This window comes from Phocoena sinus, chromosome 8 (genome assembly GCF_008692025.1).
Source record: "Phocoena sinus isolate mPhoSin1 chromosome 8, mPhoSin1.pri, whole genome shotgun sequence".
Taxonomy (NCBI): Eukaryota; Metazoa; Chordata; class Mammalia; order Artiodactyla; family Phocoenidae; genus Phocoena; species Phocoena sinus.
The window spans coordinates 55,994,072-56,138,250 of NC_045770.1; the positions used below are offsets into that span (position 1 = coordinate 55,994,072).

The following is a 144,179-nucleotide window of genomic DNA, read 5'->3' on the forward strand; positions in this document are numbered from 1 at the left end:
GGATTGGGCAGGGGGCCCAGTGATGCCCTCAATTAAGATTAAGCAGCCAGTGGATGGTGACAGCACCATAGAGCTGGGGAACACGAGGAAGAACACGGGCAAGGCAAGAGATCTGCGTGGGACACATGGAATTTGAGGTGCTGTTCAGGTATCAGGGGGCCTTCAAAGAGGACGTGGTCAGGAGACCCACAGAGGGCTCCAGGCCAGGGGCAGAGCCTTGGGGACTGTTGGGGTAGAGCGGGCTCTGATGCCCCCTTGCAGATGAGGGGTCGAGCTAGCGTGGGGAGAAGAGTTGACAACCCTGCCTGGGAGGAAGCCCCTCCCCCAGGGGAGCCCAGGCCACTTCCTCCCTCCGCCTGGAGCGTGGTGGATAAGGGCCGGCCTCCAGCCTTGAGGCAGTGGGGCCTTCCTGCTCAGCAGCATGTGAAGGAAATAACTTTATTAGCTCGTGGATGAAAAACAGGAAACGTATGCTGTGACTCGGGCACCAGCCGAGTTTCACTCACATCTAGTTTCTAGGAAACAGTTATGTGGCCCCAGACTAGTGGGGTTTTCTCAGCCAAGTCTTTCTGGAAACGCCATGCTTTTCTCAGGAAAAACCATGTCCTGTAGGCCCCCCAGACTGAGGGGTAATAGTGAGAAGAGACCTCATTTCCCTTCCCAGTCCCCTACCCCCAGCAGGCCTCGAGAGACCTGAGGTTGACAATGGCTGGTTTCCTGAGCACCTACTATGTGCTATACGGTAGAAATAAGTCGACTACATCAGTCATCACAATAGCAAGATGAAGATTGTTAAAGTAAGTTAAAAAAAATAGCTGTAAGAACACAGAAAATTCAAAGGATGGAAGAGACAAATATTAACTAAAAGATATCTGGTGTAGCCACATTAGTATCTGAGTAAACAGACTTCAAGACAGAAACATTACAAGAGATAAAGTGGGCCATCACAAAATGATTGAAGTTTCAATTAACCAGGAAGATATAAAACTCTTTAATTCATACACACATAAAAACATGGCTTCAAAAAAGACATGTATATTGGGAGATCTATCAGGATTTGTTAGATCATGTAAAAAAAAATCATCAGTAAGACTTTAGTGACCTAATGCTTGCACTTATAATCCTGCATTCAATGACTGGACAATAAACCCAATTTTAAAGCACATATAGACCACCTTTGCCTACTGATAATAGACTGGGCTATAAAACAACTATCAATAAGTTCCAAAGAATCACATAAGCCGTGTTCTCTGACCACAGTGTTCAACACTAGAAAAATCTATAAATGAATTGCTTTTATTAACAGATTAAAGGAAAAATTAGAATTATATCAATAAATTAAATATATAGAAAACATTTATAAAAGTCAACATCCATTCACGGTTAAAGTAAAACTCCTAGCAGTTAGTAACATAAACTTTCTAAACCTGATATCTACCCAAGAAACCTACAGAAAACATTTTACTAAATTCTGAAACATTAGAAGTATTTCTTTTAAAAACAGGAATAAGATAAAAAAGAGTACTTATTGCCGTTTCTATTCAACATTACACTAAAAGTTCCAGAAAACACAATAAGACAAAAGACAAAATTATACGGATCAAAAAGGAAGAAACAAAACTGTGTTATGATTTAATATGATTTTCTACCTAGAAAAGCAAAATAATCTAGAGTCAAATTATTACTTAATAAGAGAGTTTAGCAATTTGTCTGATGTAAAATCAATATACAAAAGTAAATTACATTTTTATATACTACCATTTTTTCATTTTCTCAGTTAGAAAATACAATTTAAAAAGGATATGACTTGTACTCACAATGAAAATATGCAATATCTTGGAATAAATCTAACAAAAGTTGCGCAAGACTTAATAAAACTTCATTGAAAGACATTAGAAGAGACTTAAATAAACAGAGATGTACACCACATTCATAAATAAAAAGCCTCGCTATCTTGAAGATGTCAGTTCTCTCCAAATTGACCTGTAGATTCAATGCAATCCCAATCACAATTCCCAGTAAACTTTTTCATTGGGAAAGAACTCAATTTGCTTGTATTTTCTCCTGTTTCCTCATGATTAGATGCATACAGAAAAATAAAGGTCCAAGACAGGCTCCCACTGACTAAATATGGGGTCATCTGAACCTCATAATAATGACACATCTATTGAAATACATAAAGATCAATAAGTTCATAATAATACTTGTACTTATCATAACTAGACTTATCGTGGTGATCAGTTTGAAATGTATAGAAATATTGAATCACTAGGTTGTGTAACGGGAACTAACGTAGTGTTGTAGGTCAGTTATACTTCAAAACCAAACAAACAAACTCATAGAAAAAGAGATCAAATTTGTGGTAACCAAAAGTGGGGGATAGGGGGCGAAGGAGTTGGATGAAGGCAGTCAAAATGTACAAACTTCCAGTTACAGGATAAATAATACCAGGGATGTAATGTACAACACAATAAATAAAATTAACACTGCTCTATGTTATATATGAAAGTTGTCACAGTAAATCTTTTTTTTTGGCCTCACCCCGAGGCTTGTGGTATCTTAGTTTCCCAACCAGGGATCAAACCCAGGCCCCGGCAGTGAAAGTGCCAAGTTCTAACCACTGGACCAACAGGGAATTCCCTAGAGTAAATCTTAAGAGTTTTCATCACAAGAAAAAAAATTTTTTTCTATTTCTTTAATTAGGTTTCTATATGAGATGACGACTATTCACTAAACTTACGGTGATAATCACTTCATGCTATATGGAAATCAAAACATTATGCTATAGGGCTTCCCTGGTGGCGCAGTGGCTGAGAGTCCGCCTCCCGATGCAAGGGATGCGTGTTCGTGCCCCGGTCCGGGAAGATCCCACATGCCGCGGAGCGGCTGTGCCCGTGAGCCATGGCCGCTGAGCCTGCGCGTCCGGAGCCTGTGCTCCGCAACCGGAGCGGCCACAATAGTGAGAGGCCCGCGTACCAAAAAAAACAAAAACAAAAACATTATGCTATATGACTAAAACCTTAGAAGAACTGTATGTCAATAAAACTGGAAGAAAAAAAGACTTATTGATCACCTTTGGAGGATGCTAGAAAACGAACTCATTATTATGAAAGCTGACAAGGGAAAGACTCATTTATCCTGACTTGCTATTTAAACTCTACCTCAAAGAAATGAACTCCTGTATCTGATGAAAAGGAAGTTTCTAGTTTTGTTTAGAATAAAGGAATTCTAGCTAATAAACAAAGAAAGAATAATAGAATGTCACCGTTTTGCATTTCCTTAGAAAATGTCTGATTACAGGATAGGGACAGGAAAAGTACAAGATGTGCCTGGAAGATCTTGTTGTGCCAGAAAGTACGGAAGTATTCAAGAATGACGGGGACTTTTCAAAAGGATACACAACCCGGCTTGAAGGGACTGGTCACGTTAGGGATAATTTGAGCACGAAACTAAATACTGATAGTAAGAATTATAGCCCATTGAATAAAACAGAAAACCATAAGTCCATACTGATATAAACAAACAAATAAATTGAAAGTTTGATGAGGAATGAGACATTTGCACAGTTTCAAAGTATCTCTCTATAAAATCACAAAGGAGAAAGGAATAACTTCACCTTGGAGAAGACTGGCAGACATCGCCTTAATCCTCATCAATAAAGGGGCCAGTCAAAATCACACGCCATCTGAAGACGCCATGAGAAAACCACAGTGTCACTTCCGTGCTATTCCTGCTAACGATGAATAATCGCAAGGAAACGTCAGACAAAGTCCTACTGAGGGAGATCTAGAAAATCACTCCCAAAATGTCAAGGTCTTAAAAGTCAAAAGTTGAGGAACTTTTCCAGACTGAAGGAGACTAAAGAGACATGACAGCTAACTATAGCGCGTGTGTCTGAGCTGGGTCCTCGGCTATAAAAGACACTATTGGGGCAACTGGTCACTTGAATGAGGTCTGAGGAGTAAACGGTAGCAATGACTCCGTTAGCCTCCTGGTGTTGACGGTTGTACTGTAGCTACAGAGGAGATGGTCCTTGTTTGTAGAAAACATTACAGACTCGGGGGGGTGATGGGAAACCAGGTCCACAACTCACTCTCCAAATGTTCACGGGAAGGAAAGTTCTTTGTAACATACTTGCCACTTTTCTGTTCCTGATTGTTTCAAAATTAAAAAGAAAAGTATAAGAGACAGAATCAAAGGCAATGTCTGGATCTTATTTTGGATCCTTATTCAAGCAAATATATATATTTAGAGAGAATATACATATACATGAATATACATATTGAATATACATATTATATATTATATTATATATATATGTACATAAGTATAATACATATGTAAAAAGACAACCAGTAAAGTTTGATACATGAGATATTTGATTATATTAGAAAATCATTAATTTTTAAGGTGTGAAAACTGTTTATCTTTTGGAAAGACTTGCTGAAGTATCTACAGGTGAAATTATATGAGGTTTGGCGTCTGCTTCAGATTAACTTGGGGTTGGGAGTCTAGATGGAGCACAGTGAACCATGAATTGATAATTGTTGAAGGTGGTCAGGGTTCATTATACCATTCATTCCACTTTTACATATGTGTGAAATGTCCTTAATTTCTTTTTAATTTCCAAAGAAAAGGTAATAAAAAACTCATGTAATAAATATGGGACAAAGATGGGTGGTGGATCCACAGTGTCTGTTATGTTCTTTGCTCTATTTTTACTGTATCTGTCTAGTTCTCTTTTTGAAAACACCTGTGCTGGTGACTATGATCCCACAGTTGATGAGCCCCAGGGCTAGTAAGACTGTAAATGGCTCTAATCTTCTTGGAGGGCAATTTGTTTAGTGAAGTAGAATTTTTTTTAATGATCTGTTGAAAACATCAGTGTACCTCAAAGAATTGATTGACTAGATTAGAGTACTTCTAGACGAAAATGGGGTACTCTGTGGGCATTTTTTAAAATGGGGCCGTTTTATTTTTTGTTCTTTGTCTACCATTCTGACGATGACTGCTGGGTTCAGGTCCCCTGCTGGGGAATCGTGGCTGCAGCAAACGTAGCCACAGGCCTTCCTCTGCCGGAGTCAGCTGGTTGTCCGTTCTATATTTATGAGATATATAAAGTATATTCAAGTATATATGAAAATATACTTGACATATTTCTAAGTGAAAAAGTCAAATGGCAGAATAGTATATGAAGCATGATTCCATCATAATGCAGACAAATACATTGTATGTATGTTGGTATCTACACTTAAAAATTTTTATAAGGATATATCCCAAACTCTCACTATACAAATTTCTCTGTTATACAAATTTTAAAGTAAATCATTCAGATTAATAGTGATACTAGTATTATTTTAAGAGAGCTTTAATACAAATGGGTGGGGCTAAGAATTTTTTTAATGACCTTTAAACAGTACCCCAAAATATGACAAAGACATTTCAGAAGAAGAAGATGTGGCTGGGGAAGTTTTGCTCTACCAGACATTAAGACTTACCCTAAATCTCCAGCAATTAAGACTGTAAGATACTGCTGCAGAGGAAGATAAGAGACAGAGACAGTACTCCAGAGCCATAAAGGATGCTGAGCAGTTGCTTATCTATATTTTAAAAACAAAACTGTTTCCTTTTGTGCCCTACCTCACACCCTACACAGAAACCAATTTTAGATGAGTTAAAGATGCATGCGGATAAATTTGACATTAAAACTAAGATCTTCTGTTCTTTAAAAGATATCATAAAGAATATGAAAAGACTAAGCCTCTAACTAGGAAACATATTTGCAAGATGCATAAAAAAGTTATCAGTAGGCCAACAAATCTTTCTATTTTTATATCTATATAAACATTTATGACTTCCCAAAAAGCAATAAGAGAGAGACAAATATCTGCCCAGAATGTCCATCCACTCCTTCACATATACACCCTACGATGTGGCCCTCACTCCTGGGAAGCAGCCTCTCCTGAAGACTCACTCTGGCTGGGAGTTCTTCCCCTCGTAGAGCTGAGACTTGAGCTCTGCTCTCCCACAAGTTCCAGTCTGCTTGCTTCCTGAGGAGGCCAAGGGAGACACCAGGCAGACCTCAGCTATGGGAGAGTCTACCAGGGCCGCCGTAACAAAGGACCTCAAACTGGATGGCTTAAAACAAGAGAAATGTATTGTCTCACAGTTCCAGAGACTAGAAGTATAAAATCTAGGTGCTGGCAGTCATGGTCCCTCCAAAGCCTCCAGAGGAGGAGCCTTCCTTGCCTCTCACAGCTTCTGGTAGCCCCAGGCATTCCTTGGCTTATGGCAGCATAACTCCAACCTCTGCCTTTGTCTCCATGTGGCAGTCTTCCCTCTTCTTACAGGGACACTAGTCATATTGGACTAGGGCCTACCCTAACTACCTCATCTTGACTTGTTTACATCTGTTAAGACCTTATTACCAAATAAGGTCACATTGGCAGGTATGAGGGTTACGACTTCAACAGATCTTTTTTGGGGACACAATTCAACCCATAACCATACCAGCCTCATTTCTGTCTTCCTCATCAGGTCTTGGTGTCCCAGGGCCTGGGGGTCCCACAGCCAGAGGAAGAAGGGGAGAGCTCTGTGCACGAGTGAGTCCGGAGCTCATGCAATCCACCCACCAGCCTCCCCGTGGGCCCTACCAGAGCCAGCATGATGCAAAGCACGGTCTTAGAGCCACATAATGTACAATCCAGTCCTAGGTCTACCATTTGCTGGTCGTGAAACCTTGAACTGGTCATGCCCATTCTGAGCCTCAGTTTCTTCATCTGTAAAATGGGAAGTGACAACATACCCCTCAAAGGCTTGTCGTGAGGGTCAAATGGCATGACATTTGTGGGAGTTCCTGCTATGTACCAGGCCCATGGTTGACTCTCAGTAAATATCAGTGCTCTCTAGCCCAGGTTCCAAGCACTCCTCAAGGAGAGAGGAAGCCCCGCCATTCACCCAGTGGCTTGTAAGCCATCGAAGGCAGAGTCATGTCATATACTTAAATCCCCCTAGCATGGTCTCTGCAGCCGTCCAGTAGTGTCACCATGTCTTGGGTGAGTGACCCCTGGGAAAGGGCAGTCTGACACCAAGAGAAAGCCAGTCACCGCTGGGAAAGTTGTGGGAGTCTCTACACTCATGTCACGAAGCGAAGTCTTGACCCTTAAGAAAGGAGCTAAAAGGAGAGAAACCCGACTTCTCAGTGGGCGGCCAGGCCTGTTCTCGTTCCCTTTCCCCCTCTTTGGAGTCTGGCCCCATTGAGATCTGGGAATGTTTATTTTTTTTGGTGGGAAAACAGAGTAGGATAAAATATTTCCTTGCGTCTGGAGAGCTATTTTGAGCCGGGCCAGCCTGGTGATGCTCCTGGTGATGGACGCTGGCTGACCCGGGCTGGGCCCCGGCCTTCCGGCCTCTCTCCCTCCCAAGCCCCAGACTCCTGGCGGCAACACAGCTTATGGGAGCCTGGGTTCCAATTCCTGTGCAGTGACTCATCCCACGGTGGTCTTGGGGAAGCCTTTGGTACTCCTTTCACCTAATCTCCCCAAGGGGAGACTGAGACCTGTACTGCCCCTCCTGGGGATTTTGACAGGGGAACTCAGACTGTGGGTACAAACGTGCCATAGAAATATTTAGGGAGTAGACCAAAAGGACTGCCACATAGCCTGTCCAGCTCAAGATCCCAGAGGTAGAAGGGACCTCACTGGAGGCTCCTTGGACCTCCTCTGACCTCCACACATTTAGCCGTGCCCCAACCACGCATCTCCACTCAGTGACCACACTGTACTTCTGGAGAGCCAATCTGATCTGGTCCCAAATTTGCCTAATTCTTACCAGCTCCCATTGTTCATAGAAAAAAGTCCCCCTCCATCCGAGGTCCGCAGGCCACACCGAGGCTGGACACCCCTCCTCCGCCTGCCCCAGCCTCCTCTTTCTTTGTGCTCTGAAACCAGGCTGGCCTCTATCCACTCTTCAAACTGCTGACAAGTCACCCAGGAGTTTCACAGGCTTCACCTTATTTCATCCTCACCATGACCTTCAGGCAAGTGTGCCTTTCAGGGCCAAGGGTTGGGAGGAAGAGATGTTTGCAAATATGCCTGCCACACAATAGGATCTTAATAAATGTTGGGTTTCTTCCTTCCTTCTGAACACACACCCTCTGTTTTGTTTTTTGTTTTTTTTTAACACAACCCCAATGGCATCACATAAATCTCACTCCAGCAGCTGCTGCTGTTGGGCGGGCATGGGGGCAGGAAAGCCCAGGTAGGCCCACACCAGGGGCAGGCGCCAGGCCCCGGGACACGAGGCTCCCAGGAGCCCTGCTTGATAATGCTTCCCGGCCTTTGCCATAGAGCTGGGAAGCTGTGCAATGAGCTCCTCACATCCTCAGCAGAGACGGGGCTCTGTCTCCTATGAAAGGCTGGAGGAGGGTCTTCCTGAGGCAAGTCCCAGCGGGAGGGAGGAGCAAATTGAGACTTCTTGATCCTGAAGGTGAAGCAGGAGCGGGTGGAGAGGAGAGTCCCAGAGAAGGGAGGAAGCGCTCCCCAGGAGGAGTTTCAGGAACCTCTGGACAGCCCGGGGTCGGGGTGCTGGGGTGAAGGGAAGGAGGCATCTTGAAGCTCCAGCCACTTACCGAGGGCCAGAGCCGGAAGCCCTTAGGGCTCCTCCAGCCTCTTGTTCTTAAAAGGTGGTCCAAGGGCCAGCAGCATCAGCAGATTCTGGAAGCTTGTTAGAAACGCAGTCTCTCAGGCCCCGCCCCCAACCTGCTGAATCAGAATCGGCCTGTTAGCAAGATCCCAGTGATTCACAAGCACATGAAAGTCTAAGAAGCACTGTTCTTGGCGTTGACCCCATTTTACACTAAAGAATGGCCTTGGGACATCCCTGGTGGCGCAGCGGTTAAGATTCCACCTGCCAGTGCAGGGGGCATAGGTTCGAGCCCTGTTCCGGGTAGATCCCACATGCCGCGGAGCAACTGAGCCCGCGAGCCACAACTACTGAACCCACGTGCCACAACTACTGAAGCCCGCGCACCTAGAGCCCGTGCTCTGCAACAAGAGAAGCCACCGCAATGAGAAGCCCGCAGACCGCAACAAAGAGTAGCCCCCGCTCACCGAAACTAGAGAAAGCCCGAGCAAAGCAACGAAGACCCAATGCAGCCAAAACTAACTAAATAACTAAATAACTAAACAAATTTATTTAAAAAAAAAAAAAAAGCATGGCCTTGAGAGGAGAAATCCTCTCCCAGTTTCCCACAGCAAGTCAGTGACAGCCTAAGCCTAGAGCCCAGCACTCCTGGCCTCATCCCAGGTCCTTGGACTAGTTCTGCCTCATCCTGGCCTCCCATGCCTGAGTGTGTTCAGGACAGAAAGGACTGAAACTGGGGTAGAAGAGCCCTGGTTGGGAAGACAGGGACCTGGAGTCTGATCCCGGCCCTGTTAACAGCTCAAGGTGTAATCTGTGCTCTTGGGGCCTCATTTTCCCCTGTGGTTCTCTGAGATGGGCTGGAGTAGGCAATTCAACCGGGTAGTACAGACAACCATATTCATTTTCTCACAGCTGCCTGGTGAGGCAGGCAGGGCAAGAAACACCATCCCTGTTCTACAGATGGGGAAACCGAGGCCCCGTAGGCAGTGGCTTCTCTGAGGCTGCCAGTCCTGGCTGCCTTGCACCGTTCTGCCTAGCCCAGGCGACCCTGAAACATGCCCCTCGAGCCAGCCTTCCTCTCTAATGGTTCTTTCAGCTCCTGTCAGTTATCAGGAGCCCTGGCTCGGCTGACAGCCAGCGTGTCTGCTGCTGATGCTTGGATGCCCACATTCCTGGGCTGTGACAGGGAGCGCACCCGGAGCCCAGGCTGGGGGCACCCGGAGGGGTTCCACTTGGCTGCAAGCCCTGGGGCCTGGCTGTCTGGGGAGTGTCAGGAAGCAAAGAACTTTCTCTCCTTCTTACTGATGGGGGCAGGGAGAGATGTCTCTAGAGGCTGATATGGCAGGAGCTGGATAGGGTGCAGGCTCAGCCGGGCCCTGAGGCAACACCCGGCCCTACAGAGGACAGATGGAGCGGCAGGGGTGGGGGAGTGCGGAGGCAGGAAGTGTGAGGGGGCAGGAATGAGGCTAGGGTTCGGTGGCTGATCAAAGGAGAGCCATCTGAGCCGCAAGACTGAAAGACCTCAGGCTAGAAAGCCAGACCTAGCTGGATTTGTGTCCAAGCTCTGACATTTCTTAGCTGTGTGACTAGGGGTGAGGCTCCCACCACCTCTGACCCTCAGTTTCTTTATCCTTAAAGTCCTTAACACAGCCTGGTACATCCACAGCAAGCCTGCAGCGGAGCCCTTCTGAAGCCAGAGACACTCAGGGTTCACTCTCAGACTGGAATTGCATTTAAGAAGTGCACCTAAACAGATAAAGCCAATAGAATAACTTATCCTTCTTTTTTTTAAAAAAAAGTCATTTTAAACATTATTCAAGTTTAATACAGAGGACAAACTAGTGGTTACCAGTGGGGAGAGGGAAGAGGGGAGGGGATTAAGAGGTTTAAACTATTATGTGTAAAATAAGCTACAAGGATATATTGTACAACTCAGGGAATATAGTCAATATTTTATGATAACAAAAGAATTATTCAAGTTTATTAAACAAATTTTTAAGGTCTTATAAGATGTTCAACTTTCATCAGCTTCAAGATTTATGTTGCTCCCAAATTTTGCATATGACTGAACTTCCAAATCTAATACTCACTGAATTGACTGCAGTCTGGATTCTAAGGCATCAATTTCTTCTTGTAAATTTTTCTTCGCTTCTTCTAACACTTCTTGTGCTCATTGTTGAGAATGGCTAATGAAAACATCGCCAATCTTAAATCATTTTGATATCATTAAGCAGTCATCACCTGCAAGCATGATGTCCCCACAAGCATCTTCCAGATTTCGAAGTTGTTTCTTTTTTACTTCTATTTCTTCCTTCAGTTCTGGGATTCTACTTGTATTCTGTGCAAATGTGTCTTTTGTTTGTCTTCAAAAGTAACATTAACCTCTTCTGCAGCCACCTTCTTCACAGTGGCTGCCATCTTGGTAGAATCATCCATTCTTTACTTGATTCTGTTGAAAAGAAAAATGAATCTAAAAACACTTGGTGCAATGCTCTCAGAATCCATTTTCTTCTGTCCACTTCTGTCCTCTGCTTAGTTTGGCTGCTCTCACCTCAAAGGCCCTGTAAACCTCCAACCCTAAACTATTCAGCTCTTTCTCATTTCCCTCACCTCACCCCCAGTACTTTATTAAGCAGATTAACTTGGCCTCTTGTCCAGCAATAGGGAAAATAAAGGGAAAAACTGCAGGATCCCTCACAGGACCCCCTTTTGGCAGGATTGGATCCTGTGTAGTGACCCCTGTCCCATTCCCATTACTACTATTATTTAAAGCTGTGACAGGACAAAAATGATTAACATATGAGTATTCAAGAGTTTGTCCTAACCCCTGCCCACTAAAAAGACTACATTTTCCCTTCAGTTTCTGCCCATCCTCGCCTGTAAGGAGGGTCTTGCAATGCCAGGTAGAATCTTTTACTTTGGGAATGGAGAACAGAGTTGGAGGGAAAGCAGAGAGGAACCAAATCAGAGGGCAGCAGGGAGGGGGAGGGACTTGGCAAAAGAAGTTAAACCTATTTACTTTCTTAAGAATACAGGAGGGAGGTTTCACTACTGCTCAAGATGTAGAAAGCTGGAAGGAGTGGTGCCCCCATCCTCACAAGAAAAAGCCAGATAAACTACAGATAAGGCTATAAAGAGGCAGCTTTGGGAGTGAGGATGAGCAGGACTCTCACCTGGAACAAAACCCTTCAGCTACTTGGGCAAAGGTAGCGAACATTTTTGTCCCCAGGGGCACAGGCAAGATCCCACTGCTGATGAGAGAAGGATAAAAGAAAACTCCCTCTACCCTGATAGAGGGCAGAGAACTGTCCCAGGCCCAGAAGCCTGAACTAATACCACTGCTAGAGGTCCCCTCCTGCCGGAGGAGGGCAGGAAATCCTATTCAGTGCAAGACTCACCACAAATATAAGGCAGAGATTGGCTTCCATGGGGAGGAGGGGCAGGAATGCTGAGAAAGCCCCACCTCTGAGGCCCAGGCACACAGGTCCAGCCTAAGACTCAGCCAGGAAAATGACAAAGAGGACATCTCCCCACTCACTGATCCAGACGTTGGGACTATCAGAGGAGGACTTTAAAATACCTAAAATTAATACATTATAGAATCTAGTGGAAAAGGCGGACAACACACAAGAACAGATGGAAGAATTTCAGCAAAGAGATGGAAACTCAGATTGAGTCTAGTGGAAATCCTAGAAATAAAAATCACAGTATCAGAGATGACAAATTCCTTCAGTGGCTCGTCAGTAGACTGAAAATGGCTGAGGGGTGATTCAGTGAAGACAGACCAATAGAAATTACCTAAACTAAAACACAAAGAAAACAAGAGTGACAAAAAACAAACAAGCAAAACAGAGAACTCAAGAGCTGTGAGGTAATATCAAACAGTCTAACGTAAGTGTAATTGGAGCCCCAGAAAGGGGAGAGAGAGTGAGAGCAAGAGTGAGGGTCCTTTTATTGTTCAAGAGGAGGGTAGGGCTTCCCTGGTGGTGCAGTTGTTGGGAGTCCGCCTGCCGATGCAGGGGACACGGGTTCATGCCCCAGTCTGCGAAGATCCCATATGCTGCGGAGCGGCTGGGCCCGTGAGCCATGGCCGCTGAGCCTGCGCGTACGGAGCCTGTGCTCTGCAACAGGAGAGGCTGCAACAGTGAGAGGCCCGTGTACCGCAAAAAAAAAAAAAAAAAAGAGGAGGCTAAAGATATTAACTACATTGGATTTTGGTAAATTCATGATGCTCTTTTAATGTCTAAAGAAAACACTAAGAAGATAAAAACAGAGCATATATCTTGATATGATTTCAATTTTCTTAAATTTACTGAGGCTTGATATGTGACCCAAGATGTGATCTATCCTGGAGAATGTTCTGTGCACACTTGAGAAGAAAGTGTAATCTGCTGTTTTTGGATGGAATGTCCTATAAATATCAATTAAATCTATCTGGTCCATTGTGTCATTTAAAGCTTGTGTTTCCTTATTTATTTTCTGTTTGGATGATCTGTCCATTGGTGTAAGTGAGGTGTTAAAGTCCCCCACTATTATTGTGTTACTGTCGATTTCCTCTTTTATAGCTGTTAGCAGTTGCCTTATGTATTGAGGTGCTCCTATGTTGGGTGCATATATATTTATAATTGTTATATCTTCTTCTTGGTTTGATCCCTTGATCATTATGTAGTGCCCTTCCTTGTCTCTTGTAACATTCTTTATTTTAAAGTCTATTTTATCTGATATGAGAATTGCTACTCCAGCTTTCTTTTGATTTCCATTTGCATGGAATATCTTTTTCCATCCCCTCGCTTTCAGTCTGAATGTGTCTCTAGGTCTGAAGTGGGTCTCTTGTAGACAGCATATATATGGGTCTTGTTTTTGTATCCATTCAGTGAGCCTGTGTCTTTTGGTTGGAGCATTTAATCCATTCACGCTTAAGGTAATTATTGATATGTATGTTCCTATTACCATTTTCTTAATTGTTTTGGGTTTGTTTTTGTAGGTCCTTTTCTTCTCTTGTGTTTCCCACTTAGAGAAGTTCCTTTAGCATTTGTTGGAGAGCTAGTTTGGTGGTGCTGAATTCTCTTAGCTTTTGCTTGTCTGTAAAGCTTTAGATTTCTCCATCGAATCTGAATGAGATCCTTGCTGGGTAGAGTAATCTTGGTTGTAGGTTCTTCCCTTTCATCACTTTAAGTATATCATGCCACTCCCTTCTGGCTTGTAGAGTTTCTGCTGAGAAATCAGCTGTTAACCTTATGGGAGTTCCCTTGTATGTTATTTGTCATTTTTCCCTTGCTGCTTTCAGTAATTTTTCTTTGTCTTTAATTTTTGCCAATTTGATTACTATGTGTCTCGGTGTGTTTCTCCTTTGGTTTATCCTATATGGGACTCTCTGCACTTCCTGGACTTGGGTGGCTATTTCCTTTCCCATGTTAGGGAAGTTTTCGACTATAGTATCTTCAAATATTGTCTCGGGTCCTTTCTCTCTCTCTTCTCCTTCTGGGACCCCTATAATGCAAATGGTGGTGCGTTTAATGTTGTCCCAGAGGTCTCTTAGGCTGTCTTCATTTATTTTCATTCTTTTTCTTTATTCTGTTCTGCAGCAGTGAATTCCACCATTCTGTCTTCCAGGTCACTTATCCATTCTTCTGCCTCAGTTATTCTTCTATTGATTCCTTCTAGTGTAGTTTTCATTTCAGTTATTGTATTGTTCATCTCTGTTTGTTTGTTTTTTAATTCTTCTAGATCTTTGTTAAACATTTCTTGCATCTTCTTGATCTTTGCCTCCATTGTTTTTCCGAGGTCCTGGATCATCTTCACTATCATTATTCTGAATTCTTTTTCTGCAAGGTTGCCTATCTCCACTTCATTTAGTTGTTTTTCTGGGGTTTTATCTTGTTCCTACATCTGGTACATAGCCCTCTGCCTTTTCATCTTGTCTATCTTTCTGTAAATGTGGTTTTTGTTCCACAGGCTGCAGGATTGTAGTTCTTCTTGCTTCTGCTGTCTGCCCTCTGGTGGTTGAGGTTATCTAAGAGGCTTGTGCAAGTTTCCTGATGGGAGGGACTGGTGGTGGGTAGAGCTGGCTGTTGCTCAGAGCGTATATCTTTCAGACTAGTAGAGGGGAATATGGAATGGCACCAAATAATCAACCCAAATGAAGGTGAGAAAGGAGGGAAAAAGAAATAAAGTAAATAGAATAAATAGAAGCACAAGTAAATGATAGATATAAATCCAATACGTCTGTATTTAAATAAATATAAATAAAGTAAATGTTCTAGTTCAAATACAGAGGTTTTCTGTTCATCAAAATGCATGATAAAGAGTGAAAAGCAAGCCATAAAGTAAGGAAAAACATGTGCAATGCATTACACCAGAAAAGAAATTACACCCAGAATATATAAAGAAGTTCTAGGAAATAATGAGAAAAAGATAAGAATCAAATTGAAAAATGAGCAAAAAAACTTGAACAAGCACTTCATAAAGAGAAAATTCAAATGGTCAATAAATATATGAAAATAAACTCAACTTTAATAATAATCAGAAAAATGAAAATTAAAAATATGATTACACTCAAAATAATTTGTCACTAGAGAAACACAAAACAATGACATTCTACTACAATTATTAAAATGGCTAAAATCCCAAAACTGGACAATACCAAATGCTGATGAGGATGTGAAGTAACAGAACTCTTATTCACTGCTGGTGGGAGTGAAAAAATAATGTATATATATACACACACACACATACTAGGCTTGGAAAAACTTGTACATATACAAAAATATTTCTAGCATAGCAAAAAACTAAAAACCATCCACTTTTGTTAGACTGGAAAATACATAGTGTTATGTCCATTCAATGGAATACTATACAACAGTAACAATGAACAGCCACATCCATCAACATAGGAATAACCTACAAACATAATGTCGAGTGAAAGAAGCAAATCATAGAAGGATAAATTCAGTATAACTTCACTTATATAAAGTTCAAAAACTGAAAAATGTATTATTTAGTCATGCACAAGTAGATGAGAAACTATTAAAAAAAAACAAAAACAAGGACATGACTATAATAAAAACCAGGAGAGTGGTTTTGTCTTGAGAAGAAAAGAGGAATGTGACAAGAAGAATCACAGACTTGGAGGGTGGCTGGCAGTGTCCTATTTCTTAACTTGGTTGGCTTCTACACGAATGTTTGATTTATAATTATCTTTTAAACTGTATGAAAACGTTATATACTCTTCTGCATAGATTATATATTTCTAATTTTAAAAATTATTAATGAAGAGTATAGAACCATCTATTCCTACTGCATTAGCCTCTTTCTAGTGCTAGCACTTTAGCCTGCTAACCTGCAGAGAGCAGTCAACCTACCCCCTCAGGCCCTGCCACTGGTAGAGGCAAGGTTGGTATCACTTAGGCATGACCTTCACCCACTCCTGCTACACTTCATGCCTTGCTCCCTAGTGCTACTATTTCTACCACCAGTGCACATTTCTGGCAATTCTCTTTGGCCTGGGTAGCTCTTATGCAGTTAACAACTATGTGCCAGGTACTGTTCTACGAACTGTGGATATAGCGGGGAACAAGACAAGAAAACTTTTCCTCAACAAATTTACATTATATTCTAGTGCAGGCAGACACATATGTCAATAAACAAAGAAGGTGGTTTCAGGTACTAAGTTCCATGGAATAGATAAAATAGGGTAACATGGAGTCAGAAGTAGGCTTTTGCCAGGACAATGTGGGAAGGCCTTTCGGAGAAGATAATACTTGAGAGGAAACATGTCTGACGATGAAGGAAGCAGTTCTGTAGAAAAGGCTTCAAGACAAAATTAACAGTAAGTGCAAAGGTCCTGAGACAGGAATCAGTTTGCCATGTCTAGGAACAGAGAGAAGGCTGCTGTGGCTAGAGCACATGAATGAGGAGAAGGACGAGATGAGGCTGGAGAGGTAGGCAAGGGTCAGTCGCACCAGGGTTAGGGGGAGGGATGTCATCCTAAGTGCAGTGAGAAGCCATAGGGTGTTTGTTTGTTTGATATTTAACCCAAGGGTTAGTTACAAAATTTAAAACAACTCTTTAACAACAGCTTAATTGAGGTATAATTCACAAGCCACAGAATTCCCCTTTTTAAAGTGAAAATTCAATTGTTTTTACTGTATTCACAGAGTTGGACAATCATCTCCACAAACAACTTTAGAATATTTGCATCATATCAATATGAAAAAAAAGATGAAAACCACATACCTATTAGCAGTCACTTCTTCTCACCTCGAACCCCAAGCTCTAGGCAAAAGATGATCTACTTTCTGTATGGATTCACCTATTCTGTACATTTCATATACATGGAATTATACAATATGTGGAGTTTTGTGACTGGCTTCTTTCACTTGGCATAATATTTTTGTTTTGGGCCCTTTTTTCCTTTTTTTTTTTTGGCTTTCTTAGTGTAAAAACTTTTTTTTTCCTTTATTTCTTTTCTATTAATTAATAAGAAAGAGATGTTGAAGTCTCTGAACATAATAGTGATTTTGTCTATTTTTCCTTGCAATGCTAGCAGTTATTCTATAATATACTTTGAAATTATTAGGTGCAGATGCTTTTAGAATTATGTCCTTTTGATGAATTCACTCCTTTCTCATTAGGAAATGATATTTTTTATCCCTGATTATATTCTTTGCTCTGAAATCTACTTTATCTGACATTAATATAGTCACTCCAACTCTCTTTGTACTATTGATAGTATGGTATATATTTTTCAATCCTTAAAATTGAATTATAGTTGACTTACAATATTATATTAATTTCAGGTGTACAACATAGTGATTCAATATGTTTTATAGATTATACTCCATTTAAAGTTATTATAAAGTATTGGCTATATTCCCTGTTCTGTAGAATCGATCCTATAATCTTGTATTATTTTATACATAGCAGTTTGCACCTCAGTCCATTTACTTTTAACCTATTTATGACTTTATTTTTCAAGTGAGTTTCTTGGAGGAAGCACGACGTTGAGTCTTGGTTTTATATTTAATCTAATGCTTTATACGTTTTAGTTGAGGGTATATAATTTACATTTAATGTGATTATTTACATGGTTAGGGTGAAATCTATCATCTTGCCATTAGATCTATCTCTTTGTTCCCATGTATGCTCACCCAGCTTCCCTTAAGGACAACATCCCACATAACCATAGTGTGTTGTCAAGAATCATCACCTTCATTTTTGAGACTTATTTTCAGTGGGTACAGAATTTTAGGTTGATAGTTCCTTCAGTACTTTAAAATAGTCCCACTCTCTTCTTGTTTGTTTCTGAAGAGAAATGTTATTATCCTTATTTTTAATCTGTTTAATCTGTTATTATCCTATTTTAATCTGTTATTATTATTTCTGAAGAGAAATTATTATTATTTCTGAAGAGAAATCTATTATTATCCTTATTTTTGTTCCTTCGTGTTGCGGTATGTCTTTTTCCTCGTGCTGGTGCTAAGGTTTTCTCTTCATCATTGATTTTGAGCAGTTGACTGTGAAGTGTCTAGGTACAGTCTTTCACGTTTCTTGTACTTGCCGTTCATTGAGCTTCCTGGATATGTGGGTTTATAGCTTTCATCAAATTTGGGGAAACGTTGGCCATTATTTTCAGGTATTTTTCTGTCCCCTACTCCCTTTTGTTTCCCCAGGGTACCAAATTACACACATATTAGACTGCTTGAAGTTGTCTCACAGTTAACTGATGCTCTTGTTCATTTTTAAAAGTTTTCTTCTTACTCCCTGTGTTTTACCTTGAATAATTTCTATTATTGTCATTAAGTACCCTAATTTTTCTTCTGAAATGCCTAATCTGCTGCTAATCTCATTCACCGTATAGCTCAGATATTACAGTTTTCATCTCTAAAAGTTTCACTTGGCTCTTTATATGTTCTATGTCTCCATTTAAAATTTCGATACATATATGTAGTTATAAAAACATTTTAAAATGTTCTCCTGTTAGTTTTTACATTTGTGGTAATCCTGGGCCTGTTTTGATTATTTGATTTTTCTTATTGTAGGTTGTATTTTCCTGCTTATTTGCATTTCTGATCATTTTTATTCGATGCAAGTAATTGTGAATATTACCTTGTTGAATGTTGGATATTTTTATATTTCTATAAATATTCTTGAACTTTGTTCTGGGGTGCACTTAAATTAGTTTGAAACAGTTTGACCCTCTTGGGGTATTTCTTTTAAGGTTTGTTAGGCAGGATGAAATCGGCAATTCGTCCAGGGCTTATTATTCCCCACGACTAAGGCTAAACTCTTTTGAGCACTCTACCTGAAGCCTTGTGAAATATGTAGCTTTTCAGTCTGGCTGGTGGGAACCAACACTATTCCTGGCCTTGTGTGAGTGCCAGCTACTATTTCCTCTAATGCTTCCAGGTGGTTCTTTCCCCAGTCCTTTGATAGTGTCTTCACACACATGTGCCAATCAGCATTCTGTTGAACACATGAGGTGTCCCTCTGCAGATCCCAGGAGTTTCTCTGTGACGTGCTCCTTCCCTGTTCTTTGTCCTGCACAGTCGATCTCCCTTAGTCTCTCTGGACTCTTAGTTCTCTCTTCTCAATCACCAGCTCTTCCTGGGTTCTCCTGTTCTAGGGTCTGGAAACTCTCTCCCATGTTAGGTTCCCACCTCTCAAGAATCACTATTCTTTGGTGTTTGTCGTCTAGCATCTTGAAAACCATTGTTTCATATATTTTGTTTGGTTGTTGTTTTTACAGGCAGAAGAGAAATCTAGTCCCTGTTATTCCATTTTGGCCAGAATCAGAAGACCGTGGCCTGAGGGGTCCTATTGAGGCATGTTTGTAGGTTGGAATGATCTAGGAAAGGGAGAGAGGGAGAGAGAGAGATGGTGCTGCAGAGAAAGGAGATAATTGAAGGAGGGAAATCCTTAAGAAGCAGGAGGATGTCATCCAGATGCCTGGGAGAGGGTGTGATCTTACTAAGGAACTGCAATACTTTCTCCATTATGACTAGAGGGAAGTCAGGCATGTGGGTCCCAGCTGTAAGTAAATCAGTAGGAATAGTGGTTGGGAGAAGTGTCTTAATTTGGGTTCTGCCAGCAGACCATGAGACAAAGAGTTGCGTGTAAGTCAATCTTTAGGAGGGGATCCCTGGAAACACTATTACAGGAGTGGGGAGTGAGGCAGGGAGGGGAAAGCAGCAAACAAAGGCAACATGACCAAGCAAGTTACCACTGTGGGTAACTGGAGCTTAGTGTGGGGAAAATGCCTCCGAGTTATCCCAGATTAAGAGGTGAGAGAGCTGGATTATTTTGTTATCAGCTCCCATTGGTCTCTGGTTGACTGGAGGGCCATAAATTTCCCAGCATTTCACTACCTGCATGGGGCACAACAGGTCCCTGTGCCAGAGAAAGCCCTTGGGCGGACGGAGAGGCCAAAGCTGGGAGATGGAGTCCAGCCAGCCGGCCCTGAAATGGAAACGCTTAAAGGGGCGATGAGTGGGGCACTAACAGCATCTCAGCGTACGCTGCAGACGGTCACTGCCACTTGTGAGTCCAGGGTTTAGTCTATACAATATAAGGTAAGGTCATTGTCTGAGGGGGAGATTTGAGGGATGAGGAAATGTCACGCTCAGTTGGGGTGTCCTAAGTGAGACTGCACAGGCCCGGGTGCTACAGCTGTTGATCAGCCCTTGATTTTAATACAGGCACAGACGTGTGTGTGCACAGGCAGCCATCTTCCTCAGAGCACCCCCACGGCGCGAAGTCCATAGGGCTGTGTAAGGCACACAGCACAGATGTGGCGGAGGGAGCAAGAAGCAGTGGAAAGAGCACTAAACGTGGAGCCATGAGCCCTGGTTCTTCCCTTTAGTGATCTGTGAGATGCCAGGAACTGGTTTCCCAGTCAGTAAAATGGTGCTAACTTACCTCCCAGGACTATTGTGAGAAAGAAGGGAAACAGGGCACGTGAGAGCACTCCATAAACTTAGAGCACTGTGTACACACTGCCAGAGGCCACCTGGTACTTGTAAGACGCCCCACAGAAAGCCTCGCTAAAGAAAACCCACACAAAATCACAAGCAAACCTCTGGTAGGTCAACAAAAGACTTGATATTGTAAGTGTGGTCTGTGGTTCAGCAGCACTGGCATCATCTGAGATCTTGTTAAAAATGCAGAACTCAGATACCAGCCCAGAACTGAACCCAAACTACGGGATCAGAATCTGCTTGTTAACAAATCCCCACGTAGTTCAAATGCACGAAGAAGCAGGAGACTCACTGGGCCTGTGCTCGGGTCAGGGCCTGCCTCTGTTCCCTCACTTACCCCTCTGACTTCTGGGGCAGCTCAGCTGCCTCCACCTTAGATTTTGGGCTCTGGTCTGGATCTGCTCCAGGGAGAGACTGAGCCTGAGACTGAGTGAGACTGAGCCCTCCTCTTACTCCTTTAGCAAGGTTGTGTATTCTCATTGCGGAGCTGAAAAATTTTAACTATGTTCATAATAATGATTCTGAAGAAACAAGAGATGGCAGAATCATGTTCAGGATGGTAGGATAATGTATTTCTGAAATTTACGTTCTAAAGAGGTTAAAATTAACAGCAACAACAACAACAATGTCCTGTTGCTTAATTTATTTGAACTGTGGCAATCCGGAAAAGTCGTCACTATGAAATGACTCATTCCCTGAGGGTTCTGAATAAGATTCTAAAATCACCACCCATGGTTTTCCTGCACTTTGAAGTGACAGAACAAATGACAGCAGAGATGGGCACTGTGCTCTGAGTCCAGAGTGGCTGATACACAAATATCTCACAACAATAACATCCTCATCCAAAAACAGCCTGCAATAAGGATGTTATTTCTAGGATTTGCTCGTGCATTTTAATGTTAATAAGCATTTGTGCAACTGTGGGCAGGGCCCCAGGACCAGAATGGTCTGAGTTTTTTTTATACAGCCAATCAACAAATTTGTTGATGCCTCATCCACACCAGGTCCTATCCTAGGGACATGAAGCGGAATCCAACTCCCAGAGCAAAACTTTCATGGAGCAAAAATTGGGAGCCATAATGAAAATATAGAAGAGCTATAATGGAGATATAGATGAGAGGCTCAGGGGGAAAAGGTTCGGGAAAGTATCTCTGGAAGTGACCTTGGAGATGCAGGGTGAGAAGGGATTTGGTCGGTAATCAGGGATAAGTGCAGTGTAGTAGGAACACAAGGCCCAGGAGGTGAAAGAGCTTGTCAGGGTTCTTTTTCCAGCAGGATAACAATCTAATGCTATGGAGAAAAACTGAAGATAAATAGTCCTTTCGATCATGTAACAAACCATGGATAACTCCATGAGACCCTGACAGAATGCTTTGTTGGCCTCTGGGTGTGTAACAGCCTCCAGGGGACTGCTCTGAGCTCACTGCTCCCTAGTCACTCCACACTCAAGCCCAATTTCCCACCCCATCTTTGGGTTACCTGCCTATTCCATTCTCCTACCCTCTTGCCCATGGAAGATGTCTACCCTCCTTCCAGCATCAGCTCTGGTGTCGCTAATGAAACCAAGAATTAGAAGAAAAGGAGTTGATCTTTCTTGGTTTGGGACAACTTGAGGCTGAAGTACTTATAGGAAATCCACTTGAGGATGTCTCAAGGCAGTTGGTTTTGGCTCAGGGAAGAGATAATATTGTAAATACGGATTTGAGACTCAACAAAAAATTGAAGCAAATGTTACCTACCCACCTACCTGCTTCTGTTCCTGAATATCTTCTTTCTCTTCTGTTGTAATGGATGAACCCAGCAGGTCCGCAAATCCCTTCCCTTCCCACTATTCAAGAACAGTGCACAAGGGCTTCCATGGTGGTGCAGTGGTTAAGAATCTGCCTGCCAGTGCTGGGGACACGGGTTCGAGCCCTGGTCTGGGAAGATCCCACATGCCACAGAGCAACTACGCCCGTGCACCACAACTACTGATCCTGCACTCTAGAGCCGGCGAGTCACAACTACTGAAACCCATGCGCCTAGAGACTGTGCTCCGCAACGAGAAGCCACCGCAATGTGAAGCCCACTCACCGCAACGCGAAACCTGCTCACCGCAACGCGAAACCTGCTCACCGCAACGCGAAGCCCACTCACCCCAATAAGAAGCCCGCGCACCGCAATGAGAAGCCTGCGCACCGCAATGAAAGGTAGCCCCCACTCTCCACAAATAAGAAAGCCCGCGCGCAGCAACTTAGACCCAACGCAGCCAAAAATAAATAAAACAAATAAATTTATATTATAAAAAAACAATAAAGAACAGTGCACGAGCAATTCTCCTCTCTCCTGCATTATAAACTTTCTCCTCTCCACCGGATCAATCCCATCAGGAATCCCATTTCCTTAAGTTACAAAACTAAAATAAAAAACAAACTTCTTGACCCCACTTGCCTTTCTAGAAATTGCTCCTTTACAGCAACTCATTGAATTATCTATATTCTCAGTCACCAGTTTCCTCCTCACATTCTCCTCTAGCTTTTGTCCCTATCTCCGCCATAACTGATCTTCCCAAAGTCACCAATGACTTCACATGGCTAACTCTGTGAGTTCTCATTTTATTTGACTTAGCAGCTTTCTTCAGCTGTTTCCAAGATACTACCACCTCAATCTCCAGCTTTACCTCCCATCCTTCTGGCCACTCCTTCTCAGTCTCTTTTCTGGTTCTGCCTCATCTTCCTGACCCCTGTGTGCTGGACTGCCCAGGCATCAGCCCTTGGACCTCTTTTCTTCCCTACCTATCTACTTGACTTTTCCACTTGATGTCTAGCAGGTATCTTGAATGTAGTTTATCCTAAACTGAGCCTTTGATATTCTCCTTCAAAATTAGATCTTCACAACATTGTAAAGCAACTATACTCCAATAAAACTTAATTTTTTAAAAATTAGATCTTCCCATAGTCTTTCCTACTTCAGTTAATGGCTATTCTACTCTTCCAAATAGCTCGTGACAAAATCCTGTGTTGATGATGATGCCAGCAAAATGGTGGAGTAGTCAGCTCCAAGCTCCCATCGTCCCACAGAAACATTGAAAAACAAGCAGAAACTGTCAGAACCAACTTTGTCACACTCTGGAATATAGACAAAGGTTTACAGCAATAACCAAATGCTGAATCAAGCAAAAGGCAACTTGAAAAGTGTGGGATGGTCACTAGGGGCTGGGGGGTGGGCAGGAATAGAAGCTATTATATAATGGGTACTGAGTTTCAGTTGGGGATGAGGAAAAAGTTCTGGAGACAGATAGTGGTAATGGTTGCACGACAATCTGAGTGTACATAATGCCGATGAACTATGCACTTAAAATGGTTAAAATGGTAAATTTTATGTTATGTATATTTTACCACAATAAAAAAAATGAGACAGAAAAAAAACATAGGAAAGCTTTATGGCATTTTACTAGCCTTCACCCTATCCTCTCCCGGGCTTGGTAGTAGTCTTAAAGATGTCCATATTATCAGTGTAGGACCCTGGTTCCTGGTTCTGGAAGGAGCACAGCAAATCTTATTTGCAAATTATTGTGTACATCTGTTCTAACCTACCTCAGGGCTATTTGAAGGACCGACGCAAGGCACTCATTGCTGTTTCACTTAAATCAGAACTCACTCAGGCTGAAAAAGCAGCATACATTGGTTGAAAACATGGTAAGGCTGACAACCTGTAGACACCTGAAGCAAAAGATTATGGTTGAGACATCAATAAACCACCTAAGGACTGGGAAGAAAAGCTGGGGAAGTGTTCTTTTGGGGGTGTGTTTTTTTGTTTTTGTTGTCTTGTTTTTTTGAAATTAGGGCATTCAAAAGCACCTGTATATATAAGGAGAAATTTAGAAAGCCATGCATATACTTAGGAAAAAAAACTGATAGGACCTCAAGCTTTCACCTCAGGATGGTCTCTAAGCTCAGTGGAAGTCTGGGTAAGTGTCGAAGGGCCACAGCACAAAGCCAATCTGCAAATACAAGGGTGTGTGTGTGTGTGTGTGTGTGTGTGTGTGTGTGTGTGTGTGTGTTTGCTTAGCTCCTGGGGTTCAAGGAAATCTCTGTCAAACACTAGTTGAATACATGCTGAGGAATAGAGACTTCAGTGACCACACATGAAAAGGAAAACAGTTTCTGAAAAAAAAAATAGAAGTCATTAGACAAGTGAACAATAGCTTTTAACAATCAAAATAAAAAACAAAAACAAAGAAACACCGAAACAAACAAAAAACGCTGCAAACCCCAGGGGGAAAGGGAAAATCTGATGTCCAGAGTCACCACATCATAATATTCAGATATTCACTTTTCAACAAAAAAACCACAAAGTATACAAATAAAAAATAGAGTACAACCCATTCAGAGAAACAAAATTAATTAACTGAAAGCCACCCAGAAAACTCAGACATTGGACTTACTACACAAAGCCTTTAAAATAACTGTCTTGGGCTTCCCTGGTGGCGCAGTGGTTGAGAGTCCACCTGCTGATGCAGGGGACACGGGTTTGTGCTCCGGTTCAGGAGGATCCCACATGCTGCGGAGCGGCTGGGCCCGTGAGCCATGGCCAGCTGAGCCTGTGCATCTGGAGCCTGTACTCCATGGCGGGAGGGGCCACGGCAGTGAGAGGCCCGCGTACCACAAAAAAAAATAAAAAAAATAAAATAACTGTCTTAAATATGCTCAAAGAGCTAAAGGATATCATGGACAAAGAACTAAGGATAACATGGACAAAGAAATAAGGAAAGTGATGTCTAAACAAAATGAGAATATCAATAAAGATAAATTAGAAAAAGGAACCAACAGAAATTCTGGAGATGAAATATACAATTATTAAAATGAAAACATCATGGAAAAAGTATAAAGCTTCCTAAAAAATTAAAAATAAAGCTACCATATGGTCCAGCAATCCCACTTCTGGGTATATATCCAAAGGGAATAAAATCAGTATCTCTAAGAGATATTTGTACTCCATGTTCATTGCAGCATTATTCCCAATAGCTAAGACATTTGTCCATCAACAAATGGATAAAGAAAATGTGTGTGTGTGTATGTGTGTTGTATATATATACAATGGAATATTATTCAGCTTTTAAAAATAAGGAAACAACATGGTTGAATCTGGAGGACATTATGCTAAGTGAAATAAGTAAGACACAAAAAGAAGAACATTGCATGATCTCACTTATATGTGGAATCTAAAACAGTAGAACCCATGAAAGCAGAGAGTAGAATGGTGGTTGCCAGGGGCTAGGAAAATGGGGGAGATGTTGGTAAGTTTTTTTAAAACTTCACTAGAGGGGCTCAACAGCGAATCTGAGAAGGCAGAAGATGGAATCAGTGAACTTGAAGATAAGACAACTGAAATTATCCAGTCTGAGGAGCAGAAAGAGAAAAGAATGAAGAAAAATGAGCAGAGCCTAAAAGGCTGGTGGAACACTAGCAAACAGATCAATATATGCATTATGGGAGTCCCAGAAGGAGAAGAAAGAGAGGGAAGGGCAGAAAGAATATTTGAATAAATAATAACTGAAAACTCCCCAAGTCTAATGACAAACACATGAATCTACACATTCAAGAAGTTCAATGAACTCCAAGTAGATAAAGTTACAGATTCACACTAAGACACATCATAATCAAACTGTCAAAAGACAAAGAGACAATCTTGAAAGAAGCGAGAGGGCAGCAACTTGTCATGTACAAAGACTCTTCAATAAGATTAACAGCCAATTTCTCACCAGAAACCATGGAGCCCAGAAGGCAGTGGAATGACATATTTAAAGTGCTGAAAGAAAAAAAAAAACCTGTCAATCAGGAATTCAATATCTGGCAAAACTGTCAAAAATAAGGGAGAAATTAAGACATTTCCAGACAAACAAAAGCTAAGGGACTTAATTACCACTAGTTCTTCCCTAAAAGAAATGCTAAAGGGAGTCCTTCAGGTTAAAACAAAAGGCCTCTCAACAGTAACTTGAAGCCATATGAAGAAATAAAGATATCCAGTAACTACATAGACAAATACAACAGCTATTATTATTATAATTTTGGTTTGCAACTCTACTTTTTACTTCTTACATAAAAGACAAATGCATTAAAAAATTATAAATATGTTATGGAGCACACAATGTATAAAGATGTAATTTGTGATTACAACATAAAGAAGGGATGAAGTTTTATAGGGGCAGAGTTTTGTATGCTATCAAAGTTAAGTCAGTATCAATTCAAACTAGATTGCTATAATTTTAGGATATTCAATGTAATCCCCATGGTAACCACAAAGGAAATATCTAAATATCTAAAAAATATACTCAAAGGAATTGAGAAGGGAATCAAAACATTTCACTACAAATAATGAACTAAACACAAAAGAAGGCTGTAATGGAGGAAATGGAGGATAAAAAAGGTATAAGACATATGGAAAACAAACACCATATGGCAAAAGTAAGTCCTTCCTTATTAATAATTACATTAAACGTAAATGGATTAAACTCTCCATTCAAAAATATTGGCAGATTGAATTAAAAAAAGATCAAATCTGCTATACACAAGAGACTCATTTTAGATCCAAAGACACAAATAGATTGTAAGTGAAAGGACAGAAAAATATACTCCATGCAAATTGTGACCAAAAGAGAGCTGAGGTGACTAAACTAAATATCAGACAAAATAGACTTTAAGTAAAAACTGTTAAGAGACAAAGAAGCACAATGTACACTGATAAAAGGGTTGATTCATCAAAAACACAAAACAATTATAAGGATATATACACCAAACAGAGTTCCAGAATACATGAGGCAAGTATTAATAAAACTGAAGGGAGAAATAGTTCCACAATAGAGACTTGTGGAGACTTCAGTACACCACTTTCAATCATGGATAGAACATCTATGGGAATGAAGATAGAAATCAATAAAAGAAGTAAAACTGAAAAATTCACAAATATGTAGAAATTAAACAACACACTCATACAACCAACGGTTGAAGAAATCACAAGAGAAACTAGAAAATATCTGAGATTAATGAAAAAAAAAAAAACCCAACATACCAAAGTGTAGGGAATATAGCAAAAGCAATGCACAGGGAAATTTATAGCTGTAAATACCTACATTAAAAAGAAAGATCTCAAATCAATAACCTAACTTTACATCTTGAGGGACTAGAAAAAGAAGAAAAGCTAAGACCAAAGCTAGCAAAAGAAAGGAAATAATAAAGAATAGAATGGAGATAAATTAAACAGACAATAGAAAAACAATAGAATCAATGAAGCCAAAAGTCAGTTATTGGAAAACTGGCAACGCGTTAAGTGCTGACAAAAAAAAAAAAAAACCTATAAAGATCCTTATGCAATATAAATAGTACACAGTAGGTAACTAATAATAAGTGCTTAGTAAACACGTTTCTCTCAAAATGCTAGAGGAACCTAGCAGTGGGGGAGAGGGGTGGGGGGGGAATGAATCCTCCTTGAAGAGATCTGGGCAGTCCTAGTGAAGGAGGTGAAATTCAAGCTGGGCTTTGAGAAATGAGTGAGACTTTCTAATGCAGAGCATAATGTGTGTGCGGTGGGGGAGATAGGCAGTAGGCCAGGGTAGTGAAATGAGTTAAGAATCTAGAAGTGTAGGTTGAAGCTTTGGCTAAGATCCTTGAATGCCAGCTTCATACTACAGTACTGGGGAACCACTGAAGATGTTAGAGAAAAAGGACATAAGGAGATGAGACTAGCATCAAAAAATAAATGTTAAATATATTTTTCTGTTCCAATGGACCAACATAACTCCAAATATTTTGTAAATGTATTAATTCATTTTACCAGCTCTAATGGCTTAAAACTTAATGACTTCTCATTGTTCTTAGAAAAAAGACCCAAACCTTTATAATAAGCTGCAAGATCCGTATAGTTTGGTCTCCACCTTCCGCTCCCACCATGCTCACTGCCCTTGCTCTCCATGCTGCTGTCACACTGGCCTAAGTTCCCCTTCCACCACAAGGTTTTTTATCTGCTGTCCATCTACTGGACAGCTGTCCCCCTCCTCTATGCCTAGTTCAATCCTCTTCCTTAAGACTACACTTTAAACAATCCTTCCTGAGGGAAACTCCCCAATTTCCCATTTATATGCTATCATGGCACTATTTCTCTGTCATGGCATTTAGCACTGAATACATTTAGGTGTGATCTTTGATGAACATATCTCCTTTGCTAGGCTGAAGCTCCTTTATTTGAAGGAAGAGAAAGAAAAGTCAGAAAGAACCACTTGGGAGGAATATTACTCATCTATGTCTTTTTTAAAAGTAGGAATTATAATTCATTCCATCTTCTGCTGTTTTAAGCCTCTTAGAGCTTGTCCAAACTCACATGGCTTGTCAGGATTCAAACCAAGGCTTGTTGGGTTTTTTGTTTTGTTTTCAAAGCAAGCACATGTTTTCAGTTACAGTGTATACATAAGCAAGGAAGAGAGAAAAAGGCAGAGCGAGCCTTCTCACAAGTACAAAATCTACAGTGTTTCTTTTTTCAATATATATATAGGTCGTCAAACCTCACTTACTTAAAGGCTTACAAACCTGCAAGCAGAGGCAGAAGACTTTTTTCACTATCCTTTCTTGGAAAGTCCTTGCTTATATGGTGCTTTTTTACTACACTTCCTCTTATCAGGAGCTTGTGACACATAATTAAACTCAAACTGAATTGAGCACCTCTGTTTGAGGCACGTAAGGCTGGTGAAAAGATAGTGTTATAGACAAACGCCAAGCTCCTCTGTCCTTCCAAAGGCTTCTGTCCTTCCTCTGTCCTTCTGTGTGAAGGCAAGTAAGGCTCGCAAAAAGATCATGTTATAGACCAACACCAAGTTCCTCTGTCCTTCCAAAGGCCAGTCCTGTGTCTGGTGGCACACACTCCTCTAGAGAAAGCAGCAACTTGTGTGACTTGGCACGATACCTATTAGCGCATAATTTGTGAGTTTTGGTACATCATTTTTCTCCGAGCCCTCAGTTTTCTATTTATAGAGGAGTGGTATAAATACTAGACTTAAAAAAATACAGCTCGTAACTCTGTGCCTGGCATTTTTTTGAGATGAATCCGCTTTTTAAAAAATGCCTGACATTTTTACATAAACTATTTCATTTAGTCTTCACAATAATCCTATGGGGTCAGAAACATTCACTTTGTATTATGGTGAATGTGACTTCCTCAAGTTCATATGACCAATAAACAGAGGAGCCTGGGACTCAAATACAGACCACCTGACCACTATTTCCTTTGCACTATCCCAGGTGCTACTGAGGTCTCCTAGCCCAGCAGGCTATTGACAGAACCTCACAAAGAAATGTATTTAAAGGCATTTTCAACTATAAAGCTCTGTACAGTTTTAAGGATGTTAAGCAATTTGTTACATTAGAGGAAGAACGAGAACCTGATTAAGATTTTAAGGGTGATGAATTATTTTCCAGAAAACAGCTTACTTTTCTCTTAAGAATAGTAATATTTCTGTACTTCAAAAGCTCTCAATTTAAATAATAAAATAGAAAATAATTCAATTGAGAAATTGGCAAAGGACATTTCTCCATAGATGTATGAACAGCCAATAAGCACATGAAAAAAATGCTCATCATTAGCCATCAGGGAAATGTAAATCAGAACCACAATGAGGTACCACTTCATACACTAGCATGGCTATAATTAAAAAGGAAAATTATAGCAAGTGTTGGTTAAGATGCAGAGAAATTGGAACTCTCCTACACTGCTGGCAAGGATGTAAAATGTGTAGTCACTGTGGAAAAGAGTTTGGCAGTTCCTCACATTGTTAAAAATACTTACCATATGACCCAGCAATTGCACTCCTAGATATTTACCCAAGAGAATTGAAGATGTATGTAAAACTTGTACACAAATGTTCGTAACAACATTATTCATAAGAGCGCAAAAGTGGAAACAACCCAAATGCCCATCAACTGATGAATGGATAAAATGTGGTATATCCACACAATGGACTATTACTGAGCCATAAAAAGTAAGGGAGCACTGATACATGCTACAACATGAACCTTGAAAACACTATACTAAGTGAAAGAAGCCAGTCACAAAAGACCACATATTGTATGATTCCATTTATATGAAATGTCCAGAATAGGCAAATCCAGAGACAGCAATTAGTTTAGCGGATGCCTAGGGCTAGGGTGGTGGTGGTTTCAGGGGTACAGGGTTTCTTTTGGGGTTATGCAAATGTTCTAAAATTGACTGTTGTGATGACTGTGATGACTGAATATACTAAAAAACCACTGAACTGTATACTTTAAATGGGTGAATTGTATGACATGTGAATTAATCTCAATAAAGCTATTTTTTTTAAGTTCTCTACGTTCACCATAAACTGCATCTGCAGTACGAAGTATTTATCAATGTTTACTTTAAACCAAATGGATTTTTCTTACCACTGTCTTTAACAGTTAGGGTTTATTAATTTTGTAGCATTTGCATTGTAATCTCTGAATATCTTTCACGTGGATGACTTAAATTTACATTTAACTTATGGACTTAAACTTATGAAATACTAATAGATCTAATGCTAAGACTTTCAATAAAAGTATGCCTGGAGATCCATGTATGGCATCACCACCCATCTACTTAATCAAGAAATCTAAGAGCCACTCTTGTTACCTCTTTCCTTTAGCCTTCGTATCCATTTCATCAGCAGGTAACCTTGTTTATCAACTCCATTAGGGTAGGATTTTCTGTTTATTCACTACGGTATATTCCTGGTGCTTAGAATGGCACCTGGCACACAGAAGATGCTTAATTAATATTTGTCGAATAAACTGAAATTCATGCTTTCCTTGAAATTAACAACTTTAAAAGAAAAAGATTATATCCCTCATACTTTATAGTTTGTTAAAATATATACTAATTTTTAAAAATGAAGACTATGGAAATTTCATTTGCCATTTCAGTTGCTGAAACATATTAAGGCTAAATTCTCAAAGGGACACAGGTATGCTATGGTGTCAGAATATGTAGAAGTAGAACATAATGACTTTATTCAAGTTTGCTCTTGTTACCTGATGCATGAATATTTAAAAGATATTTTATAAAAACTTACAGCTGTAAGTAATGGATTGACCATAACAGAGGGCTTAACCTGGAATACATGGATAGGCTTAGGGGCCCATGAACCCCTAAAAATGTATGCAAAACCTAACATGTATATTGGCATGTGTATCTTTTTGGTGAGAGAGTTCATAGTATAATTAGATTTTCAAAGAAGTCTATGACCCAAGAGGTTAAAAAAAATTACTTAACTAGAAACGGTCACAAAGTCTTTTCAACGTGAATTTGTACAACAAAATAATAACCAACAGCTCCATCTATGGGTATAAGTCCTTATCACGTAGTAGAAATAATGACAACTACCAGAGATCAGTGCATCTTGTGAATGCTTGTGTTTAAATCTTCAGTGTCACTTCAGTGGGAATTTATTAACTACAGGATCACAGTTTTTTTTCCAGATATAGATGTAAAAATTCGGAGACCACTGATGAATTCTACTTACAGTACTTCAGCACCAAAAAATTGGGCAGTTATGCTGATATATGTATGTACAGTTCAACATTTGTCAGTCTTAAAATGCTTATTTATAGTGAAATCCATATAAAACCGTTAAAAATTTTTCTATTTACATTTTTAAAAAATGAAAAGTATAGTTTCCTTTGCCACAACTTGTCAAAACTGACTCTTACCCTCCCACCCTCTTACCCCTCACTCTACTTGTGACAGACAGTGATCACAAGACCCAAACATATTGCTTTAACAAATCGTGTCCTAAAAAGGTAGAATGTTTAAAACCATTACATTTAGAACTGTAAATGAACTTTTTATACATTTCAAAGGGGGGTAAACAAAATTATGTAAAAGTTATTTTCAAAGTCTCAGTCCAACATGAATGTGCAATTTCAATGTTAAGATAGCATCATATGAATAATCTGTTTTCCTGAACATAACTGAACATTTCCTTTGGATCAGAAAATGTTTCTTTTCCTCTGTTTCACAATGAAACATTTTCTCATTAAGTTTTCTTAAAGGAGAAGGGGGAGGTTTGGAGATGGAAAAGGTAGGCAATCCCGGCGTACAGGAAATTTGTCAGAAGGAATATGGCCTGCTTTGAAATGTTTACATTTAAATAAATAGAAGGCAAGTGTGCTGCCTAGAGCACAAAGGAACAACAACACAATAAATTAGCATACAATTGGTGAGAATGTACAAGCCACCCAAAAAGTATTTCCCACGGGTTAGGGACCTGATTTCTACCATCTAACAAGGTTTCTTTAATGCCAGTATTAAAGAACTAGTTATTTTATAAAATATGAACTGAGCAGATGTAAAATGTTAACCAATTCAGCACTTGCAGGGATTTGCAAAAACATACAAGATTTAAAAAAAAAACTGTTACTGACACACTGTTTCAAAATACAAACTATTCACATTCTCCTTTTTTGATGGTGTTTTGCTCAGTAGAAACCAGCTGAGGAACATTCACAGGAAAAGTCTCTTTCTACTGCAAGACAAACTTTTCCATTAGCCATGGTCCAACAGAGAAAGAATATCATGTCTCATGTCACTGTAGATGTGCATCTTTTTCTTTTTTCAGAAAGAAGTACATTCCCCTGTGAGTTTTATCTTGTTTTAAAATGCTACTCCTGCAGCAATCCTTGTTCAAACACTGCTGTTTCAGGGTCCACAGTCTAAGCATGGGCAAAGTGCTCTCTTTAGACATCAAAATACAAGGGCTTCCCTGGACACTTGGTAACCAAGTAGGTTTTAAAGTGCACTCCTGTGTCCAAAACACTAGGACCGTTCAGCAGAACTCTGAGAGGGACTGGGTTCGGTTCCCTCTTCTGTGCTACTGTCTATGTCCTGCTCCATTGCCGTCTCATCGTCATCCAACTGCTGACTGGTGAAGTTGTTTAGCTCAAGGAGCCCGCTGGGCTCTACTACCACATTGGAGCTGGAGTGGCAAGGAATAGCATACTGGGGAATGGCCTGAAAGAGAAGACACAGGAGAGCTTTACGGTTTAAAAAAAAAAAAAAAAAAGGTGACAGAAGGATTTCCTCAACAACAATAAGGAAGGAAAAAAGGAAACTGACATTAATTGGACAACTACTAGATGCCAGGCACTGTGCTAGATGCTTAATATTATTCCCATTTTACAAATGAGGAAACTAAGATAGTAAGCGACGTAATCAAGGTCACACAGTTGGTCAGTGTTAATGCCAGGATGCCATGATTCAAACCCAAGTCCTCTACAACTCAAAGTGATCTTTCTACTCCTTAATGGTGCCTCTTCTAACAAAGGAGGCTGAAGTCTGGGCCTAATTCAAGAGACAGACTTTGAAGGACATTTTTATTTGGTCATTAAGCATATTTTAAATGTAAATGTAATGAGATTTTGCTTATTATTATCTGTAAGATAAATGATTAATCTGTTGATACCACAATATATTTTAAGCCCTTTGGTAGTTCAAAGGGGAAGTTATTTGTTTGGGTCACATAGTAACAATCTTTATTGAAAATAAGACTAGGGAGGACAAAACTGTCTTTTGAACAATAAAAATACCAATAGATAAACACCTATTAGGCCATATTGCCTTGTCAGATTCTTTTTTCTCAACTTTATTATATACCTTCTTAAAAGGTATATCAGTTCATATCATACCCCTACTTAAAACTCTACAATTAGTTTCCTATTGTACTTGCTATGAAATCAAAAGCCTTACCATGGATGGCTCCAGCCTTATGCCAAACTCACTGGTACCATAGGGTGTTTGCACTAGTTCTTCCCTTCTTCCTGGAATACTCCTCCTCCAAATCCTTACATGGCTGGTTCCATCTTGTCATCTGCATCTTAGCTCAAATGGTTAGAATAAAAGGCTTTGAAAAGCCTTTCTTCTATGAAAGGAAACCAGAGTACTGGCTCGATCCCACCCCCCACTCCTATTATGTTCTGTTACATTTTCTTCATTACATTTATCATCTCTTTGTTTTCTTCTCACCCTTAGAATGTAAGATCCAAGACAGTATGGACCAGAGCACAGAACTCGACTATCTTTTTCAGTGTTAGATGCCCATAACTTTAAACAGGGCCCAGCACACATTAGATGCTCAATAAATACTTTCCAAATGAATAATGTATCTTTAACATAAAAACCCCAGAGCAAAGCTGAATATCAGCACTTTGAAAATATACCTAACCAAAATAACCATCTACTGAGGGAAGATGCAAATTTAAGTTGAATACTATCAAGAAAATAGTGTAAGATGCCTAGGCATTGATTCTAGGGTGCTGAAGTTTTTTTGTTTTTCCTCCCTCACCCTCCTGCCCCTGCTCCATATAGCTAATCATTGTGAAAAAGTCTCAGGTAGGGTCAGAATTTTAGTTCAGCTCTGGCTCTGACTTGCTGTGGACCTCTGAAAAAGTCACTTCACTTCCTTGAGCTTTGGTTAATCTTGTGTAAAATAAGATAATTAGAGAAGATATGCTCTAAAGGTCATTGCAGTCCTAAAATTCTATCAATTCCATATATATAGACTCCTTCAGAACAGAAGATACATTCCTTTTGTTTACTCCTCTATCCTCACAACTAGCACAGTGCCTGGAAGACAGAGGTTAAATAATACATGTGGAATGAATGAATGAATGAATAAATGAAATACAGATTATCTGTCTACAAAGCGTTTAATATTAAACATGCTGAATTTTTACAGAATAGTTTTTAAGGAATCAAAGAACTTCTGCAGACTTCCTTCACTCATGTCAATAGGTTCTTTACTAAATCAGTAAAAATCAATACTTTGGGTCAAAGCTAAGCATAACTAGTGAGACCTGAAAATGTTCTAACAGTATATTAGTGATGATTATAATAACAGGAGCTATCCTTATTGAGTATTACTCTATATCAGACACTTAACCAGCTGCTTTATATACATTTTCTCAATCCTCAAAACAACCCTGTGAGTTAAGTGTTATTGTTTCCATTTCATCACAGGGACAGAGGTTAACTCTGTTGCTCCAAGCCACAATGTGGTTAAGGAGTACAGGTGAGATTCAAATCTAGGCATTTCTGACTCCAGAAGCTTGGTTCTTAATCACTATGCTGCTCTTCCCTCTGGCACAGCAACCCAGCATATGGTACATGCTAAAAGTTAGTTGATATTCTTGTAGAGAACCCACTCATTAGCTATCATCCTTGATACATGAAGCAAATTACATTTTCACCCCTTTTCACAAAGTACAGAAAATAATTTCTAAATAAGTTATTCAAAATTATTTTCAATTTAGTGAGCATACCAATTTAAATTCCCAGGAGCCACAGTAAATTTTAGTAAAAATAGTAATAGCTACCATTTATTGGGCAATCACTACAAGCCAGGTACTGTGCTAGGTGCTTCATCTCAATTTTGTGTACTCCTTATGTCAATCGTGTAAAGTAGGCATTCCTTACTCCCATTTTACTGATGAGGAAACGAAGGCACAGTGAGGTTAAGTAGTCTTGCCCAAAGTCACACAGTGAATGGCAAAGCCAGGAAACTTCCTTTTTCACCAAACCTACCTCTGCAGGTGGAAAGAAAACGTAACAAATCCTTTGGTCAAGGATTATTTAGTTCACTAACATTTGTTCTGACAGGAAGGAACAAATTATTTGAATAATTTAATGGCCAGATCTACTTGCATTTAAGCATTTCCCCCATATTAAGTTAAATCATATTTGGATTAATATTGGTCAATTTGCATTCTCTCATGGCTTGGCATCGCAGGAAAGGCAAAATTTACTATAGGAACACCTAAGTCACACAATAGTGAGTCTACGGTAAATACTAGATTATCCACGTTTCAATACATCCAAATTCTCAATTAACTAAAATGTGCTGCTCTGACATCTTCCAAGCAAAAACGATAAATGTCAAGAGAACAACTTGATACCTTGCAAGGAGAGAGGGAAATAAAACACAACTTCTAAAAGCTACTCTGGACCCAGTGTAACTTTTCAGTCTGGATCTGTTATACAAGATGACAGATGAGTTTTAAAATGAAGGGAATGTGAGGCATAGTTAGATCTACTGTCAATGAATAATCCATCATGTTCACTAGCCTGTACTTACCAGGGCAGGACAGTAACCATAATAAGATTTTTCAATAACACAATGATTGAAATAAAAAGCAAAGCTTTACGGTTAATCCCAGGTTAGACATAAAATTAAATTACTAAGAAACATTCTCTTACAACATGTTTCTCCGGACATTTCAGTTAATTAAGGTTTTATTGTCCTGAAAACCATAAATTTGGATCAAGAACTGTGTTTCTGCAAGGAAAGGGTCCCTGAAACTAACTTGAAACAGGAGTACAATCCAGTTATATCCCAGAAGTACAAACTACTTATATTCTTTGGGCAAAGACTGGGGAGCCCAAAGTTTGACCTGGGAAGTTGCTGATCTTGTAGGTTGACTTGTTGAGTCAACACTGGCAAGTGTGGCTTGCATCTATGAATCAAGCAGACACATGGGCCCAGGGCCCTTGACTGCCTCTAAGGTGTGCTGTTGTGACAATATCTATCAATTTTCTAGGACTCTGTTTCAGAAAATAAGTATAAATTTGTAAATTTGTAACAGGTAGTAAACCAAGTTTGTCATATGCCATCTCAAAGATAAATCTCTTTCCCATTTTGGCTTGACTTTTCCTGTGACATCCCAAAACACACCAAACCCACAACCCCCAATATGCTCAAGATTTCTGGTGTTCCTTCCGATTCTTACCTGGATGATAATTTCTGCTGGGCTCTCTTCAGCTTTCTTTTGGACTACATTCTGAATACGCATGAACTGGCCTGTCGTAGGCACTCCTGGTGCATCGATTTTCCTTGTCGTTAGGGGAGGGCCAACAGCAGATGGACTTGAACAGGACTCTCTACATTTCTGTTGCTGGGGAGTGGAATTCGCCATCCCTGCCATCACCACATGGGTGGAGGGTAATGATCCTGCTTCACCAGTGAGCATACTAGTGGCAAGAGCCTTCTTTGGGGGATCCACTACCATATGCTCTACATTTGTATCAATCTGAGCTTCCATCAAAGACATTTTCAAAATGTCTGACACTGCTGTCTTCTCAGAGGCCTGAATGGGAGATATGCTTGTAACTGGTGATGTCAACTTAGGCACAGAACTGCCACCAGTTATCTTTGTAACTGTGGGAGGCTGGCGCCCCTCAAAAGTTATCTTTGTAACAGAGGATCCTTGGGTTATAACTGGCTGCTCCACCTGAAAACAAATTGGGGTTGTGTGTGTTATAGCTACATATCTTTGAGAAAACCTATCAAACACCCCAGACAATATGGCAAAAGAAACATTCGTGCGGTATACTAGGAAGATATTTTGAAGCTTGGTGTTTTAAGAAGAGGGCTGATGGGAAAGTATCTGATTACTTGTCAGAAACCTAGTAAAAGAGGAGGGGTCAAAAGAACCTTTGTTCAGCCAGCCAAGGTTCATAACAGTAAAGGAAAAAAAAGTCACAGCAGCCTTGTTTTCCTTTGGGATTTACATCCCCACACAGTACACCTTCAACCGATCTCAAATTATTTCATATAATCTTCAGCTTTTTAAAATAAAAAGTAGGATTTTTTTCAATCTTCTGCTTCAAAATACATTTATACAAACATATTCTATATATATGTATTTATAATACACACATACATCACTTCAAAGCCACTGATTTTCCATAATATAATTTTTTTTCAATATTCACAGATAATTCCTCCAAAATCTAGAAGATAAATCTAGAAGATAAATTTATTAACCAAATCGTGATGATGTAAAACTACAAAGGAAGATGGTCAATGAAGCTCCTAAAAAGACTATATTTTACTTAGCATTATTGCCACAGAAATAGAGTTTACAGGCATGGAAATAAATATTTTATACCTAAAAATTAAAAATAATTTAGGGATATCGCTTCTAGGCACTGTTGATCAATGCTGAAGTTATTTCATTAAAAACTGCCTGGAAAATCAAGTTCTGAGCGCTATGCTTTTTTTTCTTCCTATATTAACGCGTGCATTTCTTCCCTAATGTCAACCTTCTGATGGGGTAAAGTAATACCAGTGTAATGAGGCTTTTGAGTTTCCTCTTGCCAGGAGAATGCACTGCTAATCACGATAGGGCCGTGATGTTCTCATTTTTTCCGTGAACAGAGAAGTTTAACTTTGCATGCTATCAATATTCCGTTACCTGGCTTGCCGGCTGTTTCTCTGACGAGGCTGGGAGCGGCATTTGGCTCTGGGGGGTTTGGGGCTGCACGTAGATTTTTGGTTGGTTCGGAGCCTGCTGCAGTTTGGGGAGCTGCTGCGTGGTTTTCACTGCAAGCACCTGTACTACAGTTTGTGGGGGCTGTGCCATTAAGGTAGGAAGCTGCCTGTCTTTGGCCACCATGGGATGCTGTGTGTGCTGTACATCTGGCTTGGGCTGTGCTTGTTCTTGCTGGAGAGGGGTGAGTTTTTGATGCCTGATGGAAAGCTGGGGCATTTGCGGGAGTTTGTGCTGGAGCTGGTCTGCCTGCAGGTGGATGGTCTGCTTCTGTTTAGTCTGGAAGCACTGCAGAGTTTTCACTTGCAGCTGAGTCTGTTCCAGCTGTGGCTGGCTAAGTTTCTGCTGTTTAGCTGACTGTGACTGAGTCAGGGCAGATCGATAAAACAGACCTGTCTGAGGGTCTAAAGTGTCCATCTCTTCAACCTCGCCCTCCTCAGTTCCAAGTTCCTCGCTGTGTTTGGTAAAAGCAGTGTGACTGCTTAATGCCTAAGTAAAAAAGGCACAAAGTAAGAATGAAATAAGAAAAACACCTATATTGCTACATTTTCCTCAAATTGGAAAAGACTTGATTACAAGAATCATTCAAAAAAATTTCAGAAGGGAGAACCTAAAAAGACCAAAAAACCTCAAGGTTTCTAATCCTAAAGGGGGCCTTAGATTGAGACTCTTATAATTTCAACTCTTAGTACTTCAACATTAAGTACTGCAAAAACTGGCCAACTCACTGCAATAAGCAAAGTCCTAGAGGGCCCAGAACTTATAGGTAAGAGAAATAAGGATGCCCTGCAAGCACAGCACGACACAGAAAAAGAAAAGGCTCCCTGGCTCAGGACACAGCTCTCCAGCCTGGTCATCAGAGCTCTTCACCTGTCCAAAGGAAGAACGCAGCAACCCAGGAGTGAGGCAGCCAGAGAAAAGCCAAGGTTCAGAGAAGCCCACTTTGGCCGTGTGCCCATCCATCCAGCACGGTCCAGAAGGTAGGCGTTATCTGAAGGTCGTGCCCATCCCAGTCCCCACAGAGGGCCTCTTAGCCCTGAGTGGAGACGGTTTGTCAGGCTTCATACCAAGGTCTGCATGAACTGCTCGCTGCCCCAGCCCTCCTCGCTCTTTGCTTGGGTTCTAGGCCCACCAGGCAATGGCTCCCCAGAGACCTGGCTCCCAGGAGGGAAGGAGACCAGGGAGGGGACAAGAGTGTTCCTATCAGTAGAAAGGGAGATGGCCTGGTGTCAGTTATAATAGTGTTGGGAGGAGGCAGTGACATGGTTAGGGTCAGCTGTCCGACCTCTCTGGGTGTCTTGAGGAAGGTCAATGTCAGGACAGCCAGACGAGGGCCAGACTCCAGGCTGAGAGCGGACACCCAGCAAAACCTCTGGCCATCTGGCTTCCCTCAGTGACAGAAGATCCACCCCAACCCCATCCTTCCCACTGCCTTGTCAAAGGCTACACATCTACTCTAAATTTTAAAACTTTGAGATTCAACTGAAACCCTGCCCTATCTCATAATGACCTTACGCATATAGGTTTTTAATTCAACAATTTCTTCACTGACTTTCCAGTAGTTTGCCTGTAATTAGGGTCAACCTCTACCAGCTGAGTAATGATAATTTATGTGGCTACTAATAATAAGTCATGCTTAAATCTGATATTTATGATATAACTTTATAATAGAGGCAGGATGCTTTGGGTTTAAATCCTGGCTCTGCCACCCAGAATAGGTCATTTAATTTCTATGAGCATGAGTTTCCTCATTTGTAAGAGAGATAATTCACCCACCTTGCAGGATCATACCAAGAATTAAACAAGTTAAAGTATTTAAAGCTCAAAGCACAGTATCTGGCACAAAATCAATGTCATCAATATATTTTTTCCTTTTCCCCATTACCCTTGGTACCAGATTTTCTGTTTCATACTAATTCATTCTCCTTCCTGTGAGTCTCTTCCTCAATTGATCACATACAGTAAAAGAAGTAAAATATTCAATAAATATGTTAAAAAATGAAAGAAGTCAAATATTTATTTACCTACTTAATGTTTCCATAAGGATTCATTATAAAAGCAAAGAGTAAAACAAATGAAAAACCCAGCAACAGCAACAAACAGCTAAACAAGCCAAATTCTGTTTCATCTGAAAATCTTACCTCAGTGATAAATCCTTCCATAACAATAAAATACATAGAAACAGTGACCAATTCTGATGTCATAGATTCATCTAGATAGCCTCACCCTTTTGAAATGTTAAGAGTTCACAGAAGATCCAAGAATACTATTTCTTAATTACTTTCTGGTGTTAAGACTCTCAGCTCATTTCCCTTACTCACTCCTCACAGATGAAAGAACTATATACAAACACTCCTCAACTCAGTTATTTCCCCTCTTATAAAAGGAGATGAAACTAAACCTTATTTTAGAAAGGAGGCAGTTACAGAAGGTAGGAGGAAAAAGAAGAGATACAACCTGCTGCATGATGTGGGTGATTGCTCCAGGGGAAGATGCTGGGATGGACTTCACCACCACCGAAGTCTGTGTTGCGGTCTGTGACTGAGCCACGTGTTGGAGGAGGGTCCGCTGAGGCTGGGAGGGCTGCTGGGGCTGGGAGCGATGGCTGACTGAAAATAGAGAAGGTGATATTTCTCCAGAAATCACCACAGCATCTGTAACCAGCAGTCATTTGAAACAAACGTCTGTGAGATTGCATCACAGAGAGAAAGTGTGGCACTAGGAGGCAGAAGACCAGAGTCTGCCCACTTATGAGCTGTGTGACTCTGAAAAAGTCACTTAGCTTCTCTGAGACTCTGTGTCCTCATCTGTAAAACGGGAATAACAGAGCTATTAGAAGGATGAGATGAGAAATGTATGTAGAAGCACTGTGAAAACTATTATCACAAAGGAGGAACAAATCCCTTAAAGTTATATCCTCTTGTGAGTTGTACTCTTTCCCCAGTGACCTTTACCCCACTAAGGTAACAAAACAACAATCAGTTTCTGCAATCAAATCCCAGACTAATATCTTTAAGGACAGTGAGACAGTACAAGTTCTTTAATCTCTTGGTCCCTGTTCCAGATGCAATACAAAAACCAGAAGCATTCACTCCTTTATATATAAAGTGACACTGTCTCATATCCTAAAGATGTAAGAGGTCAAGGTGATACTGCAGAAAGAGAACTGGACCAAGAGTCACAACTGGATTCTGTCCCGCTCTGCCACCAACCAGCTATGTGAATTTGAAGAGGTCACTTAAACTCTGTTATTAACCTCTAAAATTTAGAGGTTTTATTTGTGTTTGTTTTATTTTTGTTTTTTTTATTGGGATAAAAACTTATTTTTTAGAAGAGGACCAAATGAAGTAATGAATTGAAAATGGTCCTTAAATTGTTAAGTACTAAAATATAAAGTTAACAAAATAACAGAAAAGTCAGTGTTCTTTCTTTCATCTATTCAAATTTAGCTCATCTGACACAAATGAGTGAGAGTATAGTTTAGGAAACAACCCCACCTCTTAGTCTCTTGCTACAAGGTCCCATGGAGTAAACTATACATTTATATTTACATTTATATATAGATGTAAAACTATACATCTACGTTGATGCCAAACTACCATTTTTAATCAGCCTCAATTTCAACTTTTTTTTTCTTTTTTAAATGTATTTATTTTTGGCTGCATTGGGTCCTGGTTGCTGTATGCAGGCTTTCTCTAGTTGTGACGAGCGGGGGCTACTCTGTTGAAGTGCATGGGCTTCTCATTGCAATGGCTTCTCTTGTTATGGAGCATGGGCTCTAGGCGCGCAGGCTTCAGTAGTTGTGGCGTGCGGGCTCAGTAGTTCTGGCACACGGCCTTAGTTGCTCCACGACGTGGGATCTTCCTGGTCCAGGGCTCGAACCCGTGTCCCCTGCATTGGCAGGTGGATTCTCAACCACTGTGCCACCAGGGAAGTCTTCTCAATTTCAACTTTTTAAACAGTATAAACAATTATCACTTCTTATTCTACAGACCTTTAAAAATGCTTATGGTCACTAGGAAACCAACTTTTTGAATCAGGAACAGATTAAAACAAATCTGTAAAATTAGCTAAGGATTTTGAGAATATCAAAACTCTCTCAATAATCCGTGGTTCTAATTCTCATATATCTTGATCTACAATTTCAAGTAGTAGTGGTTCCATACTTAAAAAAGTCATAGTGGAGTGACCAAGGGTAAGATGAACACTACAAAAATCAGTGTAAAAGTGCCATTTATGTGTTATAGTACAGAACTTTAAAACTAGACAGTGAAATATAAACAAGCTTTATTTTTATAACATATTCTATCTAAATTCACAAATGCAGTTTTTCTATTGTTGCTATACATATGCCTACATGTGATATGAGGTTATAGGTAGCACCAGCAGTATTCTTTTATAAATGTACTACAATATCTTACTGTATTTCACAATATGCTTTATATGTACATTTTAAATTATATGTGTTAATAAAATCTTTCATATGTGTTCAATCAAACTGAAAAAAAGGTTTATATTAAAATAAGTATTGAATCATTTATAATATAACTGAAAAAGAGAAAAAACAAATCATACTAATAATATTAAAATTAAGCAAGCAAATTAATGAAGTTTTTTACTGACATAAGCATCATCAGAAATGAATGACATTTGAAAAATAAATAGTACATAAATATAATTTCTGATGAAATGATCAGATTATATGGCACATTTCTGTTGCCCACACTAATCTTCATAATTATTACATTAAATTTATTAAGAAATGAAATGGATTTAATAGATGATCAGCTAAAAACATTTAAAAATAATCCTCATTCAAGATACTATAAATCTCTTCATAGTAATTCCCCAGAGTGCAGAAAAGTTAGAGAAAAATAATATCCACTGCAGGATGATACAAGAGGCCAGGGCCAGGAAGCTGGCTTTGAAGTCAAAGAAAAAACTCAGTGAGGCTGAGGATATGATGGGAGGAGATTATGGAAGGGAGGTCACAGAGTGCATATTTGGAAAACAGCTGAAGTGACCTTAACTGGGCCATGTAAACACCATAAAACAGTCACTTATTTCTTTAAACAACTCATTTTTCCAATGTCAAACTGCTCATTTCTGAGAAAGAATCCTAGTATTCTGCAAAAGAAAAGTCTCTCTCCCTTTCACTGAGTAGAGCTTACCTTTCCTCTACCAGATCAGAGTAGAGCGCATCCATTTAAGTGGTTCCCCCTCAAACAATCATATTTTACCTTAGGTTATACTACAAATGGATGCACACCACTTACCTAGAAGGGGAAAAGCAACCTCTGTCCCCTCATCAGTGCGTTCTGAAAAGGATAAGTAAGGGAAGAAATCATAGGTCTTTTCATCTATTTACTGTTTGATAATCTAGTCTATCCCCAGAGGTTATTATTGATTTCCCCAACATACTATGCTCTGCTTTTTGCTAAATAGCTCTAAAGAAAGATACTAGATGGCTTTCCATAATCTTTAATTGGATTTTCCCTTTAGGCAATTTTAACCCATTAATCTTAACAATATCTCCTAAAATGATCCCAAAGAATTCCTTTTCCACTTTGTTATTTACATCCTTCAAATATTTGTAACTTTATGTTCTTTTTTAATCACTGCTAAAGAAAACGTAAGACAGGTGTTCTTTACATACTGCCTCATAAATTATCTCTCCTAACCCCTAATTATTCACATTACTACTCTCTGAACTATTTCAAATCTCAAGGTAATGAAGTGTCCAAAACAGAAAGCAGTATTCCAGGTGTGGTCTCACCAGAATATGAAAGAATCTATTAACCTTCCTGCTCCACTTCTCTACATATGCCATCCAAAAACCTCATTAGTGTTTTGCTGCCAGACCACATTTTAAACAAATACCTAATGTGCTTTCCACCAGAACTCCTAAATATTTACAGGGATTTAAAATTTTCTACATTTTTTTCTTTATATTTTAAAAAATTAAAAAAAATTTTTTTCTTTACATTTAAAAAAAGAAAGAGGCTTTTATACCTTATTTCTCCCTTGACCCACCGCCCCTTCCCCAAAACTAAAAAATCCAGATGCATATTATTCTTATATAAAAGATATTCTATCCTCTCACTGCAACTATTGCCTTATGTTCACAGATGTTATTTATGGCCAACTTGCAGTTTTATATTACTAGCAAACTTTCTAACAACCTATTGATTTTTTCCCCCTAGTCATTAAAGACAGGGTAAATCCCAAGGACAATGTGAATTTGCTCTCAGAGAAAACTGGAAGAGATCTAGAAATATAAAAAATATACTCTCCCCAAAACAACCATCTCATGAAATCCAGAAATGTAGCTCTCCTACCTTAATACTGCTTTTTAAGAGGACACCTACCAGTAGTGATGTATTCAGCAACTAGTTCGGACTCTACCACAGCAATTGATGGACTCTCAGGAGAATGTCTCTTTTCCTGGGTCATCTGAATAGGCACTGCCATTTGACTCAAGTCAATAGTGGGTTGTCTTGGTTTAGATTCCAATTTTTCCTTTACTGTATAAAAAAGTCAGGGGAAAAATTAACTTTTATTACAAACAAGTACTAAAACCAGAGTTGTTCTTGGGAATAATGAACAAGACCTCTGGGGTGCCACATGGGCAGTAACTAAGGAGTCAGTGAATTGAAAACAAAAAAGCCGACTGCTATGTATGGCTGTAGAGTGCACAACTTGTGCAACCATACCCAGTAGCCTAGCAAGAACTCATATGTAATCAGACTAAAATCCGCCCCTATTATCACTAGGCCAAACAATTGCATCTGTTTCCCCTGTACATATTCCCCTTAGAACATTTCCTTTACCCTTCTTCAAGGCAGTACCTGGTATTGTGGAGTTCACCAACCTGAAAACAAAGGGTGAGTAAGCAGTACACAGCATGATTTGCTCTAGGGCACACCTGCCCAGAAGAGCACAACACAGTGAATAGTGACCAGTTTAATTTGATCTATTAAAAATTCAAGATAATCTCCAAAGAAATGTTACAATATTTTTAGTGACTCTTAAAGAATAAAAATTTTCAGTGTCAGGAAAATATGGCCTCTCTGTTCCTGCAAAAATGTCAATGGAATGGTCTGGAGTCAAGAATGGTTTCCATGGATAGAATAACTTTCTATATTATCACTTTTTCTACAAAATCATTTGGTTTCTACCCTCTATAAGGCTTTAATGGAAATAGCTGAGTATGTAAAAGATAAGGAGCTGAGGAAATGCCTAAAGCCAAAAATAACACCAATAGAAAGATTAACCAAAGACTTACAATAAAAGCTAGTATTCTTTGGGTAGTGTAGAGTGGATGTTACAAACAAATAGTAACCACTAATTAAGTACACTGCATGATCATTCAGATTATTCTCACCAAGCATATAATGTAACAAAATCAAGATAATCATTTAAACAAAGAAAGCAAAACAAAACCAAAGGAATACAAAAGTCACTCCACTAATAGAGAGGACATTGAACTAGGAATCAAAAGACATGGACTCTCACTCTGCCACTAACCAACTGGGTAACCTCTCTAGGTCTCGGTTTATTTATCCATAATGAAAGGGTTGGATGAGATCATCGCTAAGGTCCCTTAAATACTCTGACAATATTTGACCTATTATAATAAAAAAGTCAGTGTAACTAACACAGTTTTGCCTAGAGTTTATCAAAGATATTTAGTAACTAGAAATACTGATTGGATCTTGTTAAATAAGAATAGCTTTGCATGGAAGCTCAAGTTGTTAAATTACACAAAGAAGTATGAAGATAAAAAAACAAATTAGAATGCTAGCAAGGCCATTAATGGTGTTTTAGGACCACAAAACTGCCCCATCAATATCAAGGAGGATGGCAGGGGCCCTCCAATCTGCCTCCTACTATTCTGGAATGGAACTGGCAACTGTACTGCATTTATCTCCGTGCTTAGAACTGACAGACCTACTCCTTTCTGGTGACAAAAGGCAACAGGATTGTCCATTTTAAGCAGGAGACAGAGAAGAAAGAGCTCTGCCATTTTTTTCTTCTTTCTACTGATTATAGTCTGTCTATCCTTCAGTACTCCTGTGAACATCTTAATGAACTGACAAGTAAACAGACTGCACCAATGATTATAGACAAGTCCAGAGGGGGGAAATGTGCTCAAATAATAACAAAGAAAATATAACAGTAGTAATATTTTAGCACAACCCATCTCTAGAGAAAACATGCTTCATTCAATTGAGCATGTGAATTCATACCTGTTGTCTGTTGGAGTTCTAACAGAGCTTTGATTGTTGAAGTAGCTGATTGTGATTCACTGGATACATCCTGATAAATTATGGTGGGGCTAGTCTCCATTGCAATCTCATGTTCTGACCAATCCTGACGCCGGGAAGCAATTACATGAACTACAGGCTGGGAATCTGTTTTATATTAGTTAAAAAAAAAAAACCCTATAAACAAAGTTTCTCTTAAAAAAAAACAATTTGTTTTTTTTTTAATCTTTGTTTTACTATAAACTTCATGCTTTATCTTCCCAAGAAGACTGTAAGCCCCCAGAGGGCATAATGTCTTTCATGTCTGTATTCACTTATTCATTCATTCACTGATTCAACAGACTAGGCACCTATGTGCCTGAGTCAACATTTGGCACTGAGGATATAAAGGAGCTCACAGAAAAATCAAAGGATGCTCAAGAAGCACACAATCTGGTTGGAGAGACAGACATGTAAAGAGACAAATTACAATTCAATGTTATAATTGCTATAATAAATAGGTGTGCGTTTGTGTGGGTGGGTGCATGTTTGTGTACAGTAAGAACAAAACGCTGTATGAGTCTTGTTTTCCCCAGTGCACCTAAAAATGTGTTCTGTATTATAACCTGAGCATTCAGTGAACACTTATGGGATGGCTGAGTTACTGAAAGGAAATCCTGTCCATGACAACAAGAATGGATAAATGATCTAGAAGTAGCATGATATGACACGTATAACATTTGGAGTTCAAAGGCTTACGTTACAGTCCTAGCTCTACCAATTATCAGCAAGTTAATTCTCTGGGTCTTAGTATCATTATTTCTAAAATGGCAACACTAAAATTACCTCTCTACCTCACAGGATTTCTAAGGATATAATGAAATGACGTACATAAAAGAGCTTTATAAACTATGAAGGACAATAGAAGTGTTTTATTTTGTTGTTGTTGTTCTGGTTGTGGGTTGAAAAGTTCTAAGCCTTTTAGTTAGTTTCCAAATAAATTATAGCCCTAACTCAAGGCGTATTATATTCATGCTATATAAGTATGCATGTAAATACTAAATACACATCAAATCAAACAACAAATTATTTATTGAGTTTTCCATCTACAGAATAAGTAGGTTGTATTAGACTACTGTTAAGTTCCTAAACTCCTTGGTCCAAGATACCACACAGGAAATTATACAGGCTATAAAAGCATGACTCTTACTCCCAAGTTTAGATTATAATGGAGGAGACATAAAATAAAGATACACATATAGCTTTGTATTTTGGGATAAAGTAAAATGATTAGGGCAAATAGGGCAACTATACAGAAAGAAAAAGACTATTGTGAATTGGAATGGTCAATGAAAGCATCACAGAAAAGAATTCATGCAGCCCTAAAACCGAGAATAAACAACTTAAGTTCAACCTTCTATGAACTTTGTATTTTCGAAAACCACAAAGTTGTCCAAAAAGGTAAAGCGGGGGGGGGGGGGGAATGACTCTTAAAAAAACAAAAACAAAAAAACTGTCTTCCTAAAGAAAACAAAATCAATATACAAAATATCTGGAATTTTAATTTACCATTAACAAATTGTATTTCCGCTCCCCACCCTAGCCTCTAAACACTAGGTAGAATATATGCCACACCAGGGATGTATAATTTCCATTAAACTTTCAAAAAAAATCTAGATGACTGAAGAACAATATCCTGTAGTAATATCAAATGCCACATGAGGCATATAACAGTTTTTCTTTACTCATTCTAAGTTGATATATAGAATTTAAACTTAAGAGAACTGATTATATTAGGGAATCATTAGTTTTATATAAACTAAGTTCTCAATTTTAAGAATTTCTCATGATGCTATAAGTACCCCTGGCTAGGTAAGAGGACCTATAGGCAAAGAATGACTTTGCAACCCAACTCTGTAAAATACACACACTGAATACCCAGAAGAAAGCAAAAACTGCACCGGTAGAGAGATAAGGTAGAATAAGACTGGAAAAGGAGAACAAATTTCCACATGGGACCACCTGTCAGAGACATCACCCCACATAACATCATCCCATAGGGACTGGGGAGATTGGTCTTTCTCTTTCTGCCCATACTCAGAAAGTGTAGCTGACCAAACAAAGCACCAATGCAGCAACCCCAAATGCTGTGACACAGAATGAGGGTGTGAACCTAAATGTGAAAAACATTCCTTGAGTGATTTTCCTCTCTACTTTTGGCTTATGCTTAGACTAGATAAATCTACTGCCTACCAAGTCTGATGCTGGGGTCAGAGTGCAATGACTGAGACACCAGGAGCCTGATCTAACAGTTCCATTTGATTATGCAGTGTGCATCCATCTAGACTTTCCTATGTCTCTTGAGGATGATGGCCTACTGAGCCTCAGATATCTTTCCCCACAGGTCATTTAACAAATATTTATTGGGCATCTACTACATGTTAGGTACTAGAGATAAACACTGTATTGCTATATTCAAAGGCAGATTCAGGCATCTCTATGGAAGAATGTCTCCTATGTCTTTATAATAAAAAGCCTATATCACATTTGCAAAGAATCATAAGATCTCTCAGCTAGAAAAGACAATCTGAAAGTATACTATCATCAATGATAGTATGATCATTGATAGATGATGATATCACCAACTATCATCAAGTAATACTATCATCAATCCTATGCTAAAATCTTCAAAATATCCCTAACAATCTAGGAATCCCACACCACAGAACTCACTGTTTTCTAAGACACTTTCTTTCCATCTTTGCACTGTTAGGACAATTAGAAAATTTTCTTTATAATAGAGTGGAAACAGGTCTTCTGATTGCTACTCAATGGTTCTAGTTCTGTCCATGTACCTACCAAAGACCAATTCTTTTCCCTCTTCCATGTCACAGTCCTCAAGATAACTGACAACAGTTCCGTGTCCCCCACAACCCCACCCAATTTTCATCTTCTCTTCTCCATGATAAATGTCCTTTCTCCACCTACCATTCTTCATATAAAATGATTCCCAGATGCCTTATGCATCTAAACTATCTCTTCTAAACTAAACCCAACCCAAGATGTCTATATCCCTTCCATGATGTAATAGGTACCTTCCCTCTGAAGTACTGTCATAAAGCCCAAGGTCTTCACAGTATTTAACTGCTTATACAGCTTTGCCCCACATGTTCCAGAGAACATTAATTCCTCAAGATGTTCTGCAAAAGGGACTTCCCTGGTGGCGCAGTGGTTAAGAATCTGCCTGCCGATGCAGGGGACACGGGTTCGAGCCCTGGTCTGGGAAGATCCCACATGCCGCAGAGCAACTAAGCCCCTGCGCCACAACTACTGACCCTGTGCTCTAGAGCCCACGAGCCACAACTACTGAGCCCGCATGCCTACAGCCCGTACTCCGCCACAAGAAAAGCCACTACGATGAGAAGCGTGCGCACCACAATGAAGAGTAGCTCCCATTCATCGCAACTAGAGAAAGCCCGTGAGCAGCAACAGACCCAACACAGCCAAAAGTAAAAAAATAAATTTTTTTTAAAAAGATGTTCTGCAAAAGAAGGGTTCCATGGTCAAAAAAGTTGGGGGCATTTTACATTATATCCTTCATCTTTCACAACATATATTAGCATATAATGGCTCTGAAAAGTTCTGCAATAAGTATGTTTTGCTTAACCTCAATTTATTCCTCACTCTCACCATGACCTACCAAGATCATGAAGCTTCTGGAAAAACCATCCTAGAAACCAAGTTGTGGCCTACTTAAAGCAATGTCTTTACAGGATGCATTTTTATATTTGCCTCATGCCATGTTCCATCTTAAATCCTTACCCTTGGTTTTGTCTTTTTCTCTTCCATTTTACTTCACATAATCTTATATTCTAGCTAATCTACCTTAAAACCTTTTGGAAATAAAGAGAATATAAATAAAGAAAACTTTTAACATTTTTTCTTTCTTTTTTTAAAAAAATCTATAACCCAATAAGCCCAATAACCCTATTCCCAAGTGAGAAAGGGAAAATAAGAAGATCCAAATAGGAAGGAAAGCTCAGGAGCTGTGGAAAGCATATGGTCCAATCTTCAGTAAGTGATCTAGGCAAGTATGACCTTGAACTATTAGGGTTGGTCATCTAGCTATCAGTATGTAAAAATACTTCAGGGGTATACAGCTTAAAAGGCCCACCCACTAGGTTAGGGGAAACGCCAAAAAGGAAAAAATGTTTTGGACTCAGGCAACAGAAATTAGTTTATAAGGCTGAAGTTTAACTCTGTACCACAGTTATTATGGTTGCTGTTCTGCTGTTTGTTCATTCAGGGACTTTTACTGGGTGTCTACTTAGAGCTAGCTAACCTCTTCGCTAATTATTGAATATATAGAGATGAATATGATCCTTGCCTTTGAGAAGCTAGTAGCCTAGTGGAAAGGAAAATAATTATATTAAACAAACAAAAAAAAATACAAAATAAAATGATCAATGATAAAATAGCTGGTAGTACAAAGCAACTTCGGAAGCATAGTATATAGAAGGAGTGATGAACCCTCCTAGGGTGATCAAGGAAAGTGCCACAACAAGGTGAAGGTGAAGGTCTCTATTCTAGACTGTGAGGAGATAGTTCAGAAATAAGGTATAAAAAGAAAAAAAGAAGAAAGAAATAAGGTATAAGGCCTAAATTGCTCCTCCTTGCGGGTGGGGAATGGTGGGGAAAGTTTCGAAACCACAAGTAGAATCAAGAAATTCCTTGGCATAAAAGACATCCTTATTCTAAGACTGGTGTACAGGAAGTCACCAGAAAAAGGATATGAAGTCAAGCAAAGTTGATTCATTATTACAGTAGAATGCCAACTATCTAACAAATAATGGGCTTTAGAAAATTATCAATGGATGCTTAAACTAGTAGATAAATGTTTTATGAGGAATATGATATTTATATAGTCTCAAAGCATCTCCCATAAATTACCATTAATCTCAGAGGGAAATACGGTAACTTCATAATGCAAAAAAAAACGGGAAGACATCATCTTAATTAACCAAGAGATCGACGTTAACGTCATCAATATTGGGACAAACTGACATCACTGCCTCCTGCTAAGACAAAGCTAAGGATATATCACATCTGTGGAATTCCTGCTGAATCAAATGACAAAGAAACATCAGACAATACCAAATTGAAGACTATTCTAAAAAGTAACTGATTATTTCCTTCAAAAATGTCAAGATCAAGCAAGAAACACAAAGAAAGGCTGGAGGATTATCCAAATTTAAGGGAAAAAAAGAGCCATGACAATTAAATGCAACTAAATGTAATGCATGATCCTAATTTGGATTGTGGACTGGTGGGGCGGGGGCGGGTGGTGGTAAAACTACAAAGAACATGATTGGACAGCTGATGACATTTGAGTGGATTGTAGATTACAGAACTGTAACTTCATATGTCTTGATTTTGATAACTGTATTTTAGTTATGAATAGACTAACCCTTAAGAAATATAAACCTACAAATATAAGTATTTAGAGGTAAAGGACATAATATCTACAACTTGCTCTCAAATGCTTAAAAAATTTAAAAATTATAGACACAGGAAGGACAGAAAGAGAATCAACAACAAAGCAAATAGGGCAAAATATAAATAAGTGGTGAATCTAGGTAAAGAATATACACAGGAGGTTTTTTCTTTTTTCGGTACATGGACCTCTCACTGTTGTGGCCTCTCCCATTGCGGAGCACAGGCTCCAGACGCACAGGCTCAGCGGCCATGGCTCACGGGCCCAGCCGCTCCGCGGCATGTGGGATCCTCCCGGACCGGGGAGCACGAACCCGTGTCCCTTGCATTGGCAGGCGGACTCTCAACCACTGCGCCACCAGAGAAGCCCACAGGAGTTCTTTATAATTTTCTTGCAACTTTTTGTAAGTTTGAAATTACATTAAAAGTTACTAAAAAGAGGTGCACTAAAAACTACAAAAGCGATATAAATAAAGAATGGACTCTTATATAGTGCTTCTATTCCCCATTAAGTATGACCCTCTTATACCTTGAAAACCAAACATGAGTCTTAAACTGATCAAAACCTTTATCCCTTTCCCTGGCGGTCCAGTGGTTAAGATTCTGCATTTCCACGGCAGGGGGCATGGGTTTGATCCCTGGTCAAGGAGCTAAGATCCCACATGCCCTGAGATGTGGCCAAAAAAACCCCCAAAAAAGCCCTTTATCCCTTTCTCTTAAATCATAACATATATATTCCCAGTCCCTTGTCTTTGTGAGAATGTACTAAGGAACTGTACAAGGATATGGTGAGAGAAGTAAATGCAGATTATAAAAACTGGCTTTATAGGCAACTATATTACATATACCTACTTTGAATGGTGAATTTTTTCTGTATTACAGAATATTTTAAAAAGAAGTAATATGCAATGAAAGATAAACAACAAAAATAAATGAGGCCATGTATAATAACAGATCAAAGAGCAGAAAACTTTACACTCAATCAGTTCCAAAAATAGCCAAATTTTTGTCCCTTTCTTAGAATGAAAATTGAAGGCTCACTAATAAAATGGCATGTTAGGGAAGTAATGATTGGCTTATAGCTCTCTTGGGAAAAAAACTAGCAATTTCAAAAGATAACCTGAGATTATGTATACACAGACATCTACTGTTCAGGTCCCCATTTCAGCAACAATTCATAACCTAAACATTTTACTGGACCACTATGAAAATATTTCTCAAGGGAAAATAAAGGCTGGTATTATTCTAATAACTACAGACTTAAAAATAAAAGAGGAAAAAAAACATCTGATGAGTTAAACTGAGAATGGAATCTATACATATCAAATCAGTAAGTCTAAAAGAAATAGAGAATAAGCATCATCTTACTTACTACTTACTTACTACTGATTCACAATCAATACAGAATAAATTAAATCTTAGCAAATTGATTCAGAAAATATTACTATTATTGATAATATGTAGAAGAAAATTATCCATTTTCTAAAATGAGTGCCATATTGTTTGTTAAAATCAACATTTTAATTTTTAATTGATGAGTTTTCAAAGACCATTTCAAATGCTACCTCCTTCATGAAGCTTTCTCATGAAGTTTAATACATAATATAAACTAATAAATAAATGTCAAATTGAATTAATGGAATAATCAGCAATGTGAACCATTAGTAAGACTAATCTAGGAAGATTCCACTGAAGAGTTAAAATAATAATTCCTGCACAATATGAAGAAGCTGTATTAGAAAAGTGAAGGTGCCAAGAAAGCATTCCAAAGACAATAATGGAGAGGTGAGGAGAGGAAATGGAGTGAGTGAGGAATGATCAAGAGAAGATAAACAGTTTTGTTTGGATATATCAGAGCTTCTAAGTACAGGTATAAATATACTACCTGACAATATGGGTGGTTAAGGTAACTGACAGACATGGGTACTAGATTTGTAGAAAGTCTCAAAGCTTATGATCATGAGTCTATTTCAAGTGACTTCCTAGAACAACACAATTAAAATAGCACTAAGGATAATGATTTTCCCTATTATGGAGTCTGGCTTCATAGCACCTTCCTTATAATTACGACAACCATATAATTATCATCTAAACTGGAACACTTTTGAGAGTGAAAGCGAATGCTATTAATAATTATTCTAGAACAGAAATAAACCAAGACTTGTCCCATGCAAACTGCAATGTATGATCACCCACTTACAGCCCACTTATGGCCCCATCTCTGACCACCTTGATCCTTTCTCAAGATTCAGCAACAACCATTTCAAAAGGTGTATTCACTTTCTTGCATACTTCTCCTACTTACTCAAAGCAAACAGAAGGAATCACAGCTCTATCCAGTTTGATAATACCTACCTGCCAAAATCATCATCTAAAATTTACCAATTACTTGATGAACATATGCCAGGCAGGAAAGAATGGTAATAAGCCTTACCAAAAACAAAACTTCAGCTCACTGATTACATATCAAACAAAAGACAATAAAATCAAAAGAACTAACAAGTCAAAGCATACATGTTTGTTTGAGATCCCTAGATTCAACTATTTTAGGACTAGGGCACTATGTCAGCAGTAATTACATAAATCAGAAGTAAAATGGATCTTACCTTGGGAACTTTGGGAGGACTCCGTAGAAGAGGAACTACTATCTGTATAACTCTGTGGTTCTTCTTTTCCCTCCTGAATAGATGAATTACCAGCCTCTGCCACCCTGGATGCCTGCTGTAATGTTTCCGTGACCAGCTGCCTTGTTTGTTCACTAACAACTGTAGCTTGAAACGTCACTGGTTTAGGTTTAATAAGAACCTAGAACACAAGCAAAAATACAACCAGTATAAATTTAGAGCATTTAAAAAATGCTTAACTTCTAGGTCATGATGAAACAAATATTTTCCTGACACAGAAAACGGTACTCTGTACATTTATTATACTTTGGGCACAGCACTGTTCATCAAAGACTAATTCAATCTACGAACAAATTATAGCAGGCCACATACAAAATTTCAAGCGGTACATGCTACATTACAACAGCTATGATTCTAACAAGAGCCTTTGACCCTGTTTTTTCTTGCCTGTAATGACTTCAGGAGTCATTTTACAGTCTGTAGGCTATACAGTAGAAAGAGAGTCACAAACTAAGGATGGCGGAACAGAAAGACACAAGGAGCCTAGATTCCCAGGGGAATTTTTGAGTCACAATAACAGTCCAGGATTTCCTTCCTCTGAATATTTATCAACATAATAAAAATAAAACCCTAATTTGTTTAAGCCACTGTTCTTCAGGTTTCTTTTCTTTAGCAACCAAATGAAATTCCTAATTAACACAACTGCACAAAGTAAAATTGCTAAGGACCTAAGTCATCTTTGAAGAAATCCCCAGAGGAACACTAATTTAGACAACTATTAGAATTGATAAGGAACATGCAATAGATCAACTCTTGGCAAAGGTCAAAACCACAGACACTACAACAAGTGAAATGGGAGAAAAGTTTCACAGTGAACCATTCCACTTCAAAATCTGGACTCTGGGAGTTAACTTCAATTGGGTACATGGAATAAAAATATTATTTCACCACAATTATTTTTTATTTCTCCCATATATAAGTTTCTAAACCTTTTCAGACTCTTTAAGTCACCATTTCCAAAAATTCAAGAATGAAAACATGGGTTATGACTTAGATGACAGAGCAAATGAAACTGTTACAGTTGAAATTTAAAGGCAATTTGAACTTATTAGAAAATCACAAAACTTATTGTTTAGATATGTAAACTATTTGGCTATAATACTGAGGGAACTGATTCTAAAGGCAAATTATTAGTTTATAGGTAAATTAGTAGCTTTTACAAAAATTCTAGGATAGCATTTCTCAACCAAAGCTGACATCAGGGACTTCCCTGGCGGTCCAGTGGTTAAGACTCCGTGCTTCCAATGCAGGGGGCACGGGTTCGATCCCTGGTCAGGGAACTAAGATCCCACATGCTGCGTGGCGAAGCCAAAGAATAAAATTAAAAAAAAAAAAAAAAAAAAAAAAAAAAAAAAAAAAAAAAGCTGACATCAATTCCTTTGATATTCTCAGAAAAGTAAAGTACCTGCAAAATAAACAGTAGCCCAGCAACACAAGATTAAATCCCGAGCCTCAATTTCCCAGACAAATCTCCAGAAAAGCTCCCTTATCGTTTACTTGTTGAAAAATGAACGGATCTTCAGCTTCTCCATTATTTAGGTTTCAAGTAAATCAAATTTTATAATATCCAAAGTGCTTTCAAAGGCCATATAAGCTTATAAAAAATACTTTTGAGAGATTATGAATAACCATCATCCCTCAACCATCTTCTTCTCAAAAAACAATATATACCTTCAGCAAATTTTATTCCAAGGGGATTCTTTTTTTTTTTCAAAGATTTAATTTTATTTATTTTTTTGGCTGTGTTGCGTCTTCGTTGCTGTGCACAGGCTTTCTCTAGTTGTGGCGAGCGGAGGCCACTCTCGTTACGGTGCGTGGGCTTCTACTTGCAATGGCTTCTCTTATTGTGGGGCACCGGCTTCAGTAGTTGTGGCTCACGGGCTCTAGAGCGCAGGCTCAGTAGTTGTGGCGCACGGGCTTAGTTGCTCCACGGCCTGTGGGATCTTCCCAGACCAGGGATCAAACCCGTGTCCCCTGCATTGGCAGGCGGATTCTTATCCACCGCGCCACCAGGGAAGTCCTCCAAGGGGATTCTGTTCTCTAAGCTTTGCTCATGACATGACACAAATATTTAAGATGTATATTTTTTTAAGTACTATTCTGAAAACAGATGATTATACACATTCAATCATAATTTTTAATAATCTGATTCTTTAAATATTACTGATCTTTTCTAGGAATTTGAAATATACCAGAGTCAAGAAAAATCACCATATCTTAGCATACCTGTGTTTTCCCTTGCTGCCCATAAACAATTTTTGTTGGGATGATTTTAGCTGCTGGTTGAACTGTGGAACCTATTCCTTTTGGCTGAGTTACAATCATTTTGGTGATGGGTCTTGTAGCAGTGATAATAGCTGGCTTTGCTCCTGTTGGTACCGTCTGAATAGTCTTTTCTCCCTAAATTGAAGTCAGTAAATATATGAGATTTATATGCATTTTTTCACTGAAAATCACAGAAAGGTTTTACCAGGATGATGGGCAAAGGGCTGTAAACTCTGCAACAAAGTACAATGTTTCCAGGTGATCAAAAATCTTAGACCTAGTTGAAATGATCTCAGAAGTCCTCTGACCAACCTTCTGTCCTATGAAAGCATTAAATACTTCTTGGTGAGTGAATTTAAAAAATCACCTTATGTAAGAATACTTATTACACTGTCTCATTCATAGAATATGTATATAAAATAAGAGTCAAAAATTATAGAAGAATATATACTAAAATGCTAACAATGGTTATCTCTAAGTGTTGGGACTATAGGTCTTGTCCCCCCAACATTCATCTTTATTGACAGTTTATCTGAAATGAACATATGTGTAATAAAAAAATTACTGTGCATTTTACCAATAGCTAAATGTTCACATACAAAATAAACTACCTCAGTTCCCCAAACATGCAATTATAAGGATATATAGCAGAAGGCCTCTGTGAAACAGTATGGGCAAAAGATGAAATCAGCAGAGATATTAACATTCTTTCTGAGGTTACATGGGAAAATACAAAGAAAAAACTTAGGACTTCTCCCATGTCAGCATGTTACTAATATCACTTTAGTCTATTAACTAGATAGTTTAAGCCCATTAACTTTTCACCATTTTCATCTGCTTTATTCTTAAGTACCATTTTCTGGTCAGTTATGGAGTCAATACTTGAGCATAACTAAATTAAATTCAAATACAGTCATTTTACTAAACTATTAAAATTTAAAAAATTAAAATCCATAAAAAGTAAAGGATCTGAAATTTTTTCACCTTATCAGTTTTTCTTTTTAGTCATCGTCACCTAAATATGTGGCCATCTAAACTTAGCAGCCAGTAAAAACAAAGCACCCAGGTGAGCTGGCAAAAAGGTAATCACTCTGTGAATTTAGAGCTAAATGATTACAAAATTCACATGTTTAAATATCTGCCGCAGTTATCTAAGGGAAACATGGAGTGTCTGCCAATCATGTGATTACTTATTTTAATACATGTACACCCTTCACAGCAGCATCTCTGGAAAGAGCTCTAGTTCATTTGCCAAGAGCTGCTAGTTTGCAAGTGGGCATGCCCTTCTATTAAGTAGCTCAATGGGGCCTGTCCAAGTATAATTAAAGACCATTCAAAACCAATCAAAATCAACTAGCAGGCTATTTTTTGAAAAAGCTCTTCTGGTGTGTGTGTGTGTGTTTATGCATACACAGGCAAGCAAGTTATGAGTACAGGTACATGTACACATGTGGTTAAGCTGATGGTCTTATACTCTGATCTGCTTGTTTGACTATCATTTCCTGTGTCAAACTGTTGCTATTAGATGTATATAGCAGCTAGTACTCACACACACTATTCTTAGATCGATGTGACCATAGGACCTAGAGTACATGGCACTCCCCTCTTTTAATATCAGTTCCATGAAATTACAAACCAAAAGATAAAGCATTCTGAAAATCTGAATTCTAATCCTGGCTTTACTTTTGGCTTACTATGTGAACTAAGGCTAGGAACAATCTATGTTCTCCCACGTGATGAAAAAATCTAATACTAGACCCCTACCAACATTGTAAAGACTGTGATGCCTAGGAAGCTACTAGAGATCAACTACAATGAAGTACAGCATTTTTTTTCTAGCAAAGTAGGGACACTACCAAACCTAGATAGTTAAGTACAAAGAGTAATAACAGTAAGAAAAAAAAAATTATTGAGGACTTCCTATGTGCCAGGCACTGTTCTAAGCACTTTCAACAGCTACCAGTTAGTTACTCAACAAATTCACTGGTAGAGATCATCATCCCCAACGTACAAATGAGGAAATTAAGGATGAGAGAAGTCGAATAAGTTAGCCAAAGTCAAACAATTATGATACTCAGAGACAAAGCCTAGGTTTGGCTAACTCCAAATCTCTTAACCTCTTAACAACTGCCTTCAGAACTATAAATGAATCTGTTATTTATTTGATTTTTTTTCACTAGCTCAAAGAAGTAAAAATGAAAGTAACAAATCATTGTCATTAATTTAGTCTCAGTCCCAAATATTTCTCTTTGCCTAGCCTAGGCAAAAAACTAGACTGCTATCTATTGGCCAAAAGCAGGAATAAACTGTCCTCTGACAGAAGTCCCTCTGTAGTTAACCCAGTGGAATCTTCCATCTGGACCAAGCTAAGCATCTAAATCATGGTCATAAGCAACTTAGCTATGAACAACATGTTTTAGAAATTACTATAAAAAATGGCATCAGTAGGTGGTGTTTTTTAACAGTTATTACATCACAGCAGGGGTAAAATCAAGCCATTCTGGCCATTGTGGGTTCTGAAGTCCTTAGACAAATATTTGTATAGCTGGTCTTTAAAATCCTTAGTGGATTGCTGAGTCTGCAGTTCAAGCTCTTACTTACTCCAGCATTTAGCAATGTTGTGACAACGTTTTTGCCCGGGAGGCCTTGAATGGTGGTTCCTTTTCCTGTAGTCTTTTGCACAACAATCACATTGGGCTTGGAAGTCATTGGGATTGTAGTGATTTTGGTAGTCGTTCCTTAGAGAAGGGGGGAGAAAAGGAGGCCCGAGTTAAGGACTAGTGATATTTGGTTACTTCTGTTTATGTTGTATACAATTAATACATGTAGTTGATGTCATCCCTAGATGACGTGAAGGCTGTCATGAGGATGAAAATGAAGGCCTGGAATAATAAATTACAAGCTGTCCTAGAATGAGAGAATACTAAGAATTGACTCTTACAGCATTCATCTCTTTGGAATCTGAGGGCCTACACACGAAACTAAGAATCTAAAAGTATCACTATCTGCTTCCCCATCAATATTCCTCTCCTGACTAGTTAACTGAAACAAATTAGAAGCTCTATTCCATGACAAACATTTCTCCCAAACTCAATGGTATTACCTATGTGACTAGTGTGATAGGAAAACTCTTCAAAAAATAACATAGAAAAGAGGCAAATATGTATCAAAATTCTCATGTAATACTAGACTATAGAGAAAATTGATGAAATGTCATTTATTTTTATGTGACAAGAAAAACACAAAATAAACAGTCACAGACCAAGTCAGATGAAATGTATACTCATCACCTGCAACACTCTGAAAAGTCAGAGAATGAAACCCTAATTTATATACTTATATATATAAACTTATATTTTCCATCATTAACATCTATGTAGTAGATCTATATCTACTGATCCAAACATATTATTATCTTAACCTCTCCCCCACATCCTTCCACAAACTGCTTCTCTTCCACCTATCAAATCTATCTACCTATCAAATTTATACCCTATATTCTTCTAATTGTTCAAGTTGGAAATCCTGGTGTCAATCTTTGCTTCTTGCCTTGTCTTCACTCCCTGTACCCTCTAACAAAATGAAAGCCCCTTGGCTTCACACTGTATCTTTTCACGCCACTGAGTCCTCAGTGCTTAGCACACACTGTATGGCAATTACTCAAGTAATCGTTCAATGAGTATGTGAATGAACTAAATTTGTCACCAACATATGTCTTCTTTCAAAATGTTATCAATGCCAGCTCAATAGACAGGCCCACATCTCTTTTGGCTTCCCATATTTTCTCCCTATTTCAAGTTTCTCTATCATTCAAATAGCTCTGATGCATCCTGCCATAGCAAACATCCTAAAAAAACAAAAAAACCTCATTTCACCATATCAAGAACCAACAACATGTGAAATTGGTCAAACACCTTCCAAATCCCCATTGTATTTAGTTCCAACTTCTTGTCTTGGGTTTCAGAATCCTTTATAATCTGGCCTTAAATCCACCAATTAGATCTTATTTGTTCCTACTCCAAAATACACACCATAAACTCTAGTTTAACAAGTAACTCCTTTTACTATGGCTTCCTATTACCTACCACACAAAGACCAAACTGCTCTGCTTAGCCCTCCAGGTTCCATCAGACCTTAATTTTCAGGATTATCCAATATATACCTCTCCTTCAATGTGCTGGTTTCCACACTGGTCCTTGAGCACACCAATTCCGGTGCTACTTCTGCACCTATAATTTTCTCTGCCTATGAAAATAGGCAAGTCATATTTTTCTGCTATAGGCCTGCATATCATTTATCAAATGACTAAGCACAGAATGGGTACACATTAAAAACACAACTGATTAATATACTCTCAAGAATAAAAGTTAAAATTTAATCTTTTCTACTGGGAAACCTTAGCATTCCTTACTAGTTTTAGAAATAAGATTGCACAAGAATAAGAATATTCTAGTTATATGTCAGTTTTTGGCCACCTTGTTACAATATCTTTATAATACACTTGCCATCATCTAAGGCCTCATCAGTCCAAGGTAACATGCTCAGGTAACATAAAAAAGCACTTTTATCCGTGGGCCAGTTTCACAAATGTTTTTCCCTGTACCTGCAGTCTCTGAATAGTGAACTGTTAAGAGCCACAAAAACCAAGCTGCCTCTTATCCACTTACATCAACTTTAACTCTTAATTAACTCCAGTCCCTCGTATGTGATTATGATGCCTCCTCTGACAATGCTCCCTCACCAAATAATTGGTTAATAAAGAAGTGTTCTTAGAAAGTAAGCATTAAGAACTATCTCAAGGAAATGTAAACCAAGATTTAACTCCATACCAAAGTACAAGGATCACTTTTTTGACAAAACTTGCTTAACAAATGAATTATATTTATAACTATGAAAATGTCAAATCCTTTCCATTACGGGTGTGTCAATTTATGAGACAGTTGCAAACCAAGTTCACCAGCTTAACAAAATGGGAGGTGGGGGCAATGTTAGAAAACAGAAGAAAAAGGCATAGCATAAGGAAAAGCAAGTACAGCATTATATTACAATTATGAATAAATTAAGAACACAATTTATGACTAGAATTATCAAATTATAAAAGTTTAAAATTTCAATAGCATGTTTCTATATCTCAGGTGACATCTACATTATATTGAAGAAAGAAGTATTACTCATTTAAAAAAATGTCTTCCTCCGACTTCCCTGGTGGCGCAGTGGTTAAGAATTAGCCTACCAATGCAGGGGACATGGGTTCAATTCCTGGTCCAGGAGGATCCTACATGCCGCGGAGCACCTGAGCTCGTGTACCACAACTACTGAGCCTGTGCTCTAGACCCCGCAAGCCACAACTACTGAGCCCATGTGCCACAACTACTGAAGCCCACATGCCTAGAGCCCACGCTCCACAACAAGAGGAGCCACTGCAATGAGAAGCCTGTGCACTGCAACGAAGAGTAGCCCCTGCTCACCCCAACTAGAGAAAGCCCACACGCAGCAACAAAGACCCAACACAGCCAAAAATAAACAAATAAATAAATAAATAAAGTCTTCCTCTATGTTTTCACAGTATTCAGTGTATAGTTCTCATGTTACAAGAGACTATACAAGTTCACCTGTTTAGCATTCTTTAGGGCAGAGAATGCACCTCATGTACATCACGGTGTATCACAGCATCCGACCACATATCTAGTTCATAGCGTATTAGAGAACTCACCTATACATAGTCTTTACTTATAAGGAGTCAAGATACAATGGGTGCAAGTAAATGTGAATCATATTTGGATCATGGGCCATGATACTGATGCATTCCAGAGATTCCTATTCAAAAATAAGATGCCTGTAAAAGTTTGAGCATTATGGTAGGTAGGCTTAAAGAACACAAATTTATTGGCCCAGATTTTACTATTCACAGATTCTTAAATCACTCTGACAATCTGGTTTTTTGGATAATGTTTTATGTGTTACTTTGCTCAAAGAATGAGCAAATGAGTGAACAAATGGACAAGTATATAGATGCAAGCCTTGCCTGGACATTGTACTAAAGATCAAGGGAATCAAAATCAAGTCCTGCCATTGTCAAAGGTTCTCATAATGTCCTCAGAGTCAAGATAATGAGTTTATCTCTGAAGGAAACCATCTTCTGCATAAAATAGGCATGATTTTTCAACCAACCTTCAACAAAGCTCTCCAAAAGACTTACATATCTAATAGTTCTCTCTCTATATACACATATAAGTAAATATTTGATTCCATAAGACATGAATTAAATAACTGCAAAAATAGTCATGCCTTCCACTTAATTGCTTATTCTAATAAAAACTTGACCTTTCTAGAAAGCACTTTGAAAGCATGAACTTGCCTTCCAAGACATTATACAAAGAAAATAAGAACTTCACATAATAATTTATGTATAATGATGTTTGTCACAGGATTATTTATGACAAAAAAAATTGTTAAGTAACCTAAAACATTCAACAATGTATAAACAGTTAAATCATGGTGCATCGTATGAGAGAACACTGTATAGTAATTAATCTGGGGCGGGGGTGGGGTGTCAAAATACATTTAATGGAATGGGAAAATGATATTATTATATGAAAAAAGATTAAAACTGATTGTATTAGATCTAAATTTAATTTTAAAAATATACATATATACACAAAAACATTTATACAAAAATCTAAATAGAAAAAGGAATAAACAGAAATATATACACTTAAATTTTAACATATTTCTCTAGATGGCAAAAATGACAGGTTTTTAATTTTCTTTGTATACCTTTCTGTATTTTCCAAATTCCCCACAATGAAGGGGAAAATATCATTTTTTTAAAGCCTTCTATGCTTACAGCCAGGTGTTTGAGTATATTTTAAGAAAAGCATTTCTTTATGGTTGTGGGGTGGTGGGGGCATGGACTCTAGTATCCAGCATCTGATCATGGATGAAGGCAGAAAACTATCTAAATTCATCCAACCAGGCTTACCGGTTTACTGTGAAAAGACAGGGATTGAAAACTACTAATAAACTAACCGATAATCCCAGTATCATAGAGCAACAAGAGTATTATAAAATAAGAAAACTATCTTTATAAAGAATACTGATATGTAACATAAGGATCAGTTTAAAGCAGTCAGAAATGAGAGAAGTTCTTTAGAATTAAAGTGTCAAATAGTGAAGCAAAGGTTGAGGCAAAATGAGCTCCATGCAATGAATAAAGCTATTTCAGCTGTGAGCCCAGTACATCCTATAGTGCTGAAAAAGTTTAAGAACTCTTCCTCTGTACACCCATACACTTGAAATAGTGACTAACCATGAGTTACTTCATATTCAAAAACACAGGTGGATGAAATGTATACACGTGTAGGGTATATATCTCACCGCCTCTTTGCTTCTAGGGCAATGTGCTTGCCTGTATTGCTCTAACCTCACACAAAGCAGCTAAATCATAAATAAGGTTTGAAAACAGAGGCTTCATGACATGTAGACATTCCTTCAAGCTATATGGTATTAAGAATTCATATGTAAGTAAAGAAAAACCCTTATGGTCATAAAGAGCTATACACTAATAAGAAACATGATTACTTTTTGAAAAATGTTTAAGTATGTGCTCTATACTATTTAAAGATATTGTCAGGTAATAAATTATAATTTGAGTTTTAACTGTGTTATTTAAAATATCCTCTTAAAAGCTGGAGTATGATGATTCTTCCCTACTGGTTTCACCCTCCTCAGTTTGGCAAACATTGAAACTTACACTTAAAAAGTAGGGCCAAAATTACCAGCTTTAAATATAGTGCTTTATGCCAATACCATGCCCTGCTTTGTTTTTTTTTCACTCCTTGAGTTATGAGCAACATCATATTACTGCCAGGAACTTCAATCCCTTCACTTTAAAATGTTAGAACAATTCACCTGGGGCATACAAAATATGGCTAGTCTACAAAAATGGTAGACAGTTAAAGTCCACAGGGCTTGCTTGGTCAGAGATTATTCACATCATTTTAATTAAAAAATAATAATCAATGAAAATGGATACCATGTTAACATTCCACTTCAGGATACACAACGCAAATATTGCAGGAATAAATGAGCCAATAAAAACCAGGTAAGGTTCCAAAATACCAATAAATATTAGCCTTCACTATCTGAGTAAAACATTTTTAAAAAGTAAATAGCCAATATAAATGGTGAAAAGCAAATAAAAATATTCAAGTATTTTTACTTTTAATATGCTAAAGTGACATTAGTAATTGAAATTATGAGATATGATCCCTCAAACATATTTAGACTAATAAATACTAATTCTTCCTCTATCTAGCTTGTATGGTTTTGGACAGGTCAAGTTCATCCTCTAAACTTAAATATGTCTGTACCTGTAGACTGGGGCTGATACCAACTATTTCAGAGTTATGAGGTATGAATTGATAAATGGGGCAATACTTTGTAAATGAAAAATCTCTTTGCAAATGTAAACCATAATCCTTCCATTGATTAAATGCAACTAAATGTTCTAAAACTCTCAAAAGCTTAACATATGAAGATTTAATACTAGAACTAAAAAACTATACTTAATCACTAAAACATCAGGACTAAAAACAAAGCTCTAGATTTCTAAGCAGAAAACTGCGATCAAACAGAATCCTTCCAACAGTGAAATGTTTTTTCCTCTTATTGGTCACCTATACCTTTAATGTACTTCAGATATACCTACCAGAAACTATATTACTGCTAATTATCTTGCCCCCCAAGGTAGCTAATGATTTGGGTACTACTGTAATAATGCTACCACTGGTAGTTTTCACGTAGGTTGCAGCTCCAGGGGTTGCAGCCATCCGACCTATAGATGGGCTCACTGTTGGCCGAGTATAGGTTGCCTGTGTGCCTATAAAAGGGAAAAGCCAAAAGAAAAACTTGTCATAACTTTTAGAAGAATGACGATTTATACAGTTTAACTATAATTCAACATAATCTACATTGCTTTAACTTGAAAATGGAATTTCAAGGTGTCAAGCCATTAAGTAACAATTTATAGCCAGTTTTCAATGCACATAGCAAGAACTATAGCCAACTCAATTTGAATTAATTTTACACATAAAATTTTGTGATGTGTTGCATCAAATTACTAACCCCAAGAAAAAGTATAACCAAGTCTGTTCCCTTCTTCCATTACCCTTCTTCCACTAGTTTGATGCCAAAAGAAACTTAAATTTAATCATCTTTCCTGCCAGAGCATTTTAGATATTTCTGTTATAGATTTCAAGGTCTCTGCATCTGTTTTATGCCGTCTCAGTGCCAAACCCAACGGCAGCACTCAGCAAATAAGGCAGTATATTGTTTGACTAAAATTTTATAAATTTTTAGGGCTTCCCTGGTGGCACAGTGGTTGGGGGTCCTCCTGCCGATGTAGGGGACGCGGGTTCATGCCCCGGTCCGGGAGGATCCCGCATGCCGCGGAGCGGCTGGGCCCGTGAGCCATGGCCGCTGGGCCTGCGCGTCCGGGGCCTGTGTTCCGCGGCAGGAGGGGCCCCGGCAGTGAGAGGCCCGCGTACCGCCAAAAAAAAAAAAAATTTTATAAATTTTTACTGTTTTGTACTCTGCTACCCTCTAAATATATTTCAATCTTTTAAAGAGTTATTCCATCATTTTACTAGAGATTAAAATTGAAGCTGCCAAGAGTTACCAGGAATATTTCTTCTTAGCCTAAAAAGTTCACTATTTACATATTTCCTCTTAACTGACCCATTAGAATATTTTTCTTCATATCTCTCAAAGGACTTTACATTCTTCCCCACTATTTCTAGAACTTTTTCCTTTCCCCAAACAGGAATTAAAAATTAACCAGATAAGCCTGTTGTAGTTTGTCACAAATCTGGTAACTCAGAAACACTATTCCTAAGCACTGTTCCTAAATTCCTAACACTGCTCCTAAGAGCCGTTAGGTTTGGGGAGAATGAAGATAACTCAGATAAACACATTCTTCAACTGAAAAAAATTTTTTCATGATAATTAGATTCAGGGGTCACTGTGATAACTATTTCAACAACCCCCTCCCAAAAATGGTTTTACTCAGTTAGTATTTACCGTTTTAAAATATAATCACTACCCAAAAAAGGGAGAAGTGGAAGAACATTAAGTAGAATTACTTTAAATTGAATACAAACATACATCTAAATCAGAAAAAAAAACTAGTGCAAAATAATTATGCTATGAAGATACATAGTTAGAATTAGTTAATTATAGCTGGAAAATATTTCAACTTAAGCTTTTGTTTTAAAATTAGAAACACTTATTCTAATATATATACATAAGCACAGACACAATATTATTTTTCACTACCTTTCCCTAACATGAGGAATCATATCTACATAACACTACTATCTTTGTACTAAATGGAGAAAAGTTTTGGGTGAAGAATAGATTTAGTGCAAGAATAACAGTGTTTTTAAAGCATAGGCTTTGCAAAGAGACAGAAAGTTAGAATGGCAGTTACCAGGGACTGGGGAAAGGTGGGAATGCAGAGTTATTGTTTAATGGGCACAGAGTTTCAGTTTGGGAAGATGTAAAAAGTTCTGGAGCGGGGTTTCCTGGTGGCGCAGTGGTTCAGAGTCCACCTGCCGATGCAGGGGACACGGGTTAGTGCCCTGGTCCAGGAAGATCCCACATGCCGCAGAGCGGCTAGGCCCGTGAGCCATGGCCGCTGAGCCTGCGCGTCCAGAGCCTGTGCTCCACAAGGGGAGAGGCCACAACAATGAGAGGCCCACGTGCCGCAAAAAAAAAAAAAAAAAAAAAGTTCTGGAGCTAGATGGTTGTAATGGCTGTAAAACAATGTGAATGTACTTAATGCCAATGAACTGTACACTTAAAAATGGTGAAAATGGTAAATTTCATGTTATCTACATTTTACCACAGTTTTTTTTTTTAAAGCAGTTTTGGGAGTCAAACAGATCTGGATTCAAATCCCAGTCTTGTCTTTTATTGGCTGTGTGGCCTTGTGCATATTGCTTAACATAAAGCCTCTGTTTTGTCTCTGAAAATGAAGATATTAAAGCCTAAGGGAGATTAAGGGTAATGCTTATACATACTTTTATATAATGGCCAATAGATGATAGCTTATAAACTTGAGAAAGGAATCATTTTACACTCTAGATTCTATTATCTAAATCTGGCCCTCTTCAAAAAGTCTGGTAAGAGTTATACAAATTTAAAATAATGGTACTGGCTAATTCTAACATTAATTAATCGTAATGGCTATTGAGCACTCTGCTGGGGACTTTCCATACCTGATTTAACACTTACAATAACTTTATGATCACATTGAAATAGACAATGGAAAAGACTGAGAGGAATTAAAGTAAACTGCTCAAGGTCACAAAAGGTGGTACTATTTAAAATGTTCTATACTGTCACTTCCTTGGGCATAGCCTGGATGCTCTCTATAACTGGATAAAATGGCATCCTATGCTTTTCTCAGTCTGAGTAATGCTTACTACACTGTAATGTAATATAGATTCTCAACCTCATCAGTGTGAGATCCTTGCAGGCGGGGACTGTGTTTTCATTCACTCAACAAATCCTGACAACACCTACTTACAGACTAGCTCTACATATATATGGTGAATAAAACAGACAAGGTCCCTTATCCTCATGGAGCTCATGGTCTAATAAGGTGAATAACATTAAACAAATCGACAAAAAGTAGCTAAGTAATTAGAAATTATAGTATGTGTTATAAAGGAAAGGAAGAGGACCATGACAATAGCAGAGAGCTAATTTCAGTTGGGAGGAGGAAAGAGTCAAGAAAGACCTCTTTGAAGAACTGTCTCATTAATTTCTATATTCCCGATGTCAAGTGTATTGCTAGTACAGAGAAATTACTCAATAAGTATGATGAATGAATGGACTGACGCTCAAGAAAACTTACCAGTAGGAGTGGTTACAAGTTTAGTTGTCATAATTGCACCATTACTGCTAACCACCATAATAGGGGAATTGCTACTGGTGGGCAGAGTTGCTGTCACTGGTTTGGGTAAGATTTTACTTGGTTGAACTTGTTGTGTGATGATTTTAACACCTTTGAAAGAAGAAAGATAAATCTCAGTACAAATTATTTTTAATAACATGTGCTTTGTATCAACCCAAGAGGGCAGCAGTTACACACATTTACTGAGTCTTGCCTAAAAAGAGGCTTTTGTTCATACTGATGAAAGATATTCTTTTAACTTTTATTCCTCAAATTCCTATCTTCCCAAATTTCTCTCATTCAGAAATATAATTAAAATACCACAAAAGCTATTAACAAGTTTTAATGAAAAACAATTTTTCTTTTGTCTATGATCACATCATATAAGAGCTTTCAAACCAAATTAGCCATTGATCTGAACTTTTACAAACAATCTGTGTTCCATGCAAATACTTGGAATGAAAGAACGAGGATAAGAAGTCAAAAATAAAAGCAGGGCGGGAATAGTGATGCAGACATAGAGAACAGACGTGTGGACACAAGGTGGGAAGGGGAGGGTGGGATGAATTGGGAGATTAGGATTGACATATATACACTACCATGTGTAAAATAGATAGCCGGTGGGAACCTGCTGTATAGCACAGGGAGCTCAGCTCGGTGCTCTGTGATGACCTAGGTGGGCAGGATTGGGGGGTGGGGGTGAGGGGTGGGAAGGAGGTCCAAAAGGGAGGGGATATATGTATACATATAGCTGATTCACTTCGTTGTATAGCAGAAACTAACACAATATTATGAAGCAATTATACTCCAATTAAAAAATTTAATGTAGCTTTTATATATTCTCAATTCTACCAAAGATTTCTCTAACCTCTTAAGACTGCAAAGAGCAAGAACATTTTGTTTTTGAACATTTATTTTTAAATTGACTTCTTTTAAAAGTATTTAAATAGCTCACTTTGTCAAAAGTAAAGAACGCACTATTATTGCACCTACATAAAATATGCATGTGGACAAGAACTTGAAGGCAGTATATAAAAATAAAATTAGAATGTTAGGGTGGTGATGTTATGGTATTTTTTACATTTTTCAACTTTTTAATTTAAATGTTATTAAGTGTTACACTGCCTTTTCAAATGTAAGATGTCCATTTAAAAGAAATCTCTCATGTTAACTACAAATTTAAGTACTAATAATTGTTAACTAAGGAAGGAAATTTTTGGTAACACTTTTTCCCCACTAAACTTCACTGAAATAATTCATGGGATAGAATACATTTCAACAGACAACTAAAATTTTTATTACTTTTTTGGATGGTGATTTAGGTTAAGACATTAGGAAGCAAACAAATTTATTTATTTAATAGCCTTAAATAATTTCAAAATACTTGTAGCCAACAAAGAAGTTAAAATTATGACATCCAGGCATAATTAGGCAAATTACTTAATAATCTCTATGACTCAGTTTTCTCATCTATAAAGAGATACTATTAGTATATACCTTCTAGGGCTATGTGAAGATTAATTACATCACAGTTGTGAAGTGCCTAATACATAGCAAGAGTTCAATAAATAAAGTATTATTATTGTATAAATAAATTCTGATTACAATAAATCATAAACTGTGAAGTTGTAGGGAAAAAATGATTTCTAATATTATCTTATTAATGAATTACAATAATGCTTAAGGTACATAAAAAGAAACCCCCAGGGCTTCCCTGGTGGCGCAGTGGTTGAGAGTCCGCCTGCCAATGCAGGGGACGCGGGTTCGTGCCCCGGTCCGGGAAGATCCCACATGCCGCGGAGCGGCTGGGCCCGTGAGCCATGGCCGCTGAGCCTGCGCGTCCGGAGCCTGTGCTCCGCGGCGGGAGAGGCCACAGCACTGAGAGGCCCGCGTAACGAAAAAAAAAAAAAAAAAAAAAAGAAACCCCCAAAGAAATAACCACAGAGATAAAAATTAAGGAAATCATAAGACACTACTTTGCTTAGTCCTACACAAACAAGTTGAAAATTTGGATCAAGTGGGTAATTTTCTAGAAAAACAGTATTTATCAAAAATTGACCTCAAAAAAGATATATAAATAGATAAGTTTCCTTGAAACAAAATTTTAAGAGCTCCTCCCCCTTTCCCCCCAACATAGCAGGCCCAGATAGTTTCACAGGACAATTCTATGGTCCTTTAAAAGGAAAATAACTCCAATGTATTTAAAACCATTCCTCTCATCACAAGAAAAAAAATATGTAACTATGTGGTGATGGATATTAATTAAACTTATTGGGGTAATCATTTCATAATATACGCATGTATCAAATCATTATGCTGTACACCTCAAACCAATACAATGTTATATGTGAATTATATCTCCACTTAAAATAAACCAACAACAAAAACCATTCCAGAGAGTGATTTCTGACAAGAGAGCATAAGGAGCTCTGCTAACCTGCTAACCCAATGAAACTGGCAAAAATGATTTGAAAAAACAACCAATGAAAAGCTCTGGAAACGGTCCTAAGACCAAATGAAGAAACATCTATTCAAGAATACACAAAAGGGGCTTCCCTGGTGGCGCAGTGGTTGAGAGTCCGCCTGCCGAGGCAGGGGGCATGGGTTCGTGCCCCGGTCGGGGGAGGATCCCACATGCCGCGGAGCGGCTGGGCCTGTGAGCCATGGCCGCTGAGCCTGCGCGTCCGGAGCCTATACACAAAGGGCTTCCCTGGTGGCACAGTGGCTGAGGGTCTGCCTGCCGATGCAGGGGACGTGGGTTTGAGCCCTGGTCTGGGACAATCCCACATGCCATGGAGCAACTAGGCCCGTGAGCCACAACTACTGAGCCTGCGCGTCTGGAGCTTGTGCTCCGCAACAAGATAGGCCGTGACAGTGAGAGGCCTGCATACCGCAATGAAGAGTGGCCCCCGCTCGCTGCAACTAGAGAAAGCCCACGCACAGATATGAAGACCCAACACAGCCAAACATAAATAAATAAATAAATAAATAAAATTTTTTAAAAAAGAAAAAAGAATATACAGAAATATTTGCTAAGAACAGTGAAATCTATGACATTTAAACTAACACCTGTTCCTCCTCCCTCCCTACAGGTGAAGCAAGGACTGCTCTCCAGACTGCTGCAGTCAAGAACACAGGGTTTCCTCCTACTCCAGCTCCCAGTTGGCGGGCTTTCTTCTGAGGAGCAGAAGGACTTCAGCTTATCTCTTTCTGCTCCCAGGCACCTGTTTTAAGTCCCAGGCAACTGCAGTCAATAGGTGGGTACTCCCTGCTTCTGCCCAGCCCCCAGTTCATGGAACAAAGGCTCTATCTTGGGCACAGAGCCACTGAGAATACTGGGGTCCTGACCACCACTGCCCTGGCTTGTGAGGGAGTGGCTCCACCAACCAGGGGAAGCAAGCTGAGAGGATCTCAGGCTGCTTGCCCAACCTCCCACACTTGCCTTCACTGAGTGCTCAGCTCCTAGAGCAGGGGTATCATTCAGAGAGAAGTCTGCCATTGACCCTACCCCCAGAGCTCCAGAGCTGCCTGAGGATAGAAACATGTCCTAAAACATATAGCTCCTAGCCTCTTCCCAGAGGAACTGACTTCATATGTAACAGAGCATGGAGAAGTTCAAGCCTAAGGGTGCTCTTAAAAACAGTGGAGGATGTGATGAAAGGCAACTAGAAGGAGAATCATGGATTTAATTAAGATACCTTCTAGACTATAGGCCAGTTTGCAGGACAGAACTGAATAGTAAGGAAGCTGAGAGGAACGCTCCTATGGTCAGAACAAATATCAAAAATGGACCTTTGAGATTATTCCTTCAAAGAAGCCACAATTTGGATGAGTTTGCAGAGCAACTTATGCTCCAGGAATTGCTGAAAAAAATAGAGCAATCAGTTAGTGGAGTTTAACAGCTGGGTGTGGTCAGGAAAAGAGGAAAAAGCCATACCAATATCACTGTCACCTCAGAATGACTGGGCATACCCAGAGCTGTACCTCCCTGAGGAACAACAGCAGAGACTTAACTTCAGCAACATAATTGATCTAGTCACTAAACAACAAAGAACCATGCCAATAGCAATAATAAATCAGGGGTGGGGGTAGGGGAAGATCAGTGCCCAGCTACAATATATAATGTCTAATATCTATATATCTAATATCTAAAATATCAATGTAAATATCTAAAATGTCCAGTTTCCAACAAAAACTTGCAAAGAAACATGAAAGTATGACCCACACAGTGGAAAAAAAGCAGGCAACAGAAACTGTGAGAGCAACCAGATGTCAGACTTAACAACAACAAAAACACTTCAAAATAGCCATTACACATATGTTCACAGAAGTAGAGGGAAGCATGATTACAAAAGTAAAAGAGGGTATGATGACAAAGTTGCATCAAATAGAGAATATTAATTAAGCAATAGAAATTAGAAGAAAGAACCAAATGGAAAATGCAGAGTTGAATAGTACAATAACTGAAATAAAAAATTCACTAGAAGGGCTCAAGAATAGATTTGAACTGGCAGAAGAAAGAATTAGCAAATTTAAAGACAGATCAATTAGAGATTATGCAAGCTGAAGAATGGAAAGAAAAAAGAATGAAGAAAATGAACAGAAATGTGGAACACCATTAAGTGCACAACATATGTAATGTAACTACAAAAAGGAAGGAACAGAGAGAAAAGAGAAAAAGAAGTATTCAAAGAAGTAATGGCTGAAAATGTTCCATATTTATTGAAAAGCAATAACTTACACATCCAGGAAGCTAGACAAACACTGAAGAAGATAAATATAAAGAGAACCACAAACAGGCACATCATACTAAAAATGCTGAAAGTCAAAGACAAGGAGAAAATCCTGAGACCATCAAGAGAACAACAATTTCCATTTACAATGGGATTTCGTTAAGGTTAGCAACTGACTTTTCAGTGGAAACAATGGAGACCAGTAAGCAGCAGAATAACGTATTCAAAGTGCTCAAAGAAAACCTGTCAACCAAGAATTTGATATCCAGCAAAGCTATCTTTCAAAAAATGCAGATGAAATAGTCTTTACCAGATAAACAAAAACGGAGAGAGTTTGTTGCTAGTAGACCACCTTACAACAGACACTCAAGGAAGTTCTATGAATAGAAGGAACAAAACAATGATATCCACTCTTGCCAGTTATATTCAACATTTTACCAGAGGTTCTAGTTAGGGAAATTAGGCAAGAAAAAGAAATACAAGGCATCCAGACTGTAACAGAAAGTATCTCTCTTTGCAGATGATTTGATCTTTTATATAGAAAATCCTAAGGCATTCACTATAAACTACTAGAACTAAAAAGTGAGTTCAGCTAAGTTGCAGGTACAAAATCAACAAAAAATCACTTGCATCTCTATACAATAGCAATGAGTAATCCAAAAGATGAAGTTAACAGTTCCACTTACAACAGCTACAAAAATAAAATACTTAGAAATAAATTAACAAGTGTAAAATTTATACACTAAGAACCACACATTTCAACACGTTGAAAGAAATTAAAGATCTAAATAAACACAAAAACATCCCATGTTCATGGATCCGAAGATTTAACATTATAAAGATGGTAATACTCTTCAATTGATCTACAGATTCAATGCAAACCCCATGAGATTCTCAGCTGATTTCTTTGTAGAAATTGACAAGCTGATTCCAAAATTCATACAGAATTGCAAGGGACCCAGAATAGCCAAAACTATCTTTTAAAAAAGAACAAAACAGGAATACTCACACTTTCTCATCAAAACAATGTAAATCAATGTAGTCAAATCAGCATACAAACAGACATATAATGGAACAGAATTGAGAATCCAGAAATAAAGTCATACATGTGCTCAGTGGATTTTCAACAAGGGTGTTGAGACCATTCAATGGGGGGGAAGACAGTCTTTTTAACAAATGGTATTGGGACAATCGAAAAGCCATGCATGAAAGAATGAAGTGGGATCCTTATTTTACACCGTAACAAAATTAATCAAAATAGATCAAAGACCTAAATTTAAGAGGCAAAATTATCAATCTCTTAGGGGAAAAAATAAGGATAAATCTTTATAACCTGGGATTTGGCAAAAGATTCTTAAATACTACCAAAAGCACAAGCAACAAAAGAAAAAATAAATTGTACATTACCAAAATTAAACATGTTTGTGTTTCAAAGGACATCATCAAGAAAGTGAAAAGGCAACCCACAGAATGGGAGGAAATATTTGTAATTCATGTACCTGATAAAGGTTTAATATCTAAAATATGTATAGTAAAAAAAAAAAAAACTCATACAATTCAATGATAAAAAGACAAATAACTCAATTAAAAAGTGGCAAAGGATATAAATAGGTATTTCTCCAAGGAAGGTATATAAAGGGCCAATAAGCATATGAAAAGATGGTCAACACCATTAGTCATCAGAGAAATGCAAATCAAAACCACAATGAAATACCACTTCACACAAACTGGGATGGCTAGAATCAAAAAGTCACAGACTAGCAAGTGTTATCAATGGACAAGTGGATAAACAAAATGTGAATTACTATTTGTCCATAAGGGGGAATGAAGTACTAATACATGCTACTTCGTGGATGAACCTTATACATTGTTAAGTAAAAGAAGCCAGTCACAAAAGATCACATATTATATGATTCCATTCACATAAAAATCCAGAATATAGAAATCTATAGACAGAAAGTAGATTAGTGGTTGCTTAGGGCTGGAGAGGTTGTCACGGTGAGTAGGGAGTGATAGCTAAATGGTACAGGGTTTCTTTTGGAATTGATGAAGATGTTCTAAAATCAACTGTAGTGATGGTTGCACATATCTGTGAATATACTACCTACCACTGAACTGTACACTTTAAATCAGTTAATTGAATGGTATGTGAATTATCTCAATAAAGCTGTCCTTTAATAGAAAAAGTTCCAGAGCATTTTAAAAAGGAAAACTTTACAATTCTTTCTTGGAAGCACACATACCATTGAAACTAAAGCCTGACAGAGACTGCAGGCAAAGAGAAAACTACAGACCAATTTCTCTATGTCTATCAATGCATTACTATCCATACCTCATACTAGGTATGAGGCAGTGGTGAAATGGTACAAACTTCCAGTTATAAGATAAATAAGTGCTGGGGATATAATAATGTACAGCATGATGACTATAGTTAACAATACTGCATTGTATATTTGAAAGTTGCTAAGAGAGTAAATCTTAAAAGTTCTCATCACAAGAAAAAAAATTGTAACTATGTGTGGTAATAGATGCTAACCTATTGTGATAGTCATTTTGCAATAGATACATATATCAAATCATTATGTTACACCTAAAACTAATACAAGGTTATGTGTCAATCATATCTCAAAAAAAAATAATAAAATGTTCCTATGAAAAAATAAAACAAGGGACTTCCTTAGTGGTGCAGTGGTTAAGAATCCACCTACCAAAGCAGGGGACATGCGTTCGATCCCTGGTCCAGGAAGCTCCCACATTCCGTGGAGCAACTAAGCCTGTGTGCCACAACTACTGAGCCCACATGCCACAACTACTGAAGCCCGTGCACCTAGAGCCCATGCTCCACAACAAAAAGCAGCCACCGCAATGAGAAGCCCACACACCACAACAAAGAGCAGACCCCACTCGACGCAACTAGAGAAAGCCTGTGCACAGCAACAAAGATCCAACGCAGCCATAAATAAATAAATAAAATAAAATAAAATAAAACAAACAAAAAACTGAAAATGTCAGCATCTCCCAAAGTCCTTTTCTACCACCAAATAAAATCCAGCTTCAGTGGAGGAAAAAAATCCATTTTCTTTTCTTAAAGATATTAAGTACGTTAAGATGCTTCTTCGTCTCCCTGTATCTAAGCCTCCATCCTACCTGCCTTTCTATTCAATACTTTTATGATTCGATAACTTAACAGTAATTGCCTCCTACCCCTGCGTTCCCACTGTGCTAGAGATGCTTTCAATAAACTGCTAAATTGTTATACCACAAACTTCTTCACTGTACACAATGTCTTTGAATCTTCGCACCTCTGCCCATGACAAATTTATGCCAGATTCACAATACGGCCTCTAACACAAGACTCCCCAGACTAATTTTTCCACTGCTCACTTCCCATAACCCCAGTGGGCTCCAAAGTATAGTTCTAAAGTCTGGGTTTGTTTCCTCGGCTTCCTTTATCTCTTCTGAGAGTTCACTGAAAAACACCTCTTGCTGCTGTGCAAACAGCTTTTTTCTCCCTTCTCTATTCCCAAGCACCAGTTCTCTCTATGTAAGTATTTCCAACAGGAGGGTCTCAAAATATATTTTGGAATTAAAACTCTAATGCTTGAGCAAACTGTATGTGGAAGTGAATCCATATATATTGCAATCTTCAGAGAACTGGTGACTGGGGAAGAATTACCATCTCCTGAAACATTTTCCATTTACCTGACTCCTGTTTGATTTGAATGGTAGGCTTGATGCCAGGCGGCAAAGGAGACTGCTGAGGCTGTTGCTGATGAGATACCGGAGAAGGCTGGGCCACCTGTTGCTGTGTCTGTTGCTGTACTTGATGTAACTGCTGCTTAGGAGACTGTTGATGCTGTTTAGGAAACTGTGCAAGAATCTGAGTTGGGGCACCCACTAAGCTTTTGGGAGAAGGAAGTCTGGTTGATGCCATTTTGATTGCTGATGTAGATACACCTATAGAAGAGTAAGGATTAGAACATTTAATAGTAAAACATAATTAAAGCTACTTCTGGTTATTGTAGGAAGTAATAGTTTAAAACTAGGTAAATCAACAAAAATAATGATTATTAAGCACCTAGTAACTGTCAGATATAATGTCTATGGTATTTTACATATTTTATATCTAGTCCTCAAACTTTGCAAGGGAGGCATCATTGCTCTAACACTCAAAAAACTAACTGATTTTCCCTTGGTGAAGAAGAGTCAAAACAAAAGAAACAAAGTATCAGGCAGGATGTTCTCACACATGTCTCTCAATAGTTTTTCTCTTAAAAAACATAGGTTCTCAATGTGAATAAAAGAACACGGGTCGGACAGGGAGGGTGGGAGGGAGACGCAAGAGGGAGGGGATATGGGGATATATGTATACGTATAGCTGATTCACCTTGTTACACAGCAGCAACTAACAACAATGTAAAGCAATTATACTCCAATAAAAATGTTTAAAAAAAAAAAAGGACAAAGCAAACAAGGTTTTGAATCTTATTTGTAGTACAGTTTTTCGAATATTATTTTTCAGGTTCTAATGAGTCAATTTAAACATAGCATTAGACAAAATAATTCACACTGAAACATTCACCTTTCGAATTATTCAGCATGGCAAAGTACAACAGCTTTTCTATGTCTCATTTCCAATTATCTATAAATAAAGTCATTTCTTGAGAACTGGATCATTAAATAATCATGTGAAAAGTTACAAGTCGGTATACTACTCAATATATCCACAGCAAAAAAATTCTCGTGATACAAGGTTTTAAGACACTTCTTTTCAGTGCAATACTAATATTAGCAACCATGCGTAGGTAGGAAATACCAACAATTTTCAGTAAAGATGTGTGAGTCTAACAGAAATTCTTCCCTCTCCAAGATTTTTCATCAGTAATCTTATAATTCATCAACAACACAATAGGACTATTATCTGTAAGTAAATTAATACTCCTCACAGAAAGAACCTAGATAGAATATAACTCTCCATATCAACTTTTGGAGCACTGATAAAACAATGAAAAGAAACTGATAATTTGATGGCCTAATTACCAAGTTCCAATTATCAAATAGGCTATTTCACTCCCTCCTCCACCACAGCCCCACTATGACATTTACATTGTATTACAGAAAAAAATTTAAATAATATCACATTTTTATGTAAAATGTTTCTGGAGAATAATAAAAATGAAGAAGAAGCCTTGAGAAGTCACTCTGACTCTCTCAGGTTCCCCATATGTTGAATTTTCCTTGCCCTATAATTCTCTAAGGGTTGCTATATGGATCAGGTAAAATCATAGATTGAGGAATAGTTTGAGAGAAGACAAAAGAAAGATGTAGTCAGAATCACCTGGAGGGCTTACTCACATTACTTACACATTCTCCTGCCTTGCCCACTCCCATCCCTCCCTGAATGCTAGGATCTTGGTGACATGTGTATGTTATACTGCTTAGTTGTACTGAACTAGATTATCTCTGGAGCCCTTTTCAGTACCAACATTTTATAACTTAATGGATATAAAGTGCTATTCAAGTAAAACACACTATTTTTAAACTATGTGAAAACTTTAACCTTTATATTGCATTCATAATGAGCTCTTGTATTAATTGAGGTAAACTGTGCACATGAGTAACTCCCTAACTAATCTACGTTCTCTATATCCTATTATATAGGAAAAGTATCTAATGTAAAGGCAGTCAGGGTGACTTCAGAATCAGAGAACTGTGTTCAAATTATGTCTTCAGGGCTTCCCTGGTGGCGCAGTGGTTGAGAGTCCGCCTGCCGAAGCAAGGGACATGGGTTCGTGCCCCGGTCCGGGAAGATCCCACATGCCACGGAGCGGCTAGGCCTGTAAGCCATGGCCGCTGAGCCTGCACGTCCAGAGCCTGTGCTCCGCAACGGGAGAGGCCACAACAGTGAGAGGCCCGCGTACCGCAAAAAAAAAAAAAAAAAAAAATTATGTCTTCAACACATAAACTCATAATAGCTGTGTGATCTTATTAAAGTATTTAATTCCTTTAGATATTTATTCATTCAATAAAACCTTACTGAGCATATACTTTATGCTATATCCTTGGGAAACTCTTTTGTACCCATGAAACAGTCCCTACCTTCAGGAAGGTTAGAGAAGACAATCAAATGATCACACAAATCTATCATTACAAATTGTAATAAATGTTATTTTGTTTTAACAAATAAAAAGCCCCCTTCCTCTTCCTTTTGCTCTTCGATTCACAAAAATTTAGTGCTAAAGCCATCAGATGCTGCAAAGCACGATGGACCACTAGATGGCTAAGCAGAATAATGGCTAAGCATGGGGTGTTAGAACCCACTGCAGAGACTGACTGAGCATGGGAGTCAGAGTCCAAGTAGGTTGAGGAGGGAGTACATGCTGTGGGAGCTCAGGGTACAGTGCCACATACAGAGTTAGAACTCAAGTAGGATAAACAGGGGTTCCATGAATGTGAGCCACCTAGCACAGGTTCTCAAAGCTTGAGCAGGATGTCCACAGGAAGGGGTGGGATCAGAGTCCAAACTGGGTGAAGAAGACTTCTGGGTAGGAGGGTGGCCTGGCACAGGTGTCAAAATTGAGCAGGGTGAGAAAGACATCATGCAAAAGGGTGACATGGGGAAAGTGTCAGAACTCAGGTGGAGTGAAGTAGAAGTTTGCAAGATGTCAGAACCTGAGTGGAATGAGGAAGGTATCTGCATGAAGGTAGAGGCAACAGCAGCAACAATGACAGATTAGTTATAGAGTGGGGAACTGATAAAATAAGTAAGTATATGAAAGATAATGGAAGCTAGGTTTTTGAAGAAGGGAGAAAACTAGAATTAACAAGCAGAGTTTGAAATTGGACATATCAGTATGGACCCAAAGTTTTCAACATATAAATATAGATGTATATGCGTGTGTGTATAAATCTACATGCAGACACACACACACACACACACACACACACACACACACACACACCCCTTAGCAATGAGCATATCTAGCACCCAAATTTTCTTCTAATTATCACTTTGCACTAAAATGAATCAGGGCTCCTTAGAGAAATGGCTAAACCAAGGACTAGAGTAGGAAAAGTACAGGAGGTTGGTAAATATAAAAGACTCCCCCCACCTTTCTGTAATTTCTTTAAAAGAAAATTGACTGTTTAAAGCAAAAGTAGTAACAATGCAATGTGGGGTTTATGATATATAAAATTAAAATGTATGATAACCAGAGTGCAAGGATGAGAGAGCAGAAACAGAAATAGAAGTGTATTATTCGAAGATTCTAACACAATATGGGAAGTTGAAGACAGACTGTTACAATTTACAATGTATAATGTAAGCTCTAGAGCTGAGTTCTTAACCAGGGCAATTGTGCTCTCCCTTTTGCCCCTGGATATTTGGTAATCACTAGAGACATTTTTTATTGTTATGACAGGAGGGTGTGCTACTGGTATCTAGTAGGTAAAAAGCCAGGAATGCTGCTGAACATCCTATAATGCACAAGTCGGCCCCTCATAACAAAAAATTATCTGGTCCAAAATGTCGATATGTGGAGGTTGAGAACCCTACCCTAAGCAATTATCAAAAAAGAAAACAAAAAAGTAGAGCTAATAAGCCAATGTGTAAGAGATAAAATAGAATCCTTTTTCTTAAAAAACTCAATAAATCCAAAAGAAGACAGTAAAATGGGAGAAAAGAAAGCAAAGAATACAGAAAACAAATAAAAAACAATTATTAAGATAGTAGACCTAAACTCAATCATATTGATAATTATATCGAATATAAATGGACTAAACACTTCAATTAAAAGGCAAAGATGGTCAGAATGGATAAAAAAGTAAGCCCTGACTATACAATGTTCATAAGAGATGTATTTTAAATACAAAGGCACAGATGGGTTAAAAGTAAACAGATGAAAAATATGATGCAAACCCTAATTATAAGAAAGTTGGAGTAGCTACATTAATATCAGAAAAGGTAAACACCAAAATAAGGAGTACTGCCAGAGAAAAAGAGCAATGTTTCATAATAAAAAGGAAGTCAATTCATCAAGAATATACAACGTTTCATAATAAAAAGGAAGTCAACTCATCAAGAATATACAACAATCCTAAACGTGCATACACCTAATAACAGAGCTCAAAATACATGTGACAACAACCGACAAAGGGAAAAATGTACAAACCCACAATTACAGCTGGAGGTTTTTACACTCCTCTCAATAACTGATACTACAAATAGACGCCGCCCAAAAAAGGAAAATTTGATCAATTTGCCTTTTGTGGTTGTGTCAAAAGAATTTAGAAGCCAACTTGAAGAGGCTCCCACTGCAACAGATTGGACAATTTGAGCACCAAAAGAATATTTGTGATGGATTGACAGACATCAGAAATCTTAATGATATGGGGAACAAAAATCTTACTGGTCAATGAACCATCTCATTATCTGAAAACATATAAATAAACAGAAATAATTCCTGTATGAACTGTACCTCAGGATAACCCATGGTAGTAAGTTAAAGTTCTTTAAGAATTCCAGCTAATAAATGAAGAAAATGAAGATAAAATTCATTTTGCAACTACCAATAAAATAATGATCTAGGGAAAGATTACCAATAGCTATAAAAACATTTGGTAATACTTATATCTACCGATTAATGTTAATATCATTAGAGACCAGACATGTGCCTCCTAAAATGATGCACAGGAAGTACACTTAAATACACTTATAGGTACACATCAGGAATACCACTTATCGAACGTTCATTCCCCATATCTCCAAAAACAATCAGACTTGAATCTGATCAAGTTTCTTGATTTAACTACCAGTTTTATGGAAATATAAACAAGAGAGGGGCTTCCCTGGTAGCACAGTGGTTAAGAATCCTCCTGCCAATACAGGGGACATGGGTTCGAGCCCTGGCCCGGGAAGATCCCACATGCCGTGGAGCAACTAAGCCCGTGCGCCACAACTACTGAGCCTGTGCTCTAGAGCCCGTGAGCCACAACTACTGAAGCCCACATGCCTAGAGCCCGTGCTCCACAACAAGAGAAGCCTGCGCACCTCAAGGAAGAGTAGCCCCCGCTCGCCACAACCAGAGAAAAGCCCGTGCACACCAACGAAGACCCAATACAGCCAAAAATAAAATAAATAAATTTAATAAAAAAATAATAAATAGGAGAACTTGTTAAACCATGGGAATTAAAATCAGCAAAACCCAGACTACGGGAAACTCTCAGGAAAAATGACTGATTTCTTCAACAAATAATTTGAAAAGAAAAGAAAAAAACAGAAGAGGGACCCATGAGTTAAAAAAGATATAACCATATCAATGTGTGGACCTTATTTAGATCTTACTTTTAAAAATTTTTTTATGACATAATCAAGGAAATTTGGATACTAACTAAATATTTTATTATATGAAGAAACTGTTAAAAATTCTAGATGTGATAGTGGTATTGTGAGTTTTGATACATACTGAAGTATTTATAACTGAAATTATATGATATTTGGGATTTGCTTCAAAATATTCCGGGTCACTGATGTGTAGAGGAAAATAGCAGGTACAGATGAAACAAGACTGATGATGTGTTGCTCATCCTTGAAGCTGGGTAATGGGTACAATGAGGGTTCATTTTACTATTCTATCCACTTATGTGTTTGGAATTTTCCATAATAAAAAAGAAAATTTCAGTTATCCTGTTTCGTGGATGACCAATTCAGAATAAGCATTCTAATTGGTAGAATTTAAGACTTCCTGTATGAGCCAACCATACACAATCCCCCTACTCCCTACCTCTGGAACCATCTCTACACTTATAAACATGGAGTTAGCCACGAAGTTATTGCTACTAAGACTCTTCCCCCTCTATGACCAGCTGCCCCTATAAGACTAACCAGAGACAGATACATCAGCTCTAAAACAGTCTGTCTCTAGTCCCCAACAGAAGCAGACTCTGAACGCCCTTGTCCCCTAGGTACCCACACAAGAGCTGCTAAAGAAGCCCTGCAGTCAGAATCACAACTGCAGTTTATATATTACCACTTCCACTAACATTTACCTTTTTAAAAGAAAATGGCTTAATTTCCTTAGCACTTATATCTAAATTAAATATCTCAAACAAAATCCCAAAATAATCATATAGTTTCCTTGAGTATCTACATTCAGATAGTTTACTTTTACATCTTTCATGCTGTATTGAATTTATGAGAAATCTTTGAGATGTCTAGCTCCCCTAAAATGACGTAGGACTCAAAGAGATATAGAATGCTAAGAAACAAAGGAGAAAATAGGGAAGTCATAAGTTCCCAAGAGATTCAGAAGATAGTTGGAGAAATATAAGAATGAAAAACAGAAGCATGGAATATTCATTTTGCTTAAAAATATTTCAATAGTAACTAAGAGAAATACCCCTCTTATCTCAAATAATAACAATTTCCTTGGAAGAACAGTAATCCTTCTAGTACAGCAACACTTTGGCAAACCGTGTGATGAGCACTAGAAGGGAACAACTATCAATGGATGATAACTTTGATACAGGGGTCAGTCAGGTGAGGAAACAGGTGGTCTTTCCTTCTCTCATCACCTTGAAATTTTGAAATGGTGAATTTGGATCATGTTTGCAACCAACATTTATACATATTTTCTATATAAAAATTATTTCTATTTTTAATAATACTATGTTGTAGTTTACTGCTGTACAAACAGAAAGGCTGGAATGGTTTATTTAAATTACTTAAGGTAACAAATAAAAGAAAATTTCAAGCCTACTATTTCCTATCATTGACTGAGACATTAAATGGGTATTGGAGGCAGAAAAGGACAGATGCTCTCACATCCTACCAGTTAGACCTGCAGAATGAATGAATACTAACTGCATCTGCATCTATGTAACCTCTTCCTTGCTAACAGTTATATGGAACACACTAAAATTACTAAAGCAATTATGAAAAACACTGTTTTCCTATTTGAGTGCCTGTATCACCACTAGTTCATAAACTAGGATATTTCCAAGTCTCAGCCTATCTTAAGCTATATATTGTGCAAGTAAAATTCAATGAAAACGAACACTAAATACTGTTCTATATTGCTTCTGTGCTCCCTTTGAAAGACTACAACCATAGCTATGAATTCTGTATTATAAATGGCTCCCTCTGATTCCCATCTTAAGACTTACCAACAGTATAAAAAGAAAATTCTGACAGTGTGCTATCTGCTCTTTATATGAGAGGAAGACAAAGATTTGGAAGAGAGCTCAAGTGATTTAAGCTAACATGGAACTGAGGTTTCCACATTTCCTTTCCTCTGCTATTAAGCAGCAACTGTCCTTCAGTTCAGCCTCAGTTCCTCTCAATACTTTCCATCATCCTCTCATACAGAAAAATTTAGAAGCCTGAAGAAAAGGTGAACGGCATGTCCTTGAAATCATCCTCTTCCCCCTACTTCTTATCATTGGGTAACTTACTTTGAAGAGGTTTTAGGTTGTATATTTAATGTTTCTTCTGAAAAAACCTATAGTAAAATAATTTCCAGTTCCTCACTTAAAAATTTCATTATATTACAGATATTTGTATATGCCTTTGAAATTTGTGGTGACAAGATTTAACCTACATAATTGCCTAGGTGACTAGGTACTGTGCATTTGAAAAAAAAACTCAGAGTAAGGATATTAATATAAGGAAACTGAGTAACCCACTATCTTGACATTCTCAAACTAGGGGAGGGAAAGTGGTAATCTCTGATATAACAGATGGTACCTTCACACCCAAAGCAAACAAACACACCCACAAAGTCTTCTTCAAAATTCCCACACCCTAATGTTCATTGCAGCATTGTTTACAATAGCCAAGACATGGAAGCAACCTAAATGCAACCTAAATTCGTCAACAGAGGAATGGATAAAGAAGATGTGATACATATATACAATGGAATATTACTCAGCCATAAAGAAGAATGAAATAATGCCATTTGCAGCAACATGGATGGATCTAGAGATTTTCATACTGAGTGAAGTAAGTCAGGCAGAGAAAGACAAATATCATATGATATCACTCGTGGAATCTAATTTTTAAAAAAAAAATACAAATGAACTTAGTTACAAAACAGAAAGAGACTTACAGATACCGAAAACAAACTTATGGTTACCAAAGGGGAAACGTTGCAGGGAGGGATAAATCAGGAGCTTGGGATGAACATACACACACTACTATATATAAAATAGGTAACCAACAAGGACCTACTGTATAGCACAGGGAACTCTGTGATATTCTGTGATAACCTATATGAGAAAAGAATCTAAAAATGAATGAATATATGCATATGTATAACTGAATCACTTTGCTCTATACCTGAAACTAACACAACACTGTAAATCAACTGTACTCCAATAAAATTAAAATATTTAAAAAGAAAGCAATTCCCATAAACACAGGGACAGAATTACCTGATGAATTACCACTTACCTTGTGCTACTGTTGACATGACCACAGATGGTGTGGAAGAAACCACAGCTGTTACTGCAACTGTATTAGGAATAGGTGATGGTGTAGAACTGCTGCTGCCACTGCTGCTACTACTGACCAGAGAGGACTGTGAAGCAGTTATAACCACTGGTGGCTTCTGAGTTGTGGAAGCAATGACTGATGTTGGTACAAGCTTAGTGACTGCTGCATAGTTATGGGATTTGGAGAGAATGTTGGGCACGAAGGTTGAACTTGGTGATGTGGTCACTATAATAACCTAAGGAAGATAAAGTAAGTTATTCTCATGTACCTACCATACTACTAATGTATCTAGACTCACAGTTACGTACAATTTAAAAATAGCTTATGAAACGTGATGAAGCAATTCAAGAAAAAGAAATTTACAACTAAAAATATACAAAAGCTCTCCTTTACTAGTAATCATCAGAATGTATTTAAAAGAAACAATTTTTACCAACCAAACATTTTAAAAGACAATATTCAATGCTGTACAAGATCAAGTAAAGTAAGCATTTCAATATACTGCTTAGGGAGTATAAATTGGCACAATTTTTCTAGAAAACAATTTGGATAGTCATTCATTTATAAGTATTTGTTGAGCATCTACTATGTGCCAGGCATGGTTCTAGAGGCTGAGGATAGTGGAATGAACAAAACAAAGTTCTTATTTTCATGGAGCTACATTCCAGTAAGGGGAGAAAAACAATAAACAAATAAAAAAGTAAATATATGTCATGTAGAGATAAATGGAAGAGACAATAAAGCAGGGTAGGAAATAAAAGAAAATGGAAGTGGTGCATGATTTTTTATAAAACATTCAATGAAGATCTCTCTGATAAGGTGACAACAAAGCAGAAACTAGAAGTAGGGGTTGATCCATGTTGCTACCTAGAGGAAGAGCATCCAATGGAAGCAGGAGTAGCAAATACAAAGCCCCTGAGGCAGAAGCAAGCTTGGTATGTTCAAGAAACCTCTAGGACCCTAATGAACGGGATTGAAATTTATAAGGTAGAGAGCAGTAGGAGACAGATTTAGCAAAGTAATGGGGGACTAGGTGATGTAAGATCTTGTTGATAGCATAACAACATGTTATGACGAAAATGGCACTTTATCTCTGTGGTCTTCCTTCCAAAAACCTATAACCTTAGTCTAATCATGAGAAAAACGTGAGATAAATTGCAGTAGTGGGGCATCCTACAAAATACTTGACTAGTAATCCTCAAAACTGTCAAGGTCATCAAACGCAAGGAAGTTTGAGAAACTTTCACAGCCAAGAGGAGCCTAAAGAGACATGACGAGAAAATATAATGTGGTATCCTGGAACAGAGAAAGACAATAGGTAAAAACTAAACAAATCTGAATAAACCATGAACTTTAGTTAATATTAATGCATCAATATCAGTTCATTAATTGTAACAAATGTACCATACTAATATAAATTGTTTAGAACAGTGGACACTGAATACAGGGTATATGAGAACTCTCTGTACTATCTTTTCAATTTTCCTATAAATCCAAAACTGTTCTAAAAAATAAAGTACTTTTAAAAAAGCATTACTCGATCTGCTAGGTGAAAACTACAGCAGGGCAGAGACAGTAGAAACAGGCAGACAAATTAGGAGGCTCTTTCAATGACCAAAATGTTTGTGGTAGAACTGATGAAAAGTGAACAGATTCTGAATATATTTAAAGGTAAAACCAACAGGATTTGCTCATAGATACACAGAATGGAGGAAAAAAGCGGCAGGAAAGAGACTTCAAGGTTAGCCAGTATGATTAGAAAAGTGTAGATGATGCGGGACAAAGCATTTCAGACGGAGAGAACAGGATGGGGCAAAGGACCTAAGGTAGGAATTAGCTTGATGTATTTAAAAACAGAAAAGAGAACCAGTGTAGCAAAAGCATATAGGGTAAAGAGGGGTTGCAAAAGTAAGCAGAGTCCAGATCAAATTTATAAACCAGAGTAAAGAATCTAAGTTTTATACTAAGTATAATGGGAAGCCATGAGAGGATTTTAAGTAAGGAAACAACAAAACTTGATTTATATTTTAAAAGATCATTCTAGCTGCTATGTGGTAAGAGGTAAGAGCAGAAGCAGTGAAACTAGTAAAGAAGCCACTGCAGTAGACTAGGCAAGAAATGGTAGAGGCTGGTTGGACTGGGGTGTTAGTAGTCAAAATAAAGAGAAGTGATCAGATTCAGATTATCTTAAGAGGTAGAGTCAACAGGACTTGATGTATGGAAATGGCAGCGTTGAGGAAAAGAATAGAAACAAGATTAGCTCCTAGAGCTAATACACACTGGCCTATTTAAATCTCCCAACAATCCTATGACAGAGATACTATTATTATCCCCATTTTACAGCTGAGAACACAAAAATTACTTATAAATCTGTAGTATCAGTTTTATTCTGGGCAAGTATAATGGTAGTTTAATGATACCCCCAAACAACACAGAGTGTCTTCTTCCTCTTTCACCAAAATTACTTTCACCTACCTAGGAGAGAAAATTGTTTTGAAAAATCCAAACAATTTAAGTGGGAAATTCTTTTTCATTTTTGTATCACTCCTAAAGAAGGTCTGAAATTAAATCAGTCAGTCAAACTTACTGAGTATGTCTGTACTCAGTACTGACATCTCAAAGAAGCTTTGATTATATCATTATAATTATATATTTCAGTGTTAGAGAATTCTAAGTATGTGTGCATTACTTTAAGGAGTTTGTTGATTATCTGAGGAGTCAAGAGAGACATACAAGTCCTGACCAGCAAACACCTCTATAGAGTTGACCAGCATACTTCTACATAGACTCAACCAGTAAACACATATATAGCACTATTACAAACACAACCATCAGTCATCATATAAACCGAGAAGTAGACTAATATGGCAAAAAGACCAGAAGTTAAGAGTCAAATGAACCTGAGCTGAATCCTGCCTCTGCCACTAACAAATGGCAGGGCCCTGGACATGTTAAAATCTCCGGGTTCCAATTTTCATCTATAAAATAGGGATAATAATACCTACCTTGCAAATCATTATAAGGATTAAATGAGATAATGATGTGAAGCATCTAACATAGTGCTAGGCACATAGCAGGTGGTCAATATTTGGCAGTTCACAAATGGTACTTATTAGTATCTTGTTATTACTACTTAATAAATGTTAGAAGGATATCAGTAAAGGTGTTATAGATCAAATCAAACTGGAAATTTATTTTAATGTACTCTATTTTTGTTTCATTAAAAAATTTTATATATCTTTTTCCCAAATTCTGATACCCTTGAGAATCCAAAAAGCTCACAGTTACTAGCACAGCCAAGCCAATTAAGAGTAGTAATAGCAAGTAGGTTTCATATTTGCCAATTCTGAACTAATAGTAGTGCCTTCCTAGAGTACAGTTTTTATAAGGACTCTGTGACACAGCTGAGGATTCACCAAGGCTTGGCAGGAAAGTAGGCCACAGTTAATAAACAATCTCTGTCATGGGTAGGGAAGGGGAAGCATTCACACTTGGGTCAAACATTTGCAATTTTAGAACTAGAGTATGCATGTAGACTTCTAACATTAAGACAATAACTTCAGCAAAATAAATCTAGAGTCTTTGAGAGCATGTTTTAGGTTACAGGTACAAATGATAAAACATATTTTGAGATTTCAGTCTACAAACTAATTTCTGATCTGAAAAGGGGTTATCCAAAATTAGAGATCCACCTTGAAGAAAATTTACTTGCACTTTAGTTACATGTTACAACAAGGGAAACAAAGGGATTTTGAAACCAAGTGAACCAAACAGTGTTTATTCAGGCCATAATTCAAATTACTGACCTTCTAGCACTCACAAAAACTCCTTAAGAGTGCTGGGACTTGCACCCTAAGGATAAAATGAAAAATATCAATCAAGCATGTGAAAGCATAAAGCTATATTCTGTTGCTTTGTTTATATAAGTGTTGTACCAATGTTATACTCAAAATGAAGGCACCACATTAACACAGGTGGAAATTTGTCTACCCTGAAAATATATGACCTACTTGAATTTGAATCAAGTCCACAAATTCACAAGTAATTATACTTAATGTAAAAGTAACTTTAACTAAAGTAATTTCCTAAGTTGACTTCCATATGATTTGTGAGAAATCCAAGGTGAATGTATAATGGCAACAGCCTTACAGAGATTTCAAAAAAAATCCAATTATCCAGCAAAAGGAAAACAAAACACATACAAAAAATCCCAAAGAATATCTATTAGTCCTACCCACACTCAGTTTGTCCAAGAAATAACAAAAGTAATGGCACTGAGTACACATGAAGTAAGAGTACAGTTTTACATCTAGAACATAATAGATACTTAGCAAATATTTGTGGAATGAATGAGTCTTTTTTTTTTTTTTTTTTTGCGGTATGCGGGCCTCTCACTGTTGTGGCCTCTCCCGTCGCGGAGCACAGGCTCCGGACGCGCAGGCTCAGCGGCCATGGCTCACGCTCCGCGGTATGTGGGATCTTCCTGGACCGGCGCACGAACCCATGTCCCCTGCATCAGCAGGCGGACTCTCAACCACTGCGCCACCAGGGAAGCCCTGAATGAGTCTTATTTTTAATTTAATTTGTTTTAAATGTTTATTTTTTAAACACAGTAGGACAAATCTAAGGTTCTGAGCCTGGAATCTCATGGTATGACTCATGTATGACTTTGGAGATAAATACGTCCTCTTATGAGCATTACAAGTCTGACAATCTCAACCATCCACTCTCAACTGACAATTCAGAAGAAAAGAAAAAATTAAAATATGGTAACGTCAGTGAATCAAAAAAAAAAGTTCACCAATTTCACTAACAGGTGAGCCCCCATCTACTACAAGTATTTTTACATAGGTCAACTAAGAAGATTGGAAAGTTAATAATGTTAGGTGACATTTACTGAACACTCATCATAAGCACTATGTTAAGCACTTTCCATGAATCATCTCATTTAATTATCTAGTAAGCACTATTATTATCTTTGTTTTATAAGGAAGCTGAGGCTCAAGAGAGGTGGAGAGCCAGTACTGGAACCAGATATACTTATTCATTTATTCATTCATTCATTCAACAAATATTAGTCAACACCTATTGCATGTCATGCACTGTTCTAAACACTACGGAATAGTAATGAATAAGACAAAGTCTCTACCTTCAGTAACTTATACTCTATGGGAGAAATAGGAAATAAATAAATATAATGTCAACTAGTTATAAGCAAAACAGAATAAGGAAATAAAAGGACATGGATTTGAGATGGGTGCTCTTTTAGCTATAACTTTGCTGCATTATTTTCTCAAATATCAAATTAAAAGAGAAGATGAGAAGGGGAAGAAGAGAGAAGAATTACTAATAAAATAGATCCAGCAAAGAAGGTAGTAAAAAATTACAAAAGTAGATTTAAAAATTCTTAGAGTATAGCAGGCTGAAGACACCTAATATACAGCTTGCCCAGAAAGCAATATTATAATAATATATAAAAATTGATATTCAGAAAGATTACCTTGGAGTCATTAAATACAAAAATTATGTTCAGTGTAACATTTAAGAAATCACCAAAAATAGTCAATTTCTATATATTAAGGGGTAAGCTTCAGTGAACTGATAAATTCATTATTTGGAACAGCACATTCTCAACACTGCAATTAATTTTTTTTTTTAAAGTTCACTGACTTCACTTATAGGCTTACCCCTTCTATTAAAATATTTTTATATAGGTCTACCAAAGAAGACTGGAAAGTTCATAAAGTTAGGTAACACTGCTTTCCATAAAATACCTGCAAGGGAAGGGACCTAACATTTTCTGAGTACATACATTATGCTGTACTTTAAAATACCCAATCCCATTTAATCCTCACGACAGCCTTATAAAATTGGCATTATTCTCATCTCACAGATGGGTAAACAGATTTAGAAAGACTAATTTATCTCAGGTCATACTGGAAGACCTGGGGTTCTAATCCAGGCCTCTTTGACTACAAAAATTCTTACTTGATTTTAACACTAAACTATAATGCCTCATCCTAAGACTGAAGCTAGAATTATATTACACAGATCAACTCACTGTCATTTCTAGTTTGTTAAGAAAATTATAATTTTTATATATTATATAATGACATATTTCCAAGAAACTCAAGGAGTTTCTTTAAATGAAAATTATCATGAACCTGAAGATTTAAAAGTAGGAAAGACTGTCTATTGAAAACAAGAATTCATCTCTACTCCTTCCCCAAAATCCCTCTAAAACAGTATGAAGGGATTTTTTAGAAGAGGCACATAAACCCATAAGGTCAAAATGGAAAGGAGACAATAGCTATTAACTTCTGGAAAGTGGAAAACAAACAGACAAGTAGTAACTGATCAAGCATACTCAAGAAAGTGGAAACCTAAGACAGCAAACAGAAGAAAAAACAAGACAGCTTTCAGAGAACCACAGAAAGACTCAGTAATTTGAGAACACCAGATACTTCTGAAGTGGGGATAAAAGTGGGACTAAAAAGCTATAAATTAGTTGAAAATCTGTTTAAGCAGCGTTAAGATCCCCAGCTATCCTCCCTTATCCTCAAGGAAGACTTAAAACTTATTCTCTTGAGGGAGAGATTGAATCCAAGGGAATGTGATGATACCAGGCAGAGGCAGGTAGGTGCTATGCTGAAAACAGAGAGGTTAGGTAAAGTCTATATACTGAATGATGAGACTATCCAGCCCACTCCCTGCCTTTACTCCCAAAATACTAGCAGACAGGCTTACTACTGTAGGCAAAAGACTGGAAGATTCTTCTCTGAGGAAACTGTCCAGTCCATGAAAAAGCCCTAATGAGAACGACAACTGGTGGAGGTAAAGGGGTGGCGGGTGTTCATCAACAAAACAGCCCAGCTAGCTCAACCTACAATGAAAGTCACCAGCCAGCATGTCCCACCCTACACACGGAGCCTTCTGTCAGCTTTTTGTGTCCGTTTCCACAACCAGCATTTAAGGAAACTGAAATGGAAGAGATCAAAATGAAAAGATAAAAGAAATTTACAGGTAAGAGAGAAAACATCAAAAAAAATTATCATGAATATCATCAGAAAAGAGAACATAGTGACTATGAAAGAGCAGGATGCTATTTCAAAAAAAAAGAAAGAAACTTTCAGAAAACCAGACAGAGTTACTAGAAATTTAAAATAGGATAGCAAAAATGAAAAATTCCAGAGAAGTAATGAAGGATAAAGTTAAAAAATAAAGAAAATAATACTTACAGAGCATTTACTATGTGCTAGGCTCTGGTCTACTGGTTTGTATTTATTATCTCATTTATTTACACCCCAAAACCCTATAAAATAGATATATTATTTTCCCTATTTTACAAGAGAAAAACTTAGGTCTACAGTTTAGTTTTCCCAAAGTCACATAGCTAGTAAGTAGCATAAAATGGGATTCAAATTCAGGAAGTCTAGTTCTAAAATCCAGGCTTTTAACTACTATACTACAGTAGAAAAAGCAAACAAATGGAAATTGGGGGTGAGAAAGACTGAAAAATTAAAGGATCAATCTAGGCATTCAACATCCAGAATAACAGGCGATCCAAAAAGAGAGGACAGAGAAAAATCAAAGAAATAATTCAAGAAATTTCCCAGAATGGAAAGATATGAGTGTCTAGAATAACAGGGGCCACTGAGTATGTAACTCAATGGATAAAATAAAGACCCACACCAAGGAAAATTACCTTGAACTTTCAGAACTCTGACTTTTTCCAAGAGAAAAAGAGGATCTGGAATTAGAATGGCATTACTGGGCTTCTCAAAAGCAATACTGGAAGCCAACAGCCCATGAAGCAATATCTTCAAAATTCTCAAGGAAAATGACTTCTCACCTAGAATACTTACCTAGTTAAACTTACATCAAAACAGTAGGAGGGTAGAATAAAGAAATTTTCAGTCTACCATGCAAGGTCTTAAAAACTTTATTTTCCATCCCACCCATATACCAAGAAGCTACTGGAAGATATGCTCCAGTAAATCAGTAAATAAACCAAGAAAGAGGAAGATCAGAATGATAGTGAAGGGAGATCTCGGACACAGAGGTATATAACAAGCCTAGGGTACCATCAGCATCCAGATCAGTGTGGCAAGTAGAGGGCTCTAATAACAAAATTGACAGAATACTGATGATTTGAACATACTGAGAGAAGAGTTTAGAAATGAATTAATGATAGCATTTAAGAATTAAAAAGAAGATAACAATTATTCACTTAATCATATCCTTCCTTTCATCTATGAAACACCTAACTCTGACAACTTCATTACTCTGGCAATATAAGAACTAAGTTCCTAAAGGTAAAGTTATCCAAATACAGGCTGAAAGAATCCTTTACATTTTAATTTTTTTCCCAAATGGAATCACAATGGTAAAAAAAAAATGAAAGTCTTAGAAGATCTGCTAGCTGTGTCATATTAGGCAAGTCATTTGGCATCTCTGAGCCTCATATACAAAAATATATACAAAAAGTGAAATAGTAATACCTAACCCAAAGCTTTATGTGCAGAATTAAAGAAAGAGATGTGAATATTCCCCCCATAATGCCAAGCACATAGTAAGCACTCAGTGCATGTTTGTTAAATCTGAATCATATTGACTGAAAGAGATAAAAACAGCAATTGGCAGACAGACTCCCTCCACCACGTACCTTCTGTGTTGTTGTGTTTGTTGTCTGTGTTGATGGTTTGGTGAAGGTTATTTTCACAGGAGACATGTGGGGTGGTAAGGAGTTGGCAATGCTCTGCATGATGTTGCTCATCTTAGGACTGCCACTCACAGGTACAGTGATCGTCTTTGAGACTGGAACAACAGCCTTTGGAACTTCCTTTAGGACAACGGGGGAGGAGCTAGAAGAGTTTGTTCGCCTTCGTTTTCTGGGTTTTTCATCTTCATCTGAACAGCTAACACCTGTAAGGCAGTGACAATATTGCTACATTTATAGCAATATAACCTTGTATTTCATACTTTATTTTTAAATCATTGCATCATCAGTCATCCTTGACCTCTCCCTTTGCCTCATGCCCAATCAGACAGTAAGTTCTATCAATCCTCCCTCAGGGAAGCTGTCTCTGAATGCCTTTCCTTTTTTCTTTAACCCTATGGCCATGTCAGGCCTTCTTATCTCCTGCCTGTATTTTAGCGACAACCTCCTAAAAGGTGTACGTGCTTCTAATCTCTCCACTTCCATTCTACCCTTCATCCTACTACCAGCTATAAAAATCTCACACATCTAATAAAGCCAATGCCCTGCCTCAAATCCTTTAGTAGTTTTTATCTCCCTACAAGATGAGGCACAAAAATCATTTCTTTATCATTCAAGGTCCCATATCTTTCTAAGAACACAATACCCTATTCCACCCACCTTATAATCCTGGCACACCAAACTGCTCACCATTCCCCAAAGCCACCTTATCACATATTCTATCCATCTGGAGTCTCTATATACTACTGTTCTTTGGGGAACACCACATACATTCAATGACCTCTTCATCATCCAGCAATCATCATCCTGCAAGCCATCTCCTTGGTGAAGCTTTCCCTTACTCCTCTAAGCAAAGCGAATTCATGTCTCCTCTGAGCTTAGAAAGCACTTTGTACATTCTCTTCTGTATCACTTACCCCATGGTAATGTGGCTGTCAGTCTGCACATCTCCTGTTATTAAGGGGCTCCCAAAGGACAACGACTAAGTCTTATCGGTTTGTTTCCCTGGTATAGTGTCTTGCACATATGAAGTTAGGTGAATGAATAATTATATCTCAAACTAATGTTGCCTGTGTGACTTCTGAGAATGAAACAATAAACTTCCTGTTACTTCAAACTATATATTGTGTGAAATGGTTTCTTCATGTCTGGGATTCACTTTCAACATTTAAAAAAACAATTAAAAAATAGACCTCTATGGTTATTTTAAAAGATTATCTTGGCTAAATCCACAGAAATCTGATATAAACTTAATATTCCCAGATTCTTAGTTTTTTCTTAATGCACTAAAGCCTCAACTGTTTTTGTACTTTTTAAAAAAATCAAGTGAGAAACATAAAACCTTGCAATATACATAGGAAATCTCTATAAAGCAGACATTTAAAAAAGCATACAGCATGACTCATGGAATTGGTAATAAAACATAACTCCTTATACCCTCAATTTTTAAACCCTAAGCAAGACTGAAAATGACCTAAAATCATTTGTCTAAAACAGCTAAGTCCACCTCTAAAAGCTACAAAGTTATAACTATACTGAGAAAAATGAAAGTCAAATATTAATGATCTCCAGTTGATGCCAAAAGCAAATCAATACTGACATAACAGATATTTAAAAAAAAAATGAACTGGACATTAAACTGCTTCACAGCGTAGAATCAAGGGGGTTAAAAATTGCAAATACATTTCAAAAAATTACAGTCAACTAGAAATATGAAAGGACTCTCTGGAATGCTTCACTGAATTTAACAGTTGAATGATATGGTACATAAATAATTTTTTAAAACACTACAAAGATTACATTATAGGAGTAAACACTACATAAATGACATAAGCACATTCCTTTAGTTTCTATTCACATTTCTATTCCATGAAAACCAAAACAAGTGAATCTTAGAGTATAGCACTGTTCAAGGCAGATTCCCCACAGAAAACAAAAAAGAAGTAATTTCTCAACCCCCAGAACTGATTAAAAAGCAATATATACTTAGTTACATGTAAAGAAAGGAATTCTTTACAACCTTCAAAAACTAACCACTGCTAATAGCCAGTGGACCAATGAATTAATCAGGAAGGCAGATCTAATCAGAGCCTATGCTGCAGCTTTTAGTCAAGATGGCCCTGATAACACTGAGAGTATCACTTACTTTTGACATAAACAGTACTTCCACTTGGCAAGACAACTACATTGGAGGCAGGGCTGGCAGGTCTTGGAGACTTAACCGTTGCTATGCTGCCACTTGGAACAGGGGTAGAGGTTGGGGTTGACGTGGTACTTGTGTAGGAATAGCAAACCACTACTGAAGGAACGATAAAAAAGTCTGCTGTTAACTTTCACCAAAACTGTCCATGCATACAGTAAAATTATTTTTTTTTCTGCAGGTCAATTTTAACACTTTTATATAATCAGAAGTTAGAGGCCAGTACTAGGTTAAAACGTATTAATAAGCTTTCCTGAAAATCATCACTTTACTAGGTTTCCCCCAAGTATTTCGCAGCTGTCTACAGGTGACACTGACAATGGAGAAGAGCACAGTTACAAAGAAACCAAGTTTAAAACTGAGAAAAATGAAAATCATTTTTCCTTCATGGCAGGAGTTGGACAAAAAGCATATACTTGTATTCTTTTTTAATACTAATAGCAGCATCGGTGATGGAGTGATGGATAATTTTTCCCTAACCATAGCAATTTCCAACTTGGCTCCTGGAGAGAAACAAGGTAAGTTTCTTTTATCATAAACAACTCACTAGTCACTTGCCATCTAAGCAGTGCAATAATAACTAAGGTAATGACAACATCATATTTCAATTTATTGAATAACAACAACAACAAGCAGAAGTAGTTCATAGGCACTATTTACTGAGTACCATACATTATGCTAAATCCTTTCCATATATTATCACTATCACACTACATCCTCATTTTAAAGATGAGGAACCCAAGGCTCACAGAAGCTAAAAAGACTTGCTGGAGGTCACAAAGCAAAGAAATGGCAAACTAGGATTCAAACATAGATTAGACTATTGAAAATTCTATATTCTTTCCAGTGAACCAGAGAGGTGGTAAATAGAAAAGACAAAAGTCGGAAGAGAAGAAAGATAGCTCTCCTGCAACAAAGAAAACAGGAACTCAGTGGAGGCCAAGTTTGCACACTGATAACTGTCTCTCCCTAAATATAGCTTCCTTCCGTGTAAAACAGAGTCTGGCATGTATGAAAGGAATGTCTCATTCTGCTCCACAACCCATTGCTAGTCAAGAAAAGACAATTCTGCAAAGTAATCTGACAACATTATTTTCAGGGTCATTTTCATGTAACACCAAACTAAGCTACCGAAGTCAACCCAAACATGCGCTCTCAAATTTAATATTACTCTTGGTGACCTCAGGAGACTCCAAGGATTTTTAAAGCATGTATCAATTATTAGATTAAATAATAAGAAAGCCACCCCCATCGGCCACGTAACCCCTAACAGATTCAGCACATTGACTGGAACAGAGAAGCAGCATATACCACTGATTCCAGAAGACAAAAACAGAGCTTTATTTTCTGAAGTATCAGTTCAGCATCTTTCTTCAGCAGATAAATGACTTCTATCATCTTATTAATTTTCCATGTCACCTGTTAAGGCCTCTTATCCACTTCTAACAAGACACGCTCATATCAAAAATTCATTCCAAGAAGGTTTTTCGCAATTTTGTGATTAATATAATTCACACTTTGAACAAAAAGGATATTTAATTTTGGCTGAGACTAAAAACTTGGCAGTTTCTCGTTTCAGAACAAGTGTTGCTCATTATGTTTCACAACTTTTAAACACTGGACAAAAACAGATGAAAAATAAGACAACTTTTCTTGAAGAATCTGAGAAAAGTCATTTCTACACACAGAACTATTTCTCTACTCACCTTCCTTGCTTCCTGTTTCTGCAGGCACTGGAAGAGATGCATTGTGCTGGATAGCTGCATTGGCAACAGCATTAGCTGTTACAGTGAAGGCAGTTTGGGGAACCAGCCGAGGCATCAGGGGTACCAATCGACGACCTTCAATGGACCATTCTGAAGAGCTATTAGGTCCAGACATACTAAACAAAAAAGAAAACACTGCTACAAGAGTTCTCAATTGCTAAAAATGAAGCAAATATATACACTCAAATATAACTTTTTAAATTATAAAAAGTGCCCTGAGTGAACAGGAGAGGCTTTATTTTAAGCAAGCAAGATCAAAATTATGAATAATAATCAGAATTCAAGGAATTTCACACACACTTAGATTTTTACACATTTTATTCCATAATCTGAATCTTATAATGAACATAATTGAAACTATGAAAAACTGTCCCATGCCTTTTAAATAAATAAACATTATTTTCATTAGTTTAAATCTGGTATTGCTAATGAAAACTAGTATTTCTACTAACTTTTAGAACTTAATGTTATAATTAAGCTAAAAAGGTAAAAAGTACTCATTATTTCAAAAATCAGATTTTCCTGAATAATTAAGGATGGAATTCATTGAACTTTTGTAAAATTATCCTAACTGCCTGCATGGCCAGAGGTTCTAAGGCTTTCAAACAAGGGAAACTGAGGCAGTAAACGAGGGAGACTAGGTACTGGGGGATAGAAGGGAGCTGTATATATCACCGCATGTGTCACTGACAATGTGTTATATTACTATCCTTCCTGTTAAAAAAAGTATACTAGATGCGAGGACACTGCAAGAAACCTGCCACTACTTTAATTTTACTTATTTATACCATTCTTCACTCTAAGGAATGTTTGAGGCAATTGAACTCTACCCCTAAGCAGACATTATTATCAGTTTTACTCAATTTCTTGAGCAAATTTTATCCTAGGAATCCAAACAGAGGTTGAAATATGAAATATGTTCACTTCCCTTGGCTTGGCTCCACAAAAGGTAGTGGTATCATTTTTCCTGACTAATGATTAGTGTCGAGGTTTAAAATTCACCCAGAATCAATCAGTCAATCAACCTCTTCACTAAGTCAGAAGTATTTCTGCACCTTTTTCAAAACCAAAGATTCTACAACCCAACCTAGAGTTTAAGATTCCGTAGGTCCACTGATTCTTCAAATTTAGACAGAGTACACAAAAGCCCTTGTTAGTGGATAGTGGAATAATGATGATGGTAATGATGATAATTAACATCAATTAGCACTTAGTATATGTGAGGCATTGTTCTAAACATTTTACATGTATTAACTCATACAATTCTTTCAATCTTATGAAATTGGTAATATTATTATCTCCATTTTTAAGATGGGAAAACTGAATTACCAAGAGGTTAAATAACTTGCTTATGGTCACACAGCTACTAAATGTCTCCTTCAACAAGCATACATCATGCTACTGAAAACAACTGCCACATCACAAGTGGAAGGTATAAAAATTTTCAAATGTGTTTTGTCTAACTTTTGCCTTTGAATTATACTAAGTGGGCACTGCTGTCTAATCACTAGTAACTTTCACTGAATGGAACAAATAAATTACTTTACAACTTGAGAAGAATTTACACTCAGTCAAGAAAGGAGTTTCTAGGAGTTGATGAATTCAGTTGAGTTACAGTGGGAAATCTGCAAATTCCTTCATGGTATAACATAGTCCTACCTAAGATATGGGAAAGAGGGATTCTTAAGACCCCAATAACCCTCACAAATTTGTTATCACATAATCTCCAATTGATGCTAGTTCTGAAACAAAATTCCTACAAACAAGAAAGAGAAACAGAAACAGACCTATTGCTAATTGTCAAAGGAAAAAATTCTAAAAGCTATTCAGCATTTTCTTGGCTTACTCCTATTTTGCTATCATTTTATTAGAATATCACTACTAAATTTGCTTGGTGAGAGTTTACCATACAAATAAAGTGATGTCTACACTTACCTGGTACATTGTTAAATGGTGGCAGAAATTATGGAAGATTAATAATTTAAAATACATGAATATATATGCTATTGAAAGGACAGAATTTGCAGTGCAAAAGATACAACTGCAACTTTTAGAAAGATCTATAAATCTTCCAAATTTCTACTCAGGCAAACATGCTCAAACTTTTTTTAAGTGAATGAAAAATTAAACATCATGTTAGAATTAGATCAAAATTCCTATTTTGCTTACTAATGAGGGTGTATATATGCATTAGTTGCACAAATCATCTAGATAGAATTTTACAGGTTTCTGTAAACATCTTATTCCAGGGCTTTCCTGAGATTCCTAAGTTTCAAAGAACTCCTCTCTATTTATACTAAATATAGCAAGGGAGGGTGGAAACCTGGCTCCAGCCCCTTTTCTGAGAAGTCTAACAAGATACTAGTGGAACTACCTTGGCCCTCTCATCCTTTGGTATGCAGCGCACCAGCATGAAATCCTCATCCTCACATAGAAACTCAAACAGTATCCCATGAATGTCTGGCTGATGGAAAAGGAGTTAAGAGAATAGTAATTCTGGATAGCCACTTTATTTAGATACAATGCTGGCAAGAGTGGCCCAATTAAAAACTGTGAAGCCCCTTGACATTCCAGGCTTTAATACTATAATATTCTGACATGTTTCAAAACTGATTAGAGTATCAAACTTAATAAATGGTCTCGTGCCAAATAATAAACACGTGTTATGGTTCAAGCAAGGCTTTTCTTTGATCCCAGACACTCCACTCCTTTTGTTTCCATCTCCTTTGTGCTCAACCTTCTTGGCTTTCTCTTTACCTTTCAACCACATTCCTTCTGGCCTAAGCTGCTGTTTTGAGTGGGGGAGGGAAGGGAGAGGAGAAAGGGAATGCAGTCAGTTCAGATGCATTCCTCCTTGGCTCAAGTTACTTTTTTCAGGCTCAGAGTTTGAAGCCCTCCTATCGATAATCTTTAACACTAGGTTCTGTTACTACTTCTGAGGGAAAGAGGGCAGAGGAGACGGACAGAATGAGGGATTTATGTCTTCCGCACCATTCCCCACTCATTGACCCTTGGGCTCAACAAGTAAATACGACATCTGGTCGAACTAAAACCACAACATAAAATATTAAAACAGGAGTATAGAAAGACCTAAGTAGCTTAAAATTATACACTGAAGTAAATGGTTTTCAAAAAATTAAATTTATGTGTTAAAGAACTCAGAAAGGAGAGAAAAAAGAGGAAACAGGTAGATAGAAGCCAACTCTCAATTATCCATGCTAACAGAGAGAGGAGGGAAAGGGAGAGGTCAAACAGATCAAAGAAACTGACATATTATCCAAAAATACTTTGGCAAATACTTGTAAGTTCTTCCATCAAACCTCTCCCAGGACAACTAACAAGTAGTAAAATGAGTAATTAAAATTTTCACCTCCTCTCCCTTCCCACCCTCTGACTAGAGGTACTTTCAAGCAGCAAAATAGCTAAAGGGTAGGCAGTATTAGGAAGGAAGGGGAGGAGGGGAAGAGAAGTAAAAGCAAGGGACACGGTTAATTCATAAATGGAATATGTGCCCCTGAATAATTGAGAGCTTCAATTTTGCAATAAATACAAGAAAAAGCCTGAAATAATAATAACCTATTTGCATACCTGTAACTTGGTCTTTCACCCAAATATAAGGATAAATTCATTCTTTAAAGGGGAAAAAAGGAAAAGGAGACTAAATAAGTGTTATCTTTAAGTATGAAACTGGTGCATCAACTTACAACTAATTGCCCCACAATACTGTTCCAATGCTTTTAAGGTACTAATTTTGTCTCTAAGTGCCTCTGAATGCAAACTATTATTTACTTCTTTATGACCTAGCACATAAGTTTCCTATTACAAGTTCTCAAATTAGAATCTAGGCTCAGTTACTATTTTTAGAGTATCCCAATTTAAAAGTTTAGAGCATTTAAAGAAGGAACACAGTATGTGAATGTTTTAGCCATGTTGGCCTAACAAGTAAATACCTAATGATGCTAGAGGAAAATTTTCAAATTTCTACAGTGCATACATACCAACCACTGAAAAATCTCCAAATTCAAACAGCTTAACTTTCAAACTACACAGTTAAAAAGGTAGCACCCCATTTTATCAGTCAAGTAAAATCAGTAACATTAAAGCACCACATGAAGCTAATGGATCTTCAGGGTCAATACAATACTGCCAATTGGGTTAAAAGCATTATTTATTACATTATGGAAACGTATTGAATTTTTTCCTTTAGTTTTATTTCACATTAAAACATAAAAATAAAAAACAGATGAATATTCTATAACATACCTTATTTTATAAAATGTTCCTACCATATTGCATTAACATTTAAAGGATAATTTCTGTTCTTTTCTGTTTTTCAGGAGGCACTGTCTCCATACATACTCTGTTAATGCTCAGTCTGTGTCTTCCACCACCCTCCACCCCATCTATCAAATAGTTATAATGATCTGAAAACAGTTTGATAAGAATCCTTTACAATTTTATTTTTTTGGCTTTTCAAAGTAAATTAAGGTATACTGTAGTCATATTTCTTAAAAGCAGAACATATATTTTACAATCTTTTTGCTGAATCTCAAAATACATGAAATATTAGTCAGTTATCAAAAAATTTATAATGCCTATTTATAAAGCAATATACATATCAAATACTATTACAAAGTAACTCTAAGGGGCTGTCAAATTTGGGGAGCACACTACTTTCTTATTGAACTTTGCTTCAAGTAAAGGAATCATCTGCTAAACTGTGGAGGCCTTTAGTTATATAGAGATTACATTGCAACAGGATTTGACCTGAGTACTTAAAGCTTGCCTAACCAAATGCAAAAACATAACCAATTGAATAAATAGTTAACACAGCTATGGTCAGGATCCCTGAGTACAGAGATATTACTATCAAGATAAAAGACTCAGGAATCTGCTACACAATAGGAAGACTTTCAAAACTACGGTATACTACGTCATGAAAAATCAGGGGTGGTATGACTAATGGCTTACTTATGTGCAATTGTTGTTAACCGTTCATCGTTTACTGCTCTCCGAACTTCAGCACGGTGGCGCTCTGTTGAGATGCTATGAAAAAAAATAGCCATTATAGAACTCTGCCAAGCAGGCAGCTCTTTTCTATACTTTTATTAATGTTTAAGTCAACATTTTGCTTGTGGGGGGGGACAAAATTGATTTGTAAAAAGATATAGACAGGGGCCTAATATATATCTTCAAATGCTTTAATTAAAGTCATAGAAAAGGATTCAGAATGATTCTGTGTAACTGCAGAGAGAATTAGTTACAAATTAGAAATCACAGGAAGACAAATTCAGCTTGATATCAAGTCATTACGTCCAAAACTCAGAAATATCAGACCATGTTCAAGATTAGCAGAGGTTCCTGTTATCTAAATGTAAAAAGCCACTGAATGACCCCTAATCATGGTTACTGAGAAGAGGATTTTGGCACTTGGAAGAAAGTCTTCTAAAGTCCTTTCTAAAGCTTAAGAGTCTATAATTTTATGTTTAGTGAATATAATAAAGAAATGAAAGTGGCAAGATAATGTTTCCTGTAGCTATATGCTATGAAACTTGACACTAGGATATTACTCCTTTATTACTCAACATTTGAGCTGTGTGTCTTCTACATTGTATCATGTTACCACTATAGTAAAAATGTACTTATGTTGATCCTGATTAAATACATGTAAAGTTAAATCTAAACAACTGAAAAAAGGCTATACCCATTCCATTCATAAATACTCAATAAAGTGAATAGCACCCTTAAAAGTGTAATCTTTATTGCTAAGTTAAATCTATACCACGGACTAAAATATTTAAGGGGCTGGAAAGCAGAAATTTATGAGGCAATATAAACAACAAACAAAAAATATAAATTGTTAAGTATGGAGGCAATAAGACTGACGATTTGGCTTAATAACATCCCTATTTTAATGTTAATTAAATGCAGGGGAAAAAATCTCTTCCCTATTTTCACTTAAAAAAAGAATAGGACAAAATGGTCTTAAATGTAGAAAGGAAACTTCAGTTAAAACAGAACTGAATTTACTGAGAAAGCTCAAGATGTTAAGAATGGATCAAGGTAAAGTATCAAAGAATCCCTTTCACCAGAATTTTTTTAATGAATTTTTTTAACTCTAGTGGGAAGCTGAAGGGATAAACTATCCCTAAGGCTATGACACTCAATCACCACCCATTTCTATAAATTAAGACAACAACTTCCTAGTGTCTCCTTCTACCCCCTAACAAATGCCACTGGGCCACTCTAGATCTTCCTATCCAGTCGCTGCCAGCTCTTCTTTCCTTCACCCAGGTCAAAAATACCTCCCTTTTCCAAGCGGCCCAAACCTAAGATAACCTGCCTTAAACCTTTTCTGATTAGATTACATAATAAATGGTAAATTACAAAATTTTCTGTAACAAAGCACACAACTGGGATGGGATCTCTAAACACCAACAACTTGACACCTCTGTCTTCACCTTAAGAGTGAAAAGTATTGAAACACCTCAAAATGAAATTTCTAGACTCATCTCTCACAAACTTTTATGATAATTTACCTAAGAACTTTTGAGAGTTCTCCAAGAAGATCTTTCTTTTCCTTGGTGAGATCTCCCTGTGCCCGAAGTGCACTGATAACTCCAGCATATGCCTCCAATTCTAGAAGAAGAAAATTATTTTATCAAGATAGGCCATCAATATTTAAGTACTATGGCTACATAGAGTGAAACTTCAGGGCAGGAAACCTAAAAATCAATATGCAAATATTTCATTAATGTCCTCTCAAAAATTTTATCTAAAACCATAGGTTAAAATGTGGCTTTTATAATCTTATTTTCTTTTTGACTGCCTCACAGAAGTCATGTATATAAAAAGTTTAGGTAGAAAAATCTAATGGTAAATATTTCGTCTTATGCATCATCCTGAAGAACATTCAAGTCAGATGCTACCAACACCTGGGAACAGGTTCCAAGTGATATAATAAGGCTGATGAGAGAAGTTTTTAGCATTATTGATAGGTACCTTTACTGGCCAAACTTTGAAATAATTCCTTAGGCTTGCCTAAGAATTTGACCTATATTCTATCTGTGAATAGTGTGCAAGTGTAAAACTACTGGATCAAGAGTCAAATGACCAGATTCTGGCTCCAGCACTGACACTAGTTGTGTGACCTTGGACAAGTCCTTTCTCACCTCTGATCCTCAGTTTCTTTATCTAGAAGACACTTTGAAGGTACCTTCCATTTCTATGATCCTCTGCATCTATAAAAACCACCAGCAAAATGACTAAGGCAGATTAGCACACATGAATTGCTCTTACAGCAATCAGGACATAATACACTGAACCCTAATGCCAGACAGTTTCATTTCACTAACTTTCCACAGCAACAACTGTTATTTAATGAAACTGTCAGTTTACCTAGTAGTGGTTAAAATATAAAACCAAAAAGCCCTCAATGGCTCCCAATGAACCATGCCTGCCTCTCAGTGTACTTCCTTGTGTACTACCTTCCAATAGTCCCTCCCACACTGACTCTGGGCTTGGCATGTGACTTGATTTGGCCAATGGAACATCAGCATACATGATGCAAATAGCAGCCTTGGACACAGGACCTTGCTCTCTTGTAAGCTTGAGATCACCAAGCTATGAAGAAGCCCCGGATGAAAGGTCACATGGAGAGAGAGGCCCAGCCACCTCAGCTGAGCCCAATTAACCAGCTAAGCTACCAGCTGAATAGAGCCACATGAGAGAGCTCAGGCAAGACAAGTAACCCATAGAATCATGAGAAATAATAAAATAGTTGTTTCAAACCATTAACACTATGAGACAAGTATACCTGAGCAAAACAAAATGATGAGAAATAAGTGTCCAGACTACAGTTATCTTCTTACTCAATTCAAGTTGCTACCGTACTTGCCAACGCCTTACATACAACAGATACTGAATATTAGCCAAATAATTAAGGCATGCATACCTGCATCCAAGGTACTACACCAACAATAAAACAGCAGCCTCATTCAGTTCATATTATTCACAGTTCTATCAAAAAAAAAGACTTTATATAGAAGAGTGAGCTTAAATAGAAATGTCTGGTCCAACTGAATTATCCCATGTGTAAACATCCTGCATGTTCAATCTAGGCTGGATATTACGTAGATGTTTCATGTGGTCTCTCTGGAAGGCCAAACTCTGCTTCTCTGGAGTAGTGAAGGAAATACTTTGTTCCAGGAAACATATATTTCAGCTTTTACCAGGACCTAAAGTAGAGTTCAGAAAGACACTGGGGATAACTAAGAAACCACTATATCTAAATGTTTATGCCCCATTTATGGAATATTTTATTCAACAAATCAGTATTGAGTCCTATTATATATACCAGATAGTATGCTAAATCCTGCCCTTAAGAAGTTAACTCTAGAATAAAGCTACAGTGAAACAAGTCATCAGACAATTCTGATACAGTGGTAAAGGCACAGAAGAAAAATACATCATCTAGTCTGGAAGCATAAGCTTTAATCAGAAAGAGAACTGTGCTCTAGGCAGGCAGTGGGGGAAATGCAAATGTGCAAAAGGAACAGAGAGAGTAAAAGAGCATATAATGTTTCACAGAGACATTAAACTTCCAGTAATAGTCAGTGACTATTTTGAGAGTTTTACACTAGGGAAAGTAAAAATATGTCCATACTTGGTTAGTTGCTAATTCAAACCAAACTAATTGAACACTACTACTACAAGGTACCATGGAGAATCTTTATATGAACAAAACAAAATCCTTATCCTCAAGATGATTAAAATCCAACAAGGATAAAAATGGAAAAACTGTTTGGGGCCAGACTAAGAAAAGCCACCATTTCCAGTCTAAAAAGTTTTTGATAGAACTCAGTGATTGATTAAATATGGAAGGAATGGCAGAATGAAAAGAATCAGGTTTTTCAGTTTCCAAGATATTTAGTAGAATGGCAATACCATAAAAAGAAACGGAGAGGTCAGAGAGAGGAAGTGGTTTGAGGAAAAACTTCACTTTTGGCCTGTGGAATTTATGATGATCAAAATTTCACTATTTCACAATATTTCAAAAAAAGTGAAATTAACTGAAGAAAGACAAAGATTCTTGACATCTCAAGTCTCATTCCAAGTCCAACTAAAAAGTCATGCACAAAAGAGGTGGCAACCTCACACAAAACTGTAACTCAGAACAGTTCTCATAGCTACACAATCCAATGCATACCTCCCCCCTTCATTCAATGAGAAACTCACTCATTGTAAAGAACTTTTACTAGCTTCCCAACCTCATTCACATTTGTGGATTTCACTTGATGAGAATCCTAATTCTGACAAATATCAAACTCAGTTGAATTTCTGGTATTATTTTTGGTACCATTCTATTACAGTGTTAACTCTAATGACACATAAGTATAACAAAATAACACACGAAAAAATACAGGAAACAAAAGATTTGCCAAACTATTTTTATGAAGCCCTCAACCCTTTCCATTTAAAAAAACCAGCCATTCAATTATACTATAGTTCATAAAGCCTCATGTAAGAGTTACAGTTCAGGAATGGTCATAAAAAAATAGGGCAGGGGAGAGGCAGGATAGAAGGAAGGAAGCATTTATCTATCACTGGTATGTTCTGTGTGTCATAAAGAAATTCTCTATCCCAATTTCTCTACAATTAAGTAAAGTTTAGCATCTGATGTTAAAATAATTTATAACATTTTTTAAAAGAATTGTTTTAAAACGAATTCTTTTTTTTTTTTGCGGTACGCGGGCCTCTCACTGTTGTGGCCTCTCCCGTTGCGGAGCACAGGCTCCGGACGCGCAGGCTCAGCGGCCATGGCTCACGGGCCCAGCCGCTCTGCACCATGTGGGATCTTCCCGGACCGGGGCACGAACCCGTGTCCCCTGCATCGGCAGGCGGACTCTCAACCACTGCGCCGCCAGGGAAGCCCCTTAAAGCTAATTCTTAAAATATTTTAAGCTAATTTTTAAATGCAGTACGTTCTCTAAACTTCGGACCTAGAGCTAGTGTTTGAAAGCTATTCAAAGGTTTCACTGTTATGATAATGAGCCAACGGGTGGGGAGGCAGTCTTTCCGCAAATCACTCTCAAGGCTCACCTCCCAAAAGAAGGGTCATTGAAGATGATGTTACCCTCAAGGAAGGCTGTTTCCTTTTGTATAGAAGCAGCTCTTCAGCAATATTACCCACACAACTCTGACTAAAATTAAGGATAAATTTAGACTTAAAGGTTACAATTTTTATATTCAAACATAATCTCTTGATTCAAGGTCCCAAAAGCCCAGAAACTCTAATGCAATCAACTTCAGTTGTCATCTGCAATTATTTCAGCTATGAAATAAATAAAAATCCAACTTTATAACTGGTAACTAGTAAGTTAGAGCAATTGCATATAAGTGTGTAGAGAATCACCCTCGAATTACTAAAAGTTTGGATATAAGGTTAAAAAAAAAAAAGGAATAATTGACTCCCAAAAAAACCAACCCACCCCAAAACAAAACAAAAAACCTCTCTAGAGGTGCCAAAATACAATGCTAAGTAGTTTAAAATATAGAAATCCTCATAGTGGCCTAAGGGGAAATAAAAAGGGCAAAGGTTATTAGCAGGCAGGGCCATATTTGCTTTGATTCAGATTTATGCACAGGAATTCCCAACAAAGATTTCCTTTGAAGAAAAGATTCACCTGCAAATAAATAAATGTCTGAAAGCAGCTGCTTTAAAATGCTATATACTCATATGTCAGGCACTGTGATAGGCCCTTTTTATATACACTTAAACTTATGAGGCAGATATTATTGTCCTTCATTTACAAAAGTGTCAACAAATTTAGGGAAATGAAACAACTTGTCCTTGGATCATGTCGGTCATTAGTAACAGGACCAAGACCCCAGGTCTATCTGAATTCAAGGTCCACACTTTCCCTTTCAAAGTCATAGATATCTAAATAATTCCTATCCACTGCCAAAACATCTAATATTCTTTTTCAAATTACTTTTTCATTTACTGAGTCTCTACTATGTGCCGGCCTGAGACTATAGTGGTAAATAACACAAAAAGGTTCCTTCTTGGACCTTACAGTCTAAGGCTGCATTTCTCAACCAAGGATACTCATGTAAACCACAGAATAAAGAAAATGATTTGAATAACTCTTTTTTTCTCAATTTTCCCAAGGATAATACATACCATTCTAGATGCATGAAGAAAAGTTAGTTCATTACATACAATGGATAACTTAGTATTAGGGCTTAATTCTCTCCCTAAATGCCAGTTGAGAAAGGCTGCTCTAAAGGAAAAGAAGCACTAAATAATTCATTACAGGCGTAAATGGTGTTTTATTACTGAAAGTAAAATATAATTTGTTAAAGTCAGCATAGCTTACATTAACTTAGAATTCAGAAACAGTATGTAATTCACACATACATTCATGAAGGTTAAAAGTATGTTAACATGAGACTGGAATCCTATTCCCTGGGTTGAAATTCTGACCCCATGACTTACTATCAGCATTACTTCGGGTTCTAAGCTTCAGGTCTGTCACCTGTAAAATGGGGACAAAAGAAGAAACATACCTATCTTTTTGGTTTGAATGAAGATTAAATGAGATGCTGAATGTAAAGGACTCAGAATAGCCCAGTAGCCCTGAAGAACTTTTAGCTGCTATTATTATTAATATGATTCATGCATCTACTGTGTACAAAGCACTATACAAAGCAGTAGGGAAATAACAGAGTAAGACAAGAACTATACCTCTAAAGAATTTCTAACCATCATGAAATATGATATCCATGCAAACAGCCATGACCCAAACAGAAAGGGAAAAGGATCACAGGGAGGCATGAAACATCAAAAATGAAAATCATACCCAATTTTCGAAGAATCCTTTTGCATTCATCCCTGCTGAGATCCAAAAGCGTTGGCCACACAACAGGCATTGCTGCTTCTTTTTGGTAGCCCCAAAGAGCTTGTCTTCCCTACCAAAACAAAAACCAAAAACTCAAATTACGAAAGTACATTCAAAAGCCCGCTCACGTGGAGATCCACACGCTAAGAAGCAAAACCAGTAAGAATATCTCACAATCCTATTTCACCTCCATGCTTTCCAACTTCTGACAAATGAAGAATTTAACCATATGCGAGCTTACTATTCCAGCCTATCATAGTAGAAAGAGCATAGGCGTTGGACACATATAGGTTCTAATTCAATCTTTCAACTTACTGGCTGTGTGATCCTGGGTAGATTGGCCTATCTGAACATAAACTTTACACATCTGTGAAACAGAGATTTTATCAATCAGTTTGTTATGAGGATTAATTAACAGTGTATGTGAAGTTCTTATCCTAGTGGCTGACACATTATTTCATAAACAGGTGCCACTACCTGTGTAACCTTGGGCAAGTCACTTGACTTCTGCCGGCTTTCTCATTATGAGCTACATGAAATAAAATACGTAAAGTTCCTAGCACGTTAAGTGGGTCAATGGAACTTAATATAGTACTTTCTCCTCGAGTCTTAACAATGAAACATGAATTTACACCCAGCAGTCCTCAAAAAAACATTTACCAAAAGTTTAGATGTCAGGAACTTGGTACTGGGAATTCCCTGGTCTAGAGAAAAAGACAACAGCGCTGGGCCCTTGCACTATACCTGCTTAGCACACAGCAGATCCTCTGTAAATATCTGTTAAATAAACAGATGAATGACTGAGAAGAGCAAGTAATATGAATGAATGAATGAATGAGCGAGTGAATGTATGAATAAGCGAGCTCAGTGTCTCGTCTAAGAGTCAGGCATCGACCCGTAATAACTGCTATCTCACGTTCCAAGAGCTGGGACTGCTAACTCCAACTCCACGCCATAAGTTGAACCCCCTCCCCCTACTTCCCATAGTCCTCTCATCTAAGAACCAACCCAGAGCAAGGAGAACTGGAGTGCGCGCCCCAGCCGGCAGAATGACATAAAGAAAAGGGGTGGGGAGGAAGAAGGGGCAGAGCCAAAGGAATCCGCTCCCTCCACAAGCCAGTCCCCGCCTCCCGACAGGATCTTGGAGGCGGCCGGTGGCCGCCGGAATCAAGCACCACGTCACAGCATCCCGACGCGTCCCCGCCGGCGGACCCCATTGCGGGGCCGCATCGCACTGGAAACCTGGGCAGAGGTTGCCGGAGCCCGCTCCGAGAACCGGAATCCTGTCTAATCCTCCCCCGACTCAAGTGTCAAGGAGGCAAGCCCGCCCCGCCCCCTCCCCAAACACGCACTCTCTCGCAGCACCACAACAAGAGCAGCCCGCCCACCCTCCTCACCGGTGCCGCTCAGCGCTCACCCCAATGTCTCACGACCCAAGCCCTCTCAGGACCAGTAGCTGGAGTCAGGGGCTCCGGCAAGCATCAGCGCTTCTCTCCCTCCTCAGCGGAGAGGACAACGGAGAGAAAGAGTAGACGCTCGGACAGCCAGGCAGACGACAGAGACTCACTGGGAGGCCCCCAGAGCTGGACCCAAGCAATCTCAGCACCAGGCCTGCCAGAGTCCCCCTCAGCCCACCTCGGGAGCCCCACGATCCCGTTAGGAGACAACGGAGGATGGGGTTGGGCGCCCCAAGCCGGGCTCCGAATGCTTGGCCCGGCGCTCTTCCAGACTGGCTATCCTGCCAGTTCTTCCCAGCACCCTGTCTAAGAATCACCCACCTGCCCGGCCTTTCTGGGCTCATCTAAAAGGCTCCTCCGCCAAGACTAGGGGACACCAGGAATTGGGTTTGTTTGCTGTGCCTCAGAAGGGGCAAGATGGCGACAGGTATCAAGGCGCAGGCGCAGCCGCGCGCTGCCAGTCGGGAGGTGTAGTTCGCCTTTCCCGCCTTTCGGAGAACGGACACCAGAAGGCCTCCATTCTTCTGTCCCTCTTTTCCGGCACGTTTTGAAAGGAAAGGAGAGACATCGCGAGGGGTGCTGGGAGTTGTGGTCCGAACCCAAACTCCCTCCTCTTTCGCTCTTGGTGTGCACGCGCAAGGAAGGCTGGGATTGTAGTTTCCTTGGCTTGTCCTCCACACCCTCCTCTCCGGCTTCGCGCGCCTCGCCTCCGCCTGCAGCCTCCCAGCCAATGGGCTGCGCTCTCCGCTACGTGCGGCGTCACACGTAGCGGTCAAGATGGCGTTGGTAGCTAGAGCTGAAGGTTCCCCGCGACCTTTATTCTAGGGGGGGGTGAGGGACGGTGGGAAAGCACGTTAATCCCTGAAGCGCCGTTGAGGATTAGGATCGGATTCCTCAAGAGTCTTGGGAGCAATTATCAGCGGCCTCCAGCCCCGTCAGACGCAGCTCGAGGAGAGAGAATACACGCTACGACACCTGACACAGTGGACATCGCAGTTGCGCGTACCCGATCTGGGGGTTGCGGAGTTGCAAGTAGAGAAGAGGAACCCGAGCGTTCTCAACTTTGGGTTTCTCCGCGTGTGAAGTAGGAATGATAGTGCTATATCTGTCAAAGGCAAGAAGGAGAAGGGATTTATTTGAGGCCCTGCGACGTGGTAGGTTCACCCTTCAGCCTTTGTTCGTGTTTAATCACAAAACAGTTGTGTGAAGAGGGTATTGTTGCCCCTGTTTTACGGATGAGAAAAGGGGCCCAATATACAAATAATCGCGGCCATAAGATCGAAGCCAGTAACTGCTACTGTTGAAGATCCAATCAAGTTTTGTGATTGCTCTCCCTTTTAAATTTTATACTTTGGGAGACATCGGATATGGTAAAAATACTTAAATGGAAAGGAGTTTTTAATGTGCTTTATGATATTAACAAAGTTTTATTATAAAATGTTAGGTTAATATTACCCTATAGGGATGTTGTGATACACAAAGTAGAGAAAAGTTATTTGTAAATTTTGGACCACTATACAAACGTGTGAGACTGTTCATGTTCTTGAATCTCCATTGTAGGTTAGGTTAGGAAGAAAAAATAAATAACGGCATTTGTGTACTATTTGCCCATTAGCTAAAAATCCTCTCTGAGTCCCAGGAAAATTATTGTTGAAACCCAAGTCTGCCCCTTCAGAAAGTCAGGAAGTGGGACAAATAGTCTTCCGGCTTTCCCACCACTCCCTCCCTGATCTTCCAATGCATTCTTTTCCATCTATTTCCTACTGAATTGAGGTACCACCGCTTTCTGGCCAGATACTTAACTCTTGGAAAGATAATGAATGAAACTTTAATAGAAGATTTTGTAGTTGAACATATATTTTTTGATATGAGTATCTTAGTGAGGCAGGTATAATTAAGATTACCCCTTACTAGGAGTGAGAAAAACAGATATTCAGGAACTCACCCAATTGAAGGGAGTTGGGCTTTATAACTCTGATCTTCGACTGGAATTCACCCAAATCCTATAGATTTGGCTGAATTCTCTTCTTGCAGTCCCCTGAATATCTTATAGTCCTTCCGCTTATGCTTGGCCTTGGTAGGTGCCAAGTACTGTTCTAAGCATTTAAAATATTTATTCCATCCTTAAAACAACTTTATGAGGTAGAAACTATTATCTAATTACAAATGAGGAAACTGAGGCATAGGAAGGAGGTGAAATAGCTTGCCTAAAGTTACACATTATAAGTAAATGGTGGTTATACTCCAATAAAGATGTTTAAATAAGTAAATAAATAAGTGGTGGGACTTTCCTGGTGATCCAGTGGTTGAGACTCCTCGCTTCCGCTGCATGGGGCATGGGTTCCATCCCTGGTCGAGAAACCAAGATCCCCCATGCTGCAGTGGCACGACCAAATAATAATAGTAATAATAATGATAATAAGCAAATGGTAAAGCCAGGATTTAAACTTAAGCAGCTTGGCTCCAGTGTGTGCTCTGGACTAGTGGTTCTTAAATTTCAATGTTCAAAGAATCACCTAAGTATCTTGTTAAAATACAAATTTTAATTGAGTAGGTCTGGGTAGCGCTGAAGAGCCTATATTTCTAACAAGCTCTCAACTGCTGATGCTCTGGCATCAACTACTACCTCTGATCTACCACACATCCTCCCTTTCCTTGGAACCATATTTGTCTTTTGCAGCAAGAAACTGCCTTCCCCATGCTGTCGGTTACTGCTCCATATTCCCAAATGTTCCCAACATTGAATTCTCTTCTTTAAGAATCAGACTCAAACTCTACCCTCAAGAATATTGTCCTGCCCCTGCCTTTCTCTCTAGAATGAGACAGGCATTCTTGCCTCTGCTCCTACACCACTTATTATACATCTTGTTACAGAACTCAGAACACTGAGTTATGGTCATTTGTTTGAAAATATTTCTGACCAGGCAGTGAGCTCTTTAAGGAGGCACAAGAGTCTGTACACTCTTGTGCTTAGCACATAAGAATAATAGCTAATACTTACCGATGGCTTTCTCTGTTCCAGATGCTGTTACACACCTAATAAACTTGTTTAATCTCCACAATAGCCTTATGAGATATATTATTACCCCCATTTTATGGATGAAGAAACTAAGGCACTGAGATTTCAAGTAGTTTGCCCAGTGTAACAAGCTAGTAAGTTAGTAGAGCCATGAATTCAAGTGAAGGCACTTTGACTCCAGGAAATGTATGGTAAATAAAGTAAGAACCACTCTCCTCTACCTCTGGTCTGAGAAAATGCATTGGAATACAGTACCTATCTCAAACTTTATTCCTGTATTCACAAAGCAGATTAAGCAGGTTTCTTGGAACAAACTTCAAGATGCCTACCGTCCACCATTCTAATTTTGTAGTACTCTGTTGGAGAAGGTGGATTTCACCATTATCATGAAAATATCTGAAAATAGCTCCTATGGTATTGTACAGGTAGGCAAATTGAAATGGATAAGACCTTAGAGATTCATTTTCTAAATTAAAAAAAAGTGAGGTCCAAAGAAGAAATGAGTTAACCAAAGTCATACAAGAATTTCATGGCAGGATTGGGACTGGGAAGCAGCCCTTTTGACTTATAGGCTGCTGCTCTTTCCACTGTATCACACTGCCCTTAGATTCTTACCATCAGAAAGTTTTATTAGCACACTGGTATAGCCAGAAGGTGTACTAAAAGGGAATAGCAAGACCAAAATTTTAAAAAAATATACAAGTAGAATATCAAATAGTAGATCAAAATAAGTGGATTTGGGGGACAGAAAAGATAGAAGGAAAGTAAACTGGAGATAACTGGCAATTACATATCCAGGCTCAATAGAGGATTAGAAGTGCTTGGAACAATCTAGAACAGGTTCAGAAAGGTAAAAGATCTGGCCACTGCCTTGTCCACTGCGTCCCTTACTCTCCCCCACTGTCCATTCAGTTCTCTAGTCTCTACTTCCTAGGTAGCTGACCCCATTGTTTTAGTAGGCAGATGATGAAGCCTCATCACCTGTGTGAGACGGACCTTTATACCAACACTTTTTCTCCAAAGGAACCTCTCTATACGCCTTGCCAGTACATCTACCATACTGCCACTACTGTCAGGGTGAGTTTTCTGAACTTCAAAGCACTTGTCAGTCCCCTGCATAAAACTTGAGAGGCTCCCAGATGCTAACAGAATAAAGTTTTAGCTTTTTTATAAGCAAACCCATGCTAATTCAAAGAAACATCCTTACACATCTAAACTTTTCCTAGAGCACTGCTGTCACCTTTTAATCTAGTCTAAAATCTAATGTTTTCCTTAAGTTCACTGCTTCCCTTGAAGCCCTTTCAAATGGAGTTCTTCCTTCTCCCCTGCATCTTCAATATCCTGAACCAGAAATAAAGGCTGGCATTCTCCTAACCTGTCACTACATCTGTATTAAGGTCGACTACCCCTGTTTTATGGCTTTCACCATTAAGCCATTCAAACTCCATTTCACCCTCATTCCATCACTCTAGGGATGAAAGGATCTTAAGGAGAAGATTTTTTTTTTTTTTTAATAAATTTATTTATTTTGGCTGCGTTGGGTCTTTGATGCTGTGTGCGGGCTTTCTCTAGTTGTGGTGAGCAGGGGCTACTCTTGGTTGCGGTGCGCGGGCTTATTGCAGTAGCTTCTCTTGTTGCAGAGCACGGGCTCTAGGCGCGTGGGCTTCAGTAGTTGTGGCTCGCAGGCCCTAGAGGGCAGGCTTAGTAGTTGTGGTGCAAGGGCTTAGTTGCTCCACGGCATGTGGGATCTTCCAGGACCAGGGCTCGAACCCATGTCCCCTGCATTAGCGGGTGGATTCTTAACCACTGCACCACCAGGGAAGTCCCGTTCCACCTTTGAATCAGTAAGCAAGGTATTCCACATTCAAAACAAAACTTTCTTTTTTTTGCATATTCTTACTCCTTTACCCTCACCAAACCTGCTCTTCAGCTTCAGTGAAATCTGCAGTTTACAGTCTCCCAGTTCCAAATCTGTTCCCTCATCTGGTTTTGCTTTCTTCCCTTTCTACCCTGGACTCCGTGATGATTTATTTCAAACTCAGTCTCATCAACACTTTCAAGTCCATTCAGCCATCTCTGCCCTTCTACATTGACCCTGAAACAGCCCTCAACCTTGAATCAGTTTCTTCCCTGCATCCCTCCTCATGATGATTGATCTATTAGTTAACTGTTAGTGCATAATACGTTATCCCAAACCTTAGTGACGTAAACCAATAATTTTTTTTTTAAATTTCATACAGTTTTTGCAGTTTCTATGGGAATCAAGAGTGGCTTAGGAGGGTGGTTCTGGCTTGGGGTCTCTAAAAGGTTGCCGTCATCTGAAGGCTGACTAGGGCTAGAGGATCAGCTTCCAGGTAGGTCACTCACATGGTTGGCAAGTTAGTGAGTCAAGAGGTCTGTTTCTCACTATATGGATCTCCTTATAAGGCGGCTTGAGCATCCTTATGAAATGGTAGCTGGCGTCCCCTAGAACAAGCGTTCCGAGAGAGCAATGTAGAAACTGCGGTATTATGATGTACCTGTGTGTGTATATACAAAACCAGGTTTTATATTTGTGTGTATATGACACATACCATGAAAGGGAATTTGTACAAAGCAGTAAATCCAAAACAACTTGACAGAAGTAAGTTGAAATAATATTAGGTAGCATTTGTTTAAGTCCCATTATAAAAAGAGCACCTTGTGTGTATTACCTCATTAAACTTCACAACATTCCCATTATGTAGTAATTATTGTTCCATTTTACAACTGAGGAAACCTAGAGAGAAGAAATTATCCAAAGTCTGATATCACCAGAAGACTTCCCAAGAACACACATACTACAGAGTCCTAGTCATCTATTGTTGCATAACAAACCATTGCTGTGGCTTAAACGATTTATTTTGCTCTCAAATCTCCAGTTTGGGTAGGGTTTAGTGGGGACAGCTCATCTCTACTCCTCTGGGCAACTTGAAGACTAAGAGCTGGAATCATCTGAGTGCTCATTCGTTCATATGATTAGCAATTGATGTTGGCTGTTGCCTGGAATCTTTGCTGGGATTATCAACGGGAACATCTGTATGTGGCATCTCCATGTGGCCAGATTCCAAGGGTGAGTGACTGGAGAGAAGGAAACTATATCATCTTTATAATCAAGCTATGGAAGTCATAGCATTATTTCTGCCATACTCCTGATTGGAACAGTCAAGCCCACCCGGGTTCAAGGGGAAGGGAAATAGATTCCATTGCTAGATAGAAGAGTGGTAGAGTTCTGAAAGAACATGTGGGAACAGAAATGTTGCTGTGGCCATTTTTGGAAAATGTCCTCTGTCCACAATAATTCATATCCCTCTCACATGCAAAACACACTCATTCCTTCCCTGCAAAACCCAAAGTCTCTTCCCATTATGACAGCAGACCTGGGCTGTTCAGAGACTAGGAGGTTGCAGTCATACTGTGAAATTCCATTTATATAAAGTTCAAAAGCAATAAAATATAATCTGTAGTTATAGAAGTTGAAGAATAAATACCTTTAGCAGAGCAACTACTTGAATGGAGCTTGTAGGAATGTACCAGGGTGCTATAAATGTTCTATATCTTGATCTGGGTAGGAATTATATAAATAGATATGCACATGTAAAAGTTTACCAAGCTGTACATGCTTACCAAGTGCACATGTAAATTGTGTCCTTTCTGTAGATTATACCTCAATAAAAAGAAAAGGGCACTACAGTGGTAGATACAAGCCATTACACATTTGTCAAAACCTGTGGAATGTACAATACAAGGAGTGAACCCTAATGTAAACTGTGGACTTTGGGTGATAATGATGTGTCATTATCATATCATAATCGATGTGTAGGTTCATCGATTGTAACAAATGTACCACTCTGGTGTGGGATGTTGATAGTGAGGGAGGTTAGGAGGCAAATGAGAATTTTCCACTCAATTTTGCTGTGAACATAAAACTGCTCTAAAAAATAATTAATTAATAATAAATTTTTTAAAAAGCCGTAAGTTAAAAGGATTGAAAAAAACCTATCTGTGCCAGTTAGGGGCCGTGTGTGTGTGTGTGTGTGTGTGTGTGAGAGAGAGAGAGACAAATGATAGATGAATGAATATATGGATGGGTGAATGAGTGAGTGAGTAAAATGATTTAAGGAACAATGGAAATTTTTGGTTCACTTAAAAGTGAGTGCTGGGGTAGTTCTGGCTTCAGGCATTAAAGAATCTAGGATTCTAACAGGGCCAGTGTTAGTATCTCTCCATCCCTCAGCTCTGTCTTCTACCGTGTTGGCTTCATTCTCAGGCTACATGTGTTGGCTCCCAGCAGTTCCAAGCTAATATGATCCGCCTGCTTATAGGCTCAGAAGAAAAGAGCACATGTCATTTCTTCCAGCAGTCTTAACGAAAGTCTTCTTGCTCTGTTGCTGTTGACTCCATCTGAGTCACATGCCAATCCCTGAACTGTGGCCAGGGGAATGTAATGCCCTGATTTGCCAGGCCTGAACCACATGTTACTCTCTGGGAAAGGAGGAAGGGTGTGGGTAAAGTCAGTTATTCCCAAAGCACAGGGAGTGGGTGTGAGCGTGGGCTTGGTTTCCCTTAGGAAAGTTAGAGTACTATAATCAGAGGAAAATAAAAGAATGCCGCACAGCAAAATCACAGATGCTTACTAAAGTAAAAGATGGCAATGTGATAAGAGTCATAAAAATGTTCCTACCCTTAGATATAGGATTCCCATCTGTGGGAATAATCCAAAATATGGGAACACTTACATATACAAAGATTTTAATTTCAATGCTATCTAAAAAGATTGACAACTTAATTATCTTACAATAGGAGAGTATTTACATACCCCATACATCTGTTTCAGTATGTAGTCATTTAAGATGAAAATTACAAATAATTAACATCAAGGAATATGCTTATGATAAGTGGTAAAACCATGTACATATAAACATCAAAAAAATAATGGAAGAAAAACACGCCAAAACAATAGCATACTAGAGTGGTAGAACCATGGATGATCCTTTTCCCTTCACTGTATAGTCGTCTTTTAGTATTTATATTATTGTTATGATTTAATGTATTTTGTAAAACTCCTTAGTGTCTTACCAAGAATATTTCTTTCTCTTAAGTATGGAGTAGAGCCAGAATAAACAAACTGCTACATCAGTTGGCTAGTGATTGTGGTTAAGGTCATAGATCCTCAGAGTTAGAAGAAACCTCAGAGATATTCAGTTTAACGCCCCCCCCCCCCCATTTTACAGGAGAGGTGTCTGAGACCCAGAGAGGTAGATTTAACCAATCAATTAAGATTTGGATTTTGGTGAGATTGTCTGCTTTTCTGAAAACCCATCCTCAATTTCAAGTTGATATCTAGCCTTCCGTTACTAATTCAAATTAAAGCAGTTACCGTGTTTGTTGGGAAAGTGGTGTTCTTAAAAGAATATTAAAAACTAACATCATGGCCCTTTAGGTCCTTCCCTTTCACATCCTTGCACTCTTTCTTTGTAAACAACTTAGTGAATAAATGCAAAGGAAGCCCAGATCTGGCTAAATTTAATGGGCCAATGTTTACTTCTTTTGGGTATCAACTTATTCATTCAATGACTATCAGGCCATGAAATTATGAAGATGAATAAGATACAACAGTTATCCTCCTGGAGCTCACAGTTGAGTGGGGAAGTTAGACACATGCAGATAGCTCTATATACCATAGGAGACCGTGGTAACACAGAACGTTCACAGAAGCATTTAAGGAGTGCTATGGGATCAGGGAGAAAAGGATTGTTTCCATCACAGAAGGCTTCTAAGGAGAGGTAGCATTTGAGCTGGGCCTCACAAAGTAACAGGATTTTACCAGGCAGAGAAGTAAGGAGAGGGTACCAAGGGTGTCATGGCAGAGAAAATAGGAGAAGCAAAGGCATGGAAGCATAAAAGGACACAGAAGTGAAATGAGAGATGTTGGATTCTTAGTGGTCCTCAACTGGGAGTACCTGTCAGAACAACCTGGGGAGCTCTATCAAATTTCAGAAGATTGTGATGTACACTCTTGGCTAAAAGCCTTAGGTGGCCACTGAGATCTTGTCCGTACCCTAAATAATTACCACAGTACCTCACAAGAGAGCACCAGACCTAATAACACAAGTTATTGCCATTTAATCCTCGTTGGAACCCAAGTGGCAAAAATACTGTCTGTGCTCTGGATGGTGATTTGACACTGATTAATGACTTGATCATTAGAAAGCCAAAGGGAATTGCAAATGAAAATAGAAATAAAGACGTAATCTCACACATTAAGTTTTCCCTAGTTCATTTTTGAAAAAAAAAATTCAGGTTCACCCAAGTGCTAAGGTGCCTCAGGTGAGGAGCTGATTATAATCAGTGATTATCCAAGGTGAGATCCAAAATATTTCATGAAGATGGAAATAATAACCCTGTCGGAAATGGAAATCAGCTATCATGGGGGAGGGGGCTATAAATCCAAACATAATATTCAACTTGTCTTCACCTCAGAGACTTTCCAGCTGTTTATGACATTTGCTGTGATTTGCCAGAGATTAAATGCATTTTTTAAAACTCTGCTCCAGCCAGCAGAATGAAAGCCTTGGAGCCATAGTCTCTTTCAAAAAGTGTTGAGCACTTGTGAAGTCTTCAGAGAAATGGTAGAAAGTGTCTGCTTTCTTGTCAGTTCCAGTGAAGGTTTTTTTTCCTGTAACCCTAGGATTGATCATTATTTTCTAGGTGAGCTAGTGGAAGACCAAGTCAGGTCTCTCATGGGTGAAAGGGCACTTATTGAGATGCTATGGGCTTTAAACTTATCACATGAAAAAAAAAACCCACAAACTTAACCACATCAGGGCCAGCAGGTCAAATCCAAGCCTTGCTAAAGGCAGAGAGATAATAAAGGAACACATGCTTATGGAGAGCCTGGGGAATATATGTGTTGAGAAATGATTGTGGGAAGGAAATGGTCCAAATAACGCTTGTGTGAGTGTGCTCATGTGCGCCACGCACACACACACACACACACACACACGCACGCACGCACGCACGCACCCTGAGCTGAAGTGTACAAGGCAATCAGTGCTGATAACAGTTATCTCACCAGACTCTCATTAGATTGGAGACTCCTTGAGAGCAAGGACTGAGGTTTTTGGCTTCTGAGTCCCCAGCACTGTTGACTGAATTACTGAATGGTGTGTTGAACCCAAAAGGACAGTGGTGTGGGCATGTGGCAATGTCTTCCCACAGTCACCCAGACTGCCTGAGTTTCCCCAGGCAGGCCTTACACCTTCATGCTCTGCCCTAGGGCTGTTCTTCCATTCTTCCTCTGCCTGGAATGCTTTTACCCTGTCCCTTCATCTACCCCCTTGCCTTTTGAAGCCTATCAAAATCCTTCTTATTCTTTATAGTCCATCTCAAAATGTCTTTTGAAAATAATTCTCCAAGCACAGATAGGAGCAGGGCATGTTCTTGAAAGTCAGAAAGATTTGGGTTTGAATCTAGTTCTACCTCATTCAAATTCTTGAACAAGTTACCTCATGTCCTTGTGCCTGTTTCCTCCAGATGGACTTTGGGGAAGATTTAATGTGAAAACGTATGTACGGCGCCTGGGTCAGTGACCAGCACAGGATAGATTATCAGTAAGTGTTAGCTCTCTGAAACCCAACTCAGTTCTTTAAAAATGTTAGGTCCCTCTGCCTATACATTCTTTAGGTTTCCATTAGACTTCTTCCCCCTCCCCAACCCCAACTCCCTCATCAAGAATAACTGCTCCCTCCTCTGTTCTGTAGTGCTTTGTTTATGCCTGTTTTCTAGCACTTAGTATAAACTGACGTGTGCTGTAACTCATTGTGTTTCCTTCCCACTTTGGCTGAAAATGCCTCAAGGGCAGTATCTCCAGCAACTACATTAGGGACTAGCTTAGGACAGACATTTCATAAATGGTTATCTAATTGAAACAACATTTAACCCATCTTTCCAGGAGGCAAAGTGAGCATGTAACATGTCTTCTCTCAACCAGCGTTGAATGGTCTAAGTAGCAAGGAGGAAATTCCCCTGCAATTAAGTGGTTCAGAGTTGATTGCTGTCCATCCAGCCCAAGTGAGCAGAGCCTCCACTTCCAGATGTCTTTGTTTCTCTCACTTCCAACTCAGCCGGCCAGAGGAGCATTCCCATAAGGGTAACTCAATATATGGTTGTTGTTTGTTTGTTTTTTTTTGGGTTTTTTTTTTTTTGCTGATCTGATTAGAGTGTGAAATATTTTCTTTGGAGAAAATGCACAAGAGTGAGGTTTTCTTCTTTTTCGCAAGGGATAGAAGGTGAGGGAGAAAGAGGAAAATTGAAGCCAGAGGAAAATCTGTTGTAACCCAGGAGATGAACACATACAGTCAACACATCAGATACTGTCCTGGGTCAAAACTTCAGAGCCTGAGCCATAAAGGACTCCATACCTTTGCACTGATCCTAGGAAAAGAATTAAACAGAAGCAAAAGCAAAAAAATTTAAAAATCTGTTCCCCAGAAGCTATTCTTTGCAGTGATAGCTATACCAGCGAACTGGAAGCAACCTAAAAATTGAGTCCAATTCAGCAAATATTTACTGAACTGCTAAGTGCCTGGGCATTGGATTTATGGAGATAATGGTGAAGATAGACTTTTAACCTTAGTCTGTTCTTCTATTCACTCAATTATTTTCATCCTTGGGAAAAACACCGTATTTCAGTCAGTGTTCACCTAAGGAAGCAGAACTCTTATGAATTATGGGATAAGGAGTTTATTATAGGAATTGGAACTTGCACAATTGTGGGAGAAGCTGGGGCAGTGTAGCTCTGATAGTGGAGGGGGGCGGGGATCAGTGAAGTCACCAACCAGGAGAAACCAAGCACACCCAGCTGCAGAATGGGGCTGTGATGGGGGAGCTCCTGGAGAAGTCTAAGGGGGAAGTCTGTGGGTGCTCAGCCAAGTGTCTGGTGGTGGGCTTGGAGCTATGATGGGCCAGCAGAGTCAGCAGTGGGAGGAGCTGGATGTGGAGTGGAGGAGAGTGAAGACAAGCTGGCACCTGCTGGCACCTCCATGTCTGCTGTCAGACCCATGACTTCAGAGAGCAATGGCTGCTGATTCACTTCTTCCCAAATCTCAAACAACTATTCTTTTTAAACCAAGTTTAACCTAGAATCATACAGTTGCAGCTTAAGCAAGCGGACACACATAAATTGCCTCCATCATCACAAAGTCATTTCTGTCTTTTCCCAATTTTCTACAATGGAAAAAGAGTGTCCTTTTAAGTCTAACAGGACCTGAGTTCTAATCCTCCCTAGCTGTATGTTCTCAGGTAAATTACATTTCTGGACCTTAATGGATCAGGAGCCCTTGCTCTGTGCTACCATAGCTCTCTGCTTCTCTCTGTTGTAGCATTTACTTCACTTTCTTGTCATTATCTATTTATGCATCCATTTCCTCCACCAGACCACAAGCTCAAGCATGGGGATCATATCTGATTCTGCTCTATAGTTATGGTACCTAACAGAACCTGGCACAGAATAGATGCTCCACAGATGCTTGCTGAGAATGAATCCTTGAAATGGAGAAGAGAAACTCATCAGACTGTCAAGCTAATAGTGGAGTCCGGCACAAAGACATTAAGGAAGTGTACCCTTCTCTGTCCCTATCATGCTCTCAGCACACTGTAAAAACAGGCTCCAGATACCCTTACTTCATCCATAGCTTCTATCTTAAACCATTCCACTTCCCAGCCTGTTTTAATCATCCCGATTCCTGGCTCCTGGGCTTGTCTTCTCTTTACTACCTGCAATCACCTCTTGGACTTTTACTTGAAATGTTCAGGGCTTTGGCTATCTTGCTTTACCCTCTGATTAAACTATTTCTACTTTCTTGACATATTTCTCACTCTCCAAACCCTAGATTCTCAGGTCAAAGACTACAAAAGTTCCTGCCCTCAAGGAGTTCTCAGGCTGGCGAACAAAAGACAAGGAAACCAGCAATTCCGGGACAGTGTAGTAAGAGGTCTGGTTGAAGTATGTGCAGGGTACTGTGGGAGCAGAGAGAGAATGACGAGCACCTAATCTTACAAAGAGAAGGGTAGCTGTTAGAAGGAAGTATAGTTTGATCTGGGTCTTAAGAAATTGCTTAAGAAATTCCCAGGCAGAGAAAAGGGAGGACATGCATTGCAGACTGAGACCAACAATGCAGAGGTGTGAAAACAGGAGAGATCAAGTTCTGGCGGGGGTGGGGGGGTGCTGCAGGCAGGTTGGTGTGGTGGGAAGGGCTTGGAAGCACAGTTGGGAAGTGGAGGGAAATGAGCCAATGTTTTAAAATTCGGAGATTTCACATAAAATCCTGGATTTCCAGCTTCTGTTGAAAAATCAGAAGATCTGGCCACACCAGGCTCTCATTCTCATGTTAGCTGAGTATTGTTTGTCCTTCTTAGATGCCAGGGGTGTTTTATAACTTGCAAGTCTCCACCACACCCTTTTATCATCACACTTGCACTCTTGTTTTTCTTTAAGGGAAGAAATATTTCTTAGTACCCATGTCTCCATGAAAAGTGGGGAAATGGAGATTAGATCACAAGGGGCAGGCAATAAAAAAAAAAAAAAAAAGCAATGAGGAATAGCATGTTTCTTTGTGGACGTGAAGAAATGTGTATCTGTTGGAGAACTGCAACTTTCTCTTAAACCCAGGTCCCTCACTCATTTATGTTACCTGCAGGGTTTGCTATATAAGGAGCGATGACTTCATGGGGCTGCCTTACTTTTCATAAAACTTTGCAGTGTTCACAGGCCATCAAGAAGGAATGTGCCAGGAGTGCTAGTCTTAAAGAAGGTGTAGGAGACATGTGTACGTCTGGCCAGAGCCTGTCGAAGAGAAGCCAGCACTGACTTTCAGAGCCTCAAATAGGTGATGAATCAAGTAGGAAGAGATTGAGAGGGCTCAGAAAAGGGCTTGTTCGTGGCCCAGAGGCAGCTAATGGCAGGGGTTCTCTGCAGCTGGTGACAGCGTGGAGGAAATGCTGTGCAACCCCTGCTTCCAGATCCAGGGCCAGAAAACCAAGCTGCTCCCAGTAATCACGCAGAACTGGCCCAGCTTCTCAGTAACAGGGTTACTGGATCCTTCAGAAACCCCCCTAGTCCTCACATCCTGGGACTGACGGCGCTGCACTTCCAAGTACTATCTAAGGCCTCCAGCTTTCCCAGAGCCTGGAACTCCTCCTCTGGGCTCCTCACAGCTGGCTGAGAGGCTGCCTTGAGCGCCTTTGAGGCCTCCTGTCTTCAGTGATAATTCTCTGCGCTTGGCTCTGGCAGTCTTACCTCCTCTCCCTGTGTAACTGATCCTGGTCCTCTGGCTCTGTCAGCACCTCTGCTGAGTGCACCGTGACGTGTGTGAGCCTTGAGCTGGGAGGGAACCCTCAGAGCGAAGTGTGAGTTTCTTCCCAGGCCATTGAAGCTGCCTTTCCGTGGTATGCAAGACACTTGGTCTCTGCTAGTAGGAAAGGAGTGCCTTCATTAGGTGGTAAGGGAGAAGGGATCCCTTAAATCTTCAAATTGATCTCCCCGATTCCCCATCTTTTCCCACATCAATTCTGCTTGTACCTGCTGAATTAACATACACTAAAGCCTAATGCTGAGCATGCTCGTGTGTGGTATTGTTTGTTTGGCCATGCGACGTGGCTTGTGGGATCTTAGTTCGCCGACCAGGGATCGAACCCTCACCCTCGGCACTGAGGGCATGGAGTCCTAACCACTGGACCACTAGGGTATTCCCATGAGGATGTTATGTTTCTGATCAAAAGCCTTCATTGGCTCATTTCCTACCAAATTCGAATCAAGTCATCTGCCCTGGCATGCTGGAACTTTCTCAGGATGACCCCAAATGTTTTTCTAGGCTTCTTGGTACCTCTCAGGTAATCCTAGACTCTTCAGCAAAGGAATGGACCTTAGCTATTATTTTGTCTAATCCTGAATTTGATGATAATCTCTTTGTGACATCCCAGCTTCACTGCCAGGGGACAATGCAAGGTAATTTCCTGTTGGGGGAGTTGGAAAGTGGTTAGGTCCATCCAGGTAGAACTAAACCTGGGGCAAGAGAGAGATTTTATATACAAAAGCATTAGAGTTAGTCCAGTTGTGTCTTATTGGAGGCCAGGCTATCCCTTACAACAGATGTTCTCAAGCCACAGTGGCAGAAAAGGCCCAGTCTGCTGGTAACAGGGGACTCAGACCAAACCAATACATGTGTCTGGGTCCCTTTCAATTGCAACCATACTGCCTTGCATCCTGTGGCTGCCCCTCCTCTTCCTAATGGGTGCCATCATATCTTAAGCACCACACATCATGGATTCAAGTTTCTGAGAATTTCATCCCAGAAACTGGGAAGCAATGAAATGTGGAGGAACAATCCTGGTCTTTGGAGCCAGCCAGACCAGGTTGGGTTTTCATTGTCTTGCATAGTATGATGTGGTTAAGAACTCTGGCTCTGGAGTTAGGCAGAGCTAGGTTCAGATACTATTCTACCATTTCCCATCTCTGTGACTAAGGACAAATTACCCAACTTCTCTGAGCCTTCATTTTCTAATATGTAAAATAGGGACGATAACACCAGCCTCATTGATTTTGGGTGACAAATGATAAAGTACACGTGTATCAGCTAGAATGTCTTCAGCTGCAAGTAACAAATAAAACTCAAAATTGCTGAAACAATTAGGAAAATTTATTATCTCACAAAACAAGAAGTCTAGAAGTAGGGAAGTTCCAGGATTGGTTTATTCTTCAAGGACTCAGATTTGTCCCGTCTTTATGCTCTTCCAACCTCAGCTTGTAGGCTTTCCTAGGCTGGCCTTCCTCATGAACATAAGATGACTGCCACAGTTCCAGACATCACATCCTGACACTACAATATGCAAAAGTAGAAGAGGATCATCTCTTTTGTGTTTTCTTTTTAAGAGTAAGAAAACCTTTCCCTGGTGTTATCACAGAACACACTGTCTCTCTCCTCAAAGTCTGTATATGCTACTTCCTCACTGACGCCCCCTCTCACATCTTTGGCTGGAGCTGGGTCACAAGACTGCCTTTAATCCAATCACTGACAAAAGGGATAGAATCACCATGATTGGCTTGGCCAGTCATACTGGAGATAGAGTCCCCTTTCCTTAGGGGTGGGTATCTGGACAAAACTAGGATTCTGTGAGCAGAGAAGGAGTGGGATGGTTGTTATGTAGACAACCAACAGTGTCTGTTACCACATGGAATCTGGTACATGGTAAGCATTAAATATATGTTAGCTATTGTTGTTATTTATTCTTATTAGCTGTGCAAACTTATTCAAGTCACATATCTCCTAGAGTGCCAAGTTTCTAGTTTGTTGGATGGTTATAAAATTAAATGAGATGGCATATGTAAAGTCTTAGTTGATTAGTAAATGTAGCTGTTTATTGTAGTGGTACATAATTATTGCCAGAGGACTTGGGCAGCAGGCTGACCATCTCCAACAAAGGTTCCTGGGATTGACCTCACTAGAACCAGTTCAAATGTCATGTTCTATAGTTGTGATTGTGCATGTTAATTTGCCAGCCCTAATCCTTCAGGAACAGTTACCTATGCCTTTGTGTCAGAAGACCCCATAAGACAATGATTCTGCTAAGTGACCCACTGTGCTGGTGCCCTTGCCCCTAGAGGGCACTAGAGGCCTCCCCTACTCAAGGGTTTGATGGCCTAAGATTAACAACCCATTACCCACCAAGAGTAGATCTCACTTCTTGGCCTTGAGTCCTCAGCTTAGGAGGGGAGCTTGATGGGCAAGAATCATCTTCTCCACGGCACTTAGGACTATAGCTTTGTCAGATCCAGATTCCCATCCCAGCTCTATCACTTACTAGCAGTGTGACCTTAGGCAGAACTCTTTATTTCTCTTTGAGTATCATTTTCCTCATCTGTAGAATGGGGATGATCATGTAATATCCATTAGAGTTATGGTAAAGATTAAATTAGATGGTAGCTATACATAATGCTTGTCGAATTGGGTGAAGCTTAATAAATGGTGCCTGTGTTCTTGTAAGTACTCAATAACTATTTGCTGATTGACTACAGAAGGTGAATTCGTGTACATATGCACTTGAAGACAGTGATAATTAACCCAAGTCCAATGCTTATACTTTTACAAACTAAATTTTCCCAGTAGAGGTAGAAATTAGCCTTGGCCTAATTTTTACACATGATGATACTGAGGCTCAGAGAATAAGAACTTAGTCTGGATCTCAAAGCAAGTTAATGGCAGAGCAGGGATTTGAACCCATGTATCTGATGCCAAAGCCCCATACTCTTCCACTGACCCATCTTTCCCTCTTACCCTGCTCATTTGAAGGCAGTGACCCTCACTAACCACACGTTCCACATCCTTCCCCACAGCGGTCTCTTTAGCCTCTGAGTTCTGAGAGCACTTGCTTGAACCTTCCATTGGTTCACACTTATGAGTACGTCCGGTTAGGCAGGCCATAAACCTGGGCTCACCCTCCACCCTTCCCTCTCTTTCACTCTTCATGTCTAATAGGTTACTAATGTCTGTCAATTCTACCTTTAAAATAACGCTGAAGTCGTTACATGCTTCTCTCTTCCCACTACCACCACCCTGTTTCAAGCCTCCAACATCTCTCTGAGTAATGCGGCCTGGAGTAACGCAGCAGCCTCTCAACTGGTCTCTCTGGCCCCCATGCCATCCTCCAGAATGACATTTCTGACAGAGAAAGCTGACCGTGTCACTCATACACCTAAAACTCCTTCAGAACAGGTGTCCCTGCTCACCTGCGCAGCCTCATCTTTCATCACTTTCCCTTCAAATTCTGGTCGCTGGTCTCTTGTGATGACCTGCCGTCCCTGAACAGACACACTGTCCCTCCTCTCCAAGCCTTTGCACTTGCTACTTCCTCTGCCGGAATCAATGCCAACCCCACTCTCAGGCTTGCCTGGAAAACCCCTCCTCATCCTTCAGGATGAGGTTCACGAAAGCACCCCCTCTTTCTCTACCTCCTACTCACAACTCAAGTGATCCTGAAGCACCTTGCACTTACTTCTGTCATTGCACTGATCTCCCTGGATTGATAACTTGTAACTGTCTTTTTCTTCTCAATCTTTACCACGAGATTGTAAGACCATTAGTTGAGGGCAGGGTTCCCCAACTTATTCATTGCTCTACCCTCTGATAAGTAGCGTGTTGAAGTGTTATCACTGCACTGAAGTCTTATCAGTGAAGGGGAGCTCTGCAGTTTCCAATGAAGTTGCCATGGGTGTTGTGTGGAGCCCGACATAGCACCACGTTCACCTTCCCTCCCTCTTCACCCCCAGAATCCCAACCGCAAAATATAGCATGATGACTTACTTCCTTGGGAGCCTTCCAGCAAGTGGAGCATTTCAATAAACAAACAATAAAAGTGTAGAACAAATGGGAGAGGGAAAATGTAGGCCCTCAAGAGGAGGATTGAAATCAGACTTGGCAAGAGGCTGTGAATGCTTCTAAGTTTGATAGATTTATGATTGGGAATTTTGTGTTTCCACATGGACCTTGCCTGCCTCTATTATGCTAACAGGCAGGGCTCGAGTGAAAGTGATTTGAGGAGAGGAGACCTAGATTCTTCTGACTTGGAAACAGCTTTGAGTTTCTACATTCCATCTTCAAACACAGGGATCCTAAGTGGTCTTGGGGGGTACAGATGCCTTTATGCACACGTGTGCTCTCTCTGTGCTCTCCCTCTCTTTCTGTCTCATGACACACACACACACACACACACACACACACACACATCTATATGTAAGGATTGATTTTTTTTAAAAACTTGGTCATTTTCTCATACTTACCCAAGAAATTAGATAGATAGAAAAGAGACCCATAAGCTTTTTTATTTTTCTGGATCTCAGGAGGATTTAGGCATTTTAGATTCTCCTATTTGTCTGAATCAAACCAAATGTCTCCATTCCATGTCTCAGGATTCCATTCCTTCTCATTCATGCCCTAACTTTCATCAAAGAAACCCGGGGAACCTGTGACTTCCACTAACATTATAATTGGGCAGCCACAGGATCAAAGTTTGAGTCTGATTTTCAATTATATCAGTCCTGAAGTTGTAATAGGTAAAAAAATTATTTTCAAGCCATAGTAGAAGCTCTCCATTTCTCTTAATGTGCCTAGAACTGAGAGTGTAGAACTCTGAGCTTGTGATTTTCTTCCAATAAGCCTTCTGGTGCCGTCAGAAGCAGCCAACCTGTCTCAAAATCCTTGTAGTCACAATTCCCACCACAATAGTCATTTCAGCAGAAATTTGGTCTCCCAAAGACTGGCCTTGAATACGCATTTCATCCCAGGTATTCACAGGTGATAATTTTTTTTCATTTTTTTGGTTTAATTTCACAAGTGATAGTTTAAGTAACTCTTGCTGTTACATGTCATGGATTACTAATTACTGCAAGAGGCAGTCCACCACGGGCCCCAAGGGTCCCTGTACATCCTTGTTTTTTATTTATTTATTTTTGGCTGTGTTGGGTCTTCGTTGGGTCTTCATTGCTGTGTGCGGGCTTTCTCTAGTTATGGCGAGCAAGGGCTACTCTTCGTTGCGGTGCTCGGGCTTCTCACTGCACTGGCTTCTCTTGTTGCGGAGCACGGGCTCTAGGCCTGCAGGCTCAGTAGCTGTGGGTCGCGGGCTATAGAGCGCAGGCTCGGTAGTTGTGGTGCCGGGGCTTAGTTGCTCCACGGCATGTGGGATCTTCCCGGACCAGGGCTTGAACCCGTGACCCCTGCATTGCCAGGCAGATTCTTAACCACTGCACCACCAGGGAAGCCCACTGTACACCCTTGTTGAGTGTGCCAAACTGCAAGGCCTAACCATGCTTGGACCCTGGGTCATTTCTGTAACTAGTCTCAAAGGCAATTAAGTAGACCAAGGTGACCACAGCATGACTGTTGTACAACTATTCACTCACTCCCTTGGGGAAGGAGACTGGCTTGTTGGTTGCTTGTTGTAAAAGGTTCTGAGCCCTTGTCCAGGGCTCCTCAGTGACAGTGCAACCCCATTGCATGTGTAGCTGCCATCTGGGCCCATTGCATTGCCCCATGGGAATTGAGGGCAAGGAAACCAGCTGTACCATGCTGTTGTTCCTGCTCTTTGCAGTGCTGTGAAATACACTGTCTTTCTCTGATCCACTGAACTTGTCTACTTTGGGGACCTCTGGAGTGTAGCAAGCCAACTTGGAGTCTTGTTACTGCTTGCCATCTTCCATGAGGTTGGGGTTCTTCCCTGACCAGTATCCCATTTTCCACTGGCAAAGACCTTATAGCTGAATTCAAGCCCAATCAGGTCATATAACAATCCCAGAGTCCCATCTCTGAGGGTCAGTTTCCCAACCACTTTCCATATCAACTACTGTATCAGCCAGTGTTTTTCCAGTCAGAAAAACAAATCCTTCTAGGTCTGTGCTATCCAGTACTGTAGCCATTAACCGCATGTGGTTATTTACATTTAAATTATTAAAATAAAAAGTAATTAAAAAGTTAGTTCCTCAGTCACCCTAGCCGCATTTCAAGTAGCTACATATGCCTAGTCGATACTGTACTGGTCATCGCAATTAGGACATTTCTATCATCACAGAACATTCCATGGGACAGCACTGCTCCAGATCATTTCAAGCAGAAAGGGATTTAAAACAGGAAATTGTTAAGCATATGGGAGTAAACCAAGGAAGAAAGGGCTTAGGAGAGTTAGAAGAGAAAAAGGGACATGAAGAAGGTGCCGCCACCCTGGGAGAAGCCAGCCCACAGTAGGTAACTGATCTATTAGGGGTGTCGCTGCTGGGGGCACCACCAAAAAGCAGGACAAAATGATGCCTTCTTCCTTCCTCATGCCTTTCGGTCTCCTGCCAATAACTTCCATCTGGCAAGGGAGGCTTAAAAAATGTAATTTGTGAGTTCCTATACTTCTTATAATACTAAAGAGAGCAAAGGATGGGGGGAAATGTATCTTACAGCAAACAGACAAATAACTGCAGAGTAGGGGTTTTATCAATAATAATAATATTATTAGGAGACACCAGGAATCCCACCCTGTATCTCACATCCATTCGCTTATCTCTAGCAACTGCCCCCTGCCCTTTATGTTCCAGCTACATGGCACTGCTTTCAGTTCTGCCCTGAAACCTTATGATATTGCTCCTCCTCAGAGCTTGCACATACTGTTCCTTCTGCCTGGAACACGCTCTCCCTTGCTCTTCACATAGCTGGCTATTCTCATCCTTCAGATATTAGGTCCTATATCACCTCCTCAGAGAGACTTTCCATGACCTTGCCAATCTGTCTAAACTAGCCTCAGCTCCCCTACCTCCTGCCCCAGCCATCAAGTCATCCTGTTTATTTTATAGTCCTTGTTTCAATTGAAAATTATCTTCTGTGTTTACTATGTCTCCTCTCACTAGAATGTAAGCCATAGGAAGGCAGGGGCTTTGTCTGTCTTGTTTGATACTGTGTTCTCAGCATTTAGAACAGTGGCTGGCATGTAAGAGGCCCTCAGTAAATATATACTGTCTAAATGAATAGTTTCCATCCATTCTTAAGGTCTGAAATCTTTCCTGTCTCTCTAGCCGGGTGAGGTATTTCTGCTATGCGTTCTAAGAGGAACCCATACTTCTCCCATTGTGACACTTAAAATTACTGTAATTACTTATATCTGATCCCTTGCTGGACTTAAACTCAATGAAAGCAGGGACCATGTCTTTCTTGTTCACAGTTGAGTTCCCAGTGCCTAGCACAGTGCCTGGGATATAGCTGAAAGTGAGAAATTACTTGATGGATTTGGTAATCATATTGTTCTACCAAAGAGTTTGGGAGAAGATTTATTAGTGATGGGTATATTGAAACTAAGCAAAAGAAAACAAGGCAATTATTAACTCTTGGAAAAACTCCAGGAAAAATCTTAGCAAAAATGGAAATGCTATCACACAGCCCTGCACAGCTTGACTATGAATAATATTTACATAGCTGTAATCAGGGTCAACAGAACTGTATTAGTTATATTAGACTTTATAAGTTGTTAACGTTTTGACACTTTTCTATACTGGTTAGTAAATATCAATAGTAGTTACCCCAAGCTCCCTGAGTACCCCACTGCCACTGCTCCAGCTGCCCTTGCCCCCCATCTTAAAACTCCTTGAACCTTCTCAGGATCCACAACTACCTGGCACAGACTGGGGCTCTAGACCCTGCTGGAAAGGCCAGCATCTCTTTGGATCCGTCAAGTGTCCGTGTCAGTCAGCAGCCTACAGCCCCTCCTGGGCACTGCCTTTGGTTTCCCCAGAAGGCTTAACTCAGCACTGCTTGTTACACCTACCGGGGCCCAGGGAGCCCTGCATAGAAACCATCCAGAGACACCCGGCTACTAGCCAGTGGCCAGCCTGCCCCACCTCCCACATATCAACCCCCATTCCTGAATGTTCCGCCTTCCCCCAGCAGGCTCAGACCTCACCCCCGAGAGATAGCAGTCCTGGAGGGAATGCTGGCATCTCAGATGGCAAATATTTTTAATGGTACTCCTGGTCATAATATGTAAATACCACAGAATGATGTAACCCAAAATTGTGATATAATTGTATTGGAAGAGAGGCAGGGAAGTGGTGTTAGAGAAATCTTCCATTGTTCAAAGTCAATATATAATGTCTGAACTTAAAAATCAAGAAATAACAGTAGAGCTATATTATTTGGAAAACAGAAGTAAATACCAAAAGAAACAGCTGAAAGAGTTGAAAGTGTCTAGTTGTCTCTGAGGAGAAGGGCTTGGTGTGGGGAGAGATGAGACAAGAATCTACTGTTTTCTATCATAAGCTTTAAAGAAAATTTGACTTTTGAACCATGTACATATTACTTTTTTTTTCTTTTAGGAGACTATTCCAGGAATCCTGATGAGAGGTGATGGTCAATGGTGATGGCAATGAGAGAGATAAGTGGATACAAAATTATAATTAGGATATGAATTAGCATAACTTGGTAATTGCCTGGTGCAAAGAGTGAGAGAGGGGGAGAGGGAGGAGACTCACACAGATTTGGGCGTGTAAGCTGGGATTAGAGGATGACGGTTTCTTGGTGAGCACTTGGATGCCAAGGGTCCCTCCAATCACCACATAAGGCAAGAGTGACTAACTCCGCTTAGGAGGATTGGAACTAGTTCACAAAGAAGGGGTATTTGAGCTGGGTCTTAAAGATAGTATAGAACTTCCCGGTTCCACAAAAGATGAGCTCTGTGGTGAGAGGGTATGTTAAGGGAAGGATATTCTCAGGCAAGGGTGATGGGAAGTAATAGGAAGTACAAAGGCACAAAAGCATGGAAGCATTATTTTGGAGGGAAGATATTGAGTTGTCCTGTGTGGCTGCAGTGTGGGAGGCGAGAAAGAAAGAAAGATGTTGGGGAAGAAAATGGTGAAAAATGAGCAGGAATGAGAGTCTGTGGCCAGAATCCAAGAGCCTGTAATGTAGTCCAAGTGGTCCTCTCTCTCGAGCTGGTGGCGGAATAACAGGTACAAACCTTCTGGAAAATCAGCTTGGAAATATACATCAGAAGCTGTTCAGATGTTTCTAACCTCTTCTAGTGATCCTTTTCCTGGAGATTGTTCTTAAGGAATACTTTTTTTTAAAGGATGGAGTAAGCAATATACATTAAGATATTTATTACATCAGTATTGGAAAACAACCAACATTTCCATCAGAGGAGAATACCTAAGTAAAAGATGGCACATTCATCCAATGAATAATAAATACAGGGCTTCCCTGGTGGCACAGCGGTTAAGAATCCGCCTGCCAATGCAACGGATACGGGTTCAAGCCCTGGTCCGGGAAGATCCCACATGCCGCGGAGCAACTAAGCCCGTGCACTACAACTATTGAGCCTGTGCTCTAGAGCCTGCGAGCCACAACTACTGAGCCCACACGCCTAGAGCCCGTGCTCCGCAACAAGAGAAGCCACCGCAGTGAGAAGCCCGCGCACCACAAAAAAGAGTAGCCCCCACTCACTGCAACTAGAGAAAGCCCGCGCACAGCAACGAAGACCCAACGCAGCCAAAAAAAAAAAATAATAATAATAATAAATACACAGACTGGAGTGCTTGTCAGAATTTAGGTGAACTCACCCAGGAGGCCTACTGGGCTCAGGGGAGAGGAGAAGGTCCAATGTGGGCAGGAGAAGAAGGGTGGAAGCAGAGTGGACTCAAGGCCAGTCCCAGCAAGGGCACAGGTAGGGCAGCCACCATTATGGGCCATTTGCCTTTTGGTATCTCTTTTAATCCTCACAGCAATAGCAATCTTATGAGGGTGGTACTAATACCAACCCGATTTTACAGACAAGGACCTGAGGCTCAAAGGAATGGAGCGATCTGCCCAGGGCTATCTAGCTTCGACGTAGATTCCAACCCAAGTCTATGTGATGGCAGAGCAGTCAGTGCTTTCCTCTGCACCATGATGGCAAGTGTCAACAATCACCACGTTATCTATGGGGCATCCCTTTTTACGTGGCCCTGGCATCTTTCTTCAGTCTTGGGGTAACAGGGCCAAGACTGTGTGGGCACCAGAGATTGGCAGTAAGTAGCAAAATGGAAAAAGCTGTATGATGACATATTCTTATTGCTTACAAAGCTGAGCAATAAGAATATGTAATTGTATCAGTGATCAAAGCTGCCCCCCAAACTCGTGCTCACAGTCAACAGCAGGAAGGGGCAAAAAGAAATGGAAACAGATAATGTGTGAATGGGTTATCTCTTTCTCCTATTTTTGAGGTTTCTGTTCTTATCACTGTATTATTTGCACAATAAAAAAACAATTTACGGGGCTTCCCTGGTGGCGCAGTGGTTAGGAGTTTGACTTCTAATGCGGGGGATGCGGGTTCGAGCCCTGGTCCGGGAGGGTCCCACACGCTGCAGAGCGGCTGGGCCCGTGCACCGCAACTACTGAGCCCGTGCACCACGGCTACTGAGCCTGTGCTCTAGAGCCTGAGAGCCACAACTGCTGAAGCCCACGTGCCTAGAGCCCATGCTCCACAAGAAGAGAAGCCACCGCAATGAGAAGCCCATGCACTGCAATGAAGAGTAGCCCCCGCTCACTACAACTAGAGAAAGCCTGTGCGCAGCGACGGGGACCCAATGCAGCCAGAAATAAATAAATATTAAAAAACACCAATTTACAATGAAAAATGGAAACATGGAGAAAATATGAGTCCCTGGGGTGGCCCATGGCCGTGCCTGGAGCCCAGCTGCAGCTCCTGGCCTTCCAAAACCATTCTGACAGCAACACACATAAAGAAGAAGTTGGCTTCTTCTGAACAAAGGAGGAAAGGAGAGAAATGTAGTGTGTGACCCATGCCAGGAGGCCTCAGGTCCTTGCCATCATGCTTCAGATGTTGATGTCATGGCTGCATCTATGTGACCTTCTCACCTGGGCCAGGGATGTATGGTTGTGACCAGAGCTTCCCAGTCCAGGCCACTTTGTATCTGTTGGTCGTTGCTGTTCCCCATTCATTTTTGTTGTTGGCTCTCCCACCTGGGGCTTGAGTTTGGCCTTGCTGGAGGAAGAACCAGTACAGGATTCTCTCTGATTGAGGGAGAGAGGCCAAGGTAACCTCAGCCAGCAAAGAGAACAGTGAAATAGCAACATCCATGCTTGGGTTTCAGAGCTGGGGCCCAGCGAGTCTTCTTTTGTTCATGCTCACACTCCCTATCTCACTCAGTTTTACTCTGTCCTCTAGATCACCATTCCTATCATGATTCCATGCACTTGCCCACGCTGTTCCTTCAGTCTAGAGCACCCTTTCTGGTGCTTCCTGACAGAGCTAAACCCTGCTCATCCTTTAATACCACGTCCTTGATGAAACTTTTCCCGATCTCCTTTTGGGGAATGAATCATTCCCTCCTCTGACTCACACAGAACTTGATTTGTATCTTTCCTATGGCAATTGTATTTTTCTGCAGTATGTTATAGTTATTTGTGTCCATGTCTGTTTCTCCCACTGAATGGCGAGCTTCTCAATGTGGCCAAGGAGCATGTCTTATCCAACTCTGATTCCCCACACAGCGTGGCCAACGCCTGCTATATGGTAGGTGCTCAATCAAAGTGTGGAATGACATTAAATTACAAGGGCTGAGTTCTTTGTCTTCCTGTGTCATGGATTCTCTGGGAAAGCTGTTGAGATTGTAGGCAGATGATCAATTGGTTTTATATCCCTTTCTTTCCTGTGCATTTTGAAAGGGGCTGGAAGAGGAAGAGAGTTAAAGCTATCTGTGGATCCATATTGCAGAGATTTCAGCCAGGGGTCCTTGGAGAGGGTAGTAATATGAATAATAACTAACGTGTGCAGGGACTCTTATACTTTTACACCCATTAACTCTGCTGGGTCTCACAAGGACTGTAGGATGTAGGCTGGGTAGGCAATATTTGGCTTGTCCCAGTGTTACAGCTGAGGAACCCAAGGCTCAGAAAAATGAAGTGATTTGCTCAAGATTACATCAACTCAAAGGAGAGCTGGGACTCAGACCCAGACCTGTTGACTTCAAATCACACGCTCTTGGGATTGCAGAGGCGACAAAAACACAGACTCTCTTCCTCTTGATAAATGTTTGCAGAATGAAGGAAGGAAACCAACAGTTTAACCCTTGAGGAGGTGTACCTGCATCAGACCCCACTTGTTATCCTCACACATGTTTGTTTGCTCATCTAGGGGTTTAGCTCCTCAAAGGTAGGATCCATGCCTTCTCCTTTATTTCTCTCCCCACAGCTCAGGCCTTTGGCAGGCGCCTCACTTTTGCTGGCTCTTGGCTTCCATGTCTATAAAATGAGGAGGCTGAGCTAGAAGTTTAAGTCGGGTCATATTCCCACCAGCGCCCAGCACAGAGCCTGGCCCACAGTTTCCATCACCCTCCCCATGGACGACTCTCAGCTCCAACACTAGAGGCCTCCAGGACTCTAGTTGACATGATGGAGTGTGTACCCTGCACATTGCAGCCTCTTCCCAGGCTGGCTTTGGAAACCGAGCATCCTCCAGACAGCAGGACTGCTCCGCTCACACAGATCAAGTTGGGAGCCTCATTAGTCATGTCAGATGACACAGTTAACACTTGGGGCTGGCACGACCAGTTCATCAAAAGCTCCTATATACCTGGCTCCGTCGCTGCAGCTGAGGAACTACTGTGTGTGGAGCAGGCAGCACGTCAGAGGAGCAGTGCCAGAGAGCTTCCAAATTGGTTTTGATTAATTGCATGGACATGTCTTTAATTGGTGCCAGGCTAGCGGCCAGAGAACTTATGGGAAAGCAGGATGTTATGCTTTCATTCCCTGAAGTCCCATAAAGCAATGAAAGATGAGGAACAGAATCACTGCTCGTTGAAAATTTATTGACCGTGCAGACCCAGAAAACAAAAATTAACTATCTGAATCGAAACCTAACCTCATTTTCCCAACTCAGTGGAAGCCATGCATGTTCCCCTTTGTGCCCCTGGCTTCCTGATGAGATGTACAACTGAGTGAAAGGTGTGATTTCTAAGGAATGAGTGCTGTAGCATGGAGATGGCACCCTCAGCTTTCCCAGATGGGCGCAGAGGTATCTGGGAAGGTCCCTCCCCTCAGAAACATCTCTTCCTCCAGCGCATCACCGTCCTATGAACTGATATCAGTCGTTGATCCGCTTTGGGTGAAGTATTCATTTACACATTCATTCTTTCTTTTCCATCCTTAGAGATTTGTGTTGAGTGTGTCCTAAATACATAGCACTGTTCTGGTGTCATGGAGAATACAGAATGGAATGGTGTCAAGTACAGATCCTTCCCTAAGGGAAAAGGTTATCTAGGAGAAAGGAGAGGATGGGTACACAAATGAACTGATGCATGATGGGTGCATCACAGAAAATGAAGCATTGAGATTTGCCATCAAGAGGACTTGGGTTCAAATCTCAGCCCTGATTCTTATTTCTGAGTCACCATGGAAGTCACTCTGATCCTCTGAGTTTTAACTACAGGATAGGATAATAACACTGCACCTGGCTGCCATGAGGCTTATAAGAGGTAGCAGAGTTGAAAGAACACAGTGCAGGACCTGGCACCGACCAGTAAACGGTTGCTAATTCTGAATAAGCGGTACCAGGGAGGTTCTGAGAAAGTGCTATGTGAGAGTTCATGTATTCAAGGAACAAATGTTTACCAATTACAGACTCTGTGCCAGGCTCTGTGATGGGCATTAGGGATTTAGACAGGAAGTTCTGCCATTGACAAGACTGAGATCCACTAGGGAGTAGCAATGCTATAGTATGGTAAGAATGGCAAGTCGTTACATGTGTGCTGACAGAAGTCTGTTCTGAGCCAGTGGGGAGGAAAGGAGACAGTGGTCACTTTTACCCAGGGAAAATAAATAGGATAGATTTGCCCGAAGAGGCGATGCTTGAGCTAAGTCCTAAAAAATGAGAAGATTTTTGCTTGTAGATAAAGCACAAAAGGGTATTCCATGCACAATACCACAGTGTTCTTTTTGTTTCTAGAACAAGCAACGGTTATCCCCTGAGATTTTGGAGTTAGCTGCTTTCTTTGTATGGAAAGTTCTTCCCCTAAATTTCCCCAAAGGGGACTTCTTGACATTTATAACCTGGTATTTTCTTTTTTTTTCTTTTTTTTTTTTTTTTTTTTGCGGTACGCGGGCCTCTCACTGTTGTGGCCTCTCCCGTTGCAGCGCGCAGGCTCAGCGGCCATGGCTTCACGGGCCTAGCCGCTCCGCGGCATGTGGGATCTTCCCGGACCGGGGCACGAACCCGTGTCCCCTGCATCGGCAGGCGGACTCTCAACCACTGCGCCACTAGGGAAGCCCAACCTGGTATTTTCTTATTCATTCCTTTGTTTATTCTATGTCTCCCTGACTAGAATGGCAGGTCCAAGAGAACTCAAGATCTTGGCTGTCTTTCTCTCCACTCTATCACAATGTCTAGAACACTGCCTAGCATAGTGTAGGTGTTCAATACATGTTTGTTGCCTGAATAAATAAGTAAACAACAGGAGGCGCAGGAGGGCCTACTGCAATCAAAGAACCATAAGCACACAGCCTGGTGCACAGCGGGCATTGAATTTTTTTCTCATAAAATTGAACAACAAGGAATACCTAAGGCATAGGCTGGAGGAATTGAGGTGGGAGATAACAGAAGAGGTGGCCTCTGAGCTGCTCCCTGAAGGCCAAGAAGGATGACAATGTGATGGGGATGTTGGGAGGGGATCAGGAGGACTAAGTAAGATAACTTTTAAATCTCTTCCACCTTGAGCTTCTAAGACTTTCTCCCAAACAAATCAGCTCTTGCCAACCTTCCGGGTCTCCTCACTCACACTCCTCCTTTCTTCTCCACTCTGTCTGGAGGCTGTAAGGACATCTGACACACCATTTCCTGCCAGTGTAAATCATGGACTGATATGTGATGCTTATTCTCAGTTTTTACCATCCCCCAGGTGGAGATGGCCCTATAACTCAGAGTGGAGGCCCCAAGCAAAGGCAGCCTTTCCACAGGATGGCAAATAAGGGGGAACTTGTTTACCCACCAGCACCTTCCTGGCCCTGCTCCCAGGTAATTTTATGTCCTCTGGTCCTGGATCTGCTCCTTAGTTGGATGCACCTCAGTTCACTTGCTGGAGCACTGATGTGTGACTGTTTAACTGCCGCTGCTTCCTGTCCCAGGGATCCTGGGCCTCAGGGAGCATGAGAAAGAGACAAGAAAGAGAGCTTTATATGAGGTAAGCTTTGACAGTCATAATAAAGGCCCAAAACTAACTTACACTTATATAATGCTTAGCAATTTACAAAGCCCTAGAGAACTCCTGTTCATCCTTCAAGACCCTGCACAAATGTTACCTCTTTTCACCCAACTTCAACTCCAGGTAGAGCTAATCCTTCCCTCCATTATAGCCCTTATTACCTTGTAATGAATTTATTTGCGTATGTGTCTCATTTCCTTCATCAAACCATCAGCACCTTGGGGACAGAGCTCTTCTCTCTAGTAAAACACATTTCTTTTTTTCTTAAAAAGTAATTTTCATCATACATATTTTTCTAATTATGAAAGTAATATTTATAGATATAATGATAAAAAATTGTATATATAAAAGTATAATGAAGAAAATTTTAAATCACTCATAATTTCATCACCCAGATAAAACCACTGGTACCATTTTGAGTATATCTTGAGTCTTTTTTTCACATATAGAAAGTAAAAATGGACTATGTAATGCATGTGGTTTTATAGTCTCGCTTTAGCATCTATTCCATTGTGAACATAAACACGTCATTGACAGTTCTTTTAAATGGCTGCATTATTTTCATTTAATGAGTATACCACAGTTTACCTGACAATTTCCTCATTGTGGGACATTTGGACCAGTTACTTCTTTTTACTGTCTTACAAATAAAATAAATAACTGTATACATAAATCTTTGTCTGCATCTTTGACTATTTCCCTAAGAAAGATTCCTAGAAATGGAATGTCTAAGTCAGCTGGTTAAAACTCTTCAAAGGTTCTTGATGCCCACTGCCAAATTGCTCTGAGAACCAATCTGCAATTCCATCAATGCACGAGTGTGCCTATCTCACAACGCCCTGACCTACATTTAGTATTATCCCATTGGGAATCTTTACCAAGCACCGTGTTCTTTTCACAATGCCACTCAGGGTGAGTAGTTTTTTCTTAAACACACCAAAAATTATTCAACCACACTTAGAGTTGTCTTCTTCCAAGATATCAACCTAGGAGGGTATATTTATTTGAACAGTTCTTCTGCTGCTTTTCCTATAATTTTGATTTGAAAATTGCCTGAAGAGCAGAAAACCCGTTCTTTTGCATCTCAGTTGCAATACAATTCTGTCTTTGGGGAATGATTTTTTATTTTTGGCAATAGTCAAAAGCCATTTGGAACTCATGGTAAATGAGATGAGGAGCTGCAGCTGGGTTTGGGTCAGAAACGAGGTGTAATTTTACAGTAATGACATTGAGGTTTTTTGTGACTTGTGAAGGGGAGTCCCACAGGAGTTTCTGGGCAGTAGTGGCATCATCGGAACAAGTGCCAGGCCTCCCAGCATGATCATTCCAAAGTGGCTACACGCAAGTGCAGGAAGTCTAGCACGTGTAGTTATGGGACCTCTTCTCATGACTTCATTGTTACTCCGTGTATAGCCCCAGGTACCGGTGTCAGTTCATTTCAGAGCTGGTCCTATCCCACTTTCTCTCTTCATCAAGCCCACTTGAGCCTGAT

At 39.3% G+C, this 144,179-nt stretch overlaps 1 protein-coding gene and 1 pseudogene across 9 annotated transcripts; both read right to left on the reverse strand.

The window, feature by feature from the left end:
- Window positions 1-10,571: 10,571 nt before the first annotated feature.
- On the reverse strand, window positions 10,572-11,141 carry LOC116758538 (annotated as a pseudogene).
- Window positions 11,142-30,706: 19,565 nt separating this feature from the next.
- EMSY (EMSY transcriptional repressor, BRCA2 interacting) lies at window positions 30,707-113,304 on the reverse strand. Of its 9 annotated transcripts, none has more exons than XM_032640468.1 (22): window positions 113,196-113,304; window positions 111,379-111,487; window positions 106,054-106,153; window positions 104,486-104,560; window positions 103,103-103,144; window positions 99,455-99,630; window positions 97,695-97,847; window positions 95,495-95,754; window positions 86,788-87,064; window positions 78,042-78,296; window positions 69,568-69,717; window positions 66,358-66,528; window positions 60,249-60,385; window positions 57,609-57,782; window positions 55,305-55,503; window positions 47,209-47,373; window positions 45,328-45,483; window positions 44,236-44,277; window positions 41,417-41,568; window positions 38,885-39,448; window positions 37,418-37,918; window positions 30,707-33,647 (listed from the first exon to the last, which is right to left on the reverse strand). In XM_032640468.1, the coding sequence occupies exons 2-22, from the start codon at window positions 111,446-111,448 to the stop codon at window positions 33,453-33,455; spliced, it is 4,014 nt and encodes a 1,337-aa protein (XP_032496359.1). In that variant the 5' UTR covers window positions 111,449-111,487; window positions 113,196-113,304; the 3' UTR covers window positions 30,707-33,452. The 9 variants fall into 9 exon arrangements, with proteins under 9 accessions (XP_032496359.1, XP_032496360.1, XP_032496361.1 ...); XM_032640469.1 differs by having other exon boundaries at window positions 97,695-97,844; window positions 113,196-113,295; XM_032640470.1 differs by lacking the exon at window positions 103,103-103,144.
- Between the last annotated feature and the right edge of the window lie 30,875 nt (window positions 113,305-144,179).

What these genes read in the sequence shown, in the direction of transcription:
- EMSY (XM_032640468.1), bottom strand. Translation starts at nt 111,448, where the DNA reads ATGCCTGTTGTGTGGCCAACGCTTTTGGATCTCAGCAGGGATGAATGC. An exon ending in AAGTACTGTTTATGTCAAAA is followed by an intron (nt 95,755 to 97,694) that starts GTAAGTGATACT and finishes ACTGCCTTACAG; the next exon opens with GTGTTAGCTGTTCAGATGAA. An exon ending in AGAACTCCAACAGACAACAG is followed by an intron (nt 45,484 to 47,208) that starts GTATGAATTCAC and finishes TTTTTTATACAG; the next exon opens with TAAAGGAAAAATTGGAATCT.